Source organism: Leopardus geoffroyi, chromosome D1, assembly GCF_018350155.1.
Source record: "Leopardus geoffroyi isolate Oge1 chromosome D1, O.geoffroyi_Oge1_pat1.0, whole genome shotgun sequence".
NCBI classification, from domain to species: Eukaryota; Metazoa; Chordata; class Mammalia; order Carnivora; family Felidae; genus Leopardus; species Leopardus geoffroyi.
Window position 1 is genome coordinate 6,237,130 of NC_059329.1, and position 121,896 is coordinate 6,359,025.

Here is a 121,896-nt window from a genome sequence, read left to right on the forward strand (position 1 = left end):
AGAGAGTGGGAGAGACAGGAGGGCAGCTAATAGGACTCACTGCCCTGTCGGGTTTGAAACCCCCGTGAGGAGAGAGAGAAAAAGCAACTGTGGACATGGGACACGTCCATCACTTGAGCTGAGGTTTTGGCTGGACACCTGGACGGAGCAGTGCCTTACTTTAGAGAGTGAAAAATTGGGAGGAATGCCCATGTAAAGCACTCTCTTTATAAATCATATCGTATGCCATGATCAATCACATAACTGTAAAGAAAACACTTCAACCAAAGGGATACAAAATGACAATCTTGCAGCAAATTATTTAAAACAATATATTTGCCTGAAAACATACCACATGTCTCTATTAGCAGATACCGTCGGACAATGATGAGAAAGGAAATGTGAGTGAGGAGAGATGCATTTCCATTTATGTAAATTTTTTTTTACTTAAAAAGCACGCATATTCAAAGAAAGCTGCTCGGAATAACTCCATGTACTGCACGCCACAGATTCCGACCTATTTTTAGTCACCTCTATTATGAACAGTCAAACTCCAGTGAAATGGCAATGCTGTGTTCTCACCTCACACCCCTAAGACCGAAAGCTAGACGCAAGATGAGCCAATCAGAATACTGTGCTTTTTCACAAATGCAAAACTTCTTTAGTCCCCATTTCTGCTACTGCTGGCGTATCATCCCTTTGAAGTAACTGTGACTGAATGGCAGCTGGCACGAGGATTGTTCTGTGACTGCAGTAACAAATTCGGGGGAGTTTAAAGGCCTCTTCCTTTTTTAATGTTAATTGAGGCAAGTCAGAGGGCGGCCATTTCTGGGGGAATCATAAGCTTTTTAACGGGATAGGAGAAGAAAATTTAAAAAGATAACGGGAGGCAGGGCAGAAAAGCGAGCCAATCATCAGAAACAAGATTCCCCGAAGAAAATTTACTGTCAAAAAAAGAGGGCACCTTAATAACCGGGAGACCGTAGTCCAAATGGGCAAGCTGAGTAAAAACTACGGCTGGATATATTTGTGGGGGCTCAAAATATGGGCAAGGGGTGCCCCAGTGGCTCAGTAGATGACGTCTCGGACTCTCGACTTCCGCTCAGGTCATGATCTCTCGGTTTGTGAGATCCAGCCCCAGCCCAGGTCTACGCTGACAGCACGGAGCCTGCTTGGGATTCTCTCTCCCTCTCTGTCTCGGCCCCTCCCTCCCTCTCTCTCTCTCAAAATAAATAAATACACATTTAAATAAATAAAGAGTAAAAAACAAACATCCATCATGAAAAAAATACAGAAAAGCAAAATAAAGTCTTGAAAACAGACATTAAAATACGGGCAACATAAAAGTGACTTTAACTAGTTCTTTAAAGTGCACATAGACAACAGCACTGGGTTTTGTGGGAAGGCGGCTGGCTTCACAACAGCCTTTCCTTGCGCAGGGATTCCCTCTGGCTCGGAACGAAGGATCGCACGTTCTACAAACACACGTTCTACAAACACACGTTCTACAGCACGCATTTCCTTTTGCCGCATGGTGTGGGAGAGGGTGGCTGAAACGCGGCCTGGTGGCTGCACGGAGAGGCTTAGGCAGCAGCCCTGCAACAGGGGGACGCGAGGGGGACACCGAGAGGACGCCACAGGGCCCCTCAAAGGCTGCTGGGCTTCGAAAGGCGGGCACCGCGTGTCCGGCTTCGGCGGGGCGCGGACGGCACAGGCCGGGGGACGCCCCTTCGTCCGGCCTCCCACCACCCTCCAGCCTCTTTCCCAGCCTCCACGCCAGGCGTCCCCCCAGCACCCTCCTTGCCGCCCTCCACCCCCAACCACCGACGCCCGGATTCGGCACGACTAGTCCACCCCGGGTTCAGGCCGCGTGGACCCCACGCCAGCACGCACCCGCCGGCCCCCCGCCCTACCTCTCTGTGCGCTCCTGTGTCCCCGCCACGATGTGGCTCCGCACGGCGCGCCACCAAGGGGAAGCGGGCCGCGCCCTCTCCCGGGGCGTGCGGAAGGCCTCCCGGCACGACGGGGCGGCCCCGTGGTTCCGGAGAAGCACCGGCGGCGGGCCCTGGCCCAGCCACGAGCGCTCGGCGGGGCCCGCGCAGGCCGGCATCTCCGGGAGCTGCTGGAGAACCACTTCCTGGGTGGCGAGGTGACCCCGTCGGGAAGATGGCGGCCCCCACCGCTCGCCTCCGCAGGCCGGCCCGCACGCTGGGCCCCAGCCCGTAGCTCTCCGAGAGGCTCCCTCTCAAACACAACCGGGAGCCTTCGAAGCCCAGCAGCCTTTGAGGGGCCCTGTGGCGTCCTCTCGGTGTCCCCCTCGCGTCCCCCTGTTGCAGGGCTGCTGCCTAAGCCTCTCCGTGCAGCCACCAGGCCCGTTTCAGCCACCGTCTCCCACACCGTGGACCAAACGGAAACAACACATGATTTTTCAGGGGAGAAAAAGAAGCAGTAGCAGCTGGCAGACCTTCTAAAACAAGACCAAATTACTGATAGAAAATTAAAAGCTATAAGAGAACACGAGGGACAGCTTTTTAACCCTGTTTTTTCCTTGAACATTTTAAGCAGGAGTTATTTCAAAGTCCGTGACTGTTTTCTGTGGGTCCTGTGGGTCTTCTTTATTGTTTCTCCTTTTTTATTTACCTTCTCTTGTCTCTTCATATGCCTAGTTATTTTTTTTTTTTATTGAGTGCATATCAACAATTATAAAAATAAATGGAGCTCTAGGATTATGAGAGAGTCTCTCCCAAGAGAGTTTCCATGTGCTCTGCCAGACTGCTGTGGCACTAACAGCCTTGTGTCATCTTAATCCAGTTGGGGGATTAGAGGATTCATATCTAGACTTACGAAACTTCGGGTTTTGCCTAAAATGAATAAACCCCACTCTCTATCTTTCTTTAAAATCATATAACAACTTTTCAAATGATGAGTTTTCTTTTTTGGGGGGTTTTGTTTTGTCTCGTTTTGTTTTTTCTACTCAGATCTCCTACTTTAGACTCTAGGGCAAGCCAAATCTCCTAATTTAGACTCTCCAGCCAGCCCAGATCCTGGAACTGTAACAGCATGTCAACAGAATAGCTCCAACAGAAACCTGTATTTTCTAGTTAGAGGACTGGGTAGGGGATTGTGAATTTGAAGGAAATCTCTCACTTTTTTCTTTTCTTAATCTCCTGACCCTGCCCGGTGGCAAATAGTAAAACCTGCAACTCTTGGCAACAAAGCGGCAGTGGTGAGCTTGCAGGGACCTAAAACCCACAGAAAATCCTCTATTACATTAGAACTGGGAAAAGGAGTCCCTGCAGTTTAAACAGTGTTGAAGGAATGAATCTCTATTCATTGTTTTCTCTCTCTTCTCTCTCTACCCTTTGTTCCTGAGCCAGACCCAACAATGGAAAGTATGCAACAGCATAGGGAAAAAAACAAAACAAAACAAAACAATACTGCTTTCTAACTCCAGCTTTCTAAGGACCATGAAAAGGCACTCTCGAGACATAGGGGGAAAATTATAGAAAAGAGACAGTTGGAGAAATGGATCCCCTAAATCTGTGTATGAAGCCACTTCTGAGCATTTCATGGATGACTAGAATTCTTGTAGTATAGCGAAAACAATAATACATTGTCATCAGGTAGGATATATCCCAGGAATGTAAGTAGATTAATACATTACCTGATCAATTGAGAAAAAAAAAAAAAAAAACAAAACTATATGATAGTCTCAAAGGAATAGCATTTAATAAAATTAAAACCATACCCTGATTCTTTTTTTTTTTTTTAATGTTTATTTATTTTTGAGAGAGAGAGCAAGAGCAGGGGAGGGACAGAGAGAAAGGGGACAGAGGATCCGGAGCAGGCTCTGCACTGCCAGTAGTGAGCCCGAGGTGGGGCTTGAACCTACGAACCGTGAGATGGTGAGCTGAGCCAAAGTCAGACATTCAACCAGCTGAGCCACCCAGGTGCCCCCATACCATGACTCTTTTAATTAACAAATTCAAAATAGAAACTTTTTTTACTCCGTAAAAGTTACCAACATCAAATATCATATCTAATGACGAAACTATGGAAGTATTCTCAATACAGTAAGAAAAAGTTAGAGGATGCCCTCTATTATCACTGTTAATCAACCTATTATTGAAGAACCTCGCCAATGCAACGTGAATAAAAAGAATATAAACTAAGCAAATCTGAATGAAAGAAATAAAACATCACTTTCTGCATAACATGCGATTGTCCATCTAGAAAGTTCAAAGCAATAGCAACTCCTGGAACTGAGAAGAGCTTAGTAATGTGGATATAATGGATATAAACTGAACAATATTCATAGCAAAATTAATTTTTAATAGAAAAATGTTCTGTCCATAATAGCAAAAGAGCTATGAAATACATAGAAATAACTCTAATGAGAAATATATGAAACACTTTAAATCAAACTGTAAATTTCACTGAAGAATATTTTTTTAAAATAGGCTAGGAAGTTTAGAGGGATACACCAAGTACATGGTTGAAAATATTTTACCTTGTGATGGTGTTACTTCTTTTAAAATCGGTTTATAACTCAATGTAATGAAAATAAAAATCTCGGGGCGCCTGGGTGGCGCAGTCGGTTAAGCGTCCGACTTCAGCCAGGTCACGATCTCGCGGTCCGTGAGTTCGAGCCCCGTGTCAGGCTCTGGGCTGATGGCTCAGAGCCTGGAGCCTGTTTCCGATTCTGTGTCTCCCTCTCTCTCTGACCCTCCCCCGTTCATGTTCTGTCTCTCTCTGTCCCAAAAATAAATAAACGTTGAAAAAAAAAAATTAAAAAAAAAAAAATAAGAAAAAAAATGAAAATAAAAATCTCAATGAACTTTTTATAAAATTCAAAAAATGGATTCCAAATTTCATATGGAATAGTTTAATATAAAGAAATAGGTAAGGTAATTTTGACTTCTAGCAAGAGAGCCAGCCTTGGTCATTTACTTGCTAGCATTTTATCTTGTCCTCTCCCCTCTCAGAAGAAAGGAATGACGAGGATGCTTCTGTTCACATTTTTTCGCAAGAATGTATTGGTGTGTTACTTTTGATTATAACATCTAATATTGGTGTTTTTTTTTTTTTAAGTAAATGAGTAAGGAATGAGCAAGGGAAAGATGAAAAGACAATTAGTAAAAAAGATAAAAATTAGGTCTCTTCTCTTACTCTTGCCTTCTCTCATCCTAACTCTCACCCCCAACACAGATATGCACTGATCCATGTGTGGGACTTGGTGGGGCATTAAATTCTCACAAGTTTACCTTACACAGACATGGTGCTCCATTCTAGTGATCAGACTCAACATACACGGCATGGTTGCAAGTTATAATTTATCTAGAATCTACCATGTTAGAGTACTTTGTATGCACTATTTCTACGTTTTCACTACTCTTTCAGGTACATAACATTATCCCCATTTTTAGATTAGAAGCTATGGCTCCAGGAAAAGAATATTTATCATAGGTCAAATAGCCCATAAGTGGCTGAGTCAGGATTAATACTTAACTCTGACTGTAGCAAAAGCCAGAGCTTTTTCCACTATGCCCTATTGCCTCTCTTCTGAGGAAGAAGCCATGGAAAGAATTCCTCTGGCACATCTCAGGGAATAGGATACCATGTCACTAGGAAGATTTTCTAGCCAAGGTCTTGGTGCCTGTGATGATTCATATTTAGATCATGTTCCTTGAGAGTAGGGAAAGATATCTGAAAGCAGCTGGTTTTAGAATCTGAGTTGTGAAGAAAGTTCTCAGGGAAACCATCCAATGATATTGTAGGAAATCTCAGAGGTCATAGGAGCTGTTTGTTCCTCCCTGTGGCTAACACTTTAACCCTTGCTGAAAGTTCCCTTCCTCTTCCAGCCATAAATGATGAAGGCTAAAATGTTCATCATTCAAAAATCATAAGAAAGACTGTAACAGATTCTGCAGGCTTCTGATGCCAGGACCCCAAGCCCACCCTTTTTGGGTAACTGTACTATTAGAAAGCTTAATTTAAGTGGAGGGGACTGGACATCTAGCCAGGATGAAATGCCACTGTATTTTATGGCCTATAGCAACACAAACTTCGTCATGGGTAGCCACACAATCACATATTTTCAGTTGTTGTATACATACAGAATGAGATATACTCTGTGGGCCACAGCCTAAAGAAACTACATTTTGCCTCCCACCCCCTCCCATGCCCCATCTAAGAGCTATGAAGAGAAATTCCACTAAAGAACTCCAATTATTTGGAGTTGCCCGTTGAAAAATGGTGGCCTAAACATCAGGGCATCTGGCTTCTCGCTCCAGAATTGCAACTAACAAATCAGGAATTGTTGCTTAACTTTTTTAAGCATGCCCCCCACCCCCCCGCTGTAAATTTCACTGTTGAACCAAGTATCTTTGAAATTCCCTCTAGCTGAAACATTCCAGAAATGTTACTGGAGGTCTGGTAGTGAAGAGATATTTACTCCCTAGGTTTAAAATTAGCCCCAAATTATTGTGGAAGAATCTCTCCTGACTTTCTGTTGCAGCTTGTGCCTAGATCACATGGGGTAGTTTAAGCACACTGGGTGCTGCCCAATGTGAAGCCTTCATTTGAAAGGCTTCTAATTTCTTTTTTCTTTTCTTTTTTTTTAGAAACTTTATTTTCCATCAACCTTATTTCCATTTTGTTTTCCTTTGTGGAAGAGCGACTGAAGACCACTCACTTTACAAAGAGTTCCAACAGCCTCAGGGGAGCTCCAGTCAAGCAAAATTTGCATAGATTTCTCTCTTCCCAGAAAACAGAAGACATTACAATGAAGGGCTATAACCAGTTGTAAGGAAAATAGCATAGTAACATATAACAATTCATATTTCAGGACTGAGTTCTTTTTGATTAGCCCCCGATAGAAAAAGACCTCTGATACCTTTTTTCAAGGCCATCGTATCTAATATTTAGAGGAGCATTTGCCGGCTTTGAATTGCAAATAAAAAATAGTACTTATCAAAATGCATGCCTTGCTATCGGGTACCCCTGCACTCTTTTCTCCCATAAGAGATACTCCTTCATTCTCGTCTGCATAGATGAGTGGCCACGGGCTTTGTACAGCTAGGACTGAAGATGAGGCTTGCTTCGCCTTTTCACTGTAAATAGAAAATTGGGGGGAATTTTTATTTGGGGGATTGACTTGCAGATGAAATACAGCCTCAGCCAACAGCCATCGTAACCATTATGGTATTAGAATAAGCATATTTGGGACACTGAAAATACCAGAAGAAGAGGGAAAAGAAAAGAGAACACTTTCTGGCTCAGCAGCTAATCGTCAATATTAAATGTCAATGATATGATCTCCCCTAAGTGATATTCAAAAGGAACTAGTCCAAAACCGCCATTAAAGTGAGTGACATATGGTATAATGCATAATGTATCTCAGGCTGGCAGTCTCTGCAATTGCACATGACTGTCTCTCATTTCCCAAATCGAGGTTTGACGGTATTATCACATGTGACAAAAGCAAATCTTACAAGTTTAGTTTCCTGCTTATTGTTAGTCTGCAATCTGAATATGGCCCCAGTCATTCTGACAAGGTGGGGCTGGCAGTGGTGACTCACAAAAATGACCTTGCAGTATCACTCCACTCATAGAGAAACCCCAAGAGATTTTTTTTAAGTTTATCTATTTACTGGGGCGCCTGGGTGGCTCAGTCAGTTCAGCGTCCGACTGCAGTTCAGGTCATGATCTTGCTGTTTGTGGGTTCAAGCCCCACGTCGGGCTCTGTGCTGACAGCTCAGAGCTTGGAGCCTGCTTTGAATTCTGTGTCTCCTTCTCTCTCTGCCCCTCCTTTGCTCATGCTCTCTCTCTCTCTCTCAAAAATTAACACATAAAAATTTATCAGTTTATTTATTTATTAGGGGGGTGGGGGTGGGGAAGGGCAAAGAGAGAGTCAACCCCAAGCAGGCTCTGCACCATCGATGCAGAGCACGATGTGGGGGCTTGAACCCACAAACCATGAAATCATGACCTGAGCCGAAGTAGGACACTTAACTGACTGAGCCCCCCAGGCGCCCCTCAAAAGTGATTTTAAGACGCCACGAATGTCTTGTCTTTCTGGGTGAGATGGAAAGTTCGACAAGGAGGCAGCAAAAGACAGGGACAGCTTTCATGTTAGATGAGCAGATAAACACCGTGAAACCTCTGAACACCTGAAAAGGTTGTATCGTGAAGACGAACCATCTTAGGACTTGGTGGGATGTGTGCGGTGGGTGGTAGATATATCACTTTGCGTGACACTGTAGACCCAGCACGCACTGGAAATAGACTTTTTTCCCTCCACGGCCTTTTTGAGGCCGTGTCAGAGGAATATAAAGTGCGTAAGTGGTTGGAAGAGAAGCAATTCACGGGTGGATCGAGGTCAGACTATATTGGCCGGAGCCTGTGAATGCTGCCACCTGACTTGGATCATACCGTGCAGACCCTGAATGGAACAGCTGCTGCTGAGAAAACTCGTTTTCACTTCACCTACCCACGGACGGAGAAACAAATTTCTGCATTTTTGGAATCGGAGGTCTAGCTTTCTTCTGATGTTCTATCCTTGGGTGCAACCTCACTGCCAGGAAGGCGAGGATCAAATGGGGAACATAATTTGCAAAGATCTATTCATGTTTATGTCTCTAAAGCTATCAAAACTTGAGTGACAGTTCCAACGTTTTCTTTGAGAATGTATCAAAATAGAACTGTTGCGTACAAACTAACACATTACATAACCTCAGGTTTAGAAAGAGTAACTTTTTTTTTTTGGAGAAACAGAGTGCAAAAGGGGGAGGGGGAGACGGGAAGAGAGAGTCCCGAGCAGGCTCTTTGCTGACAGTGTAGCAGGGGGTGGGGGGGGAGGGGGGCGCTCCATCTCACGACCCTGAGATCAGCACCTGAGCCAAAATCAAGAGTCAGATGCTCAACCGACTAGGCCACCCAGGTGTCCCCAGAAATATTAACTTTCAAGTGGAGATGTGGATGACATCTGAATCTGCAGGTACAAAGAAGCAAACACATTTGGGGGAGATTCTATAGATGCAGGAAAGGGCAAGGAGAGCTTTCTGTGGAAAAATGAGGAAGAATAAGAAGATAAATTTATAGTTCAGAGGGATGGGGGTGAGAATTCCTTGATCCCTCTGAGAAAGTGAAAATGTGAGAACTTGTGAGTCCAGCCAGCACCCAAATCCTTAATAGTCTTAGAGATGCAAATCCTGTGGGTTGGCATGTCAGCACCTTGTCAGTTAGTGGTTCTCAAGCTTCAGTGAATATAAGAATCATCTAGGTAGCGAATTTAAAATTTAGCAAATCAGGCTCCACTCTTGGAGACTCCATTTTGGATCCAGGGTCAGGGCAGGAATCCAGATATTGTCATTCAGATGGCCCCTTCATTTTGACAAATAGACCGTACTCTTTTGGAGTCAAGGAATCTGCAATTCTCCTATCCCTTTCCTCTGCTTTTAAAAAAATCCCAACTGGGGCGCCTGGGCGGCTCAGTCCGTTAGGCGTCCAACTCTTGGTTTCAGCTCAGGTCATGATCTCGTGGATCACAGGACTGAGCCCCGCATTGGGCCCTGCGCTGACAGCTCATAGCCTGCTTGGGATTCTCTCTCCCTCTCTCTCTGCCCCACCCCCAATCACATGCTATCTCTCAAAATAACTGAATAAATAAACATTTTTTAAAAATCCCAACTTTCACCAAGAGCGTCGTTTTCCCTCTTAGAAGAAATAGCCTTGGAATCACAGCAGCATTACTCACCATAAATCCTTGATGCTTGATGCTTTTTTTTAGGGCTACTATGTTCCAAACATTGTAAACATTTAGTCTATGTTATAATATTAACTACTGTTTATTGAGTATTTAGTAATTACCAGGCACTGTTAACAATTAAACACAGGATATCTAAATAATGACTAACCTTCCTACAAAGAAAATAGTATTCTCTATTTTTATAGCTAAGAAAATTTATGGCTCACAAAAGTTCAGTGACCTGTCTGAGGTCATGTGTTAGTAAGCAAAATATAGTCTTTGATTCCAAAGACCGTCCTTTTTCCGGTGCTTTATTTTAAAATGAACTAATGAGTGGGAGATGAAAACATCTCCAACAAATTCCTGCAAGTGTGCATAAGTGGCTAATGCTGTAGACACAACTGTCATTTCTACTTAATCCCCAAAGATAACACTGACACACTGAAAATAGCTTTAATCAGCCATCAATATCCTTGTCCTTTCTTGTCTGCTGCTCAGCTGACTGACAAAGAAAAGGTGATTCCGGGACTCTGTTCCTTGGGAAACAGAATTATGTACATTGTATACCCTGTACAATGGAACTATAGGGCAGTTAAAGTAAGTTAAGGCAGTTAAATGTCAATCCTTTGACATTTTCAGCCCAAAGTAAGCGGATGTGCCTTCTGTCCTAGAATCACTTACCTGATGATGCAGAAGGGCAGCCCTGTGATCGGAAAGAGCTCTACCTGATCTGAGTTGGAAAGAACTGGCTCTGACTCTCAGCTCGAACTCTCATTAGCTCTGCCTTGGGGCTGGTCATCTGTTCTTTCTGAACCTTACTGTCCTTTCTGTCCGGTCTTCTCACTGTTAACATATGAGTAAAAATGAATACGTTGCAAGATAGAAGAGAATTTAAAAAGCTTCTAACATACTGTAGGTGTGCAATGAGTTTTGTTTAACTATACTGTTTATAAATGAAGTTTAACCCTAACTTTTTATGCGGCTTGAAAGATTGAAATTTCTCCAGTATCACCCTGTTTGTAGATGAACTCAAATATGTGCGCAACACATTGGGCTTTGCTGAGTCATTCATACACGCTGTCAAACTGTTCAGGGTGGTGATAGAGATATAGATCAAAAGAAGCGAGCGTGATGAATATTTCATAAAGAAGCAAACTGCCTTTGGAAAAGCTGTTTCTACTGCCTAAAATCTAAAAGAAGTTTGCTTTGCTCATTACCGCAATAGAACTTTTAGACTACAGACTTCAGGCCCCCTCTTTTCTTACCCTGTGGTAAGCAAGATCATGTACCTAATCATTGAAACGGGTACGTGTCTCCTCCCTGGATTTTCATATCTAGCCAAGCATTTCTTGATGTGTTCAATAGATACTTACCTAATGATGATAGTGGACCAGCTAGGAACTAAAATGTAGCTTTGAAATGAGACCCTCGGGGACTAAAAAGTAACCTGAGAGAGACAAACAACAAACCATACAATGTAATAAGTGCTAATAGCCCGGTAGGCGTGAGGCTCACAGAAGGGAATTATCTCGGGCTAACCTCCAAGAGGTGATTAACACCTAATGGCCATCTTAACAATGACGTAGCCAGGAAAGGGAAGAGAGGAATGTTCAGACGAAGGAAATAGGTGTGCAAGATCACAGCAGTGTAAGACAGCATGGCATACTGGAAAACTGCGAATAGTAAGAAATGTGGGGAAGTGAGAGGTGGAGTGCAGCACGTTGGACAGGTAAACAGAAGAGAAGCTACAGGCAGACAGAGATCAGCTAAGAAAAGTCTTCTGTGTCAAGACTTTTTAAATTTTTTTTTAAATGTTTATTTTATTTTTGAGAGAGAGAGACAGAGCGTGATTGGGTGAGGAGCAGAGAGAGGGAGACACAGAATCTGAAGCAGGCTCCAGGCTCAGAGCTGTCAGCACAGAGCCCGACGCGGGGCTTGAACCCACGAGCTGTGAGATCGTGACCTGAGCCAAAGTTGGCATTCAACCAACTGGGCAGCCACCCAGGTGCCCCTTTTAAAAGACATTCTAAAAGCAAGAAAATGATCAAACATGTCCCGGAGAATGATAGGTAGTGTATTTGGAGGAAAGAGGCACAGAACCGTTTAGTTTATTTGGTCCCTAACTCCTGGGGGCATTCATCCCTAACTGTAGGCATTCAGGACAGGATTCTGGGTAGTGGGGTCTCCAGGAGGTAACACACGCCCGTGGCTTGCTGAAGAAGGCTCTGGGATCCCATACAGGAATGAAACGGATCGTGCGCCCAAATGGCTGTGGGCACATGGGAATGGCAGAAAGAAGCGTGTCCCCGGGGGAGTTCAAGGGACAGCTAAACAAAAACAAACAAACAAAAATCATAAAGGTGATCAATCCCCTTAACCATGAGCTAAAATGAAAGTGAGAGGTGAAACATGAGACCAAGCCGTCCGAATACAGTTTGACAAGTATGTCTCCAGTATACCTGATGGTCAATCAGAAATGAATGGATGAAGGTTGGAACTTTGAAAATATCTAATGATGTGGAAGGATACTACCCCAAGGGACAGGCCTGCGGAAAAAGAGATGGCTTTTTTTTTTTTCTACGAATCTTGCTCTTTTGATTCTAAACAAATAGGAAGAGGCAGATGTTGGGTGAAAATAAAACTGAAAATCCAACCTTTACCTTCTCATAGGAGACTGCCTTCTAAACAAGGATTTCCCCAATTTGTTGTCCGGTGAGAGAATAAAGCTCATGGTTTAGCAAACCTGCAATGGAGGCTGTCCCCTTGACATGCCTTCTGGAATGACTGAAAGCCCAAAATTAAAAGACAACCATGACAGCACTGCCATTTTATGACCATCTTCACACATCTGGGTCAACGGAGCAAAGACGGAAATGTGATTGGAAAAGCTGATCAGGTTGGAGTGTCTTGGGGCTCTTTTCTTAGAACCGTGGCTTGGGACATGAATTATATGGATAATTTCTTTTGCCTATAAAGCCAACCTCCTAGGGAGAGGAGCTGGCAAATACTGTGTTGGAATTGCCAACAACTGATAAAAGCATGTGTGTTTCCTCACTGTAAGGAAATCGTTAGGGGGCACCAGGGGGCTCCGTTGGATAAGCATCTGGCTCTTCATTTTGGCTCAGGTTGTGATCTCCCAGTTCGTGGGATTGAGCCCCATGTCGGGCTCTGCACTGACAGCACGGAGCCTGCTTGGGATTCTCTCTCTCTCCCCTGCTTGCACTCTCTCTCTCTCTCTCTCAAAATAAATAAACTTAAAAAAAATTGTTAGACAAAAAGATGTCCAATTTAGTAGCGAGTGTAAGGAAGACTGGAAGAGCCTAAGCCAGCAGCTCAAGATTCCTTTTAAAATTCACGCGGGTGGTTGGCACTATCATGTGAAAAGTTCAACTTTAAGCGGTGCTTGAATTGGCAGCCTGGGTCCCACGGCAAGAAGAGACCCCCCCCCCCAGAGAGCTGCTCCGAGGGTGAGACGGGAACGGGGGAGAACCCACCTCACCACTATGGCCTGGTGTTCTGAGGCCCCAAGTCCAAGCACGGGCACAGGCCAGACAACTATCGTGGTGGGAGGCCCCTTCCAGTGAATGAGGTGGTATGACAGTGAGGACAGCCAGAGATGGTCCAACTTGGAAGCCAGATGCAATCAGAGCCTTGAGCTCTGCCCTTACGTGGTATAACTTCTGCCAGTGGTTGGGGACATACTTTACGCTTCAGTGTCCTGGAATTGCCATGCTGTCTGGCCTTTGAGACTCTATTCGTGCCATTCCCTCCGCCTGAAATCTCTTGCGACAACACCCACCCTAAGCTTCTCTTGTAGAAGAATTTATTATGCCATTGTAACCCCCCTTTCTCATATCTCCAACTAAATTATATGCTCCTTGAGACGGGAGCTTACCTGACTTATTAGCCATTTTATCCCAAGTGTCTCGTATGATGTTCAACATATCGTCGGTTCACATAGGTGCTTGTTGAATGAATGAGCTAAAGAGAAGGAAGCTAGGGTTGGCTCAAGCCCATCAGCTGGAACTTTAGTTAACGAGTAGGATTCAATGTTGTGGTTCCAGAGAACTAGAATCTTATTTGAGTGGGTGGGGCCAACACTGAGGTAGGACTGTGATGGTTCGGGGTACCTGAGGTCTAGGGGAAAGTCATACGTGAAAGGAGACTTACAAGTCAGACTGGAATTTAGCCAGAATGACCGGGACCACTGAACAGGGAGGAAATTGGACATATTCGCTAATGGATGTCCTAGCCCTGCAAAGGTGATCCATAATGTGGTCTGCAAATGGGCCCTATCGGTACATCCAGTCACAGCAAGTTAGGGAAAGAGGAGCAGGAGAAAGACAGGCGAGGGTTGACAAGCAGAGAAATTACAGCTGGTACCTTTATCTAATTAGCGTGAGGTTTTAGGACGCTAAAGAATGTGAGGGTAAAAACTTAGAATCAAATGGTTGGGAGATCTATAATGAAGCATGATTTGTTTGTAGTCCCAACAGAGATGGAGAGGATACTTGTCACCCCAGCTTCACCACGTACATCTGCGATCCTCAGCTCCCACGTTGTCTACACGGCACAACGTATGGAAAGTGCCCAGAACAGAGCTTCATATACAGCAGACTCAAGAAATGGCACCTGTTGTGAATGTTGGCACCAGTACTGACGTAGGTGAAGGGATCGTTGTCACTCATTTGGCCCATTCCCCTCTCCACCAGCATGCACACAGCTTCTCAAACACATAACAAACAGCAGTAGATTCTCCAAGGTCTTCTTAGAGTAAGGGAAAGACTAATAACCTTCCACCGAGAGCCCCAAAGCCACACGTCTATGAGGAGACAACGCTGCACGCTAACTCATTAACAACTGCACATCCGGATGTGTAGTCTGACTCTGACATTAGGAAGGGGACGTTGATGACCATACGCTGCTATTTCTCAACTTTTGCTGGGAACTCCTCAAAATAACAATTTTTCCCTTAACTCTATCTGGTTCTTAGTCAGTTGCACATGAGAATCACCTGAAATCCTCCTGAAAAAGAATAATGCTCAAGTTCACCCCCAGACCGATTAGGTTAGAAATTCCTAGGAAGAGGGTTCAAGCTTGGGTGGTTTTCTAAAGGTCCCAGGTGATTCTAACGTGCTAATTCATGTGTAGACCCTGGACCATAGCACCAGCATCACCTAGAGGTTTGTTTAAAATGCAGAATCGCAGGTCCAGTCCAGACTGAATCAGAATCAGAAGGAATCAGAATCGTCATTCCCAGTGATTCATCATCACATCAAAGTTTGAGAGGTATTAGTGGGGATCAGGGGTTCCCAACTCTGGCTACATACTCTAATCATCTAGAGGGATTTTGGAAAAGGTAAATGCTTGGGCTCCACTCTCTTGAGATTTTTTAACAATTTATTTATTTATTCTTGAGAGACACAGAGAGAGAGTGCACACCAGGGAGGGGTAGAGAGAGGGAGAGGGAGACTCCCAAGCAGGCTCGGCACTGTCAGCTCAGAGCCCGATGTGGGGCTCGAACTCGCGAACAGTGAGATCATGACCTGAGCCGAAATCCGGAGTTGGACGCTTAACCACTGAGCCACCCAGGCGCCCCAATCCTCTGAGACTTTGATTTAATTGGTCTGAAGAGGACCTTGCATAAATATTTTGAAAAATCTCCCGTGAGTACATAAACCGTGCGGCCAGGGCTGAGGACCACAATGCCAGGCAGGTGTTGCCTCAGAGATGGGCTGAATTCTCGGCCAGGAGCGCCTTCATGAGGGAGCTGTGAGACACAAGGTTCATCAACATTCCTTTTCTCCATGGTCACCTCGGAATTGGCCAAAGAACAAATGTGGTCTCTCTAGGATGGGGCTTTCTAGCAATATGTTTAAAAAATGTCTATTTCATGAGCACATATGTAAATTTGTATTTTCAATTTTCCCCCTTGTTACAGCTGCAGTTTATGAATGACTAGCTCTATGTGCATAATGACAATAAGCGAACTGGAGTATGCTTCTCTTAGATGCTTGCTTCATGTTCTAGCTTTACTCAGTGGCAAATAACTTTCCTTATGTTAAAACAAACAAGGGGATTTACAGGGTACAATATATATTGTTTGTGAATTTTAAAGGTAAAACACAAGACTTCAAAGAAATTCTGTGCTTTAAGTGGACACTTCAGGCCATGCCCCAGACCTCTGAGTGGAATTTAATCTCCCTCTGCCCTTGGGACTAGTTTAGAGAGAAAGTTGGAGAGACACCGAATCAACAGAATTCTCTGAAATGTGACAAATCCTAATTGACTTGGTTCCCAATCCTCAGCAGTTCGAGCATCTGGGTTTATCTCATATGCTAGACATACTGTAACACGTGTCACTTCGATCCCAGCCAAGGGTCAAATGCAGCATCACAAATAGAAGCTAAAATAAATTCCCAAAGTCATTTTGTGGTTGAGTTAACTTTATTCACATGATAGCTATAGGGGTTGACAACGACTTCCTCTAACATTTCTTTCTTCTGGTGAGTTGATTTAGAGTTTGGTTGCAGACAGTGTGGGTTGAAGGGATGTGTGGGTAAGACAGATCAGGGGCTTGTTACAATTCTACATCATCATGAATCATTTAATTTTAACCTTGTGGCTTGTCTAACACATCTGCAGGAAGAGTTGAGGAGTAAATCTAATGCTCACTGGTAGATACTTAGCAGCCCTTGAGAACAGCATCTTTAGAGTACCCACAATTGATCCTAACACTGGAGGCACCTTGGATATCGTGAGGGCGGGTCAGAAGTGCCTTGGGGTGCCAGGAGAGGCATCCCATGACAGCAATGGGAGCTCAGGGCATACGGCAGGCAGCTCTGGAGAGATGCAGTCAATCCCAGGAGCGTGACATGGCTTCTCAGTACTGATAGGACCTCACAAGGAGCCACATGAGAATAACGGTAATCAGGACAATAGTGAAGTTGAGGAACAGCTCTCGAGTGGATATCCCCATTCTGAGTTGGCTCGGTGAGAACTGAAGGCAGACTCCTGAGGGCGCACCACAGACGTCCTGCTTGTCCTCACCTAATGGAAAGTTACACAGAGAACATGGGAGATTAATGAGCATGCTTTCCTCACCGTGGAAGAGGAGAGTGTTAGGGGCCGAACTGTGTCCCCAACAAAATTCCTGTGTTGGAATCCTGACACCCAGTACCGCAGTGGGGGACTGTATTTGGAGATAGGGTCCTTCAAAAGGTACTTCAGTTTAAAGGAGGCCATCAAGATGGGCCTTAACCCATGATGACTGGTGTTCTTCTGAGAAAAGGACATGTGGACGCAGACATGGACAAATGAAGACCATGTGAAGGCGGGGAAGGCAGCCGCCTACCAGCCAAGGAGAGAGGCCTCAGAAGAGATCAACCCTGCCAATACCTTCATCTTAAGTTTCTAGCCTCCAGACTATCTTTGGACTAGAGCCACATTTCTTCCTGGCTCTCCAGCCGGCTGGCCTCCCCTGTAGACTTTGGACTTGTTGGCCTCCATAATCACATAAGCCAATTTTATCTATATATCTATCTATATCCATCTCAATATCAACATCTAGACGTAGGTCCTACACATACATACATACACACACACGCACCCTATTGCTTCTATATCTCTGAAGAACCCTGACTAAGAAAGAGAACCTGGTTTTGCTACCTAATGTCAAAAAATCCAACAAAGTCCTGATTGTTTTTTCCTGTGATGAACGTACAGATGCTTTGGATAAGACACAAAATATTGGGGCACCTGGGTGGCTCAGTCGGTTGGGCGTCCGACTTCAGCTCAGGTCATGATCTCACAGCTCATGAGTTCGAGCCCCGCATCAGGTTTTGTGCCAACAACTCAGAGCCTGGAGCCTGTTTCCGATTCTGTGTCTCCCTCTCTCTCTGCCCCTCCCCTGCTCATGCTCTGTCTCTCTCTGTCTCAAAAATAAATAAAAACATCAAAAAAAAAATTTAAAAAAAAACCACAAAATATTCTATTTTCTCTCTTCAATATGTGTGTGTGTGTGTGTGTGTGCGCGCGTGCTTCCTTTTCTTAGAATGCCAACAAGCCAGGTCACCGAAACAAAATAAAACCCCCAAAGTGGTATGGTTTAGTATCTGTTCTTGCATTGAATTGCATATAGAAGTAGGATGCCATAATCTCTCGAGTTTCAGGCCACCACAGGTCTTCGCCTAACCCTGTGGAAGCATAGGAAGCATTTGCAGCAGCTGCGTGGCCTCTTGCAAGCCCTACATTGGGCATAGAGCCCACTGGGGTCAACCAGAAGTCCCTCGCATAGCAGGCACTCAGTCAAAAGAGCAAGTGTTAACCTCATGGGTACTTCTATTTCAAAAAGGGCTTGTGCCAGCTATTTTTAGTCAAGTGCAGGATGTGCCTATATTGTAAACACTTCAAAGAGCAGGGACGGTATCTTTATAGCTTGTAAGATAGTACATGCGGGAAATCAAACTTTGAGAACTCACGCCATGTAGTCAATCAGATTATTACCTTCGCGAGGGGGCGTCATTGGCACTTTGTGCAAACCAAATGAAATTAAAGACTAAAGATAAAATTCTAGATATCTAGATACTAAAATTTTTGATACTCCAAAGGGAAAACGTTTAGGGGGAAGGAGTGTTTTGTTTATTTGTTAAGGGTGGGAGTTCGGGGAGTAGGAAGGGTTGTTAGTAAGTTTTGACCCTGAATGGCACTCTTAACTATCTAACCAGAGTGAATTACGATTTCTAATTACTGTGTTTATTGTATTATTAATGGACCAAATTATTAACTATACAAACGAACTAAATAATCATTCTTCATAGTATGTAATAGTTAGTATAATTAACATACAAGTTCAAATCAGCTGGTGACAGCCAGTGGATTGTTCCATCTTGCTTTAAAAAAAATGGCTGATAAACAGTGGTTTTTGTATCATTTTCCTTTGAATTCTTATCCATCTTTTGGCCCTCCACATGAAGAATACAGTAAGTTGTCAATGAAACTCTTTACACAGATTTGCTTGAAGGAGAAAGGAAAATGAAGAAAACGAATAGATAACAGAAGTAGAGAGAAGGTGTTAGAATATACACAAGACCATACAGGAACGGGAAGGTGATAAGTGCAGGCAGGAAGCCAGGAGGCAAAGGAAAGAGAATCATAGGCACACTCTTCTCTATGAATTTTTTAAAAGGTTTTTCGGGTTTTTTTTTTTTGGGGGGGGAGAGAGAGAAAGAGAGGCAGCGAGAGACAGAGACAGAGTGCTAGTGGGGGAGGGGCAGAAAGAAAGGCGGGGATACAAAATCCAGAGCAGGCTCCAGGCAACGCAGGGCTCAAACTCACGAGCCTAGCAGTGAGATCAAGACCTGAGCTGAAGTCAGATGCTTAACCGACTGAGCCACCCAGGTGCCCCTCCATGAATTTTTAAATAAAATTAAATCCTGGTATGAATACTAATTTGGGTACATGTTGAAGAAATACAGAGATATGCAAAAAGAGAGAGACAGAGACTCTATTTATAATGATCAACCCGATTCAGTGGGCAAAATCACTGTCCCACCAAATGTGCTTAGTAGATTAACCTCTTAAAAGAAAGGATTCATGGTCATTTGCCACTACGTGGATGGAACTGGAGGGTATTATGCTAAGTGAAATTAGTCAGAGAAAGACAAATATCACATGACTTCACTCATATGAGGACTTTAAGACACAGAACAGGTGAACACAAGGGAAGGGAAGCAAAAATAATATAAAACCAGGGAGGGGGACAAAATATAAGAGACTCATATATGGAGAACAAACAGAGGGTCGCTGGAGAGGTTGTGGGAGGGGAGATGGGCTAAATGGGTAAGGGGCACTAAGGAGTCTATCCCTGAAATCATTGTTGCACTAAATGCTACCTAACTTGGATGTAAATTTTTAAAATTAATTAGTTAATTAATTAGTTGATTAATTTTAAAAAAAGAACACTTAAAAAATAAAATTAAAAGAAAAGAAAAGAAAGGATTCATGGAGACTGGCCCAAGAGCAACATACTCAGAACATATTATTGAAAGCTGGCCACAGCTCTGTCGGTGTGACCTTCACAACTCTGACCTTTACCACTCAGGCAAACATCACCACGATTTTTACGTGTCCCACTCTTCCAGCTGAGAAACTGACTTCGAAAGAGAAGTTAGGTTGTTTGTGCCATGACACACAGCAAGGTAGAGGCCAAACTAGAACTGCCAGGCTGCTGGTAGTTGTTAGAATGTGGTTACTACACAGGAGTGATACAAGAAGGGGTTATGACTGCAGTTAACTGCCCTGACTATGCCAAGTTTGCATACATCTTCAACACTTGGGGAAAACGGTTGGACATTTTTTTTATTAAGGCTGATAATGCTAATTCTCTATTCTCCAGCCATTTCACTTCTACTCTAGAAACTCAAGCATGTATGCGCCAGGATACACAGCCAAGAATATTCACAGCAACATTTTTGTAATATCCCCAAGCTGGAAAAAACTCAGGTGTGCATCAACAGCAGAAAAGATGGTGAATTGGGGTATTTTCACACATTTGAATGCTCAATAAGATATGTGGATCTCACAAATATAACCCTTGGGCCAAAGAAGAATTTACAAAAGAAACTTAGAATACGACTCCGTTAATACAAAACCCAAAACAAGGAATGTAATCCTATCGTTTAAGAATTTTGAGGGGTGCCTGGCTGGCTCAGTCGGTTAAGTGTCCGACTTGGGCTCAGGTCACGATCTCACGGTTTGTGAGTTCGAGCCCCACGTCAGGCTCCGTGCTGACAGCTCGGAGCCTGGAGCCTGCTTCGGGTTCTGTCTCCTTCTCTCTGTCCCTACCCTGCTCACACTCTGTCTCTCTGTCTCTCAATAATAAATAAATGTTAAAAAAAAAAAAACTGCTTTTAAAAAAAGAACGTTGAGATCGATGGTAAAATTATAAAGAAAAGCATGAACAAGATGATCTCAGCAATCAAGGTGGTGATTACCTATGGTAGGGCAGAAGGGAGAGATGATCAGGAATGGATTTCTGGGGTGTCAGCAATGATCTCTTTCTTGACCTGGGTGACAGTATATAGGTGTCGCTTTGTAATCATTGTTCAAATTATGCTTAATGATTCTTTACATTTTTTTCTCAGTAGTGTCTGAATTGATTGGCCACCTCGTATACTTCTTTATTTCCTACAGTTTACCTCTTACTATTTTTTGCCCTTTGATGGTGAACTTAAATATTTGTATTTAAATGAATAAAGCACAAAGAGTTAAGCTGGGAATTTCTAATGAACCCAATTTAATCAACACATATGCTAAGAGTAAGAAGCGCACTTGACTTTCACACACATTTATACCAAAGTTAGGCAGAAATTGAGATTAGCAACCTTCCATTTTTCTGCTGTTACCCACGAAGACAATTTTGGCCTCGTAAGTCTTCCCAGGAGTCAAGATCGCACCATACGATCCAAAGTGATTGCCATATGGGTGAAATAAAAACCAGAAAAGCTCTGAATAAACTGACATTGACTTTCTTTGAATGGAGGCTTTGAGAATTAGAAAGGGAGAAAACACATACCAGGAGAGGGAAAAAAAGGGAAGTAAGGATAAATAATACTCTCTACATCTTAAAAAATACTATGTCTAATAGGTATTGCCTGTTTCATTAAGAAATGTAAACATGCCTCTGTGCTTCTCATTTGCAACTTGTACACACACACACACACACACACACACTATGCTAAGTATAAAAATCCTGCTGTCACCTGAGGAGGGTCAAGGACACAAGTGGCTGGGATAGGCTTCTTCTCTTTCTCCAACTTGGGCTCCAACTCCCGCTCGTCTCCCAGGCTCTCTGGAGTCCTGGACTCTGGGCAGGACCTAATGTAGTCTGAGGGAGGTGGCAAGCACTGTGATGTCACTGATGAAACATCTCAGAGGAACAACCTTCAAAGGTTTGAGGCTATTTGTGTTTAGGGGGAATACAGAAATATGTTGACTAAGACTCTATTCCTTTGGCTGCTGATTTGTATTACCCACCCACCCCCCGCCCCCCGCCCAGGGACTTAGAGTCCTCTCTTCCAGTTGACTTTAGGTGCAATTGATGTGGATTTTTAATTCATCTTTTGGATCTTCATGAGTATCTCTAACATGTGTTTGAAACCTAATAAACCAAGAGCAATAGACTGATATTAACAGATGGGTGCCGAAATTGGTCGCTCCTCTTACACAGCATGTGAGGGTGTCAAAATATGACTTCTCTTTACCACCCCCATCCTTAACTATTAGAAATGCGAAGACTTTTCTGTCTTGCACACGCACATCCCAAACCGCACAGGCACCAGAATTCAACAGGCATCTCTGGCTCCTTCAAAACTGACCGTACCCCAGGCGGTGAAACTGATCTCTTCGGTCACCTGCTCTGCATAAGATTCCAGCTAAGCTGTATTTTGGAAGTTTACACATTAATATACAGTTTCAACTGAAACAGCTGTGGAAGCCCTGGTTTATATATCTCTGTCAGTAAACCAATACTGCCGTAAACCCATACTGCAAAACTCAGTCCTTTGGAGAGACCTAGGGGGTGAAAGGAAGTGCATTGAAATGAGGAAACCATAAGTTATGGAATCTGTCCTTAAGAAATAGAATTGTATAACTCAAATATAAACACCAACGAAAACTAGGCTGTTAAGATGAGTTTACAATCAACAGTTCGGATGTCTAGAGGTCCATGGAGCCCCTTGAAATATTTAACTGGACTTGAAAGCATGGGACCCCAGCAATCGTGTTTGCTCAGCAAATCCCTTCTTTATAGATAATAGAGCAAATGCCCCTCTGAATTCCCAGTTAGGGTCAGTCGAAATAATGCATCCCCAGAAGGCTTATCAAGCAAAATTCTTCGTGTGGTTGGGTTCAGAGTCAAATCTCACCCCACTGTTCCTCCTACTCCAGAGACGTTACTAAAAGAAAGACTTTCCATTCCATTTCTTCATTTTCAACACAAACCCACTGCTAGATAATGTTAATACAACATTCTGTCACCACATGCCTTGTAAAAAGATAGCTTGGTGAAGTGACAGATAGCATATAATATAATAATTACAGTGCAATCGAACATTGATCTGGCAAACCTCTTGAATGTAGTCAGATTTCTGTCTTTTGCCTCCAAGCCCTTGCCAGATCGTTTCAAATGCTGGGAGTGTTTTCTTAGTCACCAAGCCACACCCATACCTTTTTTTGACCACTCAAAATTATTTTGTAGGCAATTAAAAAGTTATATATTTATTATAGAAAAATTGAAAATATTAAATCATAAAGAAAATTTATATCAGCCACTAATCTCACCATCCAAAGGGGTGGGGGGGAATCCTCTCTACTACTCTTTATTCACATTCAGGCTGCACAGATACAATCTCAAATTCCCAAGATATTTTTGGTAAAGGAATCTGATACTTGAAAAACCTGTATCTTTTTTGACGCATGTAGAATCAAATTCATACTATACGATGTATTTGGTTTTGTGCTTAGGGGCCAAGCATTTATTTTTTTACATTATTCAACACAGAATCAGCTCTACAATATGTAAAACATTAAATACAATGGGGAAATGTTAACATATTCCAGAAAAGCTCACCAACACTGTCATTTTGGTCGAACTGGTCACTTTCAATGTAACTTGAAGGGATAATCCTACCACTTAATAATGAGTCAGTTCGATTTGTTTACTTGGTTGTCCCATTTAAGTTTATCCAATTTATACCAGGGACGACTATGCCCAGTACATTGACAAATTCCCGGATAGAGCCTGCAGAAGCTTCTGCATATTACTGGCTTATCCTGTGATGTCATCAGAGACTGGGGTTACATTGAGAATTTAGCTTGTTATTAGTTTGACCTAATCTCTCCAGAAAAATATGCAAGCCACCCAGTTACCTGGCACATATTCAAATGCCTAAGGATCTAGAGATCTTCAGATCTGTTAAAAAAAAAAAAATCAACATTACTGTCTCTCATTTAACAAACTGAAAATAACAAGATTTCAAACCTCAGTGCCAAAGCAAATGCATCCCTTTCAATCAACCTTCCTTAACGTCTGCTGATATTTTCCTTTCTGTGAGCAATCCCCTTGATTTGACAGCCTTCATGCCATATCAACTTTCTTTCAAGGTGCTGCTCTGCCCATCAACAAGAAGACGTATTTAAAAATCTTTGACATTACCTCTATGCCTATTACTGTAGACGTTAGCCAAGGGCCAAAAATGTCAACTGAATAATATTCACCTTGACACTGATACCAACGATCTAATTAGCATTTATATCCCCTCCGCCCGCTCACCACCACCATACATTCTTAGGTGTAAAACAGTACTCTTTGAGAATTAATGTTGAGTTCTTGTGCCTGGTTAGCAGCTCACCTAGCTTGTTCAATTTATTCCCCGTTTCCATCCACCTTTTTAGTTTGGAAAGTAAAAAGTGAACACCTCATGTCAGTCCATGAGTTTTGTGTCAAGTTTATGACACAATGGGAAAAAATCAGTAAGAAATCAGTAAGGCCTGATGAAAGGTGATAAGCTCTTAACACGTCATGGTAATGAATATGATGATGACGGTGTCTTTCTCACCTTCACATCTTCACATCCAGCTCGTCATGGAGCTGCTCAGAAGGAAAGAAACCACTCTCTGCTATCATTATCCCAAATACCTAAGTACAAGCCCAGAGAAAGAGGAAACTCTATTTCTTGAAGTTCTGTCCGTGTCCTGGAAAAAGTAATGATTATTATCTGTATTCTTTTTAAAAATTTTTTAAATGTTTATTTATTTATTTTGAGAGAGAGAGAGAGTGTGTGTGTGTGTGTGTGTGCAAGCAGGGGAGAGCCAGAGGGAGGGAGAGAGAGAATCCCAAGTAGGTTCAGCACTATCAGCACAGAGCCCGATATGGGACTTGAACCCATGAACTGTGAGATCCTGACCTGAGATGAAATCAAGAGTCAGACGCTTAACCGGCTGAGCCACTCAGACCTCCTCTTTATTATCTGTATTCTTAAACGCTTGTGGTACATGTGTGATTTTTGTCTCACTAACTAGATTTTCACCTCAAAGTCAGGGATAGTTTCTTGTATTTATTTGTTCTCTAGCCACGCATCGAACCCACAAAGTATCATAATAGATGCTCCAGAATGTGGAGCAAGGGGCTCAGCCCAAGCCTCCGTCATATCGCATCTCCTACTGAGACTCGGACATGTCTGAGCATGTCCAGCAAACATGAGTGGAGGAGGTTGAGGTCAAGGTCAAATCTACTGCAAAGGATCTAGACACCGCCTGGGATAGAACACTCCTCTGAAGGGAGGTGGTCAAGAAGATACATGTGTTTCAGCTACAGGGAGAATAGTCATTCCACTGCACATAACACAGATTCGCTGGTCCCATGAGAAGCAGATGCCAAGACGGGACTAAACATGCAGAAGAAAAATATATTAGGGGAAATGCCTGGGAGAGAAAATACAGAGGGAGGAGGGGAAACTGAGAGAGTCATCACACAGCAAGAGAAAGAGACAGGGAAAAAGGGAAGGGAGGTTGGGTAGAAGCATCTCAGATACTAGAACTGCAATCCAGTTCTCAGGATAGTTTGAGCAGGCTATTAGGAAGCCTCAGGTCACAGTGGTGCATCAGAGACGGTCCCCGTCTCCCGGGGAGGAGTCAGCCTTCGTATCTCCCCTCCCCCCCCCCCCCCCCATGCTTATAACTGACTGGGAGCAGCCCATGGCAGGCATAGCTTCTGTTTAAAATGTGATTTTGATTTCGGAGCACAGCAGCTGGGGTCCACCTCAGTGATGTCGCTGTGGTGAGAGGCACATTCTCGCGGCCACTGTGCCCACATACTTCCCATCCTGCTTCACTACAGCTCAGAGTCCGGGTCCTAGCGGAGAGAGAGGGCCACGCGTGAAAACCCCGGAACTCTCTTAACAATTTAACCTCCACGGTGTGTAGCGCTGAACGGGACAGAGAGATTCTCACGGACCTCGGCACCTCCGGGGAACCAGCAGTGTTCCTTCCTTCCAGTGTCACAGAGCCTGGCCAAAGCAGCAATACCAACGGAGGCTTAACCTGCAGTTTGCATTAAGTGGTGCAGGCCTCAGTAGCAAATAATAGCGGAGAGCAGCTCAAGCCGAAAGAGCAAGAAAATTGCAGGCGCTGCGGTAGCCAACAGGACTTGTGCATGGGTACATATGAGCCACCTCCTCAAGTTGCTGGAAATAATCAGGAGGAACATTACAGGGGCAGGCAGTCTTGCATAACAGGCGGGAGCGAGAGCCAGACAACTAGGTATTCGTCCTTTTTATAATAACCCATTTTAAGTCCTGGGTTGGTGAGGTGACACCTGTTAGCATCATTTGACTTGGAACCAATTAAATTCCTCTTCTCTGGAACAAGTATATTTCTGCTCTATAATAAGATTCTGCAAGCAAACAGCTTTCTCTCAGCACATTAAACATAGCAACCGGGGAGAAAAAAAGAAGCAGCCAAAAATGTGTTTACTACTAGGCTAATACCACCTGCCCTCCAAACACTCCCAGATTTCAGATTGGCTTTGATATTTTTCTGATGGGAAATAAGAATTCAGCAGTCTTTGGATGCGTTGTTCCTGAGCCCTTTGGGGAGACCAGCCAGACACGCCTACTCGAAACCTTCTGTTTCCTGGTGAATCTGACGGAGGATGTCACCGAACCGCTTTGGAGAACCTGTCAGTCCCACTGACACAATCGCAACTTCAACACGAAGAACGAGGATCAGACACAGTTGCTTGTTCTCTGTGAACGAGTCCGTTTTGGCTCTCGCCGTGGCTGTTACAGCAGAGAGAACAAGGTCATGAAGAATCACGAAAATCCGACTCCACTCTCTGTAAAGGCAACGATAAAACCGAAGCGCCTAGTTCGCAGAAATGTGGAAGATTAGCTGGAGGCAAACTACCGGCCAGGTTTCCTTTTGGATGAGGGACGTACTACCTCTGGGAGCCATTGGGCTCTTGTTCTAGAGCCTGGGGAGTAACCTAACCTCTTACACTTTTACAGTAAGCGATGTGAAGTCGCCAGGGACTGATATTCTGGGAGTTTGAGCAGCTTATCTGGGAGAAAGTGGTTCAGGCCTAGTCTCTTAAGTTCGCATTTTGCTGGTTCTCGCCCTCCTTTGTCATCGTAAAGAGACAAGTGGTCCCCACACCTCAGGCCAATTTTACCTGTGTTCTCATGGGGGTACCCCTTTAGCGCTAACAAAAAGCCAGCCAGCTAACATTTTCTCCTTCTTCTATTCTGCCCCTCTTCCGCTAGATGCTACAGCACTCCCCTTACACATCACTGAGCCCACTTACATGCCACTCCCACGGACTACGAACTCAACCGGAAGACGTGCCTGCCACTTCCGATACGGACGAATGCCTCTCCCAGGCATCACCGTGGCTTGCCTTATCTTGTGCCTCCAAGATGCCCTTCCTCTGCAGCCACCTCGGCTGGGTGCCGCAGATTTTGACCATGGCAGAGTTAGACTGGCTTCTGGAGCAAAATGAGGAGGGGCAGTGAGGAAGCGTGTCTCTTTCTGTGTGTTCCACCCTGGTGAGGAATACCACGGGAGCACCTCCTTGCTCTCAGGCCACGGTCTTCCCAGACAGGAGTTCATGGGGAAGTTTGGCCAGGGACTACGTAGAAGTTAAGAGGCATCCTGTTATCTCGGACTCACTTCTTCCCTTCCACCACTAACGTGTGATACCAAACTCACCTTCTCTTAGAGTGAATTCTCTCTCTCGGGAGTTGGCTAAGTTCCCAGGGCAAATCGACCCCTATCAGGCCTGCTTTGTCGGCACGTAAGACGCGTACTGACGTATCTGGGGATGCGGCACCACACAGCTCAGGCTCAAGCTCAGGCCATGCACCATCAGCATCCTGTGCTTCCTACCAATTGTCTTTCCACCGAGGTCGGAGTGGAAATTGCCTTTTCTGCGCTCCAGAAGGCGAGCGTACTATTTGGTGTGTCAGCGGTTTCCTGTCGCTCCCGGATGAAGTTCGAAATCTTCAGCTGCAGAGACAAGATCCTACTGTGGTCGAGCTTCTACACTCACTGCTGCCATCCTGTGCAACAATCCCCAACTTGTCAGCACTTCAGACGTTCTCTCTGTGTGTGCGTGGGCCATTCCCTTTGATTAGAACATCCTTCCTCCCTTCCCTCAACACCGCCTACTTTTGTTTGATGATCCACAATACTATTGGATTCAAACATCACATTCCCTGATCTTTAAGGCTGGGATCCATGCTGCCCTATATACTACTAATTCCACTCTTTTGTTAGCATTGACCTTCTTGTCCATCTCCCCAGCTTAAGAACAGAGATTGGCTCTCTCACCTGGTAGACCCAGTGCCTAGTCAGGTAGTGCAAAGAATGCGCAAGTTTGTTGAATAAGAGTATGTCTGGGGGCACCTGGGTGGCTCGTTCGGTCGGGCATCTGACTCTTGATATTGGCTCGGGTCATGATCTCACGGTTCATGAGATCAAGACCCACATTCGACTCTGCACTGACAGGGCAAAGCCTGCCTCAGATTCTCTCTCTCCTCCTCTCTCTTTGCCACTCCCCCACTCATGTGCTCTCTCTCTCTCTCTCTCTCAAAAATAAATAAATAAATAAATAAATAAATAAATAAACTTTAAAAAAAAAAAGGACCACTGGGACCTCATCAAGATAAAAAGCTTCTGACAGCAAAGGAAACAATCAACAAAACTAAAAGGCAACCAAAAGAATGGGAGAAGATATTTGCAAATGACATAATGGGCAAAGGGTTAGTATCCAAAATCTGTAAAGAACTTATCAAACTCAATACCGGGAAAACAAATAATCAGGTGAAGAAATGGGCAGAAGACATGAATAGACACTTTTCCAAAGAAGACATCCAGATGGCTAACAGACACATGAAAAGATGCTCAACATCGCTCATCATCAGGGAAATACAAATAAAAACCACACTGAGATACCACCTTACACCGGTCAGAGTGGCTAAAATTAACAAGTCAAGAAACAACAGACGTTGGTGAGGATGTGGAGAAAGGAGAACCCTCTTGCAGAGTTGGTGGGAATGCAAACTGGTGCAGCCGTTCTGGAAAACAGTGTGGAGGTTCCTCAAAAAATTAAAAATAGAATTCTCTATGACCCAGCAATAGGACTGCTAGGAATTTACCCAAGGGATACAGGAGTGCTGATGCGTAGGGGCACTTGGGCCCCAATGTTTATAGCAGCACTTTCAACAATAGCCAAACTATGGAAAGAGCCTAAATGTCCATCAACTGGCGAATGGATAAAGAAGATGTGGTTTATATACACAATGGAATACTACTCAGCAATGAAAAAGAATGACATGTTGCCATTTGCAGCAACGTGGATGGAACTGGAGGGTATTATGCTAAGTGAAATAAATCCATCAGAGAAAAACAGATTACCATATGTTTTCACACATGTGGAATGTGAGAAACTTAACAGGAGACCATGGGTGAAGGGAAGGGAAAAAAATAGTTACAAACAGAGAAGGAGGCAAACAATAAGAGACTCTTTTTTTGTTTGTTTTCCGTTTTTTTTTTTTTTTTGTTTGCTTTGTTTTATGTGTTTCTCTTTGTAAGAGACTCTTAAACACAGAGAACAAACTGAGGGTTGATGGGGAAGGGCGGAGGGAGGGGGAAATGGGTGATGGGCCTTGAGGAAGGCACTTGTTGGGATGGGCACTGGGTGTTAAACGTAATTGATGAATCATGGGAATCTACTCCCAAAGCCAAGAGCACACTGTATATGCTGTATGTTAGCTAACTTAACAATAAATTATATTTTAAAAAATAAAAATAAAAATAATAAAATCCAGTTGTTTTTGAATGTGATTATATATATTCTTTAATATTTTATCTCATTCCTATGCATTTAGAACAGAAGGTGGAGATTTCTGCAGGTACTCGTTCTGTCATGCTAACCCAGAAATGTTGCTTCTATTTTTAAAATAAATTGTTACTGAAGTAAACAACAAAAACTAAACTTTTAAGCACCTAAAAATCAAGAAACTTGAACCTGATTCCCTAACCCTGAGGTAGGAAGGTAGGTGAATCTTTTTGTTTTTTCCAATTCTCTCATTATGCTTCAAATCATCATGTGGACAATTGTGATAATATCTGTCATCACAGTGACATCTAGTACATTCAACATATCTGGTTTCTACAATGTGCTTGAGACTCACAAAATTCCTGGAGGAATAAATACAGGTTGTATTATTATCTCCATTTTTCAAATGAGGAAAAGTAAATGAGCCACACAAGTAGTTAAATGGTCAACCCAGGGTGGAGTCTTTACCCTTTATATATAAAAGCAATGTTTATGGTCATTCAAAGATGCATATTCCAGATCAAGTGCCCATTTCACCAAGTAAATAATTCTCAAACTTTTAGAAAACATTTGTCAACAAAATTCACACTGAAAAAAATGTTTTAATGGCTTTAAATGAATTATATAACATTAACAAATATTTGAAAAATACTAAGGAGTGTCACGTATCCAGTCCATAGGCTCTGCTTGGTATGAATAAGAATTCAAAAACATTGGTGGTAACTCTACGGCACCCAGGCACTGATCCAATCTACATCAAGGGAACATCCTTAGTCCCTTAAAGTTTCATGAACAATATTACATCATCAATTTCCACCTGAACTTTTCAAAGAATTAGAAGAGTCTTGATATCATTCGATACGGTGGACTCCAAAATGGATCATTCAACGGGAATGTATATATCCTACTGGCCTTCTTATAATTATTAGAAAGTAATAAACAAATAAATCAATAAATAATATATATATAAATAATAATAAATTAATAAAACTAAAATAAAATAAGAAAAATATTAGACAAGGAGATAAGACAGAATATTCAATCTGCCGTCCTTTTTCTAAGGGTGATAAATCTACAATTCTACTAACTACTGAAAGATGTCAGAGAAATTCTTCTTTTCCATTACGTATGCCCCTGTATTCATTATGGAAAGGAAGATCTTGCTGATAAAGGTCAGTACTTTCTTTTATGAATATATTACATGACTATCAAAGATTGAAATGTGGTCTGGCTGTCATATTTTTATAAACCATTTGTACAATAAATCTTCATAGACAATTTTGTTGCAACAAAATAATTACTACCTAGAACTATCTCCACACAAACTTTTTTTTTTTTAACTGGAGACAGAGAGTGGGGGAGAAGGGCAACGGAAGAGAGAGGGAATCTTAGGCATGTTCTACACGTGCTCCCATGACCCTGGGGTCATGACCTGAGCCAAAACCAAGGGTTGGATGCTGAACCCACTGAGCCACCCAGGCACCCCTCTCGACACAAACTTTTAAATCAAATGTATAGCTCCCTTCACTCTTTAAGAATAAAACAAGTGATAAAGTATATATGGGGGCACCTGGGTGGCGCAGTTGGTTAAGCATCCAACTCTTGATTTTGGCTCAGGTCATGATCTCACAGTTGATGAGTTCAAGCCCCTTGTTAGGCTCTGTGCTGACAGCACGAAGTCTGCTTAGGATTTTCTCTCTCCCTCTCTCTCTGCCCCTCTGCCACTCATTCTCTCTCTCTCTCTCTCTCTCTTTCTCTCTCCATCTCCCTCCCTCTCCTTCCCTCCCTCCCACCCCTAATAAATAAATAAATAAATAAATAAATAAACTTTAAAAAAACCTATATAATGAGGACTAAATAGGGGAAGAGTTTGTTCTATGTTTAACCTTATTTATAATATTCTTACCATCCTAGATTTGTATGGATTTGTAAAAGCTGTGAGTAGAGAGATTATTCTGTTCTATCTGCTTTATAAATGTGGAAATTAAGGCCAAGAGAAGTCAAATGATGTGACAGAAAGACTCCAGAATTTAGACAATGTAAGAAGCATATCATATATGTATATGTATTTCAATCTCATAAATGACCCACATTATTATCTCTATTGTACAGATAAGACATACTGAGGCTGGGAGAGGTTAGGTAAATGTCAAAAGGCCAGAAAACCAGCAAGTGGCAGACATAGGGTTCAATCCCAGGTTTAATTCCAGGGTCTGAGCTTTGAACCCTTATGCTATCTGATTACTAATTTCCTGACTTCGATTAATGTTCAAGATTCAGTAATAGGAATAGCATCTCTTTACCCTCAATTTAAAAGTTTTCTGGGCTTCTGGGTGAAGATAGCAGATTGAACATATGCATCTAACTGTGCTCCCTCTCCAAACCCTACTAAAATAACAGTAGAAAGATTTTTTTTTTTTGAGACATAAAGCCATAAGGATGAGGAGAATCAAATGGAAAAAAAGCAGCAAATAAATTTCAGAAGCTGTAAAGCAAAAGGATGGGTGTAACCAATTTAGCAAAGCTAAGAAAGCTGAATCCTAAACTGGTAGTAGGAAAAGCCAAGAGCCGAGCCAATCTAGATGCTACAGATGGGTGGCGGTGGGGCTCAAAAGTGGGGTGGCTAAAATAAGGAGAATTCTCTGAGAGGGTTTCAAGAAATTGTCGGGTGCCAAGATCTGTTCCTCCCTCCCCCGGCCTTGGCACAGCCAACAATTGCTCTTCCCCCACCCGGGCAGAAGGCTGGAGTTTATTCCCTGGAGGGAGTCTCTGGATTAAGAAGCTGCAGGCACAGTTAAAGAAGTATCCTGTTCACAGGAGAGATTTAAACGAATGCACATCAGTATGGTGAACCCATCTCCCCACCAAGTCCTCTTCTCCTGTTCAGGTTCCAGAAGAGTGGAAACTAAGACTGCACATGAAGCGCCAGGCAAATGATTAGAGAACCTTCTCTGAGGACTCTGAGCAGCCCAAGGAGAAAGGATGCTGATATTGGAATTCCTCAGTGACAAGGCCTCAAAACAATGGAACAAATAGAAAATCCAGGAATAAACCTACAACTATACGGTCAATTAATCTTCAGGAAAGCAGGAAAGAATATCCAATGGGCAAGAGACAGTCTCTTCAACAAATGGCGGTGGGAAAACCAGACAGCAGCATGCAAAAGAACGAAACTGGACCACTTTCTTACACCATACACAAAGATACACTCAAAGTGGATTAAAGCCCTAAATGTGAGACAGAAAATCATGAAAATCCTAGGAGAGAACACAGGCAGTAACTTCTCTGACATCAGCCACATCAACTTCTTACTAGATACGTCTCCCGAGGCAAGGGAAACAAAAGCAAAAATACACAACAAGATAAAAAGCACAGCAAAGGAAATGACCAACAAAACTAAAAGGTGACCTTTGGAATGGGAGAAGATATTTGCAAATGACATAGCTGATTAAGGGTTAGTATCCAAATCTATAAAGAACTTACCAAACGCAACATCCCCAAAACAAATAATCCAGTTTAAAAATGGGCAAAACACATGACCAGATATTTCTCCAAAGAAGGCATCCAGATGGCCAACAGACACATGAAAAGATGTTCATCACCACTTACTATCAGGGAAATACAAATCAAAACTATAATAAAGTATCACCTCACACTTTTCAGAAGAGCTAACATCAAAACCTCAAGAAACAATAGGTGTTGGTGAGGACACAGAGCAAGGGGAACCCTCTTGTTCTGTTGGTGGGAATGAAAACTGCTGCAGCCACTTTGGAAAACAGTATGAAGGTTCTCAAAAAGTTAAAAATAAACTATGACCCAGCAATCTCACTACTAGGTATTTCCCTCCAAAAATACAAAAACACTAATTCAAAGGGATACACACAACCCCTTTGTTTATGGCAGCATTATTTACAATAGTGAAATTATGGAAGCAGCCCAAGTGTCCACCGACTGATGAATGGATGCAGAATGTATATATATACCATGAAATACTACTCAGCCATCAAAAAGAATGAGATCTTGTCATTTGCAACGACACGGGTGGAGCTAGAGAGTATTATGCTAAGTGAAACAAGTCAGTCAAAGAAGGACAAATACACTATGATTTCACTCATATGTGGGATTTAAGAAACAAAACAAATGAGCAAAGGGAAAAGAGAGAGAGAGAAAGAGAGAAGCCAAGAAACAGACTCTTAACTACAGAGAACACACTGATGGGTACCAGAGGGGAGGTGGGTGGGGGATGAGGAGTCGAAGGAGTGCGCTTGTCGTGATGAGCACAGGGTGATGTATGAAGTGCTGAATTACTACATCGTACACCTGAAACTAATGTAACACTGTATACTAACTAACTAGAATTAAAATAAAAACTCTGGCTGGCTTAGTTGGTGGAGCCTGCAACTCTTAATCTCAGGGTTGTGAGTTCAGGCCCCACATTGGGTGTGGAGTCTACTTAAAATAAAATAAAATAAAATAAAATAAAATAAAATAAAATAAAATAAAATAAAATAAAACTTGTTTTAAATAAAGTAAAATAAAAACTTAAAAAGCCAAAAAAGAAGAGAAAAGGTGTCAATAGCTCATACTGCAGAGAACTGCATAATCAGAAGCCTGACTCATGTACTCTAAGAGTCTTAGCAGTTTTTAGTCCACATACTTAAATATTAGCAAAAAATGTAGAAGTTAGAGCCCAAAATAAACAGAAGAAAAACAATATGCAGGAAACAGAAATTATATGGGGAGAAAACATGCAAAGAAGAAATCAGATTGGTGTCCAACTTCTCACCAGCAACACTGGAAGCTGGTAGGCAATGGAGAAATTACCTCAAAATGCAGGGTTTTTTAAATAGAAAAACCATATCCAACTGAGAATTTTATCCCCAGTCAACGATCCATCAAGTGAAAGGGTAAAGATATTTTCAGACACGCTTGGCTTCAAATAATTCACCTCTCATAAAATCAGTCCCAGATGATGTGCTCCACAGAAAGGAGTGGGTTACCCATCAAAGAGGAAAAGGGATCCAAGAAACTGCAGAGTCCAAGGGGACACGGAGATAATCGTAAATGGATGCGGCAAAGTGACATCCGTACCTTGGAATAAAGGGCCATCTGTCCACATTGGAGTAGGTCAGGCAGCCGCAGGAGACTCCTGGAAAATGCCAACTACCAGGAAGCCTGATGCGTCTGAACATCTCAAAAGGAGTTTTGGAGAATCAGAGCAAAATTTGGGGTTGAATAAGGGATAAGTGTAAGAAAAGCAAGCAAGCGGACAAAAAAGATGTGAATTCTAACCGCCAGGAAAAAAAATTAAATTTCATACAGAAAATGGAAAAGTAGTCACAGTTTATTACACGGTATTACATGGCTCCACTATGAATAGCATTTCCATAACACTAATACAAAAGAATGAATATTACGCTAAATAACATTAAAATATAACTCTATTGGGAAGCACCCGGGTGGCTCAGTCAGTTGAGCGTCCGACTTCGGCCAAGGTCATGATCTCGCAGTTTGTACATTTGAGCCCCACACGGGGCTCTCGGCGGTCAGCCTGTCAGCACAGAGCCTGCTTCAGATCTTCTGTCCCCCTCTCCCTGCCGCTCCCCTGCTTGCTCTCTCCCCCAAAATAAGTAAATATTTTAAAAAATTATATATAGCTATATATTACTCTATTGGAACATGGTGGGGGTGGGGGGGGAGTAAAAAGAAACAAACTTTTCTACCCCACTAAGAAGTCAACATAATGCTTAAAACTAAAAACTCAAGGAATAATACAAACACATTATTTAAAAATAAGTAAGTAAACGTGAAATTAATCAGCAAAAAGGAGGAGAGGACTGGCTTCGGAGCACGGAGATGTGCAGTGAGCGCAGGATCCCTGTGGTGCCTGGTGAAGCCAATCGTCACCTCACACTAGGGCACATATAACTTAAAAGACTAAAATGTAGGGGCGCCTGGGTGGCGCAGTCGGTTAAGCGTCCGACTTCAGCCAGGTCACGATCTCGCGGTCCGTGAGTTCGAGCCCCGCGTCGGGCTCTGGGCTGATGGCTCAGAGCCTGGAGCCTGCTTCCGATTCTGTGTCTCCCTCTCTCTCTGACCCTCCCCCGTTCATGCTCTGTCTCTCTCTGTCTCAAAAATAAATAAAAACATTAAAAAAAAAATTAAAACACTAAAATGTAGATAAATGTTTTTAAATAGTATATGTTCATTCTCCCTCTCTCTCTCTCTCTCTCTCTCCTCGCCACTCCCCTCCCCTCTCTTCCATCTCTGTCTTTCTCTTGTTATAAACCTCATGTCAACCCCACCAGCCAATCAGATGGAAAAGAGGGTTGGTTTTAAATACCAAGTTGATTTACTCTGGTAAACCAGTAGAACTCCATTAGACAAGAAAGATCACTTCCTTTCCGGCACTCTGTATACATGGGCCCCAACTTTGCTGGAAATGGAAATTCTAGTTTTATCATAAAACAGCTCCTTTAATGATTTATCTTTCACCCCTGTCTGCAGCTTCCTGTATTTCTTTCCACTGATCTTCTCCATAGAAACACTGCACAATCACATACGTTGAGTTATGACACTTCTTCCAGACTTTATTCCATTTATATTTCTTCTCACTTTGTTCTTTCCCTTTAGCAGATGCCTGTGTTAATATTTGACCTACGCAAGGGGTGTGCGGCCAAAGATAGTCCTCGGCCGCACTGTGGCCTGAGACAGATGGTGGGGTGCCTTAGGGGACTCAGGTTACATTTCCAAGGCGTTCTCATGTAACAGTGTGTGCCTTTGATCAAAACACTGGGAAACACAAACCCTCACGTCCTCCTCAGCACAAACACAGCCAGGACCCTGTTCTCTTGGCCCAAGGAAAGAAAGGTACGCCCTTGCTCCGTGGGACGCCATATGCAGTAAACACTCACGTTGTCAGGAGACCCGCGGAGGCACAGGAGGACACGGGCCGGACGGACGAGGGTCTCTGCAGGAGGCGGGCAGGGACCCCCGGAGGGCTATTTCCCCTAGTGTGTGCTATCCCCACGGCACCTGCAGCAGGGCCTGGCACACAGTAGGCATTCACCAGATACGTGTGTGGAGTAAATTGCTGAGTAAACTTGCCGCTGCTCTGCCTGGCATGCCCTTGACTTTTCTCAGATTAACACATTCGTGCTCATCCTTCAAGATTCAGTTCACTTATCTCTTGTACAGCTTTCTTTGGCCCACTAAGCCCTTTCCTCTCGATTTATCTGCACTTTGAACAGATTCCTGTTGCTCGTAGTTATACCACGGCACTACAGTTACTTGTGTGCCTGTCTGTCCTCCCTGTAAGGCTTTTAGTGCCTTGAGAGCTAAGGTTTTGCCTTATTTATTTCCGTATCCATGATGCCTAGTAGAGTGCCTGTATATTCATCCATTCATTCAACAGGATTTCAGGACTTGTTCTGTTCCAGGCGCTAGAATGGGCTCTGAGGATACAGCGGTGGAGAAGACAGAGCCTCCCATGCCCGCCAGGCTTACACCGTATTCAGGGTTGCAGACAATTAGAATCAGTGTGGCAAGTGCAATGATAAGGGTTGTGAGTGCGCCATGGGATCCCACGGGAAGGGCGTCACAACCAAAATCTGAGGGATCAGGAAAAGCTCCAAGGGGAGGCTTCCCAGAAAAACAAAGAACATCTCAAGAAAGAACAGGAATTAGCCAGGAAGGGTGGGAGTGAGTGTTCCAGGAAGTGCAGTGGATGTGGGGAATGGAAGAAAGCAAAGAAGGAAGGAGGGAGGAAAGGACGGAAGGGAGGGAGGAAGGGACGGAAGCAATGGAAGGAAGCAGGAAGGGCTACTGGATGACTCATTTGCCTTGTCATATCTCTTATTCTGGAAGGTGGCTTTACCAAGAGGCCTAAGTCACCAGAGGCTACCTGCCACCGCATCTGATTTGGACGGTCTGCTTTCACTCCCAGTCACAGAAATCACTGGCTCCTGTAGAGCCAAAAAGGACCTGCAGACCTGGTTGTGTAACTCTTGTAGTACAGATACGAAAACCGAAGCCCGCAGAGGAGAGTCATAACAACGTTTTGCTTTTTCTTCTCTTCTTACAAAGCATTTTCACCCCTATCCGGCCCTGTGAGGCAGCACCAGTGTTCTTCACGCCTCAGGAAACTGAGGCTCGAAGGGAGCTAGCGGGAGAGCTGGGAGCCAGGTCTTCTGGCGTCACACTCGGCGCTCATTCGGCCACACCTCAGCTCCTCTACCAAAGTCACACCGTTAAGAACAGAGCCAGCGGTAGACTGGACTCCTCATCCAAAGCTCCTTCCAGAAGGCAAGAGCGTCCTGACACCTGATACGGACTGACCACTGCTAACTATCACGGTGTGTCCCGTTACAAGAATACTTGTGCCGCACGTCTCGTTCACCAGCAGCCTGAAGGACGCTGAGATGACTGGGGTTTTTACCTGATCTTGCCTTGATTTGGTGTGAGGTTGTAGGTCAGCCTTGTTACAAATGAAAAAGACGGTTAATTTTCACTATATAAAACTGTAAAATTTCTGTAAAAGCAAGACTATAAACAAAGTTAAAACATAAGCCAAAGACTGGGGCAGGGGGCGGGGATATGAACTGCACATAAAAACAAAGTAATCACATCCAGGGTTTGGGAAATTCCTGAAAGCCAATAAGAAAAAGACTTATAATCCAATAAAAAAATGGGCAGAGGATATCAATAGGCAATTCACAACAAACAGGAAACGTCAATGGCCAATGTACACATGGAAAGTGCTCACTGTTAATGAAGAGAGGCACAGTAAAACACTAAGATAACAAACCTTCTACCCCAATCAGATTTATTTTTAAAAAATTATTTTTTATTTAAAAATTTTTTAAGGTTTATTTATTTTTGAGAGAGAGAGTATGAGCAGGGGAGAAGCAGAGAGAGAGGGAGAGAGGGTCTGAAGCGGCCTCCACGTTGACAGCAGTGAGCCCACAGGGCTCAAACTCATGAACTGTTAGATCATGGCCTGAGCCGAAGTAGGAGGCTCAACCGACTGAGCCACCCAGGTGCCCCCAGATTTATAAAAATGTCCAGGCCTAACAACGATGACGATGGAACAGCCAAGAATTTTGCTCTGGGAAGGAATAAAACAATATACACAAAAGCAGCAAATGCTCTATGGCCGAGCAATTAATTCCATTTGCAGATACACAGGCAGATAGATGGGTGACAGATGATAACAGATAGCTAGATTGATTGATTGATTGATATTAAAGAAACACGCATTGGGGCGCCTGGGTGGCTCAGTTGGTTAAGCGTCCGACTTCGGCTCAGGTCGCGATCTCGCGGTCCGTGAGTTCGAGCCCCACGTCGGGCTCTGTGCTGATGGCTCAGAGCCTGGAACCTGTTTCAGATTCTGTGTCTCCCTCTCTCTCTGACCCTCCCCCGTTCATGCTCTGTCTCTCTCTGTCTCAAAAATAAATAAACGTTAAAAAAAAAAAAATTTAAAAAAAAAAAAAAAAGAAACACACGTACGTACAGAGGTATGTATTGGGGGTTCAACGAAGTGTTGTTTGACATCAAAATGTTTAGAAAGCAAATTTCAGAATGCTATATACTATATTACCATTTCTATAAATTAAAATAATTATATAACATTTAATACATACATAAGCAAAAGTGCAAACCCAGACTGAACCTATACCAAATTTATAATGTTTTCTTCTGGGGAAGGACAGGAATATGGTTAAGAAGGGAACACGGGGGCGCCTGGGTGGCTCAGTCGGTTCAGTGTCTGACTATGGCTCAGGTCATGATCTCTTGATTCCTGAGTTCAAGCCCCACATCAGGCTCCGGGCTGTGGAGCCTGCTTTAAAAAAGAGTGGAGGTGGGAACATAAGGGACTTCAACTTTGTTGGGCTTTTTTATTTTTGTCTCCTTTTTGTTTGAGTAGAGTCGACACACAATGTTACATTAGTCTCAAGTGTACAACATAGTGATTTAACTTCTCTACGTGGGACGCTATACTTCTGGGCTTTTTTTTCCCCATAAAAATAATTTTTAAAAATCTCAATCTAAAACTTAACAGTATTTTATAATTGTTTGTTCATTTCTGCACCAAAATTATTTTCCCAAACATTTTAAATAAGCCTGACATTTCACATGCAATTTTCGAATACTTGCCCTGACAACTCAGTCCTCGTCTGCTAAAGAAAGAAAAGGTGTATTAGACCACTTCTAGTATCGCTTTCAGCCCTGACACTTAACCTCCTACAAAGCCTCAGAGGCTTTAAAGAGATTGTGGATGAGTGACCTTTTGTCTGAGTAAATTCTGGAAAGGGGCTAGGAATATACTGTCAGCTGTTACAAGGGAAGGAAGCCCTGGAACTTTTTTTTAATTATGGAAGCTGCTTCTTTTCTCAGCGGCATCACCCGAGAGGCATTCCCCAGTCAGTGTTTTATCTATTTATATTCTGGGAACCCTATCTAAATTAAGCTTCCACACTAGGTTTAAAGGGTGATGGGTCTGAACGTTCCGGTACTGTTTCTTTCCCCCTACCCCTAGCCAAATGCCTTGATATGAAACTTCATTATCACCAATTCTGGTATAAAACACTAAGCTTCGGGGCACCTGGGTGGCTCAGTCTGTTAAGCGGCCAACTTCGGCTCAGGTCATGATCTCATGGTTTGTGGTTTTAAGCCCCTCGTGGGGCTCTGTGCTGTCAGCCCAGAGCCTGGAGCCTGCTTTGAATTCTGTGTCTTCCTCTCTCTCTTTGCCCCTCCCCTGTTCATGCTCTGTCTCTCAAAAATAAATAAACATTAAACATTTTTTTAATAAAAAAAATTTAAAACACTAAACTTAAAGGTTTGGTGACCATGTATTGAACCCCAAAGGAGAACTTGTGATTTGACACAGGTCTGATGATGGGACAGGATATTTGCCATCAGCATGATCCCGGCAAGTCGCCAGACTTGTGGGAGACGAAAGCAACCAGGTAGCAGGTTTGACAGGAAGCCTGGCAGAACCAAGGACTTTATACCTTCAGGTGCACACAAACACTTCTGGAGAAACCCACTAGGGATAAGTTTCATTCAACCAAGAGAGAACTAAGAAAACTTTAGCAAGAGGTCTGATGATGAGCATTTAACGTATTTCATTGTAGAGCTAGGAATAAACCAAAGGTTGGGAAATAAGCGGAATAGTATGTGAACAAAATAAAAACAATGTAACTAAAATAACAAGAGGAGGGACGCCTGGGTGGCTCGGTCGGTTGAGCGCCCGACTCTTGAGGTTAGCTCAGGTCATGATTCCAGTCATGGGATCCTCAACATGGAGCCTGCTTGGGATTTTCTCTCTCTCTCTCTCTCTCTCTCTCTCTGTCTGTCTGCCTCCTTTCCCCTGCTTGCACAGTCTCTCTCTCTAAAAAAAAAAAATAAAAAAAAATAAAAGAAAAAACAGGAGGAGAAGAGACAGAGGAGAAAGTAGAGAAAAGATAACTGACTGAAAAAAAAAAGATGCCTTTTCAAACTGAAATATTATTTGTTTTAAAAAGAGGAGCTAGGATTGTTAGAAAGGATTTTAGAACAAAGATAACTGTTATATGCGCCCACGTCCATTGCAGTATTATTTATAAATAGCCAAGATGTGGAGGCAACTTAACTGTCCATCAATAGATGAATGGATAGGAGTGCCTGAGGGTCTCAGTGGTTGAGCATCTGACTTCAGCTCACGTCATGATCTCACTGTTCATGGGTTCGAGCCCCTTGTTAGGCTCTGTGCTCTCAGCTCAGAGCCTGAAGCCTGCTTCTGATTCTGTGTCTCCCTCTCTCTCTGCCCCTCCCCAGCTCCTGCTGTCTCTCTCCCTCTCTCAAAAATAAACATTTAAAGGGGTGCCTGGGTGGCCCAGTCGGCTAAGCATCCGACTTCAGCTCAGGTCATGGTCTCGCGGTTCGCGAGTTCAAGCCCTGCATCAGGCTGACAGCTCAGAGCCTGGAGCTGGCTTCAAAATCTGTGTGTCCCTCTCTCTCTCTCTGCCCCTCCCCTGCTTGTGCTGTCTCTCTCTCTCAAAAAAAAAAAAAAAAAAAAAAAAAAGAAAACATTAAAAATAAATAAATAAATACACATTTAAAAAAACAGATGAATGGATAAAAAAAAAGTGTGGTGTATATGTACATATATACAATGGAATGTTATTCAGCCATAAAAAGGAAGGAAATCTTGCTATCTGCAGCAACGTGGATGGACATTGAGAGCATTAGGCTAAGTGAAATTAAGTCAGACATAGAAAGGCAAATGCCACCTGAATTCATTCACATGTGGAAGCTGAAGCCAGCAATCAAACAAATGGAACTCACAGATCCAGAGAATAGACGGGTAGTTGCCAGAGGCAGGGGGGAGGGCATGGGCAAATGGATGAAGGGGATCAGAAGGTATAAACTTCCAATTACAAAAATAAGTCATGGGGACGTACAGCATGGTGACTATAGGCAAGTTCTCATCACAATAAAAAAAACTGTAACAGTGTGTGGTGATCATTTCACAATATATAGAAATATCGAATCTTTATGTCATACACCTGAAATTAATATAATGTTACATGTCAATTATATCTCAATTAAAAAACAAAGGTAATGGGGCGCCTGGGTGGCACAGTCGGTTGAGCGTCCGACTTCAGCCAGGTCACGATCTCGCGGTCCGTGAGTTCGAGCCCCGCGTCGGGCTCTGGGCTGATGGCTCAGAGCCTGGAGCCTGTTTCCGATTCTGTGCCTCCCTCTCTCTCTGCCCCTCCCCCGTTCATGCTCTGTCTCTCTCTGTCCCAAAAATAAATAAACGTTGAAAAAAAAATTTTTTTAAAAACAAAGGTAACTATTACAGTGAATAATACACACGTTCCAAGTACCAAAAGAAATGTTTTCATTTTTATTCATTTTTTATGTTTATTTATTTTGAGAAAGAGAGAACATGGGCATACGAATGGGGGAAGGGCAGAGACAGAGGAAAAGTGAGAATCCCAAGCAGGCTCTGTGCTGACAGTGCAGAGCCTGATGCGGGGCTCGAACCCACAACCGTGAGATCACGACCTGAACCAAAATCAAGAGTCGAAGCTTAACTGACTGAGCCACCCAGGGGCCCTGAAGCAGGTTAATATTCTGCATATTCAAACAATGAAACTAATTCAGCAGGAGTGGGGAATACCTAAAGCTGAGTGTAAACAGAAACAAATCAACTCAACTGTATTTCAAATGAATGAATGAGAAAGAGAGACAGACCAGCAAACAAATCCCAAACTCCTTTTTTGGTAGGTTTGTTTTCATCATGATATGGATGCAACTATTCTGAATCTACTTTTTTAAGAGAGAGTAAATGTGATTAAAGGAGAGACAGAATCCCAAGCAGGCTCCATCCCATCAGCACAGAGCCCAGTTCAGGACTCAAACTCATGAACTGTGAGATCCTGACCTGAGCCAAGATCAAGAAAGAGTAGGATGCTTAACCAACTAAGCCACCCAGGCACCCCCACACCTTACATCATTAATCAAGGTAAATCCCAGGTGTGTTAAATAACTATATGTGAGAGGTAGACCCACAAGGCAAACGAGAAAAAAAATGTCAGAAAATAGCTTATAAAGTTAGGGAAGGATTTCTTAAACAAGACCCAGAAAGCAAAACCATAAGGAGAAAAGTTGATGAGATTTGACTACACCAAAATTAAGGATTTCTGTTCAACAACGCACACCAAACATTAGAAAATGTCTGCCACTTATAAAACCAACAAGGAATTAATTTCCAGGTTGTACCAGGAACATCTGAAAGCATACAAGAAAAAGAAATGGCATCCAATTTTTTAAGTTGAAAAAAATGAATAAATAATATGATTCCCAAAATAGAAAACACACACACACACGCACAAATGAGTAGCAAATATCTGCCCCTCAAGTCAAGATCTTCCTGTTCCTCCAACACACCCAATGTTATTGTTCTGGCTATTGAGTCTCTGCACCAGCCACTGCCTCAGTCTTCCGTGTTTTCCCCTAAAACTTCCTCTGAATGACTCTGTCTTGCTATTCAGATTCCACCCCCTTGCACCTAACATAGCCTTCCCACTACCTCCCCGTCATTATTTGTTTACGCACCCTGTTCATTACATCTTCATTACATCATTGCATACTGATTATTCCTTGACATATTCTTCTTTGTGTTTTTTTTAAGTTTATTTATTTATTTTGAAAGAAACAGAGACAGCACAAGTGGGGAAGGGGCAGGGAGAGGGGGGGGGGAGAGAGAATCCTAAGCAGGGATTGCTGCCAGACCTGGGGCTTGAACTCATGAAACTGCAAGATCACGACGTGAGCTGAAACCAAGAGTCATACGCTTAACTGACTGGGCCACCGAGGTGCCCCACTGACATATTCTTCTTTATCTGTATGCCGATGCCTCTCTCTAGCCAGATGGTAAGCCCCACGAAGTAGAAAGTTTGTGTATCTTGTTCAATCTTGCATGCCCAGTACTTGGCACAGAGTTGGTATTCAATACATTTTTGTCAATAAATATGTGAATGTATTAAAAGGGTAACACAATCCCTATTGCTGGCTTAATGAGCTTTCCAGACAAGGATGTTCAATCATAATTAAATGACTAATTAGTGGAATTTTGCTAAGCACTGTTAAGCATCACATGAAGAACTGGGCGGGACAACCATTTAATAGGCTCCTTCTAAAAATATTTTATGACTCAAAGGAACACAGTTCCCTTGGATACTTTTGTTTTGACCACACTGCCTAGACCTCATTATTTTAGCCAAATGGATTAAGCCAATTGAAACTCAACCCTCTTTAAGACTGTGCACTTTCTAAACACCATCACCCAGAGGGGCCCTGATGTGAATTCCATCAACAGGAGGTGGTATTTGTGCAGAATATTCCATGAGGCAGACATATTCTAACCACAAATCTTTGTGACTCAAGGTCACTGACAGCTGCCTCCCACTCTACATTCTGTGGAGTGACAATCACGACGTGATGGTGGAAAACTACTCTTTGCTACCAGGTTTCATATGAGAAGATCCAGTGAGTTTTTGATGATCAGGTCTCAGAAAGGTGTGGGATAGCACGGTACCACACCTTTTGTGAAGGCACAGAGACCTTGATCTAACAAGTCGCTGAATTTATTTCAACAAAATACTTACATGCTTAGAAAATCTGTCATACAGTTTCTCAACATGCCGTGCGATTTCTAACGATCCATTTTAGTAACCTTTGCTTGCCTGGTGTAACATGAGTCACGTCCCTGGGGATTTGCAGGAAGTCTATTTATGAGGTTTGGTTTTGTTTGTTTTCTTTTACCTTAGATGAAGAGTTAGCAGAATCCTAATTCTTAACACATTGTCATAACAGTCCATGCAAATACCGCCCTTTATATCTATTAATTCTTTTCTTCTCTTTTATTTCTATTTTCTTTAACCTCCTTATTCTTTTCCTTCGTTCCTCACCTCTAGTCACAAACCATAATGTATTTTACATAATGTTCTCAACCAGGTATATATCTTCTCATGAAATTTGTGCTTTTAAAATAACTTCAATCTTTTTCTTACTTCTGTCACTTCAGCACCATTTTTAAGAAATATCCATTCCTGCACGAATATCCAATTTAAAACTTCAGTTTCAGTTTGTAGCCACTATATTTTAATTATCTATCCTCTTGTGCAAGTTTTATTGCTACTGTCATCAGATTCTTATTTTCTCTATTATTTTAAAGTGTGTTACTGCTGGCCTAGAGAAACAGTGTTGACTTTTACTATTATTTGACCTTGTAGCCAACAATTTCACCAAATATTTGGATTAGTTCTGATATATTTGCTTTTGTTTGTTTCTTTATGTTTATTTTTTATTTATTTCGAGAGGGACAGCATGAGCAGGGAAGGGGCAGAGACAGAGGGAGAGAAAATCCCAAGCAGGCTCCATACTATCAGTGCAGACTCCAACACGGGGCTCAAACCCACAGACCATAAGATCATGACCTGAGCTGAAATCAAGAGTCGGACACTTAACCTACTGAGCCACCCAGGCACCCCTAGTTCTGATATATTTGAATGTTGAATAGCTTGGTTTTACCTTGTCTGTTGAGGAGTAAGAATGTCTTATCCCCTTCAAGGTCCTTCTAGCTGGACTAAGAATCAAAATGACACAAGACAGACTAAGAGAAGAAAATCAAACTTAATTTTGTGCCTACAAGGAATCCACACAGACATGAAATTCCAAAGTCAGTCAGGCAAAATGAGGAATATGTGTCATTCTGAACTACTAAGCAAGGAGGTAGGGGTCTGGGACCGCAAAGGGAAGGAATACAATTTGCAGAAATATGAAAAAGAGTAAATATGAAAAAAACAAACAAACAAACAAAACAGGACACAGAGGATTTTGACCAACAAGCCTTGCTAGGTTCCTCCCTGTCCAGCATAGCTCGTTCCTACTGTGATGTGCTTGTCCGTGGTGATGGCTCCCTTCCTGGAGCAGGCCCTCTATCTAAATTCTTTTTAGACAGCTGTGGGGGGACATAAGGAGCTTTTCCTGAATCTGCTGGGGTTTTGGTTGCCGTTTAACTCAAAATAAGCTTCATGTCAAAGGGACCCTCTTGGGGTGGACTGCCATTGGCCTCCACATTTTGAGTGCTTATACCTCTCATGCTATTTGTTTGTTTGTTTCGGCACCGGCCAGGACTTCCCTTACTATGTTACAATGTCGCTGGGTCCCAAACTGGCCCTGTACACAGAAGGTAAGGAGAGACCACAGAAAGAGGCAGGCCACTCCAAGTGGGCAGGTGACCCTTTTAATAGTTAAGCGTACTTACAGTACAGGTAGACCTCCACACCCACCCGCCTTATCTTAAAATTTTGCATAGAAGCCTTACCTGGGGGCGACTTGGTGGCTCAGTCAGTTGAGTGTCTGACTTTGGCTTAGGTCATCAATTCAGAGTTTGTGGGTTTGAGCCCCACATTGGGATCCCAGCTATCAGGGCAGAGCCTGATTGGTTCTCTGTCCCCTTCTCTCTCTGCCCCTCCCTTGCTCTTTCTCTAAAATAAATAAACATTTAAAAAAATGCGTTAAAAAAAAAGAAGCCTCACCTGGGTTCAGTCATGGATACCATCCAGATGATCTTAACAGCGTATTGCCCTCTAGAGGCCGTGTCCTTGAAAATGGCGCCCACTGTGGGAATGGTAGGCAGAAGGTACATCCCAAGGAAAGGAGAGGGGGTGAGGTGCTTCTGATTTCCCAAGCCCAGCTCTTGGGTCATCCAGAGGTCGCATCTTCTGGATTACCTCCTCCAACATGAACAAGGTTAATCATTGCAGTAAAAGACTGGAAAGAATTCAAATGTCCTTCAAGAAGGAACTATTTGGATAAACTATAACACATCCACGTCACTCTGTAGAACACTATACAACTATAAAAGGAAATAAGGGGGGTGCCTGGGTGGCTCAATTGGTTAAGTGCCGACTTCAGCTCAGGTCATGATCTCGAGGTCTGTGGGTTCGGGCCCCACGTCAGGCTCTGTGCGGACAGCTCAGAGCCTGGAGCCTGCTTCAGGTTCTGTGTCTCCCTCTCTCTCTCTGTTCCTCCTCCATTCACGCTCTGTTTCTCTCTCTCTCTCTCAAAAATAAATAAACATTAAAAAAAATTTTTAAGGATATAATGAATAATCTTACAGTCTATGCTATGGAATAATCTCTGGGATGTACTGTTAAGTGAAAACACAAGACTCAAAACAGAGTGCATGGTGCACTTCCTTTTACTTAAGGAAGAGATGAATTACAAATGAGACAGAGAGAAAGAGGGAGAAGTTGCCCCCACATACTGTTAAGAATGATTAACAAAGACAATTTAGGTGATACAAACAAACTCTACTTAGCACTTTATGAAGCGGGCAGTCTCCCTCTTCAAAGTCCTGGAAAACTGCAAAACAGGACTCCTTTATAGGATGAAAAATAAGAAACAAAGAAGTAATGACAGAGCCCAGAGTTGGCTTGGCCACGGAGGATTGGCTGAGCACATAAGCTGTGTTTTGGTCAAGCAGAACGCTTGCAGGGAAAGGAAAGTTCTCTAAGTTTGTAATTATCCACATTGTAATTACATTGTAATTATCCAGCCCCAGATGTGTGGGGTGTGATAATTGTGACTGATGATAATTAACATATATTTGGTTTTCGTCCCCCTCCTAAGCACCTGAGCTCTTAAAATTCTTGTTATTTCCTAAGTCGTGAGGGTGATAAAGGGGAGAGGACATCTTTTGTGATGCATACAGGTCCCTCTCAACCACACTGGGTTTATACTAATGAGATCGCTCTTGGGGGTGGATTGGGGTACGGCGTGTGGGTGAAGGCAAGGACCCACCAGATGGAACCACCGGTGATGAGAGTGGGGAGACTGAAAGTTCCTGACCTCTAGGGAGGGGAGAGGCACTGGAGATGGAATTCAACCACCATTGGCCGACGATTCAATCACTCGGGCCTACATGATGAAGTTACCGTTAAAAAAAAAAAAAAGAAAATGAACTGAAGGGGTTCGGGGAGCTTTCGGGTTGGTGAACCCCCGGGGGTGCTGGGAGGGTGTCCCCTCAACCGAGAAGCTCTGCACCCCTTCTCACATAGCCTTATGCGCTTCTTTCGTCTTGGCTGTTCCCGAGTTCTTTCTTTTTATGAAAAACCAGTAATCTAGTAAGTAAACGGTTTTCCTGGCTTCTACGAGCCCTTTTAGCAGATTATGAAACCCGAGGAGGTGGTCCTGGGAACGCCCGACTTCCAGCTGGACGGTCAGAAGTACACCACCTAGGACTTAGGGCTGGTGTCTGAGAGGGAGCGGGGCAGTCTGGGAGACCGAGCCCTTTAAGCTGGGCGATCTGATGCTAGGTAGATGGTGTCAGAAGGGAGGAGTGAGTGTGGTAGGAGAGAAGAACGCTGCATTTGCCTTTAGGAGGAGGTGGGAGGCTCCATCATCGGACCGCATCCTTGTTAACTGTGCCTCCCCCAGGTCATTCACCCTGCTGATATCCCACTGTCCTCCCCCTGGACTGGAGCTGCCATCGTTCTGTTCTATGACACGAGACCCCTCAATGATCCACGCAAGCAACAGACAAGATCATAACCAAGTTTCCCTCCGCCATCCTACCTGAGCCCGGTCTCCTTTACTCCTTGCGGAGTTCTCCTTTCCACCCCAGGTCACCATCACTCTGCAGCTCCCCAAGGCTCTCTGGTGGAGTTCTTATGCCTTATGCTTTGGTGCGCCAAACCCAGGGCTTTCTTCTCATTTTGGTGGCATGTCTGTGGTTCAGTTAGGAGAGCCTGCAGCCTGCTGGTTCACCAGCGTGTCTAGCACCAGAAGTAGCCTCCGTTCCTTAGCAGCATTAGGGTGAAGTCTTCTTTGACCCATGACTTTTGAAACTACACGTTTTAATCCTGGTTTTTTTCCGATTAGCGATTTGATCTTGGGCAACGTCTAAAATCTCTGCTTCTTAAAAATCTCATCTCAGATAGTAACTCTGAGACTACACGCAAAATCATTTATGAAATGTGTCCTACGGTGTAAGCAACAGAGCCAGAAGCAGCATAGTTTGTACTCACCTATTAGCTTTTGTTGCTTAACAAGCTATCCCAAATCTGAGGGCTTAAAACAACCAGAATTTCTTCAGGTCCCGATCTGTGGATCGGTGATCCGGGCTGGGATCAGCTGAGAGTTTCCGGGAACGGGCTATTGTCAGCTTGAACAAAGGAGGTCATGGAGTCACCTGTCTCTCATTGACCAGCGGGCAAGTCTCCTCCACGTGACTGAAGCCAATGTGGTCTCAGCTTGGAATCGGTATAGTGTTGCCTTGGCTGCACGTGGCTGACCAAAGGAAGTCACACATTCAGTCCAGACTCAAGGGGTTAGAGAAAGTCAACCCTACTTCCAAAGCCTTGGCTACACAGAGAAAACAATCTCCACTGAATTTGCAACTCACAAGCGCGTGAGGACACAACCTCCAGAGACCGACTGCCTGGGTTTGAAGGCTGGCCCTGTCACTTGGTGGTCTGACCTTGGACATGACTCGACTTTTCTGGATCTCAGTTTCCTCATCTGTGAGAGGAGGTAATTACAGCACATCTCATAGACATGTGGTGTGGTTCAGAGTCCACGCTTATGAAGTGCTTAAAGCAGAACCTGCCACAGGAAGCCTAGATGTGTAGCGTTTTGATGTGCATTGAAGTTTGTCTTGCCCTTGTCTCTCTACCTCCTTGCCTGTGCTCCTTGCGTTCCATCACGTTCCCTCCTGGAACAAGAGAGCAGTCGCTGTGCCCCCTCCCTGCTCCCTCCAAAATGCCACCCATCCCTAAGGGTCCCTAAACGCCTCCTTTCCTCCGTCTCCCTTTCTCCCTTTTTCCTTTTAATCCATGTTCCAACATCACGCTTTCTCTCTTTGGTAGCAGCTGTCACATTCCACCTTGCATGGATTATATGTTTATTCATCCGAAAACAACAATGAGCTCCTCCTATGTTCCAAGCAGAGGATACAGGACCATGAACAGAGATACACCAAGTCCCTGCGTTTACTGGACTGCAGTGGAGAACAGAGTTGTGCCCATGTCTGTCTCTTCTAGATTATGCCTCCTGAAGGCAGGGATGAAGTCACACCCACTTCATCTTCCACATTCCCTAGTCACAGTGGCCACACAAGAAGCTTTCAGTGGATGGGGCACCTGGGTGGCTCAGTCGATTAAGCGGCTGACTTCAGCTCAGGTCATGATCTCACGGTTCAGGAGTTCGGGCCCCACGTTGGGCTCTGTGCTGACAGCTTAAATCCTGAAGCCTGCTTCAGATTCTGTGTCTCCCCCCCTCTCTCTGCCCCTACCCTGTTTGGGCTCTCTTTTTCAAAAAATAAACATTAAAAAACATTTTTTTAAGCTGTTAAGTGGATTGAAATGTATTTCATTGAATTAAATTGAACATAATGTGATCACATTGGCAATGCCTCATTTGGGTCACTAGTTAACCCTCTTTTTTTTTTTTTTTTTTTTTAAAGCAGGATCCACACCAACCATGGAACCCAGCAAGGGGCTTGAGTTCACAACCCTGAGATCAAGACCTGGACTGAGATCAAGAGTGATGCTCAACTGACTGAGCCACCCAGGCGCTCCAACCCTCTTTTTGGTTGCCTGTGACCAGAAGGAGAGCTAGATTGCCCTTACATTTTCAACAATGTCCTTTCCCAAACCATTTCCTCAAGCTTCCCCTATTCGGGCTGTGCAATTAAGACAGATATTTTCTCCAGCTAAAGCCAGAAGGGCCTGCTTCCAGAGCAAGTGACTTACAGCTTTTCATAGAGTCTGCGTGAACAAAGCCTCTTCTTGCCTTGTGCCACTTCCCGTAAGAAGAAATTTATGTCAATGACTCAGTGCTATAATAGACACATGGGGTTACTGTCAGTGAATGTGACAGGACTGAGCTCTGACTCTGAAAATACCGTCACGTCCCGAATCACAGAGTATTTGGATGGTACTAAGCTTGTAGGAGCCTCTACCATGGAGTGATCTGAAGTTGGCGTAGTACAAAATAAAAATGAACTGAATCATAAAATAAAGGTAAAGGAACTCACAAAGGATCGTTTTTTTCCCATGACAGCTATTCTTAAAAATAGAAATTACCAGGGGCGCCTGGGTGGCTCAGTCGGTTAAGCGTCCGACTTCGGCTCAGGTCATGATCTCACGGTTCGCGAGTTCAAGCCCCACGTCAGGCTCTGTGCTGATGGCTTAGAGCCTGGAGCCTGTTTCAGATTCTGTGTCTCCCTCTCTCCCTGACCCTCCCCCATTCATGCTGTCTCTCTCTGTCTCAAAAATCAATAAATGTTAAAAAAATTTTTTTTTTAAAATAGAAATTACCAAATTCAGAATGTTTTTTCTAATTTACGGGGGTGGCTGGCAGGGTCCTAAGCGTGTGCATCGTCTACATATTTAATACCCCAGAATGGGACCAGCTGTTAGTACTCATGTATACACAAAAATTCAAGTGAGGAAATTTGAAGATCTAATTGGCCTTATTAGGCTGTTCATGATGAGGTAGCATCTCAACCAGCAAGTAGGGGGGAACTCCTAGTTGTATAAAATTTAAGGTTTTCAAAGGAAGGAGGGTGGGACAAGGAAGTTAGTAGCAAAAGAAAAGACTGTTCCCCTCTGAGGGCACCTTCCCTCAGGGGGATGGCAGGAGGTCTCATTAGGCAGATTACCTCATTTTCCTTTGGGGGATGGAGAGGACCCATGTGATACATTACATCATGGGTGCTGACCAGAAAATTCCTGACTGACCAGTTAAGACTACATTTCCGGGGCGCCTGGCTGGCTCAGTCGGTGGAGCCTGTAACTCTTGATCCTGAGGTTGTGGGTTCGAGCCCCACACTGGGTGTAGAGATGACTTAAACATAAAATCTCAAAAACAACAACAATACTACACCTCTGGGGGAGTTTGGAAATGCAGTTGGGTTAGGTATTAAGCCCCACCTTGGTGACGTGGCCTGGCGTAAGTGACTCCAACTTGGACCTGTGGTTTTCTAATACTCCTACATCACAAAACCAAGACGGAGAAGTAGGGTAAGGGATTTAACCAATGTCGTAAAATTGGACCTGAAACTCCTGATTTGCATCTTGCGCTCTTCCCAATAGAGCATACTGCACAAATATCAAAGGGGTGTGTGTGTGTGTGTGTGTGTGTGTGTGTTGGCATCTGAAGTGGAAAGTCTCCACAGAAAACCAGGTGGCTCCAAGGTGGCTAGGCTTCTGAAGGTCTAGGCTGACCTGCTATCTCTGTGGATGCACTTGATGGGAGTGTGGGGATCTAGGCCCTTAGGACTTGGCTCTCAGAGTCGAGCATCACCCACAGTACCCTGGGCCAGTCAGGGAGCTGGTTCTGGCCTCACTGCCGTGGAGCTGGGCTTCTGCTGCCATGGACAGAAATCCAGAATCAGGCTTGCTTTTCAGAGTCGACAGGAAGCAAGAGTGCTCGTCCCTCTGCTGTGTCTGGATTGGGGGCTGGGAAGAGAGTGTGAAGGGGAGGCCAGTTGTTCACTCCTCCCGTTAGAGGGCAGATTTCAGTCTCACAGATCGGCAATAAAACAGCTCTGAAGGCAGCCTTACCAATCTTTTAAGAGTCGTAGTTGCTGATGCTTGCTGGGGGAATATGAAGCCTCCAAAGTAATACAATCTTAGCCAGATAAATATCCTTTTACCAGTTATTAATTATCAGAACGTCAATGGCAGGATTCAGCTCAACAAAGTCCCAGGGGCCTCCCATTCCTGTGTAACTCCGGGATTTATTTTCCGAATTTTTCAGCATCTCAACACCACCACCTAGTGTCCACTTCTTTGATTTACCAGGTGTCTCCTTACCGGTTCAAGCATCCAACTCTGGTTTTTTTGGTTTGGGGTTTTTGGTTCTTAAGATTTATGTATTTTTGACAGAGAGCGCACAAATGGGGAAGAGGTGGGGGGGGGGGCGGACATATGATCCGAAGCAGGCGGTGAGCTTGATGCGGGGCTCGAACCCACGAGCTGTGAGATCGTGACCTGAGCCCAAGTCGGAGGGCTCAACTGACTGAGCCACCCAGGCACCCCTCAAGCATTCAACTCTTAAGACAGGAAGAGCAATATTCTCTGCTTGGGGAGATGTCTATGACATCTTGTTGAGTGAAAAAAAAAAAGAAAGAAAGAAAATCACAAGGTGTTATGTACCATATAGTTCCATACATGTAGACTTGTGTGTGTGTATATGTGTGCAAATTTTATTCATGTGAGTACATGCATAAAAATCTGGGAAGACATTCTCCAAATTACTGATGGTGACTATCCCGATCTGGAGGAATTTTTGTTACCTTCTTATTCTTACCTGTATTTCTTCAGTTTTTCATAACATTAACCATTTGTGTAAACAGGGGAAAACAATTTTTCAAAGACCAAATGAGCTCCCTAGATGAGAATCCACCCAAATTATTATTTTCTGAAATGATATATTCAGGAGAAACTTACTGAGCATGTACTATGTGCAATCTTCTGATTGTGAGGTACACCGGAAAAGTCGGGTGACATCCTTCTACCAAAACACTAGCCACATTTTAACGACCATTTACTCCCTGCGAGGTGCTGTGCTGAGCGTTTAAACAATCCTGTAGGTAAAACTATTGAGGTTAAGAACACTGAGCTCAGACAGCTTAAGGAACTTACCCCAAGTCACCAAGTTATAGGAGATTCAAATTTTAGGTCTTTCTCCAAAGCCCAAACACTCAACTGGTACCCAACTCCCCTCCAAGTTTCTAAGAAATTCCCCCATGCTATCCACAAGCATGGATACAAAAGGGAGTTAGTATTTTTGAACACTAAGTACCAGGCACTTCTTTAATCCTCACAGGAATCTATGAAGAAGACATTTCTTAGAGTACAACCACATTACAAGTAAGCAAAAGGTCATCCTTATATGATAACTTTACCTAAGGTCAGAGATAATGGCCCCAACAATGAGTGTGTCAAGCACTTGTTAAATGCCAGGCCGTGCTCTGAGTCTGTAACATGTACTGAGTGGTTAAACCTTCCATGGGGCAGGAGGCATGATTACCCTTTTCATTTTACAGATGAAGAAAAGGCTCAGGGAGGTTAAATGACTCGCCCAAGACTGCAGCTAGTAAATAAAAGAGCTTGAACATAGGTTTGGCGAACTGCATAGCCCAGATCCTGCCCTCTATTGGATGCTTCCCTGGGCTCAGGGTACGACCAACCCATATTTGAGAAAAATAATGGAAACATGAGCCTGCCGTCATCCCCATTTAACAGAAGAGGATCTGGGGCCCAATGACTTGAACACTATCACTGTCCACAGTCCCTCAGCTAGTTGAAAAGATTAGAGTCCAAGATGCCTCTGGTACCCCTGTTCCACCTGACGCTTGGATGTGTTTGTTAACCACAGACGGTTGGCGTATTAGCGTCCCTATGTACTGTGTAACAAACAGCCACAAACTTAGTGACTTAACACAACATGAATTTATGATCTTCCAATTCTAGAGATCGTAAGTCTGAAATGGTTCTTGCTGGGTCAAAATGAAGGTGTGGGCAAGGCTATGTTCCTTTATGGAGTCTCCAGGGGGAATCTGTTTTCTTGCTTTTTCCAATTTCTAGAGGCTGCCCATCCCCCGTACTTCATGGTCCTGTTTCCATCTTGTCCCATCACTCTGACTCTGTTTCAGTATCTTCCCTGACCCTTCTACTTTCCACTATCACTTATAAGGACCCTTGTGCTTACATTGGACCCACCCAGTAATCCAGGATATTCTCTCCATCTCAAGATTGGAATTTGATCACATCTGTAACATGTAGGGTAACATATTCACAGGACTTGAACTTCTTTGGGGAGTCATTATGCTGCCTACCAGAGAGTACTGATCTTTAGAGATTTTATTTATTTGAAATTACAATTTAAAAAATTCATACTTATACTAGGCTGTTTTTATCACAGCAACGGTAAGTCCTTGAGGAAGTTGCTGTTTGGAGTGCCAAGGTCTCTTCTCACAGAGAGCAGACCCACATTTCCTTGTGGGTTTAGCAGAGAATCCTAATCCCCTGGGAGAATGAATTCTAAGGGTTGCAGGTCACATCCCACAGCCACACTTCTGGACTGTAAGCTGCTCACCTCCGTATCAGGGTCCACGTGGAGCTTGCATGCCACCCCTTTTGCGCAGGACCCCCTCCACAAGCCTTGTGGTTTCCCATCCCGAGGTACCAGGACAGGTCACAGCTGGACAGTGGAAGGGAGAATCGGGCAGATCAAACAGAACAAGGAACAGTGCAAGATGAGGTAGGTCTGAGTGAAAGGAGTCAATGGGCATAAAGATTATTGGACACCCATTAACCAATATTACCAGGCATGGTAGAGAATGTTTTCATCACCCTAGAAAGTTCCTTCATGCACTTTTCCAAGGACCCTTGTGCTACCCGGAAGCAATTAACATTCTGATTTCTATTTCCTGTCAATTTTTCCCCATTCCCTTTAAAAAAAAAATTTTTTTTAATGTTTATTTATTTTTGAGACAGAGAGAGACAGAGCATGAACAGGGGAGGGTCAGAGAGAGAGGGAGACACAGAATCCGAAGCAGGCTCCGGGCTCTGAGCTGTCAGCACAGAGCCCGATGCAGGGCTCGAACCCACAGACCGTGAGATCATGACCTGAGCCGAAGTCGGACGCTTAACCAACTGAGCCACCCAGGCGCCCCTTTCCCCATTCTCTATAAATGAGTTTTTCCTGTCTTTGAACTTTATATAAATGGAATCATACAATATATACTCTTTTCTTCTTCATTTCTTTCACTCAATATGATGTTTTTGAGACTTATTTACATCATCACGTGTATCATAAGCATTCTTTTCATCAGTGAGCAGCATTACATTTGTGAATACACCAAAATTTATTGATCCTTTCTGCTGATGCACCAACGTTTTCAAATTTTTGCTATTATAATTAAAGTTGCAACAACCAATCTTGTTGTAGAAGGCTGTTGGACTGACAACTTTCACTGTCTCAGAGGGCCCTATGCAGTAGCCCCCATGTTAGCACAGCAGGGCAGTATATAAGTAATGGGGGAGACCTGGTATATGTGTCACTTGAACAGTCATACCTGAGGTCTGGTACTTACAAGCAAACTTCTTGAACCAGTGCTTGGCTTGTCAGAAGGCAGGGAAATAACAGCAGGACAATAGGAAATTCCAAATGGAAGGATGTAGCTCCAGGGCGCCTGGGTGGCTCGGTCAGTTGAGCGTCCACCTCTTGATTTCAACTCATGATCTCATGGTTCGTGGGATAGAGCACCACGTCAAGCTCCACACTGAGCATGAAGCCTTCTTGAGATTCTCTCCCCCCGCCCGCCCCTCCCGTGTGCGCAAGAGCCCTCTCTCTTAAATAAGTAAATAAACAAGTAAATTTCCTATTTAAAAAAGTGAGGAATGAACCAATACCAAGAGAAACCAAAGAACGAAGGATGAAGTTGATAGGGAGGCCTTCCACTACAAACCTGCTGATACCTTATCCATATAACTCCCTTGACTGGATAGAAGAATAACCTAGACTCTCAACCCTAGGGATTCTCCAACGCATACTTCCTAAGTTAGACCAGAGGTGATGTTAAGCAGGTAGTTGAGTGATGCCCAGATCATGGGCTAGGAATGTCAGGTTGGGACAAATCTGTATCTCTCAATCTAGGAAGTCACAAAAGGTACTGTATCACACCACCCATCCAGCATTGGGGTTTTGCTGGGCAGGATGCGGGGGCAAGGAAATGAAGAATGTAGGTGAGGAGGGACGAAATCCAAGCAATCAATCACAGACTCTGGGCAGAATAGGGAGAAGAATATTCTAGAAGGGGTGAAATGAAAGCAACCAAAGAACAAGAGTTCAGAAGGGCTGGAAAAACAAACAGGTATGCTGGGTTTAGGGATGTAAATTGTGCTCAGAATAGAAAATATGGGAATACACGAAGCACTTCTAAGTGATGATGAGACACAGATGTATCACGAGAGCAGCAGAGAAATTAAGGTAACAGTCACTGGCATGGAGGCCATAAATAAACTGTGCGAGTCAAGTGTGGGCAAGTCACCCACATGGGCACAGATCATCCAAGTTATGGAGGAAGTTGGGTGGGAAGATGGTAGCCAGTGTCAAAATCCTTAGTGAGGGCTTGTGAGTGATGGGGAGGCAGGAGTTGGCTGACCATATGGAGAGATGGAGAGAGAGAGAGAGACTAAAACGAAATATGGGGGCAGCTCAGTGGCTCAGTTAAGCGTCTGACTCTTGGTTTTGGCTCAGGTCACGATCTCATGGTTTTGTGAGTTCAAGCCCCACGTTGGGCTCTGCACTGGCAACACGGAGCATGCTTGGGATTCTCTCTCTCCCTGTGTCTCTGTCCCTCCCTCACCTGCACTGTCTCCGTGTCTCTCAAAATAAATTAATAAAAACTTGGGGGGGGGGGAATGCTAAATAATGAAATGGGAAGATAATAAACTGTACAGTTGCTTTGTTGGAAATAAATTTTATTGCTCTGAGAAAAATCACAAAGTAATCACTCTAGTGGGCCAAAAATAAAAACAATACTGTTGGCAACAAATTTTACTGCTATGTCAATAAAGCACAAGTAGTTATTAATCCCCATCAGAGAAATGATTACTAGTAAATGTTATACTTCAAAAGAAAAATCGCTAGATTTTTCAAAGTTGATGGTTTATTCTTAAATGTAAGTCATACTAAATTTAATATAGTGGAGTGACTGTGCAGATGACAAATCTGTGGGGTTTTTTTCTCTTTTTCAGCCAGGAAGGCACCAGAAAACTGCTCTACCTTTATTGACAGCAGCTTCCCTTCCAAAGGGGATGGGATAGCATAGATTGAACATAGTTATTGCCCCCGAATTTGATGTGGACACAATGGAATATCTTGAAGAATCGTCTCTAAAAAGGTGAGTTACTTTCATGGCTTTTGAAGTAGCAAGGGATACATCCCTTAGGAGGACCTGATGGTCTACTTGGGGGAATAGTCTGTGTTTTGAGGATTGAAAATTTAAAACTGCTTGGTCCCTGGAAGTGTAGACCCCTAGACAGGAAATAAAGTCAGTAGCTTTGGGAAAGAGATAATATATTAAGTGCATGAGCTCAGCTGACACCTTACGAGATGACTGTGTTTGAATTAGAATGCTAAGTATTAAGGACTGTGACCCAGATGGCCAGGCCTCAGCAGGTTCAGGCCGTTCCCTGGAGAACCACAACGAACTGTATCAAGTCTGGGCCCACCTGGATCGGCACAGGCCCCACCCAGAAAGGAATGGCACCCTTTGTCATCCAGAGAACCATCTTCTCCATGGTAATACCGTATATTTGGGAAGAAAATCAACAGAAGCTCACAAAGCAGCAACCAGTCCTCCTGCCTCTGTAAGCTGGACAAAAGCACCCTTCGACCATCATGAATGTGGTGCCATCCACAGTCCCAGGGGCATAGGACTCTCACCTTCCCTAGTCTCTTCTTGTCCCATGCATCCCTGTCTTGGGGATCTCTGTGGGTATCCTCCTATAACCCAGCCAAACTTCTTCCTAGATTAGCATGCCGTCACTGAACTCCAGGCAATTAGAAAGTGCCCTTCTGTCTACAAATAAGTCTCCCAGCCAGGGGCTCTGCCTGACCTAGAGTCTTCCTGCTCTACTCCCCACAAAGAGATGGGGCATGACCTAAGTTCGTGTATCATGACCCAAGAGTTCTTGGGAAGTACACTATGCTCCCCAGCCAGGTGTGGCTCTCAACTGGGCCACACACCCCTGTTCTGGCATGGCTCACACTATAGTGAGCAGATCAAGAATCAGGCCCTGGCCCTCCCCGTCTTGTCAAATCCTCTAAATTACTGTATGTCAGTTGTGGCCAATGAAGGTACCATTTACACTCAACCCAACAGGTGGACCGGAAATTGAAGTTCTACAGGAATGCCTCTAGCTGTGTGTCAAGGGTGGGGGCAGATTTCCTGGGGCAGCTGCTATCAGTCCTATGGACAAAGCAGTTTCTGGAGAAATAAGATGTTGGAGGGTAGGGCTGGGGAGGAGCTGCTGACGGAGGTGATGAGGGCGTGTCTGTGTCCCTCCGCACCCCCATTTAAGGTGCATGCATTCACCTGCCAGCCTTTTCACAAAGACCAAAGTGGGTAAGCTCTCACGTGGGCTCACAAGACCGAGAATAGACATCCCAAAGAATGGGAAAATGTGAAATACTTGGGCCAGAGCGGAAGAGCACGGTCACTTCGCAGAAACAAAGTACCATCTGTGGTCGGGGAAGGTGGGACTCCACGTGGTAACTCCAGACACTAGCACCGCTAGTCCCCTCCATCGTACCTGGTGTGTAGAATCTGGCCTCCCCACTGGGCAGGCCACAGGTAGTCACTGCTCACCGCGGGATGATTATATGGCACCATCTGGATGCTGGTTAAGGTCACCTGGAGCCAGTAATTGTTCAAAGGACTTCCCTTTCAACCTAAATTCCTTCTCCAAAGGTATCTGCACTCCAGGATTGCTTGAAGAGGACAGTATTTCAACCAAGGAGTGAAGTGCATGACAAAAGCCATCAGGAGCAGAAAGTCTGGGACATTAAATCCTACAAGGAAAATTTTGCTCTTCTGGAGAGCCTTTACTCCCCTTGAGATACCATTTCTAGATTGCCAGACGTCTCCGAACGCCCTAGGACTGTGGGAGAACTGCACGTTCAGCATTACCTAATTTCCTCATAAATCTCTCGCCTTTTAATCAGCTAAGTGGCTATCTGCTGAAGTTCCCTGATTTATGGATATCTTTTGAGGGCTGAGGATGCGTCCAGATACTAAGTGATTAAATGTGGATGAAAATGGCACATCACCATAATAATGACAGAAAAGAGAGTCGTGACTAGGCAGACAGAAGACCTCAGAGCCAACGCAGACGGCGTCGTAAAAGGGCAGGCTCCAGGGCTGCAGGGAAAACGGCACGATCAGGCTGGTTTTTACCTGAAAATCTTCCCAGCTCCTCTCACTAGACACGCAACTGCTGGCCCAGCAGCTCCAGGGGAACCGTACCCCTCAGAATTCAGTGTTTCAAGAGCCAGGGGGGCTGCAAGCTGCCAAGCTGAAAGAAATCTTGGCTTCTCTGTTCCCCCAAGCCACCAAACTCCATGCCCTGCAAGAGAGGTTTCCACTTCTCTGAGAATTCTATCCTTCACCTGCTCATCAAAGCCAATCCCTGCTGATGGCAGGCATCAGAATACCCTCTTTTAAAACAAAACACTTCGATTTAATAGGATATTACGGAGGTACTATAAAATGACAATGGTTTATGTCACAGGTCTCTGTAAGGAACACCTCTTAAAGCGCCACCAGCTGGGCACACCACAGATAACACATACAAATTCTCCACGAGCCACTGGTCCCAGAAGGGTGAGAAATGTTAACCGCCTGTCCACAAGAGAACCTACTTTCAGAGCGCAAACAGTGAAAATGGCACCAGCAAAGACTGCTCTCCTTCCAGTGTAACCACAGTCCAACTGCACAATTTATCACTTCTGTACGACACTAGAGAACAACCTAGCAGCCCTATTGTAACATTCAGGAGGGTTTTTTTAATGGTATGAATATCTACAAAAAAAAGATCGAAACATCAATACTGTTCTAATAGGCTGGAAAAGTATTTACAGGAGGTTCTCGACGTAAGAACGTGTTGTGTTTCAAAAGCTTGTGTGTGAGCCGGATATTTGAGGACACATTTTCCATGGAAGTGTTATTATGGAGACCGGGGAAGTGACAGTCTTCACGAACTGAATATTGAAGCCAGGACGCACAGCTTTGCGGTACCATTATTTAATTGCTGAATGTCATTCAGCAATTCAGAGAAGCCTTGCTTCTCTGGAAGACCGAATTCTAAGTTTTAATTCGGGATGCTAACGTGGGAACTCCTTTGCCCCTGCCTCTCCAGAGGGAGCAGGAGACGAGAAAAAACACCAGGTTTAGGGGGATGGGTGGAAAGGGCAGGGCAGGGTAAGATAATACTGCCTAAAAGTATCTGCATAAAAACCCTTACTTTAGGTCAGTCTCCCCTTAAATTCTCTGAACTGGGACCAAAGACAAAGTTCACTTAATAAATGCCCAAGAGGTGAGATGACCAAGGTCTAGAAAGATGAATAAAGGCCACAGTGGACCTGAAAAAGCTCAGCCCGTGGTGAGGAAGGGCAGGTAAACAGCAAGCGCTCAGTAAGTGCTACAAGGAAGATATGAACAAGGGCCCCGGTAGCCTACAGGAGCAGAGGCCTGGCCTGGATGGCCTGAAAAAGGCTTCAGAGAAAGAGACGACAGTTGAGTTAAACCTTAACAGACACGTGGGATGCTGTCACCTGAGATTCTCCATGTCACTGTCCCTACATACAGGTTTATGCCAAAGCAAGATATTTTAAAAGTTTTTTTTTTATGTTTATTTACTTATTTTTTTAAAAAGTTTATTTATTTTTGACAGAGAAAGAGAGACGGACAGACAGAGCATGAGTGGGGAAGGGGCAGAGAGAGGGAGACACAGAATCTGAAGCAGGCTCCAGGCTCTGAGCTGTTAGCACAGAGCCCGACACGGGGCTTGAACTCACAAACTGCGAGATCATGACCTGAGCTGAAGTCAGATGCTCAACCGACTGAGCCACCCAGGCGCCCCTGTTTATTTACTTATTTTGAGAGACAGAGAGAGAGAGAGACAGAGAGAATCCAAGCAGGCTCCATGCTGTCAGCGCTGAGTCTGATGCAGGGCTCGAACCCACAACCCGCGATATCATAACGTGAGCCGAAATCAAGAGTCAGATGCTTGACCGACTGTGCCACCCAGGCACCCCCCAAAGAAGGATATTTTAAGAAATAATGTACTTATCAAACTGAAAGTCTTCCCCAAAGGGCCAAACACTGTAACCTAAACTTGTCTACTCATTGGTAGCTGTGAATGGTACCGAGCAAAAACCAACCATTAGTTTTAATCAGCTGCAGAGAATAAAAGTTTATTTCACTCAAAAAAGTAAAAAAAAAAAAAAAAAAAAAAAAAAATTAGAGGTGCCTGGGTGGCTCAGGTCATGATCTTGAGGTTCACAGGTTCAAGCCCCATGTCAGGCTCTACGGTAGTGCTACAGAGCTGGCTTGGGATTCTCTCTCCCTTCTCCATTTGCACTCGCTCTCTCAAAATAAATAAATAAATTAAAAAAATACATATTTAAAAAATTTTAATTAAGATAATTCAATTTTAAAAAGATTATTCTGGCAAATGATCTGTGGGTTCACTCTGAACTTCCCTCCATCCCAACACAGCCCCAGATAGGTCTGCCACCTTACAGAAGACATGATCCTAAAATGTTGGATATGGAGAAATCTGGAATATATAAAGTTATTAAAAAAAGTTTTTTTAACATTTACTCATTTTGGAGAGACACAGAGAACAGAGTGTGAGTGGGGGAGTGGCAGAGAGAGAGGGAGACAGAATCCGAAGCAGGCTCCAGGCTCTGAGCTGTCAGCACAGAGACCGACGCGGGGCTCAAACCCACTGACAGTGAGATCATGACCCGAGCCGAAGTCGGACGCTCAACAGACTGAGCCACCCAGGCACCCCTAATAAAGTCATTTAAAATCCAGAAGGGGAACTGGTTAATCAAAGAAGCCACACAGGGAATGTATTTCCATGAAATCAAAATCTTTTAATAACATGAACATTTACCCTCAATTTCTTTATTACATTAGAAAAAAGTTTACATACAGAGTTGTTGTAAAGTGGCATAGTGGTAGTTGATGTCTCATGGCACATTACAAACACTTGGTGAGAAGTAGTGTGGCATCCTCTTTGAACAACGGAGAGAGGGTTCCTCAGTCTACTGTACAGACCCTTCTTTCCTACATCTACGATACTCACACTTGTATCTCGGGATTTCTCAAGGGCTACCCCACCCATGCCGCCATATGCAATCACCAGACCTCACTGTGGTATAAAGGCCACAAGGCTTGTGGACAACGAGTGTCTCAAACGAGACAAAACCCAGAAGCCTCTAACTGTGGAAACCTACCCCAAACCACACCGACTCCCCCAACTTCTGATTGCCCAGCCCAGCTGGACAGCCCACTTTCAGGCCCTGTCCTGAGGCTGGATCGTGCCTGGCTGTCTCCCCTCAATGCTCTCCCACCTGTGCCTCCAAGACCCCAGTACGGGGGCACAGCTTGTCTCCCTGACGCTAACAGATATTGGTTCTCAAACAGAGACACGATCCCAGCCACCCTGTCTTCATATTTCTACTTTTGATACATTATTTTGTATTCCTTTGTAAAATTTAACCACCGGATCCAGTCCAATGCTACGGGGCTCACTCCCCACCTACCAGTTTTCCAAGTGTCCCCTCGGTGCTCAGCGGGCTCTGCTTGCCCCCGGCGACGGCCCCCGGCTTCCCAGGAAGCCTCAGGCGTGTGTGCCCCTTCTTGCCCAGCTACAAGGCGGCCGAGGGGGTCTCCTGCAGGTTCTCCTCGAGCTTCAGTCCGAGGTTGTCGATTCCGATGCTGGTGATGGGCGGCACGCTGCTCTCTGCCGGCTCGGCTGTGCGCGTGGGGGTGGAGCAGTAGAGGACGAACCCCACCATGATGACGGTGAAGGACAGGAGGTAGAGCCCCGAAAACTAGGAGGAGAACAGGCTATGGGTCGTGGTCTCCGACAAACACACGATGGCTGCCGCCCTTTGCTAACTGTGCTTTCAGGGTGACCCTCTCACAATCCTTTTTTCCTGAAAGTTGCCTAAGGAGACACTCACTCATGCCCAAAACCCTCCAGTACGGATGCCGGTGATCGTACGCACTCTGGCCACAGCAGCTGGCGCCTCAGCCAAGGGGACCCTTGGATCTCTAGAGAATGGAAATTTTGCCTCGCTCTGTGATAACCCAGCTGCACTCCCACCTTGCAACCAGTCCCACTCATTGGAGAGAATCCAAAGTCAGCCTGGACACCACAAGAGAGTCAATTTCAGACCATAAGCACACTTTATAATACTGATGTGAAACAGAGGAAGATAGGACCTAAGATACAATGCGGATGTACAGATGTGACAAGTTCTCAACAACCCTTCATGTGTGAGAATGTGGTGAAATCCATTTTGGGGGCACCTGGGTGGCTCAGTCAGTTAAGCGTCTGACTCTTGATTTCGGCTCAGGTCACGACCTCATGGTTTATGGGTTCAAGCCCCACATCAGGCTTTGTATTAATAGCTCAGAGCCTGGAGCCTGCTTCCGATTCTGTGTCTCCCTAGCTCTCTGCCCCTCCCCTGCTCATTCTTTATCTCTCTCTCTCTCAAAAATAAATAAAAATAAACTTTAAAAAATGAAATAAAATCCACTTTGTTAAAATATAATAAATTATCTTGTCCCCGCAGGCAAGTGTTACATAATCAAATTTATGGTGGACTGAGCAGATTCAGATTTTTAGAGCTCGAAAGACCATTTCTCAGCAACGCCTCCAACCCAAAGAAGTCACTGCTGTAGACAAGCACAGGGAAGGGAGCCCCTACAGGAGGAATCCCCTACCCTCTCTGCTCCCAGAAGGACTGATGACAGCAAGAACCCGTTCTGACAGACACACCACCGAGACGTGGAGTTCCTGGTGGCTTTCTCCAACCTGCCCCTCTCTGTTTAGGAAAACAACTACCCAGAGCAAAATGCAGTGAAGACACAACACTAATTCACCGTGTATTCTTACCAAAAACGGCCTGACATACCCCCAAAGTTTAAATAAATATGCACTCTGTATATTCGCTCTTATTGGAGTTGAGGATCCATACAAAACGTCAAGTATTAAGGAAATTAACACTTGTTTTTAACAGCACCAAAGATAAAACACAGAAAGAGACAAGCTAAAGACTGACCAAGGATGGTGCAGTAAAACTTAGGGAAACTAGGCAGCACGATTAATGTGTAATTAAGTGCCTAGGACCATTTTTTTCCCTTGCAACAAGCGAACTCAACTTATGAATGGTCCTGCTAACCTGATTTTAAAGTTAAGAATGGGGTGTGCTATTTGTTCAAGCCAATAAATATTTTTAAACTAGCTGAGATTTCACAGTGTACCCCAAAGAGTTCTAATGTCTAAAAAGAGTTCTAATAAGGGGGTGACAAAGAAAAACAATCAGAAAACACAACAGGTTGGGAAAGGAGATGAGGAGAAAGAAGAATCTAGATACACTCCCAAAGGGGGAAGGAGGAACTAACCAGGGGTGTGAAATGAGCGTTAAGAGCATTGCTGCTCACCTCCAGCAGTGGGCTTCTGCCAGTCACCATTGGTTTCCACACGTTAATTTTTTAAAGGCTCTCGATTACTTCTTCCCCTTGAGCCTTTAGAACTCTTTAAGGAATGGAACAGCCACAGCCCTCCGCAAAGTGCGGAAGCCTTTAAAGTCAATGACAATGATGCAAAGTCAGTGTTGATGTCAAGCTGAACAGCAGAACCTGGCTTTAGTTCTGGGATCCAATACTCAGCACGGTCCTCAACACACAGCTGGTATTTAATAAATATTTGTTGGGGAGAAAATATTCATTAGGGAAAGTTAAAGCTATTTAGAGCACCCTAAACGTTTAAAGTCAGTGTTATAAAGCCAGTACTTATGTTAGCCTATAAAATGTTCACTGTTACTTGTGGGTAAATCTACATAACTTGGTCAAAACACGTCCTCTTTGGTTTGGTGGTTTTAAATGTTTAGAAGAAAAAGTAACTTTTCCTTTTAAGAAGCAGGTGATCAAATGGAGAAACTTCTCTTAGAGGGGAGAGACTCTGAGGAAATGGGGTAAGTTTCCTGAATTAGAGGCTCTTACCTTCGCCTTTTTTCTTACTTTGAATTCTACGCTTCGTATCTGGATCTATGCAGGACGTTTCTTGTAGCTCCTCTGGTCGGTAAGTATTTACTCAAGATCAATTCCAGAGGAGGCAAAATTTTTAAACTTTTTCAACTCTCTGATTTTTTAAAAAATCAGAGCCAAAGTGGGGCGCCTGGGGCTCAGATGGTTAAGCATACAACCTCAGCTCAGATCGTGATCTCATGGTTTGTGGGTCTGGGCCCCGTGTCGAGCTCTGTGCTGACAGCTGAGAGCCTGGAGCCTGCTTGCTATTCTGTGTCTCCCTCTCTCTCTGCCCCTCCCCCACTCATGTTCTGTCTCTCTCTGCTGCCCTCTCTCAAAAATAAACATTAAAAAATTGTTTTAATAAAAAATCACAGCCAACATTATTTCAGATACAATTTTTAAAAAGTGGTAGTATATTGGGCTTATAATCCTGTCTTTAAAAACCGGTTCTACAACACTAGGTATCTTCTTTAAGCTCTGAATGGTTTTCCACCTCTGTAATTTACTCTGAAGATCACAGCAGATCTGCTCTTTGCTCTACAAGCCTCAAAACAGCCTTTGACCAAAACAACCAAGTCTGATCTAAGAGTGAGCTGCCAGACATGCAGTGACAAAGAAACATACAGCAAAAGAACTGAGAAGGAATTTTAAAGTCTGCATGCTCCAATTTTGAGAATAATAATTTAAAGGTATGTGGTCAAAAAAATGGCTTTTTCATATAAAGTTAAGAGCAGTGAAAGAGGAAATATCTGCATGAAGGGAGCTTATAATAAGTAGTGGCAGGTGTATTTTTACTTCAAAGCTTTTATTTCTTTAACCTTACTTCTTCCTTCCCACTTGGGTATTATTTTACTTAGAAAATTTTACTTACTAAAAAGAAAAAAGTACAGGTGAGTGAAGCTGTATGTGACACATAACCTGCCAACTGCTAAGTTTAACTGCAAAACAGAAACACCATCACCTCCTAGTGGTAGCTATGTGAAATGCAAGCACAGCATCAAACTTTCTTGCCCCCCCCCCCCAACAACTCACTCACTTTGAAGGCCTACTTTGTAGCCCTTAGCAATTGTTCTCATTAAAAAAAAAAAAAAAAAAAAAAAAAAAAAAAAAAATCCTAGGCTTGTTAGATCACTTCTCTCATTCATTTTGACATGTTATTTTTTAATGATGCTACCAAGAAGCTATAAATACCCTTTCAGTTTTAGTTCAGGAATACCTTAGCCAGCAAGTTTGTAAAGATAACAGCTAGCTCCTGTTACATGTAACCTTGCAGGGCAAAAATGGTTTATGCTTCTTTAAGCAGAAATTTCTGAGAACCCACGGAACTAGGCTTTGTGAGTTCACGGCCAATTCCTGGGAATAGTGTAAATCCGTGCCAAGCAATTTCTGCCTGGATACAAAATTCTACAAGGACAAAGGACTGTAGTTGTTGTTCCCAAATGAAACTAAAATTATCAAGCAACAGCCAACATTCTAACTATTTGTTCAAATCGCTTGCTGTGATGGCAAGCTCGTCAACGGGCATCTACTGAAGGTACAACTAAAGAAAGACGGGTTTCTGATGCAGCAGTTCTCAAGCTCCCAAGACCTTCGAGGGGACCCAAGACCCTTTCAGAAGTCTGTAACATCAAAAGTCTTCTTATAATACCAATAAGATGCTACTTGCCTGGAGTACAGGGGGACTTTCCAGTGAAATTCTTTTTTTTTGATGTTGATTCACTTTTTGCGAGAGAAACAGACCGAGCACAAGCAGGAGAGGGGCAGAGAGAGAGGGAGACACAGAATCGGAAGCAGGTTCCAGGCCCTGAGCTGTCAGCACAGAGCCCGACGCGGGGCTCAAACTCATGAACGGTGAGATCATGACCTGAGCCGAAGTCGGACGCTTAACCGACTGAGCCACCCAGGCGCCCCTGTCAGTGAATTCTTGCCCCAAAAATGAATGAGGTTTAATTTTGGATCTAAAATATTAAAGAAACCCGTTACTTCTTTTAGACCAAGCAAGTGCTCCTATTTGCTTACCTTATAGCCAAACAGAAAGAGTCCAAAGAAAAGACTGTAGAGGTCGGCTGTCAGGATGCCCAAGTTCACAGAGGTGGCACTAGTGACCTGAATCACCAGCGGCATAAAGCTGTACAGGCAAAACATACAGAGGGCAAACGCCACAAACAGCAGGGCTGTGGGGGGGACACAAAAGTGGAATATCGAATATCACAGGAAGAAATCAGAAGGCAAAGACACTTTGAAGGCTTGGCTGCCATATAAAATTCCCTAACTGTTTAACATACTATCTACAAAGTCTCTTGTTAACACTCAGCATTGCCAACGAGGCACAGAAAGCTCTCAGGAAAAATATAATAATAAGACATGACATAGAGGAAGGACTTCAAAACTGCAACAGGGTGTTGAGGGGGAAGGGCACAGAAACTTGCTCACGGTGGGACTGGTTCAACAGCTCCAGCCGCCCCACGCAGAGAGATCTTGTGATAAAAGGTCAATAAAACCAGAGTAACGATCAAGAAGAATCACCCATTATCTTTTGTTCATCTCATTAAATTCAGTGCTCCCAGAAAGCACAGTATAACCATCCTCTATCGGACAGAGTGTGGGTGCTCACTATTTAGCTTTGCAACCACCTCTTCAATCTCACCCCCATACCCGACACACACCCACACACACCCACTCATACCCCGGCAATCGAAGTTATTTAACTGAACTAAATTATCCAAGCCCGGCAAATGAACACGGCATTTTACGTACTGCTTATAACTTCTTTCCACCCATCATTAAATAAGGTTGGAGTCTTTCCTGTTTCACCACTGTTTTCTACTACATTATTGATTAGTGCAGGTGCCCAGGAATACCAGAGAGAAGCAATGGAAGGTGGTGGGTGATTACGCGCCATCAGATGATTCGGGTTAATGTTTCACAAATTACATCAAGCAGACAACCTTCACAAGAGCTTTGAGGACTCGTGATACAGATCTAATTGACAGGGAGTGTGACCGAAGGTCAGTCTTGCTCAGAATTCCTAGGACAGCAAAGCTATTCCTGAAGGTTAAGGTTAAGAATTAACTCCTGTGGAAGGTTCATTTACAAGTTCTCACGGAGAGCTCCCTGTAGACCACTGGAGCCCTCTGTGTACTGAATTACTCTGTGATTTTACAAAAATGACTAAATATTATGTAAATGAAGGTATTTATTTCTTGGTGTGTGTTTTTGTCACTTAGAGGAAAAGGATACTGACCAAAAAAAGGATGAACATTTATGAACATACCGATTTTCCAGTCCCACTGAATGCTGGCAATATCCTTGCATTCAACGATCGATCTAAGATTAAAACAAGAGGTCACAGTGAGATCTTACTCATTTTCACTTGTTTATAAGCATTTTAGTTGCTATACATCAGCTAAGGTGAAGAATTATGTTGATTCTTTTTTGAGGATTACATTGATTTTCAAAGTTTGGTAAGTATGTTTAATAAAAATGACATAGAATAAAATCAAAGGGGCCCATAAACACGTTTGAGGCCTGTAGAAGCAGTTTTCAAATAGTGGTCAGCTACAGAAGGAAAACATGACAGTGTGTCTTCCATTTGAATAGGGAGATAATAGTTTCTGGAAATCATTGAAAAACAGTCTTTCTTGGTAATGCCCCAACCACACTGTAAGCAGAAATCCCAAGCATCATGCACACGTAAGAAGATGAGGCATAGGGGCGCCTGGGTGGCTCAGTCGGTTAAGCGTCCGACTTCGGCTCAGGTCATGATCTCGCAGTGTGTGAGTTCGAGCCCCACGTCGGGCTCTGTGCTGACAGCTCACAGCCTGGAGCCTGCTTTAGATACTGTGTCTCCCCCACTCTCTGCCCCTCCTCTGCTCATGCTCTGTCTCTCTCTGACTCAAAAATAATTAAAAACATCTAAAAAAAAGAAAGAAAATGAGGCATATTTTTTGCCATTTCTAGAATCTTCTAGGGGTGCTGGGTGGCTCAATTGGTTAAGCATCCAGCTCTTAGTTTCGGCTCAGGTCATGATCTCACAGTCTTGAGTTCAAGCCCCACATCGGCCTCTGCGCTGACAGTGCAGAGCCTGCTTGGGATTCTCTCTCTCTCTCTCTCTCTCTCTCTCTCTCTCTCTCTCTCTCCCCCCCCCACTCTCTCTGTCCCTCCCTACCTGCTCTCTCTCTCTCTCTCAAAACACATAAAAATAAACAAAAAACAAAACAAAACAAAAGAGTCTCCTCAGATAGTTAGCAAGTCACCGATTTCAAATCGGAATCTGGGCCAAATCAACAATGAACAGTAGTAGCTGGAAAGTGATCATGTATGATAAATGTGCTTCTTTGGGTTTTTTTTGCTTTTTTGTTTTAGTTTATTTTTGACAGAGACAGAGGGGGAACATGAGCTGGGGAGGGACAGAGAGAGAGGGAGACACAGAATCCGAAGCAGGCTCCAGGCTCCAAGCTGTCAGCACAGAACCTGACGCGGGGCTCGAACTCATGAAGCGTGAGACCATGACCTGGGCCGAAGTCGGACGCTCAACTGACTGCGCCACCCAGGCGCCCCTACTTCTTTGGTTTTTAAGGGAAATCTTAGACTCTTACAGCTGTATGCCGCTGATAATGGTTCCGAATAGGCCCACCATTCCTAAAAACTCCTGCCTGCTCAGCTTCTTCACGATATACTCTTCACACACGTTAGAAACAGCATAGAGAGAAGCTCCGAGAAGGACCAAGATGTCACCAATCAGCACGTCACTACCTGCAGGAAGACAAGGCACAAAACACAAGACAGTGTCAACATAGGGGACCCTAGCTCGCTCGCTTCCAGCAGTTTATCTGGTTCACGTTCGTTTAAGCAAGCCTTTATGGAAGGACAAACCCTGATTTCTGAAAGTTTAAGGACCCTTCTTCTCCTCAATTTCTGGCACAATTCTGCCATGATTTTTCTCACAGTTCAACCCCTCAGGAGACTGTAAGATCAGAAAATGGAGCCATAACGTAAGGCCTCAGGAAATGATTCTATGACAGAGAAACTGATGGAATTTATGGCAGGGGATTAACTGAAAACTACAGGGAAGGAAGCTACCCAGTCAAGGTTATCTTCTCTCAAAGGGCACAAGAAAGTCGGTTGGGTGAATTCGACACCGTATTTAGATTTTATACCATCAACTGCCTGAACTTTGGCCCAAAGCATGTCCACGTCCACGTGTTGTCATCCACGGAGCCACTGAAAAAGAGGTCAGTCATCCAGTGGACATGAAACTTCCTTTTGATAAAAAAAACCCAACAATCTACAGTAGCTTTTCCAGTAAACTAATCTCCACGTATGGGCCCAAAGATTAATTGTAAATATATCAACAACGGTCTCTCTCATGAGACGAAACAAAACTATTTATTGTGACAAAAAGGCACGAGCACCGTGCACAGGTAAGAACATAAAAAACTGCTTTGCAGGGGCACCTGGGTGGCGCAGTCGGTTAAGTGTCCGACTTGGCTCAGGTCATGATCTCAAGTTTATGGATTCGAGCCCCACATCAGCTGACAGCTCAGAGCCTGGAGCCTGCTTCAGATTCTGTGTCTCCCTCTCTCTCTGCCCCTCCCCTGCTCGTGCTCACTCACTCAGTCTCTCTCTCTCTCTCTCAAAAATAAATAAATTGGGGCGCCTGGGTGGCTCAGTCGGTTAAGCAGCCGACTTCGGCTCAGGTCATGATCTCGCAGTCCGTGAGTTCGAACCCCGCGTCGGGCTCTGTGCTGACAGCTCGGAGCCTGGAGCCTGTTTCAGATTCTGTGTCTCCCTCTCTCTGACCCTCCCCTGTTCATGCTCTGTCTCTCCCTGTCTCAAAAATAAATAAAACGTTAACAAAAAAAATTTAAAAAAAAATTTAAAAAATTAAAAAAAAATTAATTAATTAAAATTTTTTGTTTAAAAAAGCAAAAGTACAAGCAAAACTTTTTTCTGGGACGGAACCAGAAACAAAGTAGCACAGCCTCACCTGAATTGTCTTCTCTCCCTGCGAGTATGTCGGCACCGACCATCGTCCCCACGCCCAGCAGACAGACAGCTACGGCAATCAAGTGGATCACTCTGTATCTTGCATAGAGAACAAACCACGAGAGCGCCATCAACACAGGAATCCCAAAGCAGTCCAAAAGCTGCATGGAAGGAGAAACAAACAACTTAAACCATCTCTCCTCAGCTAAACGATGGAGTCAGCACCTAACTACTAGGAGCTGTGTACATTTCGTGTGCATTTCACGGATTTAGCGGATTGCCAGGACTCACGAGTACCCGGGTTAGCTCATCTAACCTTCACGATTCTAGGAGATTGAAAATGCATTTCCCATTTCACAGAGCAGGAAAACCAAGGCACAGAGAGGTCACGTGAGCTGCCCCAAATCCCACAGTCAGAAGCGGGAGAACCGGTTGCTGCCCCCAGGAATTCCTCCCAGCAGCTGGTGCTACCTCGACACTCCCGCCTGTGTTTACCCGTAAGTCCAGGAGGCAGAGCTGCGGGCCCTCGTGCACCCTTGACCCGAGTCAACAAATACTTTCGCCCCTCCCAGGTGGGAGACGCTACGAGAGAAGCTGGAGACGGAGGTGTGAGACACGGCCCTCAGGGGCACGCAGAAAGCCAGACGCAGGTGGAATAAGTCGTCACACCACCAGATACTTCAGTGCCTTTGGGCCAAGAGCTGCAGAGAAGTAGCAGGGATTGTCAGAAGGCCCCGAGACACCAGCGCCCTGAGCAAGTGTGCGGCCCCACCGTGTGGGACAACACCTGCTCCCGGCAAATCCTCTCGCTCATCCCCATCGTCTACTCCTAAACACTTGCCACACCTCTGATACTGCCGGGCGGAAAGGCAGGGGAGTGAACAGTGGCAAAATCCCAGCAAATCCAAAATCGGTGGCAAGATAAAGAAAAAAGGGGGGATTTTATTCACTCGATTCTCGAGGTCACAGATTTTGCAGAGGGCATTCAAGGATAAAATACATGCCATACGCTAATAATACTCTTGAAACTGTTTTATTGCTCACTCTGTTTTTTGTTTTGTTTTTAACCTTGTCGCTGACTCGCTCTGTAGCTCTCTGGTTTGGGACAAGGCAGGCCCCTAAATCTCCAGCAGCCTGTTTCATGCTGTCCACCGCTGTTTAGTGATTGCCTTTCACTGCAGTGTCGTTACTGGAGGCGGACGCGCCGACATGGGAATGGGCACTGTGCCTTGTTATTTATTCCAGCTGCAGAACGCTAATCCCCTAAGTGCTTTACTGAGCCTGCCGGAACAACAAATCATTAAGCGATGCACATGGTAATAGCCCGTCCCAGAAGACACCAGCAGAATCCAGCCATGATGACTTAACAAAGTCTACACTAGAATTCCTTCAACAAAAAAAGTACAAAAGGTCACTCTCAAAAACTCTCACAGCAAACTCCCTATCCTGAAATCGTGTCTTCAAATCAAACTTATATTGGCTCTATTTTTTAACAATTTTGGGGGGCCATATAAGGGAGCTGCCCATGGGGTGCAGCCACTGACCAGCCGCGTGCTCCCCAGCCGGTCCCCCTCTGCGTCAAAATATGAGAGGAAGAGAGCAGACCCAGATGATCTCACGGGTCCCTTCTTACCATAACGTTCCATGACTTCTCATCTGATATCTAGCACATATGGCCTTCTAACTACATTGATTCTCCTTTTCACAATGTACTCTTGGTGATGGAAATCTTCTCTTTGATACTTTCAGTCCCAAGAGCCTCCCTATTTAATTTAATCTTTAAAAATTATTGGACAGCCACAGTAGACAAGGCACTATAAGTAAGACGCTGGGGGAAGCAGAGGTACAAAAATGAGTTAGATTTTATTAGAAATACCTTATTAAAGATGGAGCACAGAGGAGAACATGAGATTGAATTAGACCTTAGAGAACGGAGGACAGGGGCTTCAAAAAGCACTGTGTTCTAGAAAGAATAGAGCTGCACAATGCAGGAGAAGCTGGCTGAGGGTGGGGAACCAGCAGAGGTGGCTGTAAAGTGAGAGGAAGCACGAGTACCAAACTAGCCCGTGGGGTGTCAATGGCCACGTCTGTGAGCACCATATTACATTACTGGTAATTACTACATTACTGGCCATAATTACAGAATCTTTTTAAATTTTTTTTTAATGTTTATGTTTGAGAGAGAGAGAGACAGAGCACAAGCAGGGGAGGGCAGAGAGAGAGGGAGACACAGAATCTGAAGCAGGCTCCAGGCTCCCAGCTGTCAGTACAGAGCTTGCGGTGGGGCTCGAGCTCACGAACTGGGAGATCACGCCCTGGAGCCAAAGTCAGACACTTAACTGACAGAGCCACCCAGGCACCCCTGTAATTACAGAATCTTTGAAGGAATCCTTAGGGAGGAGGTTCAGAGACCACGTGGCCCAAACTCCCTTTCACCCAGGCCACAGATTTACTCAAGCAGAGACTTGGCTGGAAGGATCCCAGCGACACGCACCCTCCGCGGAGCTGGGAGCTGTAGCGGTCACATGCCCTTCTCGTACTCTACTCCTTGCGAGCACCGAAAAGCAAACACCTTTTGACAACCAAATGCTTCCGTTTTCCTAAGAGGCTAGAAGTGAAAGAAATTCTTTTCAGTGGTAAAGGACATGAACTTCAGTCAAAAAGACCCAACTGTAAGAGTTCCACTTAGCTGTGTTTAGACCTTGTACCATTTCAAAACTTGTCATCGTCAGTCGTCAAGAGATCAAAGTTTCTGGGAGCTCTAATCAAGGAATTAAATTGTGCCTGAGATTTATAAGGATAAACGGGACTAGAAAAATGCCATCTTCCACACTCTCATACCCTCATTACCCATAGCTGAAAGCACGCATAATCCTATTCATGATGAATTTCATTCTTTCAGTAACTCCTGGTCTTAATTGTTATGAAATCCCGGGTTTTTTACATGCCTCCTGTGGTATCTGTCTTAACCCATATTTCCCCAAGCCAGTCAAAAGCCAAAAAGTCTGCTGAAGACAATCCTTAGCACAATTAGTACAATGTTACAGAACAGAAAACACTTAATAAGATGCATTCAGCATTTAATGTATATTCACATGGGAAAAATACCGAATTTTGACCAATCCTTCTGTCTTCCAAGTGAAATAAGTCCAATTTCACTTCAATTTTTCCATGGTCCTAAAATGTGAAGACCAAATAAACACATCTCTGTATTTTAGGGGCACCTGGGTGGCTCAGTCAGGTAAGCTTCCAACTTGGACTCAGGTCATGATCTCACAGTTGGTGGGTTCGAGCCCCACGTCGGGCTCTGTGCTGACAGCTCAGAACCTGGAGGCTGCTTTGCATTCTGCGTCTCCCTCTCTCTGCCACTCCCCCACTCACGCTCTGCGTCTCTCTCTCTCTCTCTCAAAAATAAACATTAAAAAAAAATCTCTGTATTTTAAATAGTGAGAAAACTGATGCATCAGAAAGTTATAAATCTAGGGGCACCTGGATGACTAAGTCAGTTGAGCATCTGGCTCAGGTCGCGATTTCACAGTCATGGCATCAAGCCCCACATCAGGCTCTGCAATGGGCATGGAAGCCACTTGGGACTGACTCTCTCCCTCTCTCTCTCTCTCTCTCTATATATATATATATACCTCTGCCCTTCCCCCACTTGCATGCACTCTCTCTCCCTCTCTCTCTCCCTCTCTCTCTCTCTCTCTCTCTCTATATATATATATATATATACCTCTGCCCTTCCCCCACTTGCATGCACTCTCTCTCTCTCTCTCTCTCTCTCTCTCTCACTCTCTCTCAAAAAAAAAAAGTTACAAACCTATTAAACTGTGAAGGGTAAACCTGGCCCCAGAGTCTCCCTTTATAAAGTGTGTTGTTGTTCCCACTAGTGAATCGGTGCCATCATGCAGCCCGTAAGTCTGCTAACATTAAGACAACTGAATCAGTCTTCCTCAACCCCACCAAGGGAAAAAGTACTGCTCTGCAGGAACACACTTCTTTCAATCCATCAAGAATCAACCTAAAAAAGGAATAAGTAGCTCGCTTTTGCCTTTGGCCACGCAGGACGCTGAGTCTCTACCCCACGTGTCTACGAGGTTCCTTCCAACAAGTCCAATGGCCCCTTTGTCTTGAATACTTTACTAGCAAACCTCCCAGGTTTCTGTGGCACACAAAAGTATACTCACTTTATGGGCCGTGTTCAAACAAACTTAAAACAACTCTTGTCAACATCACAGCATCAATTGCCAACTAAATATTTCTGCTTCCTTCGGTATCAACTGTTCTACTGGGGAGCAGCACTGGCAGGTTGGGAACTGATTAACTTGTATATGTTTTCACTGATTCCAGGAGATCTTACTCATTAGCACATATGCTCCGCTGAAAAACAGATAGCATCCACCTGTGTTTAGATTTCCTGCAAGGCAACAGGTTTTCGATAAAGTTGGCTTAGCAAACATGGCTTCGGCTTCTTTCCTTGAACTGAAAACTCCAAACCGGTCAGAGACTCCCCCTTACCTGGACGCTGGTTAGAGTCGTATACTGGTACGCTCTGACAATCAGGTAATTGGCTTCCACGTCCGCTAGTCCGAGCAGGACGTACCTCCACCATTTTCTCTTCAAGATGTGCAGAAGGTTATCACTACCTGGTGGAAAGAAATCTGGGTTGGCACATGTTGCTTGAAAGCGATACCATGGGGATGCCTGGGTGGCTCAGTCGGTCAAGCGTCCAGCTCTCGACTTCGGCTCAGGTCATGATCTCGTGGTTCACGAGTTCGAGCCCCACAGTGGGGTCTGCACTGACCCCTGCTGGGGGTCTCAGTCTCCTGTCTGCACTGACAGTGTGGAGCCTGCTTGGGAGCCTCAGTCTCCCTCTCTCTCTCTGCCCCTCCCCTGTTTGTGTGCTCTGTTTCTCTCTGTCTCTCAAAATAAATAAATAATACTTTTTTTTTTTTTTTTTTTTTTTTTCAACGTTTATTTATTTTTGGGACAGAGAGAGACAGAGCATGAACGGGGGAGGGGCAGAGAGAGAGGGAGACACAGAATCGGAAACAGGCTCCAGGCTCTGAGCCATCAGCCCAGAGCCCGACGCGGGGCTCGAACTCACGGACCGCGAGATCGTGACCTGGCTGAAGTCGGACGCCCAACCGACTGCGCCACCCAGGCGCCCTAAATAATACTTTTTTAAAGAAAGAAAAGAGGGCCGCCTGGGTGGCTCAGTCGATTAAGCTTCCAACTTCGGCTCAGATCGTGATTTCATGGTTCATGAGTTCAAGCCCCGCGTCGGGCTCTGTGCTGACAGCTCAGAGCCCGGAGCCTGCTTCAGATTCTGTGTCTCCCTCTCTCTGTCTCTGCTCCTCCCCCGCTTGTGCTCCCTCTCTTTCTCTCTCTCAGAAATGAATAAACATTAGAAAAAGAAAAGAAAAGAAAATATTACTATGCATGTTCAATTTAGATATTAAAGAGTCGAAGCAAATGTTCATTATGTATTATGAATGTGGTGCTTCCTAATTTCCATTATTCATAACCTAAATGCCTACAGTAACTCAGCAGAGTCAGTTAGATTTTTTTCTGTTAGGAGACCCAGCCTAAGGTGTCATCATAGACAAGTGTTCAAAGAAAACACCAGAGAGAAAGTAAGTAGGAGAAAAGTGGTTAAATTTCCTTTCCTACTGTCACATAAATATAACATCCAGATATGGGCTTGGATTCTGCCATTGATGATAAGCTACAGATTATCCTAGAAATGAAAAGTTTTCTTATAAATCCATTTGGTCATTTAATCTCTGCACTTGGTCATTCTTTTGGAAGAAATGTGCTTTCAAGAGAAAATTAAGTCAGTGATAAGTCTGGAAAAAAGACTTACATCATCGAAGAAACACCTTTTATTGCCCAAATTCTACTTATTTAAGTTAACTGCAATTCACTTCTTTGGAGAATCTGGCAGGCAGGAGATACATAGTTAGCACATACAGGAGAAGGCTTTACGATAAGATAATCTATAAGTGAGAATCATAACCAAAGAATTATCATCAAAGTCCAATTCGCAGGAACATCCTGAAATCAGTCAGTCCCACTCAACATGACATGGCTTGGAAGGTCCCTGCCATCACCCCTTGGGGGACCTCACTGACATATTTATGAATCATGCTAACTTCCTTCAAGAGTTCAGAACAGCTCACAGAGGAGTGGAGTCTGGGGCTAGTAACCACGTGTCCAATTCTGTTTCCAACTCCTAACATTCTTGCCAAACCTGGTGCTCTCCCCTTGAAATGTTTCCCCCCCTCCCACACTGGCTTCCATTTTCTTTCAAAAATAAGTCACCTATCCCAACACAGAAATACCACTGACCTATTAAGGTTCATATTGCAAGAAGATTAGCAAACATCAGTGATTTCACGATGTGGCTTGAAATGCCAAAGATGGAAGGACAGCCCCCTCTTGGTCAGTCTGGGTTACCCCTCGTTTTCACATTCCTGGATTCAATCTCTTTTTGTTTTTTAGGTTTACTTATTTATTTTCAGAGAGACAGACACAGCACAAGTCGGGAAGGGCATAGAGAGAGGGAGAGAGAGAAAATCCCAAGCAGGCTCCACACTGTCAGCACGGAGCATGATGCAGGGCTCGAACCCACAAAACTGAGAGATCGTGACCCGAGCCGATCATGACTAAGACGCTTAACTAACTGAGCCACCCAGACACCCCTCACGCTCTCCTCTTACGGGAAGGACGTCTGTTATGACTAACAGCCCCTCGTGCACAGCATGGGCTCAGGGGCAGGCTGCCTGGCTTGGAATCCGGCTCCACCAGTCACTACCTGTATGACTCACAACCAGCTATGGTGGGCTGTGTGACTCTGTTTCCTCATCTGCAAAGTAGGGATAATGGTAATATTCACTTTGCTTCCTTGGGAGGACTTAGTGACATAACACGTAACAAAATGAGGTAAACAATTCAAATGATATCTGGCACAAGAGGTCAGTCAGAACCTTTCCCATTTTTTGCATAGCAGCTAGAAATCATGAATCTATAACAATTCTAAAACAACTTAACCAAGGGCAGCTGGGTGGTTCAGTTGGTTAAGTGTCCGACTTCAGCTCAGGTCATAATCTCGTGGTTCATCGATTCGAGCCCTGCGTTGGGCTCTGTGCTGACAGCTCAGAGCCTGCTTTGGATTCTGTGTCTCCCTCTCTCTACTCCTCCCCCTTGCACTTTATCTCTCTCTCAAAAATAAACATTAAAAAAAAATTAAAACAACTTAACCAGCCAGTAATAAGGATGTTACTTCCTTCTCTCCCTCTCCCTCTCTCTCTGCCCCTCCCCACTTGTGATGTCTCTTTTTTTAATATTATTAAAAAATAAATATTTTTTAAAAGGGGGGGGCACCTGAGTGGCTCAGGAGGTTAAGTGTCTGATTCCTGATTTTGTCTCAGGTCATGATCTCATGGCTCATGAGATCAAGCCCTACATCAGGCTGTCTGTCAGCACGGGATTCTCTCTCTCTCCCTCTCTCTGCCCCTCCCCTGCTCTCTGTCTCTCAAAATGAACAAACATTAAAACAAAAAAAGATGTTAACTCCTTGCCAATTCCTTTGTCTTTCTCACAACATAGATTTGATCTACACACAACCCGTGCACCCTCTAACATTCTCCACTTGGCTGGAAATGTGTATTTTGGAGAGTGAGGCTCTTTTTAAGGGTTTTTAATATTGTCTCTTAAATGTATCAACCACAGGGGAAAAAATAAAACCTGACTCTTAATGGAGCTTCCGCTTTTTTAATTTTATTCATTTTTTTTAAGTAATCTCTACCTCCAACGTGGGGCTCGAACTCACAACCCCGAGATCCAGAGTCCCATGCTTTACCAACTGAGCCAGTCAGATGTCCCAGCACTTTTTCAAATTCCTTGACAACTTCTACTGGTGCCGTCTGGTGCTCCCTGTTCTTAACAATTTCCCAGAGTTATACATAAATCTCCAATTGCTATTTGCATACCATTCAGAGGTGCCCCCCTTTTCTAATAACTTGGATGAAAAATAGTTTCCTGTTCTTGGTTTGACCTCGCATTTTATTTTTTAAGTAATCAGAAGCCCAACATTTTTATAAAGATAACTGGCTGCAAAGGCCACTCTCACGTTGTACCGACCTGACTGGAATGCCAGCATCACCGTATAAAAAAGAAGCAGCAGGCAATAGTTGATAAAGCTCTGAAGCATGGGCGTGTTCACTCTGTATCTTTCTGCCAGGTACTGGCTGGTAATGGCCGTCCCGCATATACACAAGGACAACATCTGACCCAATGCAACTGTCTTCAAGATGTTCCTGGAAAATAAAGGAGAAACTCAGAACAACTTGCAAGTAAATTACACCTTACGTGCGCGTGCCCGCACACACACACATACTAAACACAAAGAAAAATGTGAATTATTCCAGGCGGTTCTTTATTTCACTGTTTTGCTTCCTTCATGAACACAAAAACCAAAGTGTTGTATTTTAGGGGCGCCTGGGTGGCTCAGTCGGTTGAGCGCCCGACTTCAGCTCAGGTCATGATCTCACGGTCCGTGGGTTCGAGCCCCGCATCAGGCTCTGTGCTGACAGCTCAGAGCCTGGAGCCTGTTTTGGATTCTGTGTCTCCCTCTCTCTCTCCACCCCTCTCCTGCTTGTGCTCTTTCTCTCTCTCTCAAAAATAAATAAACATTAAAAAAAATTTTTTTTTAATAAAAGCGTTGTATTTTAACAAACTACATCTTTCACTCTTTGACATTTCTGATTTCCCACATTTCTCATTCCCACAAAGGTACATATTCCCAAACTTCACTGATCATTTTAATGTTTTTTGTTTGCTTGTTTTTTAGAGAGAAACAGAGCACAAACAGGAGAGGGGCAGAGAGAGACACACACACGGTATCTGAAGCAGGCTCCAGGCTCGGAACTGTCAGCACAGAGCCTGACGTGGGGCTCGAATTTATGAACTGTGAGATGATAACCTGAGCTGAAGTCGGATACTTAACCTGCTGAGCCGCCCAGGCACCCCTTCACTGATCATTTTAGAGATCGTTTTGTTTACTTTGCTGTGTCACATTCTGTCTGTAGGGTATGTGATTTTTTTAATGCAACTTTAACTCTAGTTTTAAATTCTTCCTATTCATTAGATGTTTACCTTTTTTTCCTCCTTTCATTCTCCCAGAGACTTGATTTCTTCAACTAAGGCTTTTACTGTTGCCTGCACGCTTGAATCACTGAGATTTAAAAACATTTTTTTCAATGTTTATTATTTTTGAGAGACAGAGAGCAAGCAGGGAAGGGGCTGAGAGAGAGGGAGGCACAGAATCCGAAGCAGGCTCCAGGCTCTGAGCCGTCAGCACGGAGCCCGACGCGGGGCTCGAACTCACGAACTGCGTAATCATGACCTGAGCCAAAGTCAGTCGCCTAACCAACTGAGCCACTCAGGCGCCCCCCACAGAGATTTTTTCAATGACAACGTCCAGCTGCACTTGGGACCCACTTTGCCGTCACGTCTGGCGGTGGGTCCCAGGCACCGGTGACATTCCAAGCTCCCTGAGTGATTCCAGGGTGCAGCCAAGACTCGGAATCACTGCTCTCGAGGCTGGCACTTTGGATCCACAGAATAAGACCAGGTCTCTGCCTTTTGGTATTTAAAAAAAAAAGAGGCATCGTCACAACCAACTAAAGCCAGGTCAGTGTCGATGGAAAGTACAGAATGACACGAAAGGCGCCCCAGGGGAAGAACGTACAGAACCCAGTGGCCCATTAAACCTCCGGAGGAAGCACTGAAAATGATCTCGGGGCTTCCTTTCCAGAGTAGATGACGGACACATACAAGGCGGCTGACCAGGTCAGGGAATACAGGATGAGAAGCAGGTGTGGGCAAGGGAAGGGGAGTGAGTTCACTGGAAAAGCAGGAGACATGGAGATGGCTGTACCATCCGAGGGAAAAACAGTAAAAGGTTTGTGACAGGGGGACTCTTAAGAAGGCCCCTAGTGAGTCTCTGCTTCCTGGCAGTTTTGTCCCATGTAAACTCGTCTTGAGTGTGGGCAGGATCTGTGACTTGCTTCTAACCATTAGAACACAGTAAAAGTAATGGGATATCATTTCCACCAACATATTCCACAAGGTCACAACTCCCACCTTGCAAGTCAACTCTTTTGCCCCTCCTCCTCACTAGCTCCGATGAAACAAGGTGCCACATACACAGACCCACGTGGCAAGGAGCTGAGGGTGCTGGGGCACCGAGGCCATCTCTCCACCGGTCTGCCATGAAAGGAATCCCGCCAACATGAACGTGAGCCTGGAAGTGGACCCCTCCCCGCTGGAGGCTGCAGGGGGGTCCCCGGCCCCGGCCGACACCGTGACTGCAGGCTCGTGAGAGACCCCAGAACACAGGGCAGAGGTAAGCCACGCCCAGATGCCTGATCCACAACAACTGTGACAGTAAGTGTATCTTATTTTAAGTCATTAAGTTTGTGGTAATTTGTTAAACAGTAATAGATAACAAACACCAAGTTTAAACTCTGGACTTCAGAAAGTTAGACCATAATCTGTTTTGTTCTCCACTACACATCCAGTGCCTGGCACTTCACTGTCACCCGATAAATATTTGTTGAACACACGTCAGTGGATAAAGATAGAACCATATGTGCCCAAATAGATGAACTGCCAGAGTCAGAGAAAGACTAGAAATTGTAAGAGTACCGTGAGGGGTCCCGAGGTGGCTCAGGGGGCTAAGCATCTGACTCTTGATTTGGGCTCAGGTCATCATCTCACAGTCGTGGGATCGAGCCCTGTGTCTGGACACGGCAGAGCCTGCTTGGATTCTCTCTCTCTCTCCCTCTCTGCCCCTCCCCTGCTCATGTGCCCTCTCTAAATAAAAAACAAACAAAATTTTTAAGAAAGAGTACCATGATACAGAAGTGAAGAGTGGAAAACATTTTTAAGAGGAAGAGATCATCAATACCATAGTATCAAAAACTACAGGGAGAAGCAGCAGCATCATAGTTAAAGAGACACAGCTGGATTGGCAAGCTGGAAGCCGCTTACACCTTTGAAAGAAAGCTTTTCCTCGTGGTAATGCCTAACGTCAGATTCCAGGGGGCAGAGTGAACAGAACATGAGCAAGTAAATGTACCAAGCATAAATAGCTGTTTTTTTTTAAATGATGAAAAGGAGAATAGGAATAAGGAAAGAGTTTGCAGAATAAGCAGCAATGTTGAAGAGACGGGTTTATCATCATCACCAGCACCACCATCATCATCATCATCACCATCATCATCTTGCTAAAAGGACTGAGGAAGCTTAAATATGTCTGGCAGATGATCAGAAGGCACTACGAGTAAAAACCTGAGGACTAACAAAAAAGGAACTGAAGACAGATCACGAAGATAGCTCCTGGAAAGGTCAGGAAGCAGGACGGAGAACACTGAAACTTTTGTTTAAAATGCACTCTAGGGGCGCCTGGGTGGCGCAGTCGGTTAAGCGCCCAACTTCAGCCAGGTCACGATCTCGCGGTCCGTGAGTTCGAGCCCTGCGTCGGGCTCTGGCCTGATGGCTCAGAGCCTGGACCCTGTTTCCGATTCTGTGTCTCCCTCTCTCTCTGCCCCTCCCCCGTTCATGCTCTGTCTCTCTCTGTCCCAAAAATAAATAAATGTTGAAAAAAAAAATTTTTTTTTAAATAAATAAATAAATAAAATGCACTCTATATATTGGGGCGCCTGGGTGGCTCGGTCGGTTAAGCGTCCGACTTCGGCTCAGGTCATGATCTCACAGTCCGTGAGTTCGAGCCCCGCGTTGGGCTCTGTGCTGACACCTCAGAGCCTGGAGCCTGTTTCAGATTCTGTGTCTCCCTCTCTCTCTGCCCCTCCCCCGTTCATGCTCTGTCTCTCTCTGTCCCAAAAAAATAAATAAATAAATAAATAAATAAATAAATAAATAAATAAATAAATAAAATAAAATGCACTCTATATAAATACTTCCTCCCAGAGTTGCTCTAAGTAAGGTAGCAGATACCAAAACTGCAGAAGACAGAATATCTGTTCTAAGAGTTTACAATTACAATGTATTTTTTTCCTGTGGAATGTTTGTTTCAGTAATTTGCAACTCCTCTCCAACAATCCTAGTACAGGGCAGGAAGAGAAAGGGGAGGTTTGCTGGGAGAGTTGACCCTAAACACAGTAGCAGAGCCTTGGCAGTGTATCAGGACAGGAAGGTAAAGAGTGAGTGGGCTCTCTCTCTGTGCCTCAGAGGTTCAGAGTCTGCCGGGGATAAGCAGGCATGTAAACTAGCAATTAGGGCCCAGCAAGACCAGGGCTATCACGGGCTAGTTTTAAAGACTTTAAGAATTCACCAGACAAGCATGGTCAGAAAACGCATTCCAATTCTAAGCAGAAAGAGTGGTATATATACCAAGGCACCGAGCCCTAAAACAATATGGCACATTCAAGTGGGTTGATTGCAAAGAGTGTTGGGACAGAAAAATGGCAGCAAATGAGGATGAAAAGTCAATAGCAGCCAGATCCAGAAGGGCCTTAGATGTAATAATGCTCTGAAGTCGGCATCGTATCTTGCTGGTGGTGAGGTCACTGAAATCTTCTGACGAGGAGGGCAGTAAAGTGACTAGAAAGGCAGGAATTGAGCATTCTTGGGTCCCTAAACATGTCACAGCACAGAGCACCCAAGCCTTACCCTTAATCCCTAACATGAAACCCAGTTACAGAGGGAAGATGACAGAGAGAGGAGTCTGGAATCAGACCCGGTTTTCTAGATCAGACAACGGGATAGATCATAGTACGGTCAATCAAGACCCCAAACACAGCAGGAAAAGGCACATGTGGAAAGGAGAATAACTCCATTTCAAACATGCTGGATTCTGTTTCAACTATGAGACAGTCAAGGAAAAATATCCAGTAGGCAGTTTGGAGCTGGGAAAAAGGATGGGGTTGCAGACATAAATGTGAGAACCAAGGGCATGGAGAGGGTAACTGAAGGTGGGATATGAGTCATATTACTAAGACATGTCCCTAAAAAATGAAAACAGGTGAAAAAAAAAAAAAACACTCTGGGAAACAACAACACTAAGGGGCCAGAGGAGGAAGAGGAATTAGAGATGTGGATGAAAGGGCACGGCCAGAGAAGAGGGAGAGAAAAAGGAAGGAAGAACATTCTGGAAGCAGAAGATGGCATTTCAAGGAGGAGGTTCTCTACCATTGGGGCCACGGCAAATTTCTCTTAACTGCTCCACTCTCCACAAATCCAGTCCCTACTGGGTAGCAGGAGTTAATGTTCCAGCTGCCAACCTGATGGGATCCCTCCCACGCTTCCTGACACCTTTCTGTGGGTCCCCTTTGCCCTTAGACGAAAGCCAAACTTGAAAATGGCCCACAGAGACACCCGCCATCTGACCCCTGGCTTGCTTGCCTGTCTCATCTTGGACTCCTCTCTCACAGCTTTCATTCGCTCTACAGGGAAATCTCCATAGGAGGGTTAACATACAACAAAGTATACTGTAGAGCCAACATGTATTTACGGATCTACCAGGGAGCTTAAAAACGAAAATACTGGCAACGTCAACATAGCCCCCTTGGGTTCTCCCCAGTGTCAGCTCTCTGGGGTAACGTCTTATTCCAGAACTTGGTATTTATCAGTCCATGCATTTACATACATTTGAATATTTTTGTAAATATCCCTAAGCAATGAATAGTGTTGTTTCGCTTGTTTTTAAATTTTATAGAGACAGCATGATACGTATGTATACTTTTGCAACCCGCTATTTTGATCAACGCTGTCTGAGCGTCATCCAAGTTGGTACGTTAGTTCTGGTTCAGTCCTTTCTACATGATCATATCACTTTATCCGTTCCCTTCCTGATATTTAGGTTGTATCCCTGTGTGTGTGTGTGTGTGTGTGTGTGTGTGTGCGTGCGCATACGTATTTTTATTTAAAAAAAGCCTCTACAAACATTCCTGTATATGCCTCCTGACGTACATATCTAAGAGTTTTCCTGGCATTCAGCAAATTGGTGCAAATGGCTTGTTGATGTGCCAAGACAGAATCTCCTCAGGATCGGGGTGCCTGGGGGGCTCAGTCAGTTATGCATCAGACTCTTGATCTCGGCTCAGGTCATGATTCCAGGGTCGTGGGAAGGAGCGCTGCGTGCCGGGCTCTGTGCTGACAGTGTGGAGCCTGCTTGGGATTCAATCTCTCCCTCTCTCTGCTCCTCCCCCACTCTCGTTCATATGCTCTCACTCTCTCTCTCAAAATAAAGAAATAAACATTAAAAAAAAAAAAAGGCTCCTCAGGGACACCTGGGTGGCTCAGTGGGTTAAGTGTCCGACTTCGGTTCAGGTCATGACCTCACGGTCTGTGAGTTCGAGCCCCACGTCTGTGCTGACAGCTCAGAGCCTGGAGCCTGCTTCGGATTCTGTCTCTCCCCCTCTCTCCGCCCCTCCCCCACTCGCACTCTGCCTCCGTCTCAAAAATAAATAAACATTAAAAAAAAAAAATCTCCTCAGGATGGCCCGACAGGAACTACTCAGAGTACCCTACAAACAGAATGACCTCCTATGTTTCAGGAAGTTTAAAGGAATCATTTGCTCTGGAGAAATACCTAACAGTGGAATTGTTGCTCTTAGGGCAGAAGCATCTTCAGTTTTACTTGTTTTGCTTGAAGGTTCTTCAAAGGATTCTATTACTTCATGCAGAAATGTTGTTTACTCAGTTACTTTGCAGGTTAGGAACTGAAGGCACCCCCCCCCCCCCTTTGAAGGGAAGAGTAAGATCAGTAACTGGCTACAGGGAAAGGCATCTTTTTTTTTTTTTTTAAAGTTTTTATTTATTTTTGAGAGAGAGAGAGACAGAGCATGAGCAGGGGAGGGGCAGAGAGAGAGAGGGAGACACAGACTCCAAAGCAGGCTCCAGGTTCTGAGCTGTCGGCACAGAGCCCGACGCGGGGCTCGAACTCATGGACTGTGAGATCACGACCTGGGCCGAAGTCGGACACTTAACCGATGGAGCCACCCAGGTGCCCCTGGAAAGGCATCTTTTTAAGGCTACTGAAGGACATTTTCATCCAGGTGAGTTCAGGACTTGCTCCCACAAAGGGCAGCACTCTTTCTAGGAAGACTCTCCCTATCACAGGCACATAGGCGAAATGGGTCCAGGGGTTCTGACCTCCTCCTGTTGGGCTCCCTTCTTTCTAAAGGAGACGCTGATTCTACATTTGAGGCCGCTCTATCCAAGACAAAAGGAATTTGCCACTTGGTCCGTGTAGAACATGAGGAGTCTACAGAAGTTCAGGGGCCAAAGCCAACATGAGGAAAAGTGTATGCATTTCGTGTCACTGTCCCCAGCCTCATACCTCCCCCTCTGGAATCATGTGAGGAAGGGTAGGTCAACAAAGAAATGGTTCCACTTTTCCTGCGTTTCAGCGTTCAACTGGTATCACTATAGCACACATTCCCAGCATAATCCTTACAACCCCGAGAAGAGGGACTACCCTCCTGTTCCAAACGAGGAAAATGACACGAATTCACCCACAGTCATACAGGGAGGAGAAGGCAGAGGAAGTCAGGGCTCTCAGCTTTTAAAAGATCAGGGGTCCAAATATGCTTAAAGAAAAAGACCCAGGGAAACCTCTCCTCCCCTCCCTGCAAGAAAGTCTCGGGAAGACAGGACTTTGGTGCTAATCCCTGCTTTTTCTTACAGGGAAGAGGCTGTGACCCAGAAGAAGGAAGGGTTTCGCCCCAGATGATACAGAAGCAGAATGGATGCCCAGCTTTTCTGGTCACTAAATATCTGCTGTTCCCCCGGCAGCACACAGGTCTTGGGATAATACGTGAGTCCATCCCTCATAGTTGGTATCTTCTTATTTTCTGTATCTCTCTCTCCTCACTCTCCTTCCCCCACATCCCTCTCTTCACCCTCCTTCACATCTCCATTATGATTTCAGAACAGAGCTTTTATTAGGAAACCCCGTCTCTGAAGGATCCCTGCACCCACCTTGCTGTCGGGAAAGGAGTCTGGCCCGATCTCTCTCCTACCAGTACGAACCTTCCTTCCCTGCACATCGGCGGGGAGCCGGGTGTCCAAAGTACAGGGCGCCAGAAAGCCAGTAAGTGGCCCATAACCTAACCAAAGCCAGAACATTTTTCACGTCCCACAATGGACTCAAAAGCAATTATAAATTTGAAATAAGTGAGAATAAGAAGTCCGGAAGCACTAAGCCCTGTTCACAAATTGACAGAATTCCTCCAGGAAGCTCACATCTGCAATCTAAAATAGCACAATTAAGCAAGCTGTCCTCCAACTATAAAGTATCACCATTTTCTTTTTTTTTTTTTTTTTAATTTTTTTTTTTTAACATTTTATTTATTTTTGAGACAGAGAGAGAGCATGAACGGGGGAGGGGCAGAGAGAGGGGGAGACACAGAATGGAAGCAGGCTCCAGGCTCCGAGCCATCAGCCCAGAGCCCGACGCGGGGCTCAAACTCACGGACTGTGAGATCATGACCTGAGCCGAAGTCGGACGCTTAACCGACTGCGCCACCCAGGCGCCCCTATCACCATTTTCTAAAAAAAAGAAAAGAAAAGAAAAGAAAAGAAAAGAAAAGAAAAGAAAAGAAAAGAAAAGAAAAGAAAAGAAAAGAAAGAAAAAGTCACAAATTGAGTACAGAGATTTAACATTACAGGAATGCACTCCTCTTGGCTCCAAATCATAATGACCTCATCTATAATGGGAAAGCAAGAGAACGAGAGAGAAAGACAAAGAGGGAGAGGGAGAGAGATAGAGAGACAGGCTGAAATGGGTGGAGGTTGAACAAAGGGGGAAAGAAGAGAAAAATACTCTGACTTGCAGAGAGATACCAAAGGCCCCAAGACAAGTGCTGCTGTGCCTTCACGCTGAATTGTCTGCGTTTCCCCACAAGGTCCTCGTTCACATGAATTCTGAACTGAGCACAGGGACTCTCCACCCGGTAACAAAACCTGTTCCATTCAGAGGGAAGCTGCCAGAAGCAACGTGCCTCTAACCATGGGGTATGTCCTGTCACGAGTTTTCAAACGGAACCCCTCCTGGGGTGAACGTCAATGGCAGGATATGGTCCAACTCTAAGACATGTTTCCCGAGGTGGCTTCCGCGGTGGGAGCCAGGCCTCCAGAAAGCAGAGCAAACACGGGCTCTCGACCCTTGGGGCGCAGGCGCGGGAAAGTGGGTGGAAAATTGACTGAATATGGTCCCTGCTGACCACATTACCACTTGAATGTACTGTGTGAATTTAAGAATAAAAGGATTGAAAGAAAAGAAGAGTTTTAAAGTATTTTATTTCCCCTCTTCCTTTTTGCAGAAGACATAAGAATGCTTATCTTTATATTCCTCCCATTCCAAAATAACAGACTCACGCACACACTTGTTACTGACACTGTATCTTCTGTCTCCTCTTATTCATTTATTCAGTCAGTAAGCTCATCAGTCATGGATTCACCAAAGTCTGTTGGGTGCCTAACACCTGCCGAGCAAAAGGGATTTAGAATTGAAAGGGCCAAGTGTTTCCTGGTCCCAGACCCTATCCTATCTTGACCAGGTCAGGGGGCTCACGCTCTGTGCCCTGAACAGACACCACATCCCTCTATTGTAGCACCTGCCACAGTTTCTGATTCTTCTCCAACCAACACTACACTCCGACAGAACACGGACAGCGCATCCTCCATGGTTAACACAGGGCTTAATGGACATCCGCCATTTTTAAACATGCTAAGGAGCTTTTTGTCTGGTCCAGGAGCTAGACCTCCCAACACAACAACATGAGGAAGCGTCAGTGCCGAGCTGGGTGTGTGGCCAATGGGAAGAAAGGGTCCAGACTGCCCAGAGAAGGTTCACAGGGGATGAACCACTTGACTACGGACCAGAAAAGTGAGCAATTTCCAGGAAGATTCAGGAATGAAGAAAAAGCTATACGAGTTCTTGCCTACTTCAAACACCAGTTTTACATCAAATATACATGAGATGCAATGATTGGATTGATTCATTTCTTTAGCTCTCCTTGACTTGCAAAGTCAGACCAGTAGTCCTCCACTTGTGTATATTAAAAAAAAAAATCATTGGAGGATTAAAAACAAAGCAAACAAACAAAAAAAGAAACACAACAAAAACCCTGACCTCAAACCAGCTGAATCAGATTCTCAGGAGGTGGGGTCCAGATATCCTCCTTGCAGAGCCCCCTCAGTGAGTCTAACATGCAAGGACGATTACAAACCGCTGAGTTAGTCTCTCCCTTTTATTTGAAGAAAAGAATTCTTGGGGCGCCTGGGTGGCTCAGTCGGTTGAGTATCCGACTTCGGCTCAGGTCATGCATGGTCTCACAGCTCGTGAGTTCGAGCCCTGGGTCGGGCTCTGTGCTGACAGCTCGGAGCCTGGAGCCTGCTTCAGATTCTGTGTCTCCCTCTCTCTCTGCCCCTCACCTACTGGCATTCTCTGTCTCTCTCAAAAATAAATAAACATTTAAAAACATTTTTTTAATAAAATAAAATTTAATTTAATTTAAAAAAAGAAGAGTTCCAAACGACTCATAAAATGCATTGCTGGAATGCAAATGTCACGTTTTCCTTCACTTTATGTCTCAATCAATCTCTGCTGCTGCACTGCACATTGTCAGCTAAAGGCCGGATTTCATGAACAGGGCTAAAAGACTTGCATGGAGCACAGCTTCCTTCGGGAGATTTTAAAACCCACCCCTCTGTATTTACCTGCCATCTGGTATTTACCTGCCACCTTGTACCATATTTACCTGGTACAGAACAGTAACTTCCAGCCCTTCTATAAAAATCCTGTTACACATCTGAAAAGAAATACTCGTTCAGACCAAATCTTCTCATTTAGCATCTAGATTAGCCAGTGTCTATTACGAGAGCATTTTAAAGTATACTGCAGCAGGCTAGAAAATTAGTAAGTAGTCTTTATTACCCAGCAAGAAGCAGCCTCAATGACAGGTTATATTCTTCCTACGTCTACATTTCTATGATTCAAAAATTTAGCCATTTGTGTATCATCTAATTCTAATTAAGGCACAAGGAGCCAGTGCTTTGGAAGAACCCCCGTTCTCGTGCGAAAAGGCATCACCAAGATCACAAAAGCCAAATTTCAAAGACTGGAAAGTGTACTAGTACACATCATTACCTCGAAGGCAAGCAAGGAACCACTAGATTACGTCCTACTTCAGGTAGCAGAGCTCTAGAATGGTGGGTGCTTCCCATTCTGAGGTCTCTCAGCTCTAGGAATCCATGGAACGAATGGCAGTCGTCTGGTCGGAATCTGGTTTTGACACTTCAAAAGACTGAACGGTACTTCTGACCACTGCTGGCAAGAATGCAAAATGACTCGGTCGTTACTGGGGGACACGACAGGGAGGGCATTTCTAGCAGTTTCACTTCTAGGGGTCTGTCACAAAGATACTCTGGCAAAAACACAAAAGGCGTGCATACAGGCTCTTCACTGTGGCACTATCTGTAACGGTAAAAGACTAACGGAAAACCCTAAATGTCTGACAACAGGGCGCCAGCCAATAAACACAAAGGAGTGGTGTATTGCTACAAAAAGTGAGGCAAGCATCTCTGTAAACTGTCATACAGTGACCACCAGGACCACCTTTAAAAAGAAGCAAATGTGTTGGGTCGCCTGGGTGGCGCAGTCGGTTAAGCGTCCGACTTCAGCCAGGTCACGATCTCGTGGTCCGTGAGTTCGAGCCCCGTGTCGGGCTCTGGGCTGATGGCTCAGAGCCTGGAACCTGTTTCCGATTCTGTGTCTCCCTCTCTCTCTCTGCCCCTCCCCCGTTCATGCTCTCTCTCTGTCCCAAAAATAAATAAACGTTGAAAAAATAAATAAATAAATAAAAATAAAAAGAAGCAAATGTGGACGACAAAGGGTGTGGAATGCTAACGTTTACCTCTATCTGTTATTTTTAAGTGTAAAGATAAAACACAAACTGTTTTCAAAGCTATCTATAGGTCAGGAAAGACAGCAAACTAAAAGATAATGTCTAATACACCTTGCTTTATCGATTTGTCTTAGGAGCCTTGTAAATGTTTTAGATTATAATCACAGAGCAAAAATTGAAGTTTCAAAAAGCCATACCTAAAATAAAAACCAAAATGTTACATGACTTAAGGATGTTTTAAGTTGATAGCAAAACCAAGTAGAGGGGAATTATTTCAAGTGACTTTTAAAAAAAAATTTTTTTTTTAGGTTTATATATTTTGAGAGAAACAGTGGGTGGAGGCAGAGAGAAAGAGGGAAAGAGAGAATCTCAGGCAGGCTCTGCACTTGTCAGCTAGGAGCCCGACGCGGGGCTCAAACCCAAAAACTGTGAGATCGTGATCTGAGCTGAAATCAAGAGTTGGACGCTTAACCTACTGAGGCACCCAGGTGCCCCTCAAGTGACTTTAAAACACACTGATTTGACAGTACATTCCTAATGGAATCTACCAAAGAAACAACAAGAACTGTAAAATATCTCAAACTGTTTGGAGGTACTACTGACATTAATTTGAGGTTGCGTGTATATACTATGAAATAAAGCAGGAAAAAATTATACAGGTGTTATCGATTTATAGTATAGGAAAAAGGAGATGAAGATATAAGACTAAATAGGGTACACTAAAAACCCTTATAGTTCTGAACTTTACTGAACGCCAGAATTAACTCATAAGGCATTTTATATTTTTTAAAAATGTGTAATCCTATCCCTGTCCCCGGAAAAGCCAGTCAAAAACAATGACCGACCAGCAATCATGAAAACTCTTAGAGCCCGGATATGGCAACTAGATAACTATTTCTCAGAAAAAAGAACTAGGAATCCCTGGAGAATGGTTGATTTCTGACCTGGGGCTAGAAATGTACAAAATCAGTCTGGAATACCTTGTCACACCAGATGTCAAGGTGGTGATCAAAAGACTACTGGAGTCATGACAAAAAGACAATCTGTACATCAAGAAGAACAACTGCAAAGGATTGAGATGCCTCAAATATGTTTCAATCCATGAGTTAGTAAGCAATGATTAAAATTTTTAAAAACAAAACTCACTGGTCATCTTTGAAGGACGCTAGGGAATCAACAGCCCATTATTTTGAAAACTGATACAGACAGAGGAAGCAAACATTCACCCCGCCCTTCCTACACAAATGATGCCTCAGGGTAATGAGTGGATGACAGTTTGTCTTTTTTGAAATATGTGGATCATTAAAAAACAGAATGACAGAAATACAATGGCTTACAACTCCTAATAAAATAATGAATCGAGGCAATAAACATCAATAGCTCCTCCCGATGGCAAGCTACAATACCTATGAAATATCCCTGCCAGAAAAAAACAGGACCACAAGGTGTTTAATGGGATCTGTGGACCAGGTCAATGAAAATATTATGGAGAATCTATGGATCTGGATGGGAAAAAAAATACATCCTGATTTTCAGTAACATTTATCTGAAGGTTAACATTCCCTCCAATTATAAACACAGGCAACAAACTATAGTAGTACCTAAGACCGGGCCGCCAACGCATCACAAGCATTCACCGATCGTTCGACCACTGTTGCTGAAATTCAAAATATCACTTACATTCATCACTACTCCAAAATTATTATAGTTAGATACCCATTGTGAGATCTCTTATTTAATGTGTTCTTTTCATTTTTTTATTTTATTTTACTTTTTTAAAGAGAACCCGAGCGGGGGATGGTAAAGAGAGAGCGAAAGAAAGGATCCCAAACAGATTCTGCACTGAGCGTGGAGCTCGAGCCCACGACCCTGGGATCATGACCTGAGCCAAAATCAAGACTCAGCCACTCAACCAGTGAGCCACCCAGGAACCCCTAATGTGTTATTTAAAAGAAATATATAGAGGCACCTGGGTGGCTCAGTGGGTTAAGCGACCAACTTTGGTTCAGGTCATGATCTAACCATCTATGGGTTCGAGCCCCATGTTGGGCTCTGTGCTGACAGATCAATGCCTGGAACCTGCTTCAGATTCTGTGTCTCCTTCTCTCTGCCCCTCCCCTGCTGGTTCTCTCTCTCTCTCTCTCTCTCTCTCTCTCTCCCAAAAATAAATAAACATTTAAAAAAGTCTTTAAAAGAAATATATTTTTTTAATATATGAAATTTATTGTCAAATTAGTTTCCATACAACACCCAGTGCTCATCCCAAAAGATGCCCTCTTCAATGCCCATCACCTACTCTCCCCTCCCTCCCACCCCCCACCAACCCTCAGTTGTTCTCAGTTTTTTTGTTTTGTTTTGAATATATGAAATTTATTGTCAAATTGGTTTCCATACAACACCCAGTGCTCATCCCAAAAGGTGCCCTCCTCAATACCCATCACCCACCCTCCCCTCCCTCCCACCCCCCATCAACCCTCAGTTTGTTCTCAGTTTTTAAGAGTGTCTTATGCTTTGGCTCTCTCCCACTCTAACCTCTTTTTTTTTTTTCCTTCCCTCCCCCATGGGTTTCTGTTAAGTTTCTCAGGATCCACATAAGAGTGAAAACATATAGTACCTGTCTTTCTCTCTATGACTTATTTCACTTAGCATAAAAAAAAATGTTTTTAAAAGAAACATTAATATATATCACAATGTGTTTTTATTTTTAATTTTTTAATGCTTTTATTTATTTTTGAGGAGAGAGAGAGCGAGAGACAGCAAGCACAAGTGTAACAAGGGCAGAGAGAGGGGGAGACACAGAATCTAAAGCAGGCTCCAGGCTCTGAGCTGTCAGCACATAGCCTGATGTGGGGCTCGAACCCAAGAACTCTGAGATCATGACGTGAGCCAAAGTTGGATGCTCAACCGACTGAGCCACCCAGGTGCCCCTCATGATGTGTTTTTAATAGATGTAACTGGTTTCCATTATAATCCTACGTATGTTATTTTATGCATTTAAAAACATTTTTGTTTATTTACTTTAAATTTTTTAAATATTTATTTATTTTTGAAAAAGAGAGAGAGCATACAAATGCACACAGGTGAGTAGGGGAGGGACAGAGAGAGGCGGGGGAACAGAAGATCCCAAGCAGGATCTGTGCTGACAGCAGAAAGCCCGACACAGGGCTCAAACTCACAAACTGTGAGATCATGACCCGGACCAAAGTGGGATGGATGTTCAACCAACCAAGCCACTCAGGGGTCCCTAAAAACACATTGAGAAGGAAATATTGTAAACCCACCAGAAAGATACAGTCAGCAAAACCCAGGATGTGGTCACCTCTACATGACAAACTGTTTCTTCAGAAATAAAGTGCAAGAAAAAGAGAGTAAGAAGAAGCCTACAGAAGAAAGAGGTGTCAACAAAGCAACCTGTTGAAATGGATGGACTTACACGCATTCTGATGTGAAGAAACTATTTTAAAAATTATGTGATAGTTGGGGAAACTTGAACATGGACTAGATACTGGATATTAAGGAGTTATTGTTAACTTTTAGGTGGAACAATATATGACTATGCTTTGTAAACCCTTATCTTTTAGAGAGTAATACTGAAGTATTTATGCATGAAGTTGTATGATGCCTGAGATTTACTTTCAGATAACCTAGAAGGGAGGAAGTGGAGAGGTATAAGTGAAAACAAGATGAGCTGATAAGTATCGCAACTGGGTGACAGGCAAAAATAAACTCAAAATGGATAAAAGATCTAAATGTAAGACCTGAAACCATAAAAATCCTAGAGGAGGACATAGGCAATAAGCTCTCTGACACCAGCCTCAGCAACATTTTTCTAAATAGGTGTATATGTCTCTTCACGCAAAGGAAATAAAAAGCAAAAATAAACTGTCGGTACTACAAAATAAAAGACTTCTACACAGCACAGGAAACAATCAACAAAACTAAAAGGTAACTTAATGAGAGAAAATATTTGCAAATAACATATCTGATAAAGGGTTAGTGTCCAAAACATATCAAGAACTTATACCATTCAACACCAAACAAACAAACAAAACAAATAATCTAATTTAAAAATGGGCAAAAATGGGGTGCCTGGGTGGCTGAGTCAGTGGAGTGTCTGACTGGCTCAGGTTATGATCTCACAGTTCATGGGTTTGAGCCCCATGTTGGGCTCTGTGATGACAGCTCTGAGCCTGGAGCCTGCTTCAGATTCTGTGTCTCCTTCTCTCTCTCCCCCTCCCCCGCTCATGCTCTATCCCTCAAAAATAAATAAAACATTAAAGAAAAAATGGGCAGAAGACATGAACAGTCATTTTTCCGGAGAAGACATCCAGATGGCCAAGAGACACATGAAAAGATGCTCAACATCACTCATCTCCAGGGAAATACAAATCAAAACCACAATGAGATACCACCTCACACCTGTCAGAATGGCTACAATCAAAAACACAAGAAATAACAAGTGTTATGGAGAGAAAGGAACCCTCTTGCACTATTGCTGGGAATGCAAACTGGTGCAGCCACTCTGGAAAACAGTATGGATGGTCCTCAAAAAGTTAAAAGTAGAACTACCCTACGATCCAGTAATTGCACTACTGGGTATTTGCCCAAAAAATACAAAAACACAAATTCAAAGGGATACATGCACCCTTATGTTTATAGCAGCATTATTCATAATAGCCAGATTATGGAAGCAGCCCAAGTGTCCATCAATTGTTGAATGGATAAACAAATTTTATATATATATACACACACACACACACACACACACATATATATAATATCAGCCATAAAACAGAATGAAATCTTGCCATATGTAACAACACAGTTGGAGCTAGAGAGTATAATACCAAGCGAAATAAAACACAGAAAAACAAATACTATACGATTTCACTCATGTGGCATTTAAGACACAAAACAAATGAGCAAACGGGAAAAGAGAGAGAGAAAAACCAAAAAACAGACTCTTGACTATAGAGAACAAACTGCTGGTTACCAGAAGGGCGGTAAGTCAGGGGATGGGTGAAGGAGGTGATAGGGATTAAGGAGAGCACTTGTCACGATGCGCACCAGGTGATATAACACTGTGTGTTAACCATACTGGAATTAAAAAGTAATTTAAAAAGGGGTGGCTCGGGGCGCCTGGGTGGCGCAGTCGGTTAAGCGTCCGACTTCAGCCAGGTCACGATCTCGCGGTCCAGGAGTTCGAGCCCCGCGTCAGGCTCTGGGCTGATGGCTCAGAGCCTGGAGCCTGTTTCCGATTCTGTGTCTCCCTCTCTCTCTGCCCCTCCCCCGTTCATGCTCTGTCTCTCTCTGTCCCAAAAATAAATAAACGTTGAAAAAAAAAAAAAAGGGGTGGCTCAGTGGATTAAATATCTGACTTCGGCTCAGGTCATGATCCCGCGGTTCATGGGTTTGAGCCCCATGTCGGGCTCTTTGCTGACAGTTCAGAGCCTGGTGCCTGCTTTGGATTCTGTGTCTCCCTCTCTCTCTCTCTGCCCCTCTCTGCTCCCACTCTCTCTCTCTCAAAAATAAACATTTAAAATTTTTTTAAAAAGTAATTAAAAAAAAGAAAATAGGTAATAGGTACATCACAGCAGGCAATCATCTCTACTTCTATTTCAATGTTCCCATAATGAAGTTTTTTTCTAAGCATAACAGAAACCCTACATTTTCCATGATAAGGCTGTGCAGACTCACCAAAACATCACATGTATTTGCTTACAGCTATAATTACTCCAACCAAGGGTGCTAACACTCATTCTCTCTTGCTAACAGAAGCTTTGGTGTCTGATCAAAAGGGAAAGATAATAAATTCATTATTACTTTTAAAAGTGCAAAGTAAAGGAGTTTCAAAAATCTTTCAAAATACAGAATTCGGGAAAAATAATAAGTTTATAATGGAGAAAAACCCTGAAGATTGCTGACCTAATAAAAAATATCTCATACTATGTTCTATTTAGTATATGTGTTTGGCTCCCCGGGAAAGTTGTAGGCTCCTAAAGGCAGAAACAATGATGTTTTCATTTTTATCGAGTATGTGAATCACTATGGGCTGGCTGAACTGTTCCAGAGGTGAAAAAGGCCACCAGAGGAAGAGTCCTTTCTGAAGCCTCTCTCAGGCTCTCTGCAGCAGGGGGTGGGTGGGGAGGTGGGGACTATAATGGATTACAAAAAAAAAAAAAAAAAAAAAAAAGCAATCATTCTGTGATGTAACTTGGAAATGCATCAACCCAAGTATCAGCGGAAAGCATTCAACTTTAAAACGAAAATGTAAAATGAGCTGCAATGCATACTGAAACGGATGGAGTGATAGTGCTCGGTGCTGCTGGACGATATAAATTCTAGAAAAAGCAAGCGTGGGAAGTTACCCATTTCTCCAGTCCTGCAGAGGAGCAAGAGTGCCCTGATCTTTTAACAAGTCACTCATGGGGTGCCTGAGTGGCTCAGTCAGTTAAGCATCTGACTTTGGCTCAGGTCATGACCTCACAGTTCATGGGTTTCAGCCCCGCATTGGGCTCTGTGCTGACAGCTCAGAGCCTGGAGCCTGCTTCAGATTCTGTGTCTCCCTCTCTCTCTCTGCCCCTCCCCTGGTCATGCTCTGTCTCCCTCTCTCTCAGAAATAAAAGAACATTAAAAAATTATTAACAAGTTGTTCATAGTTGGAAGGCAGATACCAAGAGTGTAAACAGAAGCATGGGTGTCATGAAGGTGGAGGGCGGTGGTTTGGCAGACAAGTAATTTCTTTTGTCGTTGTTCAAGATTCACCAAGCAACTTCAGACCTCCCATTTCCTAAGTAGACTTTTCTGTTGGGAGAGTCCTCCCGGCAGCAGCTATCCAAATGACAGCAACAATTCTCATGATAAATTTAATACATTTATTTTCAGGCATAAATGTGAGTTTGAACAGCAAGAATCATTTATGTAGAGCATGGTGACCACCCCTCCCCCCCAGTGATTTTCCAGACATAGAAAACTGGAATATTCCACCAAGAGACAGAGGTTCAGATGTCAGCTTTCTGATCTACAGTGCCAGAAGCATATGCCAAAACCACAGTCTGGTACTTAATGAAGTAAAGAAGCAAGCTCTTCCAAAAATTGCCCCATAAATTATTGTAACACCCATCACATTTCTTATATTTATGATTATTATACAGAACAATGGAACAGGACACTTCTGAAATTACCAAAACATTTTCCCTCTACTTATCTTCACAGTATGTCCTATGGAACATCTTAGACTAGAGGGGAGGCGGGGCTAACTGATTTTCCAGTGTTCTGTAACAATACAACAGAAGTTGAGAGAAGAACAAACCTAGTGTGGGTCTAAATGCAGCAAGGCACCCATCCAATTACACCCAGTCACTTTATAATTCAGGACGGGGCGCTTGGGTGGCTCAGTCGGTCAAGCGTCCTACTTCGGCTCAAGTCATGATCTCACGGTTTGTGAGTTCGAGCCCTGTGTCAGGCTCTGTGCTGACTCTCTGTGCTTCAGAGTCTATGTCTCCCTCTCTGGCTGGCCCACCCTTGCTCATACTCTGTGTCTCACTCTCTCAAAAAATGAATAAATGTTAAAAAAAAAATTTAATTGTAATTCAGGATGTTGTCACCCAGTATGAACTTCAACCTCTGGACCTCCCAACGCTGCTCATTCCCAGAACTGTTTCGTTTTATTCTGACTCTGTGGGAACAAGGGCAGGATACTAGTGGAAGGGGTAAGAAGTGACTAGAATGACTGATGGGTCAAACTGCTTGGTTGAGCCTTAAAATTAACAGAGAATTTAGGTAGGACTATGGGACATTTTTTTGGTTTTTTCTTCTTTACCCCTTTTGTATGTATCGAATTTTCTAACCAGGAGAAATCTATTTTTTCAAATCTGTGTTCCTTCTTAAAAGAACCAGGAAAGTGAAGGGACCAGAAGCAAGCACAAAGAATAACATTAGAACATTTCTTGGGGACACCTGAGTGGCTGAGTCAGTTAAGCATCTGACTTCAGCTCAGATCATGATCTCCAGGTTCGTAAGGTCAAGCCCCATGTCGAGCTCTTTGCTGACAGATCAGAGCCTGGAGCCTACTTCAGATTCTGTATCTCCCTCTCTCTCTGCCCCTCCCTGCTTGTGCTCTGTCTCTCTCCCTCAAACATAAACATTAAAAAAGGTTTTTTTTTTAATTTGGAAAAAAAAAAAAAAAAAGGCTTCCTGACTCCTCATTTTGAATCCTTGTGCTAATCTGGACCCCGAGCTCACCTTTTCTCTTTTGTTTCTCCCCCAACCTCCTCATGACCTGTGATTCTTTGTTGACAATTCAGGGTTTCCAAACTGCTGACTTAATGCTCCCTGGATTTGCCAACGGGGCATCCATCATTATCAAATATTATTTATTTATTACATTCATGCTAATGGACAGCATCCGAATACCTGACTGTATCCCTTCCACGGTGCCTCGCAATTTACAAACCTTTTCTGTACCCTATCGTATTTAATTGTTGATCCACCGGAAAATGCTGTTGGGTTACAGATGAAGAAATGGAGGCTAGGAGAGGTGAAATGGGTCACCCAACAGATGTTGTCCAAAAGGGGCAGAATCAGGTACAAAATACAAACCCCCAGCATAAGTAAAGTGCATTTGCTAAGCCGACTATGTCCCCTTCTACATGATTCTGTTAAAATAACTTCAAAACAGAGGGCCCATTCCTTTTTTTTCCTCTCTCTAACCAATTTGATGAAAATGAGTGAAGCTGCAAAAATACAGGATCATGTGACTGCCATCTCTGTTTTAAATGTCTGGCCTTTTATCTGATCGTTGAACATGACTTCAATATTATATTTTCCTATATATATTTAAAATGGATAAGGGGCGCCTGGGTGGCACAGTCGGTTAAGCGTCCGACTTCAGCCAGGTCACGATCTCGCGGTCTGTGAGTTCGAGCCCCGCGTCAGGCTCTGGGCTGATGGCTCGGAGCCCGGAGCCTGTTTCCGATTCTGTGTCTCCCTCTCTCTCTGCCCCTCCCCCGTTCATGCTCTGTCTCTCTCTGTCCCAAAAATAAATAAACGTTGAAAAAATAAATAAATAAATAAATAAAATGGATAATACATTCCTTAATAACTGCAGACTGGTTATCACAGAACTAAGTCAGTTACTATAGAATTATAATTATTTTGTATTTTACTTGGAATTTTGCGTGCAAATATATCCTAACACATTCTGATCACTTATTTTTTTACATTTATTTCTTTTTGAGAGACAGAGAGAGAGAGAGACAGAGCACTAGTATGGGAGGGGCAGAGAGAGGGAGACAGAGAATCCAAAGCAGGCTCCAGGCTCCAAGCCATCAGCACAGAGCTAGATGCAGGGCTCAAACTCCCAAAATGTGAGGTCATGACCTGAGCCAAAGTCGGACGCCCAACTGGCTGAGCCATCCAGGCGCCCCTTGACTTTTGTTTTTTAAATGTCTATTTTTGAGAGAGAGAAAAAGCACGAGAGAGGGAGGGATTCAAGGGGGGAGGGGGGGGCAGAGAGTCTGAAGCGAGATCCTCACTGATAGCAGCAAGCCTGACATGGGGCTTGAATTCACGAACCTCGAGATCATGACCTGAGCCGAAGTCAGATGCTCAACCGAGAGCCACCCAGGCGTCCCTGCAATACCTGTGAACTTTAATCATCACGATATCATTCCACAGCCAATAAGAGAAAGCTACCAATATCAAATCCTCTGGAAAATTAGAGTTTGGCAGAAAATCAAACAGATGCTAGTTGAAGGGGCCAGCACTCATCGCCCTGATTGGTTACTGAACCTTAAAACGCACACACACACACACACACACACACACACAGAAGGAAGTATGCAGAGAGAGAGAGAGAGAGACAGAGAACAGCCACTTGAAGTATTTGAAGGTAACCACACCTATGGGCTGGACAGAGCACACCCGGAAAACCGCAGCCTGGTCTGAGGGAGCTGGTCTGTCTCAAAGATGATCAAGTCAAGTTTCTCTCTGTGTCCGTCCTGACGAGAGGGGACAGCCCTTGCAGTGGTATACCACCCCGGGACTTCTACCTAGACACCAGAGAATTCTGGGAGAATTCTGGTCTACTCGATGGAAACACTCCAACCTGGCAGGCAACCTCAACAACCCACAGTGGCCTAGTTTTATGACCGCCTTCTTAATGGCATCCAGTTCAATTCAGCAAATATCTGTTACCACCTAGCAGGTTCCTGATACTGCCAGCCTCCGGGAGAACAGAAATTACCGGCCCTGCCTTCATCAAGTTCACAATACAGCAGGGAAGACAAACACCAAAGAAGCAGTCTGATTTATTTCCTTTAGCATAATACCCTCCAGGTCCACCCATTTTGTCAAAAATGGTACGATGGATGGGACCTAACCTAATCTGAGATTTCTTGGGAGGCTTTACTCATGAAGAGGTATTTCATCTGAGACCTGATGAATAAAGACAAGCTGTTTGGGTCAAGAGAAAGGCTTTAATAGGAATGCTGAACCAGCAGAGGGAACGACTCACTTTGTCAATAACCCGCCTTAACTGGAGCTCCTAGATGGAGCTCATCCAAAGGAATGAGCAGCTACCTAATCTCTTTCAAACAGATCACGCAACTTAAAAAGAGTCTGGCAATTCTTGGTTGATTATTTCAAACACTGACCACGTGCAAAAGTTGTGGGTTAGGAGCTGAGAAAAGATTTCCTTGACGTTTTATGAATTATCGTTTACATTTTCACCAGCATCTAGGTGGTCTTTGAGCTCTACCTTCTTTTGTTGTTGTTATTGTTGTTAATCACACCCCAGTTTGTTAATGAGGTGACTTCTGGAAAGCTCTTAAGGGGGTGGGGAGCTGGTTACCAAGGGAACCAATTTATGATTAAAGGTGTGTAACCCTGAGCCTCACCGGAGGGAGAGAGGGGGCTTGAGGTTGAGTTAATCACGAATGACCAATGATTTCATCACCTGTGCCTACATGATGACGTCTTCCATAAAAATCCTAACCGAAGGACTGAGACCTCCCAGGTTGGTGGACATAGTGACGTGCTGGGAGGGTGAAGTTCCACGCCCTTTCCCCTCGCGCATTCCTTGCCCTACGCATCTCTTCTATCTGGCTGTTCGTGAGTTGTATCTTTTCATGATAAACCGGTAGTTTAATAAATAAGCTGTTTTCCTGAGTTCTGTGAGCCACTCCGGCAAATTATTGAACCTGAGGCGGGGGGTCATGAGAATCCCCTGTACAAGGCGACAGCCTGGGACTCACAACTGGTGTCTAAAAAGCGGGGTCCGTGGGGCACCTGGGTGGCTCAGTCAGTTAAGCGTCCGACTTCGGCTCAGGTCATGATCTCGCGGTTTGTGAATGTGAGCCCCGTGTGGGGCTCTGTGTTGACAGCTCAGAGTCTGGAGCCTGCTTCGGAGTCTGTGTCTCCCTCTCTCTCTCTCTGCCCCTCCCCCTCTCTCACTCTATCTCTTTCTCTCAAAAATAAAACGTTAATCAAAAAGTTAAAAATAAATAAATAAATAATAAAAACGGGGGGTCGGGAGCCGGGAGAGGGCAACCTTGAGGGACTGAGCCCTTAACCTGTGGGGTCTGTGCTAACTCCAGGTAGTTAGTGTCATAACTGAATGGTGAGACACCCAGTTTCGGTCTGGAGAAGTGGAGAATTGGTGGAGGTAGGGAAAACCCGCATACATTTGTGGTCAGAAGAAGTGAGTGTAGGAAAACACAGGTTTTTCCTTTTACGTGGTGAAAGGGCCTTTGCAATTGTGACGACCGTTTAGGGCAGGGGGGGGGGGGGACTTCATCCTGGAGTATCTGGCGAGGCCCCATCCGATCACAGAAGTCCTTAAAGGGAGAACCTTGCCCAGCTGCAGTCAGGAGACATGACCACAGAAGCAAAGTCAGCCGGTCAGAGACACAGGCAGCATTGCCGGCTTTGACGATGGAGTGGGCACCAGGAGGCACAGAGTGCAGGCCACCTCCAGAAGCAGAAAAGGACAACAATCCATTCTCTCCAGAACTCCCAAAAGAGAATACAAGGTCCCTGCCAAATGCCTCGACTTTAGCCCAGTGAGACCCGCGTCAGATGTGTGTCCTACAGAACTGGCAGACAATAAACATGTTGTTTAAAACCACTAAGTTTGGGGCGCCTGGGTGGCGCAGTCGGTTAAGCGTCCGACTTCAGCCAGGTCACGATCTCGCGGTCCGTGAGTTCGAGCCCCGCGTCAGGCTCTGGGCTGATGGCTCAGAGCCTGGAGCCTGTTTCCAATTCTGTGTCTCCCTCTCTCTCTGCCCCTCCCCTGTTCATGCTCTGTCTCTCTCTGTCTCTCTCTGTCCCAAAAATAAATAAACATTGAAAAAAAAAATTTTTTTAAACCACTAAGTTTGAGGGGCACCCGGGTGGCTCAGGCGGTTAAGCATCAGACTTCAGCTCAGGTCATGATCTCGCGGTTTGTGTATGTGAGCCCCGCGTCGGGTTCTCTGCTGACAGCTCAGAGCCTGGAGCCTGCTTCAGATTCTGTGTCTCCCTCTCTGCCCCCCCCCCCCGCCCAGCTCACGCTCTGTCTCTCTCTCTCTCAAAAATAAATAAACATTTAAAAAAATTTAAACCACTAAGTTTGTGGTGATTTGACAGCAATAGAAGAGTAATACACTAGGTCAGCAATGGGTATGATACCTTAAAATAACACGTGAATCATAATGTTCTCACTATTTATATTCATCTCAATGAATTCCCTTAGTAACCAGATAGTTACAGCAAATAAACAGGAATCTCTTAAACAACTGCAGACAAAGCTGATCAGGAGCCTTCCTGGATTAAACCACTTTCATCATTTGCCAGGGAGAAAATAAATCCATGTCACCAAGCCACACACTACTGAACTAGTTTTATGCAAACCAGCAAAAGTAAAAATTGTAAATTAAGTGATCTCTTCTTGAACATTGTCCTCCATGACTCTTAAATAGTCAAGAACACAGGGGAAACATTAATACCCTCTATGCCATAAAAGGATGGGAAACTAGTGGGTAACAGTCACTGTATTAAGCTCTAACATATATTTGTATTTTTTAATGTTTATTTATTTTTGAGAGAGGGAGAGAGAGAGAGAGAGAGAGCGCGCGCGCGAGCTAGTGGGGGAGGGGCAGGGACAGGGGGCGACAGAGGATCCAAAGCAGGTTCTGAGCTGACAGCAGAAAGAGTCCAATTCAGGGCTCAAACTCACTAAGCTCTTGTGTATATTAACTTACTGGATTTTCATAAACCCTAAAATGCAGGTGTCATTTTGCCAAAATTCCAGGGTCTTTTAACAAGGTTCATAGGATAAACAGATAACAGCACTGCATTAACATCCAAATAAGATTCTTGGGGCCCCTGGGTGGCTCAGTTGGCTGGGCCTCTGACTTCAGCTCAGGTCATGATCTCGCAGTTTGAGAGCTCGAGCCCCGTGTCAGGCTCTGTGCAGACAGCTCAGAGCCTGGAGCCTGCTTTGGATTCTGTGTCTCCCTCTCTCTGTCCCTCCCCCGATGACACTCTGTCTCTCTCTCTCTCTCAAAAGTAAATAAACGTTAAATAAAAATTAAAGATTCTAAAGCCTGTGTTCTTTCTATTCTGTTACGCCAAGAAAATAACTGTGGGAAGAAAGTAAGAAATGTGCTCAGTTCCAGAATGCCAACCTCTCAAACCCTATGGCATTTAGGTTGTAGCTCTTTCCCCCACTTTCCATACTCTGTCTGGAGTGTTTTATATGTCTGTTGCATTTGCTTCGCTAGATTATAAATGCAGAAACTATGTCAGGGATATTTTTGTGCGCCCACCCATATATGGCGCACTATATATCTAATAGTGTTACTATTACTGTTCTTGTTACTATTGTAACTATTATTACTGTTATCATTGTTACTATCAACAGTGAAAATAGAGGCCAGAGTGGCTCAGTCAGTTTAAGCATCCAACTTCAGCTCAGGTCATAATCTCACAGCTCATGAGTTTGAGCCCTGCATCAGGCTCTATGCTGACAGCTCAGAGCCCGGAGCCTGCTTTGGATTCTGTGTCTCCCTCTCTCTCTGCCCCTCCCTCACTAAAGTTTTGTTTTTGTTTTTTTTTCTCTCTCTCTCTCAAAAATAAATAAATATTATAAAAAAATTTTTTAAGCAGTGAAAATAGTATCTACCACATTGAGCATGCCCTATCCATGTACCAAGCACGGGCCCAACAATTTCACATTTCACTGTCCTAATTCATGCAATCCTGCCAACAATCCTATGAGGTAGATGCTATGATTAGTGCCAATTGTAAAGAAACTGAGGCCCAGAGATCGCACAACGTGCCCAATGTCACACAGCTAGCAAGTCGTAGAAGCTGGAGAGCAATCCGGGCAGTGTGCCACTGTCCCCCAGGAAGTACAACTTCCAACTATTAGGGCCTCAAACACCTTTCCCATTATCCTAACAAAGGGGAGGCAGCTTCGTAAAAAGAAGCGTGTGTCACGTGGCACAGTCAGTGCTTATGTATGTTACTCCACTTCAATCTCACAAAACCTCTCCCGAGATAGGGATTGTGTGGACAGCTGTCCCAGTGAGAAACTCGCCCAAGGTCAGAAACTCCGTAATCTGTACTTTTCCCATCCCACGCATGGCCTCGCTGAGAATAAAATACGTCCTGTAATACTGAATAGTCTGACACCATGCAAGGAGATCAAGTGACACAAATTAACCCTGCATCTCTGACAGGAGGCACTGATAAGCACAACCCACTTGACGACATGTTCAACGATTATTTGAATAAGGGGTGTTCTAATGAAAACGAGAGAGGGCAGGGGCAGCGGGGTGGCTCAGTCGGTTAAGCGTCCGACTTTGGCTCAGGTCACGATCTCGCGGTCCGGGAGTTCGAGCCCCGCGTCGGGCTCTGTGCTGACGGCTCAGAGCCTGGAGCCTGCTTCGGATTCTGTGTTTTCCTCTCTCTCTGCCCCCCACTTAATACTCTGTGTCCGTCTCTCTCTGCCCTTCCCCCACTCGTGCTCTCTCTCCCTCTCTGTCTCCCCCACTCTCTTTCTCAAAAATAAATAAACATTAGAAAAATTTTTAAAAAGGGGCGCCTGGGTGGCTCAGTCGGTTGAGCATCCGACTTCAGCTCAGGTCATGATCTCTCGGTTCGTGAGTTCAAGCCCCATGTCAGGCTCTGTGCTGACAGCTCAGAGCCAGGAGACTGCTTTGGATTCAGCTCACTCTCTCTCTGTCTCTCTCAAAAATAAATAAACTTAAAAAAAAAAACTTTTTAAAAAAGAAAACGAGAGACGACATAATACCGCTCTATTCAACAGCCTCCCTCTGTTCTCCGATCTGTGATTGGTTGAAATGAGAAAAGTGTGAAACACGTCTATAAATCACCTAGTTTTCCGATACATGTCCGAAGAGGACCGTGAGTCCTGCAGCCTAGATGCGGGGAGGGGGCGGCGTTAAACTGTGGTCAACATGGGGCGGACTGGCCTCTTCGCTCCAGGACCCTCCCCACCCCCAGATGCCTCTGAGAATTCTACGAGGGACACCAGTGGGAACACACTCCAGAGGTGAGGAACGGCAGTTGAGAAGGGCCAGCATGGTGGGTGCAGGGAGGGGTAGAGTAGGTTCTGAAGGACGAGATGAGCGTGGGGTAATAAGTGCGCCGTGTTTCAAGAGTCTGGATGATGAGAGTTTAGCACACGCCGCCCTCTCCCCACCCACCCCGGTCTGGCACAGGCATGGAAGAAAACAGACTAACCCTGTTCTCAACAAGCAGCCAAGAAGTCACAGCCCATAAAACTTGAAATTCCTACTGCTTCCTGCCCACGGAGGCCAAATCACAAATTTCGAAGGGCTGTTTTTTCAACTGCTGTAAAATCTAAATGAGCCTTCCTGTGGATCACCACAACAGAAATACCGTTTTCAAAAGCGAAGGGTTTTATTTGCTTATTTCTGTGTGTGGTTTAAACTGTCAAATGTGATCCCGAGGTCAAGACAATCAAGCAGTCTGCAGTTCAAAGCAGGAAATCAACAGCCAGTCAAAGCGCAGACAGAAAATCCCGGTGTGGCTGGCTTCCCGACTCCAGCTGTGTCCCTGCCCTCCGTGGTTTGGCACTTTAACCTCCTCCAGTTCCGTAAAGTAATCAATCCTGTTTTACCCACACCCGTGGTGAGCCGGGTGTCTCACGAATACACTCATCCAACACCAACCGGGCACCAGAAAACAGCAGCCTAAGCCTGATCTAAGAAAGTTCCTGGCACTTGCCCTGCAGGGAAGGAGAGGCGGGGGCGGCAGGGAGATTTCCTGTGATCCCCTCAGCACTCCTCGGGGCTCACACCAGAGAAACTCACTCGCCTCCTTCCTCAGCTTCTACTGCTCCTGATGAAACCCAACCAACTCTCAAGCTTCTCAACAGAATTGCCTCTTAATATTAAGCAAGGAGAAGTAAATTACCATTAGCAGGAAACCCGATACAAGCTCCAACTTCTTCAGCTCTCCAGGGGGATCCTTAAAATCCATGCAAAGTGCACTGTGTACGGGGCCAACGGGTTAGTACAAAAGCAACGTGCAAAACACGGTTCTTCCGAAGACAACAAGGGTATCTCTTCCAAGTGGAAACACGTGAGGCCAGCAGAGACCCACCTGCATTAGCGATCAGGAACATGCAAATCAGAGATAGTCTTTCCATTCATCTGACTGTCACAACTTTAGAAGTCTAATAATACCAGGTGTTAGAAAGGATGCATGTTTCACAGGATTTCTCCTACTCAGCGGGAGGGAGTATAAGCGATACCACTACCCTTGTTTGTTTGTTTAAGTTTACTTATTTTGAGAGAGAGTGCACACATGAGTGGGGGGGGGGGGCAGAGAGAGAGGGGAGAGAGAATCCCAAGCAGGCTCTGCACTGTCAGTGCAGAGCCCAATGTGGGGCTTGAACTCACAAACCGTGAGATCGTGACCTGAGTCAAAAGCGAGAGTCGGACGCTTAATGGACTGAGCCACCCAGGCACCCCGGTACCACCACTTTGGAAAAACAGTCTGGCATTCTGTGAAGTTGAACAGTTAGTTACATACCCCAAATCTAGCTATTCCCCACCAAGATGCTCCATATGCGCATGTGTGTGTATAAAAGAAATGCTTATCTGTGATTGATAGGGGACCTGAAGAAAAATGTTCCTGGAAGTCCTGTTCACTACAGGAAAAAACTTGGAGAAAACACAAATGTCCATTAACTGAATTAATAAAGTATGGCATATTCACAGCAAAAAATATTATAGAAAGTCAAAGGGAGGGTTTTTGCAGCATTAGGCAATAGCATGCGTGAATCTTGGCAGTGTGACACAGAAGGGGAAATAAATCCCAACAGGTTAGCTATAGCATGATATCCTTTTAATAAAGTGAAAAGAAATGATAATGAACACATACTTTTTAGAAACACACAGAGGTACAAAACTGTAAAAAAGAGAGAGAGAGCGAGCGAGCAAGGGAATGGTGAGATTATCTCTGGCTGGGGAAGGAGAGTGGGAGAGGTGTGGCCAGGTAAGTTACCATCACAGATTCCGGTTTTAGGGCTGCTGATGGGTTTGCAGAACTTACTGCACAAAAATAGTAGTTCGGCCACTCCTGGGTCCACCGTGAACGTGTGTCATGAGCCAGGGATTATGATTACTCTGCCTCCATGCAGCTGGAGTCTAAAATAGAAACTAAATGAGGGGCGCCTGGCTGGCTCAGTGGGTGGAGCATGTGACTCTTGATCTCAGGGTCATGAGTTTAAGCCCCACGTTGGGTATAGAGGCTACTTAAAAAAATAAAATAGGGGCGCCTGGGTGGTTCAGTCAGTTTAGCGTCCGCCTCCGGCTTTCAGCTCAGGTCATGATCTCAGGGTTGTGGGTTTGAGCCCTACATCAGGCTCTGTGCTGACAACATGGAGCCTGCTTGGGATTCTCTGTCCCAATCTCTCTCTCTCTCTGCCCACGCCCCACGCATTCTCTCTGTCTCTCAAAATAAATAAATAAGCAAATAAATAAATAACTTTTAAAGTTTTAAAAATTTTTAGTAAAATACAATAAAATACAATAAAATAAAAAATAAATTAAGTGGGGTGCCCGGATGGCTCAGTTAAGTATCTGACTCATGGTTTCAGCTCACGTCAGGATCTCCCAGTTTTGAGTTCAAGCCCCATGTCAGGCTCTATGCTAATAGAGCAAGGCCTACTTCAGATTCTCTCTCTCTCTCTCTCTCTCTCTCTCTCTCTCCCCCTCCCTCCCTCTCTGCCCCCCCCACCTGAAAAAAAAAATATATATATATATAATTAAATGATGCTTCAGGAAGACATATTATATTATATATCCTGTGACTTTATGTACTCTCTGGCACCCCTGGGGATATAAATAGCAAAAAGCTTGAGGGGGTGGGGGAACCGTGCTAACTGTCCAAGGTCTTTTTTTTGTTTGTTTGCTCCCCAACTGACAAGAGGCAGGGTAGTTCAGTGGTTAGGAGCACGGGCTCTGGGGCCAGACTGCCTTGTGGGGGAAGAGGTGCAAGCTAGTTGCAGTCCTTACTACTATGTGACTATGACTGTTGGGGAAAATACTTGACCTCTCTGTGAATCCTCTCCCACATGTGTCAAAGGGGGCTGGCAATGACAGCATTATAATGCTCACCACAGCAAACTACTGTAAGGATTACACGAGTTAATCTACCCTGAGATTCTGGAAGACTGAGGTTGCTGGAAGTGCACCAACTAAGCTTTACTCAACCAAGTCTGGCTTTTATTATTATTTAAAAAAAATTTTTTTCTTTTAACATTTATTCATTTTTGAAAGACAGAGGCAGAGCGTGAGCAGGGAAGGGGCAGAGGGGGAGACACAGAATCCGAAGCAGGCTCCAGGCTCTGAGCTGTCTGCGCAAAGCCGGGTGTGGGGCTCGAACTCACAGACCGCGAGATCATGACCTGAGCCGAAGTTGGATGCTTAACTGACTGAGCCACCCAGACACCCCTCTTAGATACACAAGCAATTACTTTGGGAGGCAATTTGCTTTTTCCACAGATGTGACTACCATTCAAAGCATCTCTGAAAACTCCTCTTCAAAAATAGCCTAATTTAATTTCTTCATCGGATTTACCAAATCTTGTTGAAAAAAGGTTATTACCGCTCCTAGAAACCAACTGCTACCATTTCAGTTCAAAGCCAGGCACAAAGTAAGTAGCAGAGGTACTTCAAAGATGAACTAACATCTAGGGGCGCCTGGGCAGCTCAGTTGGTTAAGCATCTGACTCTTGATCTTGGCTCAGGTCATGATCTCACGGTTTGTGAGTTCGAGTTCAAGCCCCGTGTCACTCTGTGCTGACATCTCAGACCTGCTTGGGATTCTCACTCCCTCCCTCTCTGTTCCTCCCTACTCGCACACTCTCTCTCAAAATAAATAAACATTAAAAAAAACAAAACAAAACAAAACAAAACAAAACAGGGGCACCCTGGATGGCTCAGTTGGTTAAGTGTTGGACTTTGGCTCAAGTCATAATCTCGAGTTTCTTTGGGAGTTCAAGCCCTGCATCAGGCTCTCTGCTGTCATCACAGAGCCTGGAGCCTGCTTCTGATCCTTTGTCCCCCTCTCTCTGCCCCTCCCCCACCCATGCTCTGTCTGTCTCTCTCTCAAAAATAAACATTAAAAAAATTTTTTTTAAGAATTCTTAAAAATTTTGTTTAAATTCTTTTCAAGGCATTGTCCCAGGCTGGTGATGATTACCTATTATGTCATGATATGGTAAATGCAAGGAGTTAGGACAGAAGGCACCTAAGCCAAGATGTGTGTGAAGAGAGACAAGGGAAAAGGACCACCTGACTCAATGTCCAGACTCTGGAAGCAGCCATAAGAGGTCGGACAGGGAAAGCATCCACCAGGGAAGCTACAGGTAAAGGTGCAGACTAAGGTGTGTGGCAGGGGAAGCAGAGGCTTGTTGCTGTCCCCGGAACACCAGGGAGGTGATGTTCTGGGAGGTGGCCCAGTACGGGGAGCCTTGGAGTTCGCCTCGAGAAGCCTGGACCTCACCAAAGGACCAATATCGCATGACTACACTTACATGCGGGATCTAGAATAGTCGAGTTCACAGAGACAGAAAGGACAATGGTGCTTATGGGGGCTGAGGGACGGGGGGCGCGGAGCTAGTGTTCAAGACATACAGAGTTTCTGGATGGGATGATGACTAAATTCTGGAACTGGACAGCGGTGATGGCTGCCCAACATCGTGAATGCACGTGACGTCACTGAATTGTACACTTAACATGATTCAATTGGCAAATTTCATGTTACATATATTTTACTACAATGAAAACGACTAAAAGTACAACCGTTGTGTTCAGGTAAAGGAGGACGGCGGGCAGGGAAGATGAGGAGGGATGGGACAAACGGCCACAGCTAGAGCTCTACCCAGTCACCCGTAGCGCTCAGACCTCCCGTAGCTCCAGAACCCTGTCCCCAAGCATCTGGCTTACAAGTCCGACTACAAGGCAGGCAGACCGACACACCCGGCGCGTGCCAGAGACCGGCCCGGAAGCCCACAGTTCCTATTTCCCAACTTGCCCCCATAATGGACCCTGAGGAACCTCCAGGGAACCCCAAGAGCATCCCCGTGTTTGCAGACCCAGTGCAGGTCCGAAGCTTCAGCCTGAACACAACGCAAGGGGATTTCTGAAACGGTAAAGCAGGTCTGGTCGTCAGAGGCCAGTGAAACTGTCATGGCCCACGTCTCACCAGCCATGCGCGCTTGGGCAAGTTACTCGCCTGCCATCAAAGGGACCAAAAATACCTGTATAGGACCGCCTACGACCTGACTGACGAAGGTGAGGAAGACGTCCGATAAGGGGTGAGTTCTTCTGTGCCGGCAGCTCCCGACAGTCTCTGGTTTTATCTGACGTCATCTGGTTCCTGCACGGGGATGGGACTGGGGCACGAAGAGGCACAAACGGAAGCTACAGGAACTGAAGGGGAGAGGGGGACTCCAGGAATGTTCTGCAAGTGCTGTCGAGATGGGGAGTAAGCCCTGGCAGTCAGCTCATATTTCCCCAAAGCAACCCGGAGAAAGGAGCAGAGACAAGAGGAACACAAACGTTGTCTGCAAGTGGTCTGCCAAGGGAGAGGGCTACAGCCCGGGGCGGAGAACAGGCGGAGGCCGCTCAGGGCGCCTGGGAGAGAAGCTGGCGAAGTCCACCCAGACCTCTGTCCCACGCTGCACGGGGACAATTACTGCCTGTCCCTTGCCCAACGCCCTGCACTATTGAGAGGTTCATAAAAAGGCTCAGGCTGTCCAGCCAAAACTCATTCCTCCACCCACCCCTCCCAACTCTCAGGGCTAATGGGCCACAACCTCAAGAGACCACCTCCTTCTTCCCCCAGAGCAGCTGCTGATAAAGCCGAGGTCACAGAACAGCCTGCAGGGCACGACAGAATCGCAACCAGCAGGATTCTGTGAGGCCCAGGGACTCTCCATCCTGGGGCTCATCCCCTCTCTTCTACTTAAAGTCACCTGGAGGGACTCACACCTGAGCCCGGCCTCTAGCTCTTCCCCAGGACATAAGGGGACGCGTAGGGGCACACTCATCACAGTTTGTGGAGGCCAGGAGCAGAAAAGTACTTGGGTGGGGCCACCACTGGAGGACCTCGCAGTCACAGAATACTCTATGGCAATTAGTTAGAAACAATAGGGCTAAATCAGAGGTTCTCATCCAAGGGGGATTCTGTCCCTCCAGGAGACATTTGACAATGTCTGGGAAGATTATTGATCGTCACAACTCAGAGGTGGGGTGGGGGTTGGCTATGCTGGCCTCTAGCGGGTAGAGACCACAGGATGCTGCTACACCCTACGCGTACAGGACGGTCCCCCAACAAAGAATTATTCCACCTAAAATGTCAATAAGGCTGATTGAGAAACAACGAAACAGATGGACACAACATGACTACGTTATAAACATACAGCCCTGAACGGAAATGTATCTTATTTTATTTTATTTTATTTTATTTTATTTTATTTGAGACAGAGAGAGAGTGCGTGCGTGAGCAGGGGGAGAGGGGCAGAGAGAGACAGAATCCCAAGCAGGCTCTGTGCTGTCAACGAGGAGCCCAAAGTGGGGCTTGATCCCACAACCCCGGGATCATGACCTGAGCTGAAATCGAGAGCCAGCCGGTCAAATGACTGAGCTGTCCAGGCGCCCCAGGAGTGTGTGTGTGTGTGTGTGTGTTAAAGAGATGTGATTACAATAAAATTCCTACTGGGAATTAGGGATTCACTCAATCATCTGATGTTCACTGTGCATCTATTATAAGGTAGGTGCTGTGCTCGGCAGAGTATGCAACAGTGACAAAAAGTAAGCAGGATCCCTCATGTCCTGTGGTCAGAAGAGGCGGGTGTCAATTAAACAATCTCACAGATGAAAGTGCAAAAGGAAGGAGATATTTTGGAGACTGGGATGATCTAGAGTTTCCTAATCCCACACTTGCACAGGCCACAAAAAGCCCCTCGACTTACACCTCTGCTTAAACAACACCACAGAACAACACCCTCGGGCAGAGCGGCAGACCAGCTTCAGACTGCCGTGCATGCAGTGCGCACTCAGTAGATGTCTGTTGAGTGAATACATGAAGGAGGTGTGGTTCAACACCACCAAATGACTCGTTCAAAAATTCCCAGGCCTGGGGCACCTGGGTGGCTCTGTCATTTCAGCATCCGACTCAGGTCATGATTTCACGGTTGTGGGATCGCGAGCCCTGAGCTGGGCTCCTTGCTGAGCATGGAGCCTGCTTGAGATTCTCTCTCCCTCTTCCTCTGCCCCTCCCCACCTCGCACGTGCGCAAACACATGCTCTCTCTCTCTCTCTCTCTGAGATTAAAAAAAAAAAAATTCTGGGCCTTAACCTTTGAAACAAAGAACGTGAACAGAAAGGAGGAGCCACAGGGCCAAGCCCTTGGCTGCACAATCAGAGGTGTGCTCGTGTTCACTGACCGACCTGCCTTTCCTTACATTCTCTGGGACCTCCAAGCCTGGACTGCCCTTCCTCCCCTCGTTCACCTGGAAAACCCTTATTCCCGCTTCACATTCCTGATCACCTTCCCTGCCGAGCTTCCCAGCGCCACCTCACCCTGGTGAGCTCTATTTCCCCCTCCTTTGTGCCATCTGTACTGTGTGCTGGCCTCTACCACACGGGTCATAACCTCTTACCAGAACTCGATTTCTCTTGGAAACACACACTAAATCCCATTCAAGTCTGCGGGCCACAGAGTAGTCTAGAACCTGGAACATCACAGACGCTCCAGGATGGGCAAAGGAAAGAACACATGAACACACGTCCTGCACTGTGCTACAAAAACAGGGGCGCCTGGGTGGCGCAGTCGGTTAAGCGCCCGACTTCAGCCAGGTCACGATCTCGCGGTCCGGGAGTTCGAGCCCCGCGTCAGGCTCTGGGCTGATGGCTCAGAGCCTGGAGCCTGTTTCCGATTCTGTGTCTCCCTCTCTCTCTGCCCCTCCCCCGTTCATGCTCTGTCTCTCTCTGTCCCAAAAATAAATAAACGTTGAAAAAAAAAAAAAAAAAAAGACTGTGCCCTCGAAAACCTTACCAACTTCGACAATAAATAAATGAAAAGATGTAGAAAAATTAGTAAGAATTGAAAACTAGAATTCTAACGGTGCCTGGGGTGGCTCAGACGGTTCAGTGCCCCACTTCAGCTCAGGTCATGATCTCACGGTTCTGTGAGTTAGCGCCCCGCATCGGGCTCTGGGCTGTCAGCGTGGAGCCTGCTTGGGATTCTCACTCTCCCTTTCCCCCACGCATTCTCTCTCTCAAACATATTTAAAAAAAAAAGAAAAGAAAACTATAATTCTACATCAACACGATACTTAAAAATAATAGATTACTGTACCAAAAAGTCTCTTAGTATAATCCATCAGACATCCTCATAAAATTCAAAAATAAAAGACTAGAAATAAACACAAAATATAAAGATATAGTTAGTGGAGCGTAAATGTTTCTGATCTTTTTATTTTTTTTAATTTTTTGAATTTTTAAATCTATTTTTGAGAGAGACGGCATGCATGCAAGCACACAGGTGGGGGAGGGGTGTAGGGGGAGAGAGAGAGAGAGAGAGACAGAGAGAAGGACAGAGAATCTCAAGCAGGCTCCATGTTCAGTGTGGAACCAGACGTGGGGCTTGATCCTACAACCCTGGGATCATGACCCGAGCCGAAATCAAGAGTCAGACGTTCAACCATCTGAGGCACCCAAGTGCCCCCTGGTCTTCTTTTTATATGTGTCTGCATATTGTATTTAAAATGAATGTAAACTCATTTTTCATCAGAATAAAATTCTGAAAATAAATATAACCCCAAAAAAAGCTTACCATCTATTTAATGGGAAAAGGATAAGTAAGTGAGATAATATTTAACGGTTTTTGCTACAGATGCAAACTTGATAGTCATTATAACAACCATGCTTTTTTTTCCATACATGAATTAGACTGTAGGTGTTAGGGTGTAAGTTGCTAAATATATACAATAAAATAAATATCCTCAGGTACTCCTGGAAACCCATATCCCATCACACTATCTGTCTTTGAGTTAACAGCAATAAATGACAAAAGCTTAAATTACAAGCAGAGTCCACTTGGAAACGTACAGTGCTTCTCATCATGAACGCCTGGCACATAGTAAGTCCTCAATAAACTGTTATCGAATGAGTGATCTGACATTCTTAACCAAAGGAAAAAAAGTATCTGTTAGTGAGGCAAGTATATCAGGAGTTGGGGTTACCTACAATACATGCCTCTGATAATGGTAACAGGCCCCAAATGTTTCTCCTGTGTTCAGTACCCAGTTGCCAAAAAGGCTATTCTTTCCCCTTTTTTGTAAAAGGAGTAGAAAAGAATCGTGTCCCTCTACATACAAACTATCTCTCCTTGTACTATCCACCCACTCACCAGCCTCTGCCCATCCCCATGGTTCCGTGGCCAAGGTTAGGGATCTGCGAAGCCAAACTCAAATTTGGGAGGTGAGTTTTAATACTGAGAGTTTAAAATACTGAGTATAAGGAATACTGGATATCTGGTAAACTGCACTTTTCTTTTTTTTTAATTTTTTTTTTAACGTTTATTTATTTTTGAGACAGAGAGAGACAGAGCATGAACGGGGGAGGGTCAGAGAGAGGGAGACACAGAATCTGAAACAGGCTCCAGGCTCTGAGCCGTCAGCACAGAGCCCGACCCAGGGCTCGAACTCACGGACCACGAGATCATGACCTGAGCCGAAGTCGGACGCTTAACCGACTGAGCCACCCAGGCGCCCCTAAACTGCACTTTTCTGATTGCTGGATCAGACAAGGAAAAACTACAAACCAGAATCCAAGGTGTGTGGACGGTTGCCAGAGGTAGGAATGAAAACCTTCATGAACAAGAGTTCTGCCAACTGAAAAAAAGCTTCCAGCCCAATATCCTCGGAATAAAGACGGATAAAGGGGAGAGTGCAGCGAGTGTGCCAGAACGGAAGGGAAGCCTCCAGAACCGTCATCCTTCTTCTATTCACTCACTGATGTGGTAGGGTTGTGAGAGATAGAAAAAGGGAGAAGACTTAATTCCTGCTAAGGATTGCGTCCATCAGGAATATGAGATGGCCACAAACAGCTTTCACACAAGGAAGAAAGTAAAAATCCATAAAGGAGACACAAAAAAGTGTGTTCAGAGATAGAAAAACATCTCATCTTTCTATCTAAATATGAGATTTCTTCTATTTCTTCTAAATATGAGAGGGGAGGATGCACTCTCCCCTTTATCCGTCTTTATTCCAAGGATCTTGGGCTGGAACCTTTTTTTTTTTTTTTTTGGTTGGCAGAACTCTTTTGTTCATGAAGGTTTTCATTCCTACCTCTGGCAACCGTCCAGACACCTTGGATTCTGGTTTGCAATGTTTCCTAGTCTGATCCAGTACATTAGATACTCCTGACCACAACATACCAGGATTTTGAAAATATTAGAACGTTAGGAGGAAAAAAAGAAATGACTGCTAATCCTTGCTAAAGGATTAGAACATTCGGAGAAAAAAAAAACAAAAAAAGAAATCATCGCTAAGCCTTGTCATTACATCTCGCTCAATGGGTATCCATCTGGCACACTGTCTGCCCATCCCCGGGCCTCTGGCACCTCGGGGTACGCCACCCCATTTCCCAGCCCCCAGGAACGGAGGGCTAATGGTGGCTAACGACTGATGGATACAGAGCAGTACCACGAGCCAGGCCGTGGGCCCAGCCACGTAATCCTCACATTCTCCCTACAAGGTGGGAACTGTTATTGTCCCCATTTTACAAACAGGAAAACGGGACAGAGACAGGTTAAGCGACTTCCCCAAAGTCACCCGATGGGATCAGAGTGCAGAAGAACCGGGCCCTGAGCCATTGCCCTACCCTGCCTCCCAGCTGACAGCCTGTGGACGTGCGTCAGGACCTACACAGCTGGACGATCCAAGGCGATTTGGGCCCGACTTTGCACAGGCGATTATTGCGAACTACACTCATTTCCACGACGAAAATGCACACACCATTCTCGACCCGGTTTTGAAAACGAGTTTTCACAACCTTCAACGGGAAATGTGCTTTGTTCATCTGAAGACAAGTAAATAAATAAAGGCAAAGGCCTGTTTCACGAGGAGCCGGGGGCCAGAAGTTGTTACGGCCCAGTCTGGCCGGGGCTTGCGGGCACCACCCTTTCCTGGCCATCCCATGGCCTCCGGCAAACGGCTAAGCCTCCTTTGTCCACCAGCAGAGTGGCTGTGGGAAGAGTGCCACCTCATAAAGTGGTCGAGGTGACATGACAGCGTCCACAGAAACGGCTGAGCCCAGCACCCAACCCAGCGGACACTCGGTGAACGTGCGAGTCCAGAAGGCACGGCCTCCCTCCAGTAACCCCATCCCAGGCGCTGCCGGTCCCTAAGCACATTCCTGCTTCCCGCAGAGCACGGCGACACCGGCGGCGGCTGGGGGGGGGGGGCGGCCCCCCGCCGGGAGGGCCGTGCACCCCGCTCAGGCCCAGGAAGGAGGCAGGCTGCGCACGACCTCGCGGCGGCACCGCGAAACTTAGCCCTGACTCCTCACTTGGGTGAACTCCCCGGTCAAGGGAGAGGATCGCGGGCCGGGTCCGACGCGCTCGGGCGGCCGAAAGAACGCGGGCTCGCCCACCTGCCGCGCCGGAGGCTGGACACCCCTCCTTCGCAACATCCCCGGGGCGTCCGGCCCCGGCCCGCCGCGCAGGGGAGGGGGCTGGGCACCGGGGAGCGACCCAGCCGCGCCCACGCGGCCGACTTCCCCCAAATCGTCTCACACGCAAGCCCACGATTTCCAAGAGGGCGCCGAGGGAGGAGCGCGCGGCGCTTCACAAAGCCAGGTGGGCGGCCGCGTCCCGGCCGCACGTGCCGAGCCGCCGGGACCCGGACCGGCCCCCGAGTCCGCGCGGCCGCCGCCTCCGCGCCGCCCCCCCTCCAGCCCGCCACCCCGGCCGCGTGTGCCGAGCAGCCACGTGCGCGCAGGGGCCCCGGCCGCCCCCGGCAGCCCCACCCCTGCCCCCGGCAGCCCCACCCCTGCCCCGGCTGCCCCCGTCGCCCCCCCCCACACCAGGTGAGAAGCTGGCTTTTGAGCCCGCTCAGCAGGCTGCACGGCACCCCCGCTGCCCCGCCCCCGCCCCTGGCACACCCCACCGCCCCCCGGGCACCCCCGCACTCACCAGATAAAAAGCTGGCTTTTGAGCCCGAGCAGCAGGCTACCCAGCCCACCCCACCCCCCACTGCCCGCGGGCACCCTCGCCCCTGCCCCCGGCACAACCGCCCCCCCCCCCCGCGCCCCGCACTCACCAGGTGAAGAGCTGGCCTTTGAGCCCGCGCAGCAAGCTGCCCAGCCCCCCCGCTGCCCCCGGGGCGCGCGGCTGCGGGGCAGCGGGTCCCGCCGGCGAGGCCGCCTCCATGCGGTCCCCTGCAGTCTGGGCGCCCGGAACCCCCCGACGTGCCGGGGCGGGGAAAACCGGCGGGGGCGGTGCCTGGGCGGCCGGCGGGATCCGACCCAGTGCCCGCGCGCGCGCGAGCTCGCTCGCGTGCCTCCCTCGTCGGGCTGGCTGGGCGCCTCCCCTGTCAGGCCCGCGCGGCCGGACCGGACATTTGCAGATCAGCGCCTGGCGCCCCCGGGGGAGCTGCGGGTCGCGGGGCGCTGTCTGCCCCCGCCCCGGCAGAGGAGCCACGGCGACGGGTGGCCCCTAATATGCATGTCAGGGTCTTACGGCTCCCTGTCGCGAACCGGCACGTGAGGCGGTGCAAGGCTGTGCCCCCGCGCCCTGACCTCGGGGGCCGTGCCTTCGCAGCCGCCTGAACTTTGCCAACTGGAAAGGAGCGGCTGGCTCCACCCGCTGGCCGCCCGGCCTCCTCCCTCTGACTAATTTATGAAAGATACTTCCTATCCAATCTAAAAGAACTGAGGACGCTTTAGTGCTGTTCGTCTCCACCCAAAACCTGGGTGAAATCCCAGAGGGATCGGGGCGCCGCGTCCCTTCGGCGCGCCTCCTTCCTCTCGGGTGGGTTGGGCGCGCTGACCTGTCCCGCAGGTGCCACCCGCTGGCGCGCACTCTGGGCGCCCGCGCTTGGACCACGCCTTGCGAGGCCTCTGTGGACCCAGGAGGACCGAGCTTCTGCGCTCGGGAAGCTCCTGACACACACCCCCACCCTCCCCCCCCCGCTCCCCCTACACACACACACACCACCCCCCACCCCCGGCAGGAGGGGCCCACGGGTCCGGCAGAAAGGGGAAGACAGGGAGACGAGAGAAAAGGTGTCTTTATAGACGGGTGTTTTCTAACCACCTCCCTCCCTGGGCGACGGGGCAGCGGGGGAGGAGGGTCTGAAGAAGAAGCAAGAGAGAGGTAAATTCAAACGAGCTGGCGGTTCTGTAAGAACGTTCTAAGAAAGAACATAGATTTTGAAAACTGAAATGTGGCTTCAGGAATCCCAAGTTTAGCATCTTACAGGAACCGCAAAGTTGAAACGAACTTACTTTTTAATTGTTGAAGAACATGGTCATCCGTAGAGGGATGACCGCACATCACGGTACAACAGCATATGGAAAAGAGCTCTACCAGGACTTGGGAGGATGTTCTCTAGCTATTTTTGAGCGGAAAAAAGCAAGGTATAGAGAAGTATGTTTAATGTGATCTCATTTTTGTAAAGCGAACAACCCATTACACCTCATACATGGACAGGGTTTAATTTTACTTGATCCGTGTACTCCTGGAATATAGTAAGAAATGCCCCCACACTTTTGTATTCTCAGAAGTGGCATATTGCAAAGAAACACACTTCCCATTCGACTTAGGCAAGACCCAAAAATGCTCTGTCGTTCCCCTAGGACAAAGCCAGACGCAGAACCTACCAACTGGCTAAATTCCTCTTCTTCCTCCAGGCCTAGGAACTTTAACCCACATTAGCCTGAGCCAGCTTGTGACCCACATTAAAGGGTCCCCCCCACCCACCCCCCCCACCCTGCCCAGTTCCCAATATGGTTGCCTCAGGGTAAAAAGTCCTCAGATCTGCTATTCAATCGAGCCACCTTTTCATTGCTCTTTCTTCCAGGGCAAGAGTCCCCTTCCCACTCCAATAATTCTTTCAAGTAAAGTCTCTTATCTAAATCAGATTTGGTTGTGGTTTGTTTGTTTTTTAAATGTTTATTTTAGAGAGAGAGAGAGAGAGAGAGTGAGCGCGCGCACGGGTTGAGTGGGGGGGAGAGACAGAGAGAGAGATGGGGAGAAAGGAGCTGAAGTGGGCTCTGTGCTGACAGCAGAGAGCCTGACTCTGGGGCTTAAACCCACAAACCGTGAGATCATGACCTGAGCTGAAGTCGGACGCTCACCGACTGAGCCACCCAGGTGCTCT

At 45.0% G+C, this 121,896-nt stretch overlaps 2 protein-coding genes and 1 long non-coding RNA gene across 3 annotated transcripts; all 3 read right to left on the reverse strand.

Annotated features, from left to right (window-relative positions):
• Window positions 1-16,155: 16,155 nt before the first annotated feature.
• Window positions 16,156-21,618, reverse strand: SLN (sarcolipin). Its single transcript, XM_045482673.1, has 2 exons — window positions 21,490-21,618; window positions 16,156-16,777 (listed from the first exon to the last, which is right to left on the reverse strand). The coding sequence occupies exon 2, from the start codon at window positions 16,704-16,706 to the stop codon at window positions 16,611-16,613; it is 96 nt and encodes a 31-aa protein (XP_045338629.1). The 5' UTR covers window positions 16,707-16,777; window positions 21,490-21,618; the 3' UTR covers window positions 16,156-16,610.
• A 3,212-nt stretch (window positions 21,619-24,830) lies between these two features.
• LOC123600602 lies at window positions 24,831-27,138 on the reverse strand. The gene is made up of 2 exons (XR_006713695.1): window positions 25,743-27,138; window positions 24,831-25,640 (listed from the first exon to the last, which is right to left on the reverse strand). It is a non-coding gene; the product is annotated as an uncharacterized LOC123600602 (long non-coding RNA).
• A 35,701-nt stretch (window positions 27,139-62,839) lies between these two features.
• Window positions 62,840-119,945, reverse strand: SLC35F2 (solute carrier family 35 member F2). Its single transcript, XM_045486546.1, has 9 exons — window positions 119,836-119,945; window positions 119,168-119,464; window positions 80,167-80,342; window positions 76,540-76,667; window positions 72,023-72,182; window positions 70,632-70,788; window positions 69,308-69,360; window positions 68,053-68,207; window positions 62,840-63,827 (listed from the first exon to the last, which is right to left on the reverse strand). Exons 1-9 carry the CDS (start codon window positions 119,943-119,945, stop codon window positions 63,642-63,644), a joined length of 1,422 nt encoding a protein of 473 aa, XP_045342502.1. The 3' UTR covers window positions 62,840-63,641.
• Between the last annotated feature and the right edge of the window lie 1,951 nt (window positions 119,946-121,896).

Excerpts from the sequence above, each read along its gene's own strand:
- SLC35F2 (XM_045486546.1), bottom strand. The coding sequence starts at position 119,945 with ATGGAGGCGGCCTCGCCGGCGGGACCCGCTGCCCCGCAGCCGCGCGCC. Across the intron at positions 80,343-119,167 it reads TCCAGCCTCCGGCGCGGCAG|GAACATCTTGAAGACAGTTG; the intron begins GTGGGCGAGCCC and ends TTTATTTTCCAG. Across the intron at positions 69,361-70,631 it reads ATTATCAGCGGCATACAGCT|ATCGATCGTTGAATGCAAGG; the intron begins GTAAGAGTCTAA and ends TTTTAATCTTAG.
- SLN (XM_045482673.1), bottom strand. The coding sequence starts at position 16,706 with ATGGGGATATCCACTCGAGAGCTGTTCCTCAACTTCACTATTGTCCTG.